The sequence below is a fragment of the Loxodonta africana genome, chromosome 4 (genome assembly GCF_030014295.1).
Source record: "Loxodonta africana isolate mLoxAfr1 chromosome 4, mLoxAfr1.hap2, whole genome shotgun sequence".
Taxonomy (NCBI): Eukaryota; Metazoa; Chordata; class Mammalia; order Proboscidea; family Elephantidae; genus Loxodonta; species Loxodonta africana.
Genome location: NC_087345.1, coordinates 171,884,672 through 172,028,850, shown reverse-complemented (window position 1 = coordinate 172,028,850; position 144,179 = coordinate 171,884,672). Strand labels below are relative to the sequence as shown.

Here is a 144,179-nt window from a genome sequence, read left to right as displayed (position 1 = left end):
AAATCCTTGACAACTTCAATCTTTTCTCTATTTATCACCATGTTGTTTATTAGACCAGTTGTGAGGATTTCTGTCTTCTTTATGTTGAGGTGTAATCCATACTGAAGGCTGTAGTCTCTGATCTTCATCAGGAAGTTTTTCAAGCCCTCTTAGCTTTCAACAAGCAAGTTTGTGTCATCTGCATATTGCAGGTCGTTAATGAGTCTTCCACCAATCTTGATGCTGCATTCTTCTCCATAAAGTCCAGTTTCTCAGAGTATTTGTTCAGCATTCACATTGATTAAGTATTGTGAAAGGATACAACCCTGACGCACACCTTTCCTGATTTTAAACCACCCAATATCCCCTTTGGGCATGTTGTCAGGAGGGATCAGTCCCTGGAGAAGGACATCATGCTTGGTAGAATACAGGGTCAGCAGAAAAGAGGAAGACCCACAACGAGGTGGACTGATACAGAGGCTGCAACAATGAGCTCAAGCATATTGATTATAAGGATGGCGCAGGACCAGGCAGTGATTTGTTCTGTTGTGCATAGGGTCACTATGAGTCAGAACCAACTCGACGGCATCTAACAATAACAACAACAACAGTATCCCCTTGTTCTGTTTGAACAACTGCCTTTTGGTCTATGTACACTTTCCACATGAGCACAATTAAGTGTTCTGGAATTCCCATTCTTCACAATGTTATCCATAATTTGTTATGACCCACACAGCTAAATGCTTTTGCATAGTCAATAAAACACAAGTAAACATCTTTCTGGAATTCTCTGCCTTAAGCCAAGATCCATCCGACAACAGCAATGATATCTCTCATTCCATATCCTCTTCTGAATCTGGCAGTTCCCTGTGGATGTACTACTGCAACCGTTTTTGAATGATCTTCAGCAAAATTTTACTTGTATGTGACATTAATGATGTCGTTCGATAATTTCCATGTTCAGTTAGATCACCTATCTCTGGAATAGACATAAATATGGATCTCTTCCAGTTGGTTGGCCAGGTAGCCATCCTCCAAATTTCTTAACATACACAAGTGAGCACCTCCAATGCTGTATCCATTTGTTGAAAATTCTCAATTGGTATTCCATCAATTCCTTGAGCCTTGTTTTTTGCCAATGCCTTTAGTGCAGTTTGGACTTCTTCCTTCTATACCATTGGTTCTTGATCATATGCTACCTCCTGAAATAGTTGACTGTCTACCAGGTCTTACTGGTACAGTGAATCTGTGTATTCCTTTCATCTTTTTTTGATGCTTCCTGTGTCATTCAGGAAACCCTGGTTAAGTGCTATGGCTGCTAACCAAAGGGTCACCAGTTAGAATCCACCAGGTGCTCCTTGGAAACTCTATGGGGCAGTTCTACTCTGTCCTATAGGGTTGCTTTGAGTCACAACTGACTTGACAGCAGTGGGTGTGGGTTTTTTTTTTTTTTTTTGGTTTTGTGTTGTTCAGTATTTTGCCCATAAAATCCTTCATAATTGCAAGTTGATGCTTGAATTTTTTCTCCAGTAATTTCAGCTTGAGAAATGCTGAGTGTGTTCTTCTCTTGTGGTTTTCTAACTCCAGGTTTTTGCACATTTCATTATAATTCTTTACTTTGTCTTCTCGAGTCACCCTTTGAAATCTTCTGTTCAGCTCTTTTACTTCATCATTTCTTCCATTTGCTTTAGCTAGTACATTTATAAAATGCTCAAACTCATGAAAAAATTCTACATATATATATATATTTCTAGATATACCTGTGTATATTAGTCTAATGTGCATGAGAATGACAGACATGAAATTCAGGATAGTGGTTAGCTCTGTGAAACATAGGGAGACAGTGGGGAATAAATTATAGGATGGGTACATTACAGAGCTTCACTGTAGGTGTTCACGTTGATTTCTTAGGCTAGGTAGTGGGTCTATGTGCTTCACTATATTACTTGCTCTAACTTCTTGAGTATCTGTAAATAAAATTGCTGACAAAATTGCCAAGAATGCACTTGGTATTGCACTCAGTATAAATTAGATTACAAAAACAAAAGAGTAACCAAAAAGATAAATTCCAACCAGTCTAACCTTGTATAGTCTATCACTTCACATTCCAGATCTCATGAGATATTTTCATGAAGTTGGGTCTAGTCAGGTTCACTTACACAGAAAAATGTAGAAATAAAACTGTCCTGGAATTTTGCGATTAAAACCACCAAATACTTAGGAATTTTAACAATTGCATTGTCCAGACCTCCCATTTTTATGGGATAAATTGAGGCCCAGAGAGGCTGAGTGGCTTGCTCAAAGTCATTAGGCAGAGAATGTCCATAATGGACCCACAGTAAAGTCTCTTGGCCCCTGGTCTAGTGCTTGTCCCTGTACATAATATTCTTATCAGGCACAAAACAGCATTTCCCAAGAAGTCAGTCAGTTCCTGGACCACAGCATTAGCCAGGCTCAAGTTTGGGCACCATACCAGTGAGTCTTTTGCCATGCGACCATGAGAACAGGATTTCCTGGGGATGGGCAAACCCAGCAGCCAGATGTACGAATCAGATTAGTTATGCCCTCAGAGGGTGGATTCAGTTAATCACTCTAGCTGGACTTCCCATCGTAAATGGTGTAGGGCTTTTACAAGTCTAGGAAGAGGCAGGAAAGTATTGTGGTTCAGGACTCCCATCTGATCTCTGAGACTTGGCCAGCAGGGCACATGGCATAACAATCAAGAGTACTGACTTTGAAGTCAGACAGCCCTGGTTTCTGTCCCGGCTCTGCCACTTACTCATTGTTTAGACTCAGACAAGTTCTTCATCTCTCCAGTCGTTAGTTTCCTCATCAGAAAAGTGAGGATAATAAAATACTCATCTCATACATTTGGAATGAAACTGTATTCCAAACTGTGTGGGTGTGGGTATATGTGTGTAGCATCTAATACACAGTAAATGCTCAATTAAAAAAAGTTGATTTGGAGTGAATTCTGACTCATAGTGACCCTGTGTGTGTCAGAATACAACTGTGTTTCATAGGGTTTTCAGTGGCTGATTGTTCAGAAGTCGGTCACCAGGCCTTTCGTCCCAGGCACCTCTGGGTGGACTTGAAACTCCAATCTTTTGGTCAGCAGCCACTTCTTTTACCATTTGCACTCCCCTGACATGCCTAAGCACTCACTGTTTGGTAAGATTATTATTATCCTTTTAGGAGAAAAGTCAAGGATTTCAGGGAATAAAAACAAGGTTACTCTGGGTCAGAGAACAAAAACATGCCTAGCACTGGACCACGTCCTTCTGCCGCAAGTTTCATAGTCTAAGGTAAATGTGGCCTCTCCTCAGATTGCAGATGCAATGTGTGTGGTCTTTGAACTTTCCCATCATCTCACTCCAGCCCTCACAGAGCCCAGGGGAGAATGCTAATGACAGTAAAGCTGCCCTACCTTAACCTCCAGATAAGTGATCTTCCGTGGTGGGGGACACCCTGAGCAGGTGTGTCTTAGTTATCTAGTGTTATTATGACAGAAATACCACAAGTGGATGGCTTTACCAAACAGAAATTTATTCTCCCACACTTTAGGAGGCTAGAAGTCTGAATTCAGGGTGCCAACTCCAGGGGAAGGCTTTCTTTCTCTCTCTGCTCTGGGATAAGGTCCTTGTCATCAATCTTTCCCCTGGTCTAGGAGTTTCTCAGCCCAGGGACCCTGGGTCCAAAGGAAGTGTCTAGTTCCTGGTTCTTCTTGCTCGCTTCTCTCTTTTATATCTCAAAAGAGATTGACTCAAGATACAACCTAATCCTGTAGATCGTGTCCTACTTTGTTAACATAACTGCCTCTAATCCTGCCTCATTAACATTATAGAGGTTAGGATTTACAACACACAGGAAAATTACATCAGATCAACACATGGAGGACAACCACACAATACTGGGAATCATGGCCTAGCCAAGTTAACACACATTTTGGGTGGGACACAATTCAATCCATAACAAGGTGTTTACAACAGCCCTCAGCCAATAACACCCCAGTTGAAGAGCCTGGGAATGCCCCTCATGCAGTCTGTGGTTCCATGGGAAGGACAAAGGGTTGTTTCAGTTACGTCCCTACACGAGGATACTTATGATACTCAGGAGGCAAAAAAGAAATTCTTAACAACACATGAAGCACCAAATCAATATGGTGGGCAAAAAGTAGGTGAGGACTTCAGAAGAGGGGGGACCAGTCCAGCTAAAGAAAAAAACTACAACTTGTTGTGAAATTTGTAAACCCCAGATGCAACCTCAACATTTGAGAGTAGCAATGAGTTTTGGGTCCTCCGGTCACACAACTCTTCCAGGCCCTCCATTTTTCTTTCTCTGTCTTGCTCACGAATAACTCCTTCTGCTCAGACTTCCTCAGCAGCTTCAAGCTCTCTTCTCTGAAGCTGGGTATTCTTTGGTCTCTGAATGTTCAGCCATTCCAAGGATGGAGTTTCGGCTCTCAGATTGGATTTCCTGAAGTGGGTGGAATTAAACCAGATTTCTAACTTTATTTTAATGTAACAGAATGTATTTTTTATATGTGAATACTATCCAAGATGGTCTAAAAAGTGAAACGTTTGTGCTTAAGAGAAATGAATGCTGTGTGTATGTTAACTCTCCGCTATCATCATACTGCACCTACTCACTCAGAAGGAATTGGTCCCTGCCATGTTGCCTGAAGGAGAGAGAATTAACTCTGGGGTGACTTTGGGACCTATGCTAGAATGTCTTCTAGTATTTTCAGAGCCATCTTGCAAATCTCCTGTTTTTCCCAAACTCCCACAAGCAGCGTAGGAGAAGCCTGAGAACGTGTTGCTTCCCCATCCACGTGTCCCATGTTCTCCTGACTTGCAGCTGGTTTCTCTTTCGCTGCTTCAGACCTACTCCTCCCCTTCCCCCCCCCCACTTTCCACTGGCAATCTGCATTTCTGGGGCACCCCAGAGTTTCCTACCTGCCAATGCACTGGAGCTATTGAGATGCAAGTGTTTCTCTTGTTCTGCCACTAGGTTGGGGAGAACATCTCTCCCCCCTCATGTTAAACCCCATTAGAAGGGCCCACGCTATGCAGCTTGCATGCAACAGTTAGCGCCATGTTTTCTTACAGCCCTTTCTCCTGAGAGGATTCAGCTATGAGCCTACAGGGAGCTGTGCTCAGAGGCAAGTCTGCTGACAAACCAGACACCAAACCCAGATCGTCGTCCCTCACATCTCACATCACCATCCCCCTTCCCCTTCTCTTTGTCACCAAGTCAGGCTTGTCAAGCCAGGCTCCCTCTTCCCCTAGGATGAGCTTTCTCCCAGGAGACACCTCAAAAAGAAAAACCAAACCAGTTGCCATCTAGTCCGTTTTGACTCACGGAGACTCCATGTTTGTCAGAGCACAGATTTGCTCCTGGAGGAGGTTTGGTCGCTGATAAAATGATTTTGGGGCCACTCACCTTAACAAACCATCCTGCACAGGTCTAAACCTCCGTGTAGGCTCAAGCTGAAGCCCCCAGTACAGGTGCACCTGGACTAAAGGACATCATAATGGTCCTTCACTGCTTGGTGGCAGGGCCAGGGAACAGGATGAGGAGATGTCTCTCAGCAGTAGGACAGTTGTGCTGAAGTTCAGGATCAGGGCGGGTGCCATGCACATTCCTCTGCTACTTGGGTGAATGGAGTTTTGGCCACTCTCCAGCCGGAGTGCCCAGCATGTCCATAGTGCTCCTGGCTTCTCATGAGCAACAGGCACCGAGGGTCTACTGCAGGAGCCCAGGGTAGGTCTGCTTCGGGGGACCTCAGCATTGAGGGGGTTGTCGGGTCGATGCATGGTAGCCTTTGGAGAAAACAGAACTGGCCTGGGGTCCTGGGGTTCTTGGTGGGACTTCCTGCTGCCCACGCTGGGCTTTGGTGGTGACAGTTTTCTCTTGAGAAGCATGGGAAAGAGGAAGCCTTCATTTTGCCTTTGGGGGTGACAGGGAAACAGGGCTTATGTTCTGGGGAAAAATATGGTGGAGAATATGTTTTTCATTACATTGCACAGAGGCAGACGCATAGGCGGGTCAGGCCGGGGTCTTTGTAGCTGAGGCTTTAAAATTCATTTCCTTTGGAGGGGCAGCTGCCTGATGCATGCATTTTCCCAAATATTCTGACACTGTGAGACCCAGGACACGGTAATAAGAGACCTGGTAAGCCCTGATTGCACCTCTGCTCTTGGCCTCTTTCTTTCCTTTTCTTTTCATTGCAACCCACCCTCTCCGCACCCCCACCTCCCGGTGTCTGTTTCCCTCTAGCCCAGCCTATCCAGACTTCGCTGTTTCTGCCCTGCTTCTCGCCCTCCCGCCCCGAGCCCGCCAACCCGCAGCATGCTGGCCGCGCTGGTGCCAGGGCTGCCCACCAGGCAGACAGACCGAGCAGAGGCATCAAAGCCTGGCGTCTGCCCTGCACGCCCAGGGAGGCTTCCACCATCTGCTTCCAATGAAGTGCGGGTTTCGGTGCATAGTATGGAAACAGAAGAGGAAAAACCATCGGGGTCCCGCCTGCAAAAACAATCATTACCAACTGAAATGGGCTCTCAGGAACTTCCGGGTAAAGAGCCCATCGCTCCTTAATGAAGAGGAATTCAGACAGGAATCCTGGCAGGCTCGCACAAAGAGCGGGGGGAGGAGTGGGATGTTTTCACTCACCACACAATTGGGGTGAGAGTCCCTTAACAGAGCAAATAGACAGCCCTACAACCAAAGCTGTGGAATCGGACACCAGCTCAGAGCTTGACTAGCTTCTCTCTGACTCAAAAGTTGAGGGCCGTAGGGGCTACAGTGTCAGGAGGGTGGGCTAAATTACCCCAGTAACCTCCGGCACCGAAACAAGGAGGAGGGCCAGCCAAAGCCAGAAAGGGGAGTCTGCCCAGTAGATGACAGGCAGTACACCAGACAGGGCCTGGCCAGCCTCAGGTCTGTGTGCGCTGACACACAGAGGGTCACGTCCTCCCTCCAGACAGACTCACGCTGGGGCTGCCTTCCAGAATGAGCCTCCCTACCCTTCAGCCCAGTTAAGCCCCGAGGTGAGGAGCTGCCATGTTTAAAATAGACCTTGACAAGACTACAGTTCAGCCAGAGAGCAGAGGAAGTGTAAATGACAGTGCCTGTCAAGAGCTAGGTGCTCAGTAACCACCGGCAATGAATGAAGGAACAAAGGAGTTTGGACAACTTCCTCGATCTTTTTCTTCCAGTGAGAAGAGCCACCAGCATTGCCCTTCTAGAAAGTGGTATAGATTTGCATACAATACGTGACTGCAGTGTTCAGGGCATGGTGTGTGTGTGTGTGTGTGTGTGTGTGTGTGTGTGTGTGTGTGTATTCAAAAACCCTACTTTCCCTCCTAGCTCACTGATGCCTGAAATTCCAAACTTAAAATCCTGTTTCTTTCTTCCATCCTTAAGATGCCATTATCTCCGAGAGGAGACTAACACTTGAAGCCTTATCAGTAATTGGCATCATAGGGGAAATTAGCTCATCAAACTCTTCTGAAGAGAAGGGCTTAATGGGAGGAAAAAAGGAAGAAAATTAGAGCACCGAGTACCTGATACGGGAGCAGAACACCGTAGAGGAAAAAGATGATCGCAAAAAAAGGGTTGCTCGACTTCATACTTCTGTTGAGAGGGGCCCCCAACCTTTTGCAATTATGGAGAGTGGCAGTGAGCATGTGGCCAAAGTTGTCTCCCACGTTCCCCCCAAAATAAACCCGTTGCTGTCGAGTCCGTTCTGATCCATGGCGACCCCATGTGTGTCAGGATAAAACTGTGCTCCACAGGTTTCTCAAGGGCTGACTTGTTGGAAATAGATTGACAGACTTTTCTTCTGAGGTGCTTGTGGTTGGACTCGAACCTCCAATCTTTCCATTAGCAGCCAAGAGTGATAGCCGTATGCACCACCCAAGGGCTCCTTCCCATTTTTCCAAAGACCACAAATTCCACGTAAATGTTTCTCAGAGAAAAACCTCTGTTGTTAGGTAGCTGGTCTTACAAATCTGGATTCCTAGAGGTGGGTCCATTACTGACCCTGCTGCCAAATACTGTACTTGACATCCTTGCCTTCTTAATGCGTCGGGACTTACACTTCTCACAGGGCTTCTACCCGGCTTTTTCTCCTTATCTTCACCACAGCATAGATACACGGTAATTTTTACCTATTGGTGAAAGAAAGCCAATGAAGCACAAGTGGGGCTGAGGGAACAAAGCATGAGAACAGAGTACCTCGAACCCCAGCCTTGTCCTCAGTTTCCTCAGCTCCATTAATGAATGCACAGTGCACACATGTTTGTGCACATACGCACACAGTGCACGCGTACACACGTACACACACGTATGCACACAGGCATGTCCTCACATCTCACGCACCAGAATGCAGTTAAGGAGCCACATTCTGCTTGCTGGGAATGAGTCACTCAGATGCAACACTGAAGCAACAGTGACTCTTGTCTACACGGCTTACACAAACAGACAGCTCTCCAAAAGTCAGACATCAGCTCACTGAACTCACTGTCTTGGTGTGCACACACACATCAGCTCAGCAATGGCAATGCTTACAATAAACACCTCCTTAATTTTTCCCAGGCTGAGAGAAGGTGCTGACGGCTGAGAACGGGGTCACTCTTCCCTTCCACTGAGCAGAGCAGCAGGGATTCTTGTCCTCCCAGTCGGTGGGCTATTTATTTACTCAGCTCTCAGGATAGCTCCTCAACAACATTGGAGTGGCTGGCTTAAGCAAACCAGAGTGCGGTGGCTGCAAGTGCAAGGACTAGGACGCACTGGCTATCCGTTCCATCCAGCTCTTTCCTGAGCTCAGAACGTCTACAAAAATCCCAGAGCGGGAAGGCCAGGGTTCTGGGAATCTCCCTTGCCACATGCAGGTCTGCAGCCAGCCCAGCAAAGACAAGAGATACTAGGCTCAGATACTGGACAAAAGTTAGTGGGTCAAACAGGTCACCAAGCTGGGCATCAAAGCTCTTGTTGGTAATATCAAGAAATTTAAGGAGTTACTCATCACACATTGCTCATTCTTTAGCCTATAGCAGTGCACACCTGCTTTGGAATTTTCCGTTTTGTTTTCTGCATACTAGAGTGCTGTCAGCAGAGACTATTCTAATTTTTAACATATATTCCCATACAGTTTCCTGAAAACGCAGGACATCCATTAGGCAATCTGGATAAGACTGTTACATGTGGCTTCAAGGATAGTGTAATTTTTCCAAAGTTACACAAAGCCTTCCCCAGCTTTGGAGGTAACAATAAGTAGTTCAGACCCTTGGCACAGTGGTTAAGAGTTTGGCTGCTACCAAAAAGTCAGCAGTTCTAATCAGCAGCGGCTCCTTGGGGACCATATGGGGCAGTTCTACTCTGTCCCATAGGGTCACTATGAGTCAGAATTGACCAGATGGCAACGAGTCTACTACAATTTTAGGTCAGCTGGGGAGAATTGAGTCAAGTGCCATACTGTGAACCTGATTGGTTACTAATGTGTTTGAAACTATAGAGTCCATTTATTTTGCTTCAGGGATCTGGCCATCCATTGCTTGTTGTTGTTGTTGCCACTGAGACACCTCCAACTCTTGGCGACCCCGTGTACGATCGAATGAAACACTGGCCAGTCCTGCGCCATCCTCATGCTCACTGTATATTTGGGTCCATTGTTGCAGCCACTGTATAGTAGTGTCTTCCAGCCTAGGGGGCTCATCTTCCAGCGCTACATCAGACAATAGTCTGTTGTGATCCATAGGGTTTTTACTGGATTTTTTTTAAGTAGATCACCATGCCTTTCTTCCTAGTTTGTTTTAGTCTGGAAGCTCTGCTGAAAGCTGTCCACCATGAGAGACCCTGCTGGTATTTGAAATATCAGTGGCTTAGCTTCCAGCATCACAGCAACATGCAAGCCACCACAGTACAACCAACTGGCAGATGGGTAGTGAATCTATTGTTTAGTGACCACAAATTACAGCCCACAGAAGTAAAGTGTAATAATATCAATAGCTAACAGCACTCTAATAGTGATTATACTGGGCCAAGCATACTGTAAGCACTTTGCATATGTTAACTCATTTCACCATCACAACAATTCTATGAGATAGGTTCTTTTATCCCCACTGCACGGATAAGGAAACTGAGTGCAGAGAGGTTAAGTAACTTTCCCAAAGTCATAGCTGGTTAAGTAGACTATGTATCAACCCAAAGCTCCATTTCGCCTCACTCTTCCACAATGGGAATTGCCAACCATGATGATTCATTAACTGTGGTTAATTAATGGAGCTGATTTGCTTGTGGCTGGCTTTGTGGTGCCACCATGAGGAGGAGAAAACACCACTCCAGCCAGATCAGTAAGAAACTCGAGAACGAGTGAAAGGTGAGGAGAATGTGGAGCTGAGGTCAATGCCTCCACTCCAGGAGCAAGCATCTGGGAAGGTGGGCCTCTGTGCAGCCCCCACCCTCCCAAGCAGTGGCCCGGGGCAGTGAGCCAAATTGAGGGGCAAAGCAGCCTTGCCTGTGGACTGCGGTGCGTGGAATGGAGGCACAGGGCCTGTGCAGCAGACGCCAAAGGCAAAAGCGAAAGGGAAAGCCAGGCTGACCATCTGGTTGGGCCATCTACCCAAAAGGATTAGATGGGTCAGAGGAGTCCAGGTGGGAGTCAGAGAGATGGAAACCATAACCCCAGAGTGGAGGCAGAGCTAGGAAAGGAATGGCGGCCAGGTACAGGATGGCCGCCCAAGCCTAGTGATCACCCAAAGCTGCCTCTATGGGAAGCATTCAGGTCTGGGTGTGTTTCTGGGGTAGGGGAAGGCAAGGTTCTGTTCCTCTTATATACCTGGCTTGGTTGAATCTGGTACTGACGCTGGGATATTATTTAATTACTATTATATTCTACAAATAGAGCCTTGGTAGTAATCTACTGCTAACTGAAAGGTCGGCGGTTCAAAATCACAGTGACTCTGCGGGAGAAAGATGTGGCAGTCTGTTTCCATAGAGATTTACATCCTTGGAAACCCTACGAGGTTGATATGCGTCCACAGTGGGTTTGGTTTTGTTATATTTTATGAGGATATAACCCAAACGCAGGAATCTCAATTTACTCCAACCCACGCTAGGGTTCAGAGAAGCAAGGCTGGGTAGTGGGTAGAAGAAAAGGTTTGGGGGTCAGGATAGACCTGGGCTGAGACTCTGGCTTAGCTAGTTAGCTCTGTGACCTTGGGCAAATTAATTAACCTCCCCCCAAGCCTCAATATCCTCAGCTATAAAATGAGAATAATAATACAAATAAAACTCACTGGAAACTTTTAAATGAGAAAACAAGTGTACGTTGGTTTGCTTAATGCAATAAATGATACCTTGTAGTGTTGTAATTATCGGTGTTAGGAATGTTGAAAGTTGTTGTTTGGAAAGTGGCAAGAAAGGGACAGGACTGAGGTACAATCGACACTCTAATTGTTTTTTCCTCTCTACTTCAAACTAAGTAGTCCCTGGATGGTGCAAATGGCTAAGTGCTGGCATATGAATCGGAAAGTTGGAAGTTCAAGCCCACCCAGAGCTGCCTTAGAAGAAGGGCCTGGTGATCTACTTCTGAAAAAGCAGCCACTGAAAGCCTCATGGAGCACAGTTTTGGTCTGATACACACGGGGTCACTATGAGTTGGAGTCAGCTCAGTGGCAACTGGTTTAGTGCTTCTAACTAGATGGGTATGAGCCTTTCCAAAGGACCGTCCCCTTGCCCTTGCCCTTGCCCTGAGTAGCTACTAGGTGCCTAAGGTGTGATAGGACATGGGTGGGACGCAGGCTGGGAGGAACCCCTCAGGCTTTTTCCTGCTTCCTCACCTCTCACCTCACTTCCTGCTTCACCTGGAAGAACAGCCAGCAGATAGGTGCCTGGTCTTCCAAATCTGGATGCCTGAGAGACGAGTCTGTTTTTGACCCCCACTTCCCAAGGCCACGCTTTCTTTCCCTTGACATCTCAGTGTGTCCAGTGCTTTGCTATTCTCGAAGTGCTTCTACACAACTTTTCTCACTTATCCTCACAACAACATAGACACGTGGTATTTTTAACCCGTTGGCATAAGAAAGCAAAGGTGGCTAGGTGGTGCAAATGGTTAGTGCTCGACTACTGACTGAAAGGTGGGCAGTTCAAACTCACCCAGCAGCACCACAGAAGAAAGGCCTGGTGATCTGCTTCCATAAAAATTGCAGCCAAGGTTGGAGAGAGATGCTGATGAGGAGTGAGCTACTTGCGCCATGAGGACACTTGGGACTATGTTGGCATCTCCTGTCTGGAGGGGAGATGGGAGGGTAGAGGGGGTTAGAAACTGGCAAAATGGTTAGGAAAGGAGAGACTGGAAGGAGGGAACGGGCTGACTCATTAGGGGGAGAGTAAATGGGAGTATGTAGTAAGGTGTATATAAGTTTATATGTGAGAGACAGACTTGATTTGTAAACTTTCACTTAAAGCACAATAAAAATTATTTAAAAAAAATTAAAAATCACAATAGATATGTAGTAACTTCAGTGAAGGGTAAGACAGTACAGAATACTGGGGAAGTCAGCACAGCTTGACCAAGGCAAGGTCTTGGAAGATTCATAGACACATCCAAATTCCCTGAGGGACCAAATTACAGGACTGAAGGCTAGGGACCATGGCCTTGGAGGACATCTAGCTCAACTGACATAACAAATTTTATAAAGAAAACAATCTACGTCCTACTTCAGTGAGTAGCATCTGGGGTCTTAAAAGCTTATGAGTGGCCATCTAAGATACTCCACTGGTCCCAACCCATCTGGAGCAAGGTAGAATGAAGAAAACCAAAGACACAAGGGAAATATTAGTCCAAAGGACTAATGGATCACAACTACCACAGCCTCCACCAGACTGAGCCTAGCAAAACTAGATGGTGCCCAGCTACCACCACTGACTGCTCTGACAAGAATTACAACAGTGGGTCCCAAACACAGCTGGAGAAAAATGTAGAACAAAATCCTAACTCACAATAAAAGACCAGTCTTGCTGGTCTGACAGAGACTGGAGAAACCTCGAGAGTATGGCCACCAATCACCCTTTTGACTCACTACTGAAGTCACCCCTGCAGTTCGCACTTCAGCCAAAAATTAGACAGGCCCATAAAACAAAATGAGACTGAACGGGCACACCAGCCCAGAAGCAAGGACGAGAAGGGCAGAAGTGGACACGAAAATTGGTAATGGGGAGCCCAAGGTCAAGAAGGGGAGAGTGGTGATATGTTGTGGGGTTAGCAGCCAATGTCACAAAATGATATGTGTACTAATTGTTTAATAAGACACCAATTTGCTCTGTAAAGCTTCATCTAAAGTAGAATTTAAAAAAGGGTGAAAAAAAAAAAATTGCGGCCATGAAAGCAGAGCCAACCTGGTGCTGTAGATGGATGAACCAAGCTGACCCTCTGCAGCAAAGACCTGAAAAACTAAAACAGATACAACGTCAATCCTTGAAACCTAAGCATCAAATAAAAGGATAAAGAACTAGATCAAACACCAAAGGAAAAAAGAAACTGATGGAAAATAGAGAATGAGGAGAGATACAGAGTGGAGGTCCCTTGACAACTAACATGGCACAGCATCACCATATTGGAACACAGCCAGCAATGACCCCAGATAGGGAGTATGGGAAAACAACTTCACCAACCTCTTAACAGGAGATGGATGACCCCGTTACCAGAGAAACATGCCTTCCCACCCCTCATCCTTCTGCCCTATACGCTACCTGCCCCCCTTCCTGCTGGGCCACGCTGCACTGCCATAGCTAGAGAGCCACTGGCCCTCTGACAGGTCCATCCCACCCCTACCCTGGTTCACACCGTGCTGTCATTTTTTTTCTTGCTTTTTTTTCTTTCCTTTCTTTATTTTCTTCCTTCCTCCCACCTAGCTCCATATGTCACCGCCCCCCCCAACCAACCCTTGGGTCACCCTGCCCCCACTAACCAGCCTGCACTGCACCATCAGTTTTTAAACTTCATTTTATTATTATTTTTCTTTTTCTTTTCTTCCTTCCTTTTCTTTCTACCTCCCACCTAGCCCTATACATCACCTTCTCCCGCTCCCACCAGGCCATGCCACACCACTGTGGCTAGAGAGCCACTGCCCGCCACTGCCCCAGTCCGGTCCCACCCCCACTTGTTAGCTCCACCCACCTCACCATTTTTTTTCTCTTTTCTTTCCCCTCCCAACCTAGCCTGGTAAGCCACCTCCCCTCCCTTCCCACCAACTCTTGGGTCTTCCCCACCCACACTCGCCTGCCTCTACCATGCAGAAAATTTTATTTATTTATTTTCATTTTTTTCCTCTTTCTTCCTTTCTCTCACCTAGCCCTATATGCCACCTCCCTCCATTCCTGCTGGACCCCTCTGCACTGCCATGACTAGAGAGCCACCAGCACACTGGCCCACTGCTGCTCTGGGTCCTCCCTTTCCCTACTGCAGCCCCCACCATGCTGCCAATTTTTCTTCCTTTTTCTTTCTGTCTTCCTCCCACCTAGCCAGGTACATCACTTCCCCATCCCACTGGCCCAACCCACTGGTCCACGACTTTTTTCTTTTTTTCCCTCTTCCGTCCTTTTGTTTCTCCCAACCACCTAGCCCAGTACACAACCTTCCCCTCTTCCCACCAGCCCTCACTGCAACACTGGCTAGAGAGTCTCCAGCCCAACACCGCCCCAGTCCATCCTACCCCCACCCATTAGCTGCAACCATGCCACCACTTTTTTAATTTTATTTCTTTTCTCCTCCCTGCCACCTCACCCCATAGGCCACCACCCCCTTCTCACTGGCCCCTACTATGCTGCTGTGGATAGAGTGCCACTTGCACACCAGCCCACCACTGCCAAGGGTCTGCCGTGTCCCCTCCCACTGGTCCCCACCATACTGCCATTTATGCCACTTATTTTATTCTTTTTCTTTCTACCTCCCACCCAACCCCATATGCTACCTTCCCCCTTTTCCAGCCAGGCCCTAGTTCTGCCGTGCCTCTACCCACTGACTACATTTTTTTCTTTCTTTCTCTTTTCCTTTCTTTCTCCCCACCGACCAAGCCTCATATGGCACCCCTCTTCCAGCCAGCTCCCACTGTGCCACTGTGAATAGAGTGCCCCTGATGCTCAGGGCCACTGCTGCACTGGACTCACACTGCCCCACCCCTTCTGTCAGTCTACCAGCTGCTGAAAAGAGGTAAGCAAGCCTGTATCACTCCCCATCTGACACCTCCACCTATCTGAAAAGGGGCCGTGAACACTCTCACACTATCAAACCAACATCAGGAGGCAGCCAGCACCTACCCAGTACACCCTCAGCCACCTCACCAACAAGTGTAAACTGAAGCAGGCTCACCCAGCCCACTACTGTTCTGCCCACCCACATAAGGTGGTGAGCGCTATCATGCCCACAGATAAGCAAGCAGCAAAGTATGCCTGGCCTGCCTGCCCTCACATATCAAAACAAAACAAAAAAGCAGGATGAAACAAATGAACATAAATCAATAAAGAAAATAATACCTTAACATCTTGAAGAAAACAGATAATATCAAAACATACAAAAAAAAACCAGGACAAGATGGCTTCAGCAAGTGGCCAAAATGAAGAATCATATGACCTACTGGAAGAAGAAAAGTCAGTGTAACTATCTGATATGGAATTCAAAAGACTAATATTTAGGGATCTCAAAGAGATTAGGAAAGAGATCAAGGAAAACTCAGACAAAACCAAGAAAAAAAGACAAAATTATGGAGAACACAGACAGAACCAATGAGAACATAGCCAAAATCAAGGAAAACACAGACAAAGCAACAGAATAGTTTAGGAAAATAATACAAGAACAAAGTCAAAATAAATAAACAATTAGAACTCATACAGAAACAGCAACTAGAAACCCAAATGATAAACAACAAAATTTCAGAAACGGACAACTCAATAGAAGCTCTTACAAGCAAATTTGAAACAATGAGAATGAAGAAAACCTAAAAATTATGTGGGACACAATCAAGAGCAAAAATCTGTGTGTGATTGGTGTTCCAGAACAGAGGGAGAAAACGGAAAACACAGAGAAGATAGTTGAAGATTTTCTGGCAGAACACTTCACAAATATCATGAAAGACAAAAAGCTGACCATCCAAGAAGCTCAATGAACCCCATACAGGATAGACTCCGAAAGAAAGTCACCAAGACATATTATAATCACACTTGCCAAAACCAAAGACAAAGAAAGAATCTTGAGAGCAGCTTGAGAAAAGCGAAAAGTCGGTTACAAAGGAGAAACAATAAATTTCTTGCTCTGATTTCTCAGCAGAAACTATGCAGGAAGGAAATCGGATGACACATATAAAACCTTGAAAGAAAAAACTGCCAACTAAGAATAATATATCCTGCAAAACACTCTCTTAAATACAATGGAGAAATTAGGACACTTCCAGATAAGCAGAAATTAACAGAATTTGTGAAAATCAAACCAAGTGTACAAGAAATATTAAAGGAAGTGCTGTGGTTAGAGAGCCAACAACATCAGACAACAATCAGAGACTAGGACACAGGACAGCATCAGCCAGATACCAACATCGGTAAAGAACTCTCGATAACAAAACAAAGATAAAAGACTTAAAACAAGGAAACAGAGATGTCAATCTGAAAATGATAACAATGCCAAAGAATAAACGGGGGAATAAACAGTGTAGCTATACAACTTTCAAATAGAGAGGAAGTCAAGGCAATATCAATTAATAAAAGACTGGTTCAAACTTAGGAATATAAAGTAAACATCAAGGTAACCACAAAAAGTTAACAAACCTACTATTAAAATAAAAAAGAAGAAAAACATAAAGACTTAGTAAACATGAAATCTATAATAATGAAAGAAAATCCACAAACAAAAGGAAGTCACCACAGGAATATAAAAGGAACAAAAAAAGTCAGCACCACAAAAAAAAAAAAAAGCATAACAATATGGCAACAATAAACTCATACCTTCCAATAATCACACTGAATATAAATGGTTCAAATGCATCTGTAAAGAGACAGAGAGTGGCAGAATGGATAAAAAAGCAAGACCCATCAATATGCTGTCTACAAGAGACACACCTCAGACAGAAAGACATAAATATATTAAAAACAAAGGACGGAAAAAATATATCTAGTAAACAGTAACCAAAAAAGGGCAGGAGTAGCAACACTAATTTCAGATAAAATAGAATTTAAGGCAAAATAACCATAAAAGGCAAGGAAAGACATTATATAATGATTTAAGGAATAATTTACTAAGAAGTAAAAAAAAAAAAGACATAACCTTAACATATATCTATGGACCCAATGACAGGGCTTCAAAATACATAAAACAAACTCTAACAGAACTGAAAATAGAAAGAGGCAGTTCCACGACAATAGTAGAAGACTTCAACACACCACTCCCAGTAAAGGACAGAACATCTAGAAAGAAACTCAATAAAGATACAGAAGATTTAAAGCACAAAATCAACCAAGTTCACCTCATACCCATATAGAGAACACTCCACCCAAGAGTAGCAAAGTACATTCTTTTTCAGTGCACATGGAACATTCTTCAGAATAGACCACCTTTTAGGCCACAAAGCAACCCTCTATAAAATCCAAAACATTGAAATAATACAAAGCATTCTCTCTGATCACAATACCATGAAAGTATAAATCAATAACAGAAAAAGCAAGGAAAAAAATCAAATACATGGAAACTGAATAACATCTTGCTTTAAAACAACTGGGTAAAGAAGAAATCAAAGAGGGAATCAAAAAGCTCCTAGAATCAAATATGAATGAACGCACTTTATACCAAAACCTTTGAGATGCAGCAAAGGCAGTGCTCAGAGGTCAATTTATAGCAATAAACAGACACATCAAAAAAAAAAAAAAAAAGGAACAGACCAAAATCAAAACATTAGCCCTACAATTTGTACAAATAGAGAATAGCAAAAGTAGCCCACAACCACCAGAAGACAGGAAATAATAAACACTAGAGCAAAAATAAATGAGACAGAGGAAACAATTGAGAGAATCAATAAGACCAAAAATCGGTTCTTTGAAAAGATCAACAAAATTGCCAAACCATTGTCCAAAATGACAAAAGAAAAATAGGAGAGAAAGCAAATAACCCAAATAAGAAATGAGATGGGGGACACTACAACCGATTTAACTGAAATAAAAAGGATCATCACAGAATACTATGAAAAAAAGTACTTCAACAAATTTGAGAACTTAGAAGAAATGGATAAATTTCTAGAAACACACTACCTACCTAAACTAACATAAACTGAGATAGAAAATCTAAACAGATCCATAACAAAAGAAGAGACTGAAGAGGTAATTTAAAAAGTTCCCAAAAACAACAACAACAAAAAAACCCTGGCCTGGACAGCTTCACTGGAGAATCCTACCAAACATTCAGAGAAGACCTCACAATAGTACTACTCAAACTATTTCAGAGCATAGAAAAGAAAAGAATACTTCCAAATTCATTCAATGAAGCCAGCATAACCCCGATAACAAACAAAAAGAGAAAATTACAGACCAATATCTCTTATGAATATAGATGCAAAAATTCTCAATAAAATTCTAGCCAATAGAATTCAGCATCGTAAGAAAAAAATAATACTCCATGACCAAGTGGGATTCATACCAGGAAGTCTCAACATTAGAAAACTGATCAAGGTAATCTAACACATAAATAGAACAACAACAACAAAAAAAAATCACATGATCTCAATCGACACAGAAAAGGCGTTTGATAAAGACCAACACCCATTCTTAATAAAAGCTCTCATTAAAATAGGTATAGAAGGGATATTCCTCAACATAATAAAGGGCATCTATACAAAACCAGGAGACACTGGTGGCGTAGTGGTTAAGTGCTACGGCTGCCAGTCAAAGCGTCAGCAGTTTGAATCCGCCGGGCGCTCCTTGGAAACTCTATGGGGCAGTTCTGCTCTGTCCTATAGGGTCACTATGAATCAGAATAGACTCGATGGCACTGGGTTTGGTTTTGGTCTTTTTATACAAAACCAAGAGCCAACATCGTTCTCAAAAGAGAGAGGCTGAAAGCATTCTACCTGAGAACAAAAAAAAAGACAAAAATGCCCTTTACCACCACTCCTTCCTGTGCTGGCAGTCCTAGCTAGAGCAATACGGCAACAAAAAGAAATAAAGTGCATTCAGATTGGAAAAGAAGAAGTAAAACTATTCTTATTCACAGATGATATGATCCTATACATAGAGCACCCAAAAGACTCCACAAGAAAAGTACTGGAACTAATAGAAAGATTTAGGAGAGTAGTAGGACACAAAATCAAAATGCAAAAATCAGTTGGATTCCCATACAACAAAAAAGAGAACTTCAAAAAGGAAATCAGGAAAGCAATATCATTTATAAGAGCCCCTAAAAAGACAAAAATACTTAGGAATAAACCTAACCAGGGAAGTTAAAGACCTATACAAAGAAAACTACAAAGTATTACCTCAAGAAACCAAAAGAGACTTACATAAATGGAAAAACATACTATGCTCATGGATAGAAGACTCAACATTTTGAAAATGTCAGTTCTACCCAAGCCCAGTGCAAATACCAACATCATTTTTTAATGAGATGGAAAAAATAATCACCAAATTTATAAGGAAAGGAAAGAGACCCCAGATAAAGGAAGCATTATTGAAAAAAAAGAACAAATGAGGAGTCCTCACACTACCTGACCTCAGAACCTACTATAGTGCCACAGTAGTCAAAACAGTCTGGTACTGGTACAATGACAGACACATAGACCAATGGAACAGAACAGAGAACCCAGACTTAAACCCATCCACCTACGGTAGCTGATCTTTGACAAAGGACCAAAGTCCATTAAATGGGGGAAAGGCAGTCTTTTTAACAAATGGGGCTGGCAAACTGGATGTCCATTTGTAAAAAAAAATGAAACAAGACTCATACCTCACAGCATACACAAAAACTAACTCAAAATGGATCAAAGGCCTAAATGTAAAATCTAAAATGACAAAGATCATGGAAGAAAAAATAGGGACAATCATTTGGCAAAATAATTCTATTATGAAAACATTCTGCATCCCACTTTGAAATGTGGCATCTGGGGTCTTAAATGCTAACAAGCAGCCATCTAAGATGCATTGATTGGCCTTAACCCACCTGGATCAAAGGAGAATGAAGAACACCAAGGTCACACAATAACTATGAGCCCAAGAGACAGAAAGGGCCACATGAACCAGAGACTTACATCATCCTGAGACCAGAAGAAGAGATGGTGCCCGGCCACAACCGTTGACTGCCCTGACAGGGAGCACAACAGAGAACCCCTGAGGGAGCAGGAGAACAGTGGGATGCAGACCCTAAATTCTCATAAAAAGACCAGACTTAATGGTCTGACTGAGACTAGAGGAATCCCGGCGGTCATAGTCTCCAAACCTTCTGTTGGCCCAGGACAGGGACCATTCCCAAAGACAACGCATCAGACATGGAAGGGACTGGACAATGGGTTGGAGAGAGATGCTGATGAAGAGTGAGCTACTTGTATCAGGGGGATAATTGAGACTGTGTTGGCATCTCCTGTCTGGAGGGGAGATAGGATGGTAGAGAGGGTTAGAAACTGGCAAAATTGTCACAAAAGGAGGGATTGGAAGGGCTGACTCATTAGGGGGAGAGTAAGTGGGAGTATGGAGTAAGGTGTATATAAGCTTATATGTGACAGACTTACTTGATTTGTAAACGTTCACTTAAAGCTCAATGAAAATTATTAAAAAAAAATAGGGACAAGGCTAGGGGCCCTAATACGTGGCATAATACAATACAAACCATGACCAAGAATGCACAACCACCAGAAGATAAGCTAGATAACTGGGAAATCCTAAAAATTAAACACGTTCATCAAAAGACTGCACAAAAAAGGTAAAAAGAGAACCTACAGATTGGGAAAAAATTTTTGGCTACAACATACCCAACAAAGTTCTAATCTCTAAAATCTGTAGACTATTTCAACACCTCAGTAACAAAAAGACAATCCAATTAAAAAATGGGCAAAGGATATAAACAGACACTTCACCAAAGAAGACATTCAGGCAGCTAACAGACATATGAGGAAATGCTTGAGGTCGTTAGCCATTAGAGAAATGCAAATCAAAACTACGTTGAGATACCATATCACCCCAACATTACTGGCACGAATCAAAAAAACAGAAAATAACAAATGTTGAAGAGGTTGTGGGGAGATTCGAACTGTTATGCAGTACTGGTGGGAAAGTAAAATGGTACAACCACTATGGAAAATGATGTGGCGCCCCCTTAGAAAGCTAGAAATAGAAATACCATATGATCTAGCAATTCCACTCCTAGGAATATATCCTAGAGAAATAAGAGCCGTCACATGACTAGACATATGCACTCCCATGTTCACTGCAGCATTTTTCATGATAGCAAAAAGATAGAAACAACCTAAGTGCCATCAACACCTGAATGGATAAACAAACTATGGTACTATGGAATACTATGCAACGATAAGAAAAATGATGAATCTGGGAAACATCTCACAACATTGATGAATCTAGAGGGCATTGTGCTGAATGAAATAAGTCAACCACAAAAGGACAAACATTGTACGAGACCACTATTATAAAAACCCAAGAAAAGATTTGCACACAGAAAGAAACAAGCTTTGATGGTTACGAGGGAGAGGAGGGGCGAAGAGGGGAAATCACTAACTAGAAAGTAGACAAGTGTTAACTTTGGTGAAGGGAAAGACAACACAATTTGACCAAGGCAAAGCCATAGAAGTTTCCTAAACACATCCAAACCACCTTGAAGGACCAAGTTACTGGGGCTGAGGGGTAGGGACCTGGTCTCAGGGGACATCTAGGTCAATTGGCATAATATAGTTTGTAAAGAAAATGTTCTACATCCTACTTTGGTGAGTAGTGTCTGGGGTCTTAAAAGCTTTCGAGCAACCATCTAAGCTACATCTATTGGTCCCAGCATGTTCGGAGCAAAGGAGAATGAAGAAAATCAAAGACACAAGGGAAATATTAATCCAAAGGACCAATGGACCACACAAACCACAGACTCCACCAGCCTGAACCCAGAACAACTAGATGGTGCCCCCTTACCACCATAGACTGCTCTGACCAGGGTCACAATAGAGGGTGCCGGACAGAGCAGGGGGGAAATGTAGAACAAAATTCAAATTCACAGGAAAAGACCAGACTTACTGGTCTGACAGAGACTGGAGGAACCCCTGAGACTATGGCCCCTGGACGCCCTGCTAACTCAGAACTGAAGCCACTCCCAATGTCAACATTTCAGCCAAAGATTAGACAGGCCTATGGAACAAACAACTACACAGGTGAGGAATGTGCTTCTTGGTTCAGTCAAGTATAAGAGACTAAATGGCAACACCTGCCCAAAAAGCAAAGACCCCAGGGTGGAAAGGGAAAGCAGAAGGGTGCCGACACATGTGAGGACTGCGAGCAATGTCACAACACAATTTGTGTGTAAGTTTTTTTAATGAGAAACTAATTTTTGCTGTAAACTTTCACCTAAAACACAATAAAATAAAATAAAAAAAACCAGTGGCAATATGAAAAAAAAAAAAAAAAGAAACGCTTATTGTTATTTAAAAAAAAAAACAAAAATTGCAGCCAAGAAAACCCTATGGAGCGTTTAACTTGAGGGCACTTGATCTGCGTAGTCATAATAAAGATAAGGTATATATTTCCTTTTTTATTATTATTTTTTCCATAAAGCAGCTTTTTTTGTTTTCCTTTTTCAGCCATTACTACGATTTATTTCCAAATTTTTTCATTACCACAAACAGAAGTTCTGTAGTCATTAAGTAATAACTCCCTATTCCCCTCTGCCCCTAGTCCCTGGTAAACTCTAATCTACCTTCTGTCTCTGCATTTACCTGTTCTGGAGATTTCATAGAATAGCATGGTATTTGTCCTTTTGTGTCTGGCTTCATTTCGCATTGCATAATGTTTCAGAACTTCATTCCTTTTTATGGCTGAATATGTCTTTGATTTTTAAAATCATTTTCTCAGAAGAGTTCCCTGAGTTCCTAACTCCATCCTAGGAAGCTGGCGTGGGCCCAGAAGGATCTAGCTCCATGAGGATTGCCCATCTAGAGGCCGAATCTGACCTTTCTGGCCTTACCTGAGTCTAAACGACGCCTTTGGCTCCATTAATGCCCCTGTCTGCAACATATATTATCTGTTGGGTTTTTAGACTCTTCGCAACTCTCTACTTAAGCGTCCATCTTTTAAACCCTGAGGACAAAATCTGTGTTTACGTGTTTGGACAGAGCTCCTATCATCTTGAATAGTTGGCCTGTCTCCAGCTTTGTGACAGGATGTGGGCCCCCTATTCATCAACTGGGACCTTCAAACCTGAGTGAAACTGGGCTCACATGTGTCCCGGGCACCTTATCCTCCTCCTAGGGCTGCTTTCCATCCCACCAAGGGATATTTACCTCATAGCTAGGAGAGCTGGGCGCTGGAGCCCACAGCTCACACAGCCCCTGCCCAGCTAAAAGTGAATGGCCTCAGGATACATCCCTTAACAAAGGAAAATATTAAGGGAGCCCGGCTTTCCCAGCTGCCTAGGAGTGGAAAGGAAGCTGGGTCCTATGACTCATACAATGCCATCAAAACAATTCAAGGAACTGTCCATAGGAAGTGACCAAAATAGCCCTCGGGTTGATGGTGTAAAGAAAATGGAAGCCAGTAGCTCTGTGACACAAGGACAGGACACACACAAAAAAGAAAAGAAATTTTCCCCATAGCAGGGGAAACAGACGTTTATAAACTGAAACGAAGTTGTTTGTTAACTCCCAGGCCCAGGAAGGAAAAGATTCCAGAGGAGGACAGAGGGAGAGCAGTGGGGTCTAGGGGCCAGCTCACTGCCCACACGTCTTCCCCATTCTGTCTTCAGTGACCTGCTGTTGGTAGCTTGAAATTGGCTGCGACAGGGCTATTTACACCACAAAATTGGCAAGTGCTACAAATTAGGGCTCCTCTTCCCCATGCCTGGAGGTGATTTTTAAACATGTTCCAGCAGACCACTGTGTAGAGGGGCCAGAATGGAACCCAGAACATCATACAGATAGGAGGACTTGACGTTTCTGTCTTGCATGTGAATGCAGAGAAAGAAGAGCCTGTTGCCCGGGCTGTGCAGGCCTAGGAGAGGAACACTTGAGATCTCTTCCTGTACTCTCTGTTCTAACAGAGTCCGTTCTGAAAATCTCTCAAGAGTGAAAGAGTTTTAAAGTCTTCAAGACCCAGCTAACTAAACACAGAGCTCAGGAGAGAATAAATAGTCGTCTGTTATCACACTCATTATCCTTGGCTTCAAAGGACTCAAACGTGTTTATAAAAAGAACATGAGAGTTCTCTATGTTTATTTTAAAGTACGGACTTTAATAAACAGTCTTGGGGGAAAAAACAAATATTACACAGGGGAAACAACCTTCTTTCTTTGTTTTATGCATCAGTCAAAACATAACACTCCCCTTGGCCTTGGCTTAAATGTGTTTTGTTTCTTTGGAAAAGTTAAGCGTTTATAAAATACATACTCTTTATTAACTTTGATCTCCCCACTGGCACAGCTTGAGGTTGGTTCAAAGTTCTATAGAGTTAAATACAACCACATGTGACCAAGGAGGCTCTCATATACCATTTGCCAGTACTGGCAAAGGCAAGATCAGGACTGGAAACCCTAGAGAGGTGGGTGATTCCAAGATCAAGGGTGTGCCCTGCACTACGAGAAGAACTGAGCCAAACGCTCTCTCCTCCTCAGCTGTTCCTGCTTAGCCAGCATTTGTGCCAGGATGAAGAGTTGGGTGAACCCAGCACAGGTCCGTGCTGCCTCTCAGAGGCTAGGAGAACGCCAGGCAACTGCTCTGCAACAAGGTTGCTCTTTCTAATCCTCCCTGACCGCGGACACATTCATGAAAACGCAAATCTTTGCAAGTTAAAGAAAGAGTGAGAGAGAGAGAAAATCCACAATCTTTAATGACAAGAAGTCAAATGCATAGTCATTTTAAATCTGTGTGTGTGTGTGTGTGTGTGTGCACGTGTAGATTTAGATAGCTACGTCCACCACAACAGTTGCTGTCAAGTCAATTCCAACTCATTGCAATCCCATGTATGTCAGGGCCAAACTGTGTTCCATAGGGTTTTCAATGGCTGATTTTTTGGAAGTAGATTGCCAGGCCTTTCTTCTAATGCATCTCAGGGTGGACTAGGACCTCCAACTTTCTGGTGAACAGCCAAGCATGTTAACCATTTGCACCACCTAGGGACTTGAGACAGACATATAGATAGCAGACAGACAGACAGGCAGATACCTGCTGCCATCAAGTCGATTTTGACTCATAGACCTAAATTCACGGTCAATTATGATTCCATTCTTCCTGCAAGAAAATTCTCTTTCCTACATCTTTTTGGCAGATGCTGTAGATGCCCGGTCAACAGCCATTTTCCTCTTCTTCCATGCTGGAAGAGCCCTGGTATAATTCTCCTCCTTAGGACTCAGGCTTAAACCTCACTGCTCTAATCAATCATGGGACCCCAGTGCCCTTGCAAGGGGAGTTGGTATGAGAGCAGTTCTAGTCAATGAGACATGATGGCTGGTTGGCTGGGACACTGCAGGGAAACGCTTGTCTTCCAGAAATACAGGGACACAAGAAAAGAACACTCCCTTTTCTGTCTCCAGGACGTCTGAAGCTGCTGCTGCTGCTATCTAAAACAGCTAGCCAAAGAAAGATGAAAAAAACCTAGTTCTCTGATGACAAGGTTAAACCACTAAATCAATTGTTAAGCTGGATTTTTGTTATGGAAGAGAATACATCCCCTTATTAATTAATTTTGTTGCTAATAGCTTTATTGAGACATAACTCATAAACCATATAATTTGCCTACTTAAGGTATCCATTCAATGGTTTTTAGTATATTTACAGAGTTGGGTGACCATTGCTGCAATTATTTTTAGGATATTTTCATCACCTCCAAATGAAACCTTGTGTCTTTAGCTATCACCCCGCAAGCTCCCATTTCCCTCAGCCCTAAGCAACTCCTGATCTACTTTCTGGCTTTATTGAATTACCTATTATGGAAATTATATAATATGTGAAATTGTACAATACGTGGCCTTTGTCTCCGGCTTCTTTCATTTAGCATGTTTTCAAGGCTGCTACATGCCGTAGCATGAGTCAGTACTTTGTCCCTTTTTATGGCTGAATAATGTTCCATTGTATGGATAGGCCACATTTTGTTTATCCAATCATTAGTGTGGACATTTAGGTTGTTTCCACTTTTTGGCTATTATGAATACTGCTGCTATGAGCATTTGTGTACAAGTTTTTGTGTAGACATATGTTTTCATTTCTTTTGGGTATATATGTGGTAGTAGAACTGCTGGGTTATTTAAATAATTTTGAGTTCGGTTATCTGTTATCTGCAGCCAAAAGCATCCTAACTGATACACCTTTAAATAAACAACACAAAGATAAAGCCCTTGGTCATTATACACACTCAGGCTGCCAGGTTCTGGCCTATTTCTCTCCTTGATGTTTCTAGGAGGAAAACACTCAAGTTCAAGGGTATTGGAAGTATTTTGAACCTGATCTATCTTCCTCAGGAGTCATCTATTTGTCTGATTGTTGTAGTACCTGAGATGGGGGTTGGGGGAGTGCCATTATCTGCTCCAGAAGCTCCCGAATTCCAGAAAACTACCACGGGGCCCATTCAGTCTCCTGGTCAGGATAGACAGTGGCCTGCCATCTCATAGTTACGTTTTGCTGGGTTCCTTTAAACATGAAGAGCTTTGGTAGCTTCAAGAATGCCAAAACTTCTTACAAAGTACCAATAATTCATGAGGGGTCATTCCTTACGCCTTTCTTCATAAGCTTCCATACCTTAGTTATCAGTTAAGTTTAGAATAAATTGGCAGGAAAAGTGTTGATTTGGAATGGAGGGAATGTGAGATTCCGGAGGCCAAGATGAAGGGAAGGAGACCGAACAAGGAAGAAGGGAAAAGGCAAAGCAGACTTTGTCCTTTGGGAATTCTGTTGAAAGACATCTCTGACCTCATCTGGGGACTCTTCACAAAGAAATCCTCTTGCTTGCCATCCTTGCTAATTACATTAGGATATGTTGATAGGTTATAGACAGATAGTGTCATGGACTGAATTAAGTCCCCCCAAAAATGTGTCCATCAACTTCATTAGGCCATGATTCCCAATATTGTGTGGTTGTCCTCCATTTTGTGATTGTAATTTTATGTTGAGAGCATTAGGGTGGGATTGTAATACCACCCTTACTCAGTTCACCTCCCTGATCCAATGTAAAGGGAGTTTCCCTGGGGTGTGGACTGCACCACCTTTTGTCTCTTAAGAGATAAAAGGAAAGAGAAGCAAGCGGAGAGCTGAGGACCTCATACCACCAAGAAAGCAGTGCCAGAAACAGAGTGTGTCCTTTGGACCTGGGGTCCCTGCTCCTGAGAAACTCCTTGACCAGGGGAAGATAGAGGACAAGGACCCTCCTCCAGTGCCAGCAGAGAGAGAGAGAGTTCCCTTGGAGCTGACACCCTGAATTTGGACTTTTAGCCTACTTTACTGTAAAGAAATAAACTTCTATTTGTTAAAGCCATCCACTGTGGTATTTCTGTTATAGCAGCACTAGATGACTAAGATACATACATACATACATACATAGACAAACAGACATGATATAGTTGGGTAGAGAGTCACAATAGTAAAATCCAATTAGGAAAACAGAAACCATGATAAATATTTCAGGCAAAGAAGATTTAAAAATACAGGGAATCTGTTACACAAGTGTTGGAAGGCTGAAAATGCAAAGTGGAGATGCTAGGGTAACCCAGAAATTAATAACTTCAGAAACAGCTACCATCCCTAAGTCTGGGGGAATAAACTGGAAGAAGGGATGTTACCAACTATGAGCTAGAATAAGGGGGCCTTGTGCTTGGACCTCCAGAGGAAAGTTCCACCTCACTGATATCCAAACATCTGAAGAGAGGTCACAGCTCTGTAGGTGCTTGGAGCCTGGTCCTGCTGCTCTTGTTGTTAGGTGCCATGGAGTCAGTTCTAACCCATAGTGACCCTATGTACAAGAGAATGAAACACTGCCCAGTACTGTGCCATCCTCACAATCATCATGCTTGAGCCCATTGTTGTAGCCACTGTGTCAATCCATCTCGTTGAGGGTCTTCCTATCTTTCTTTGGCCCTCTACTTTACTAAACATGATGTCCTTCTCCAGGGACTGATCCTCCTGGTAACATGTCCAAAATATGTGACACGTAGTCTCACCATCCTTGCTTCTAAGGCGCACTCTGGTTACACCTCTTCCAAGACAGATTTGCTTGTTCTTTTGGCAGCCCATGGTATATTCGATATTCTTAGCCAACACCACAATTCGAAGGTGTCAATTTTTCTTTGGTCTTCCTTATTCATTGTCATTTTTTGTATGTATGTGAAGCAATTCAACACACCATGCCTTGGGTCAGGTGCACCTTAGTCTTCAAGGTGACAGACATCGTTGCTTTTCAACAGTTTAAAGAGGTCTTTTGCAGCAGACTTGCCCAATGCAATGCGTCTTTTGATTTCTTGATTGCTGCTTCCGTGGGTGTTGATTGTAAATCCAAGTAAAATGAAATCCTTGATAACCTCAATCTTTTGTTGCTTATTGGTCCAGTTGTGAGGATTTTTGTTTTCTTTACATTAAGGTGCAATCACACTGAAGGCTGTGGTCTTCGATCTTCATCAGTAAGTGCTTCAAGCCCACTTCAATTTCAGTAAGCAAGGTTGTGTCATCTGCATAATGCAGGTTGTTAATGAGTTTTCCTTCAGTCCTGATGCCCTGTTCTTCTTCATTAGTACAGCATCTCAGATTATTTGCTCAGTGTATAGATTGAATAGGTATGGTGAAAGGATACAACCCTGACACACACCCTTCCTAACTTTAAACCGCGCAGTATACCCTTATGCTGTTTGAACAACTGCCTCTTGATCTATGTACAGGTTTCTCAGGAGCATGATTAAGTGTTCTGGAATTTCCATTCTTTGCAACATTATCCATAATTTGTTATGATCCACAGAGTCGAATGCTTTTGCATAGTCAATAAAACACAGGTAAACATCTTTCTGGTATTCTCTGCTTTTAGCCAGGATCCATCCAACATTGGAAGGCCAAAAGAAGCTGAAGGCAGGAACCCACTGTCTGCAGATGTTGAAGCAGTGCTGACAGGAACTTGAAAACAGTAAAGAATTCCCTTCTACCCTCCTCCCACCTTCCAAGTTCCCTCTACTGTCTTCCATTAACAACCTATTAGGAAGCCAGCTGGCAAGGGAGACTGGGAAATGTAGTTTGCAGAGTCCCAGTCCCAAGGTCACAGAGAGACTATAGAGGAGTATTCTTAGAGTTAACACACACCTCTGGCCACACACCATCCATACAAAACCTTCTACCCTTACTTGGAATCTCATACAATAATAGCAACTTGCTTCTGCCCAATAAGCTGTAACTATCTTTCCTACAAATGAAGGCATCCATCCTCTCCCCAAAAAGGCTATACATAAGGTCCAATGGTCCTCTATCCATCTCAGATAGTTATTATTTCTAGTCGACTCACAATGTCATATGAAACTAAATTATTGAGACTAAATTGTAAAGTTAACCCTCAACAACAATCCTACAATAAAATGATGCAATAACAAGCAAGGAAGACAAAGCATAGCTGCTAGTCTCATTTCTAAACTGGGACGCAAGGCCATTGTTGGTTTTGGAAACTTCCTCTTTCATTACTCATCCTGTTTCATTTCCTCATAGCCAGCCAGCACCTCAGTTGTTGGGATTCTTCTCTTTGGGATAAAGAACTTTCATTCCTAAAGGGACTGAATCTTCTACAGTCCTGCCTTAATGGGTTACTATGATTTCTATCAATTTTTGTTTTGGTTTGTGTTATTGGGTTTGATAGTATCGACGGCACTGGGTTTAAGAGCTGCCCCCGAAGAATCTCCTAGATTTCAGACATAGTCCTCCCTGCCCCTGTAGTGTAGCAACAACCTCATTTCCTGCTTGATAATCAGGATCAAACATCCCAGCCAAAAGAGTAAACCCTTCTTTGCCTATCAGTTCAGTGGCATGAAAGCCCAAAATGTCCAGGAGGCAGTCTTAACTCTCAATTCAATGGAACCATTCTGTCCCCTGATGGAGGCATTCATCTGTTGTTAACTAAGAACTCTAAACCCAAAGATACTGGGATGGGAAGCAAAAATTCTGCAACTGGGTTTAATAGTGAGAGGAGGCAAGTTCATTTTCATCTCTTGATTTCCAAATGCTTGTGTTCTGGCTATGGGTGAAACAGCACCATATATTGATTGCTGCATACCACAGAGTGATGTCCCAAAATTTCAGACATTGCCTGCCTACTGGCACTATAAATATGTCATTGGAAGGCCATTCCAACATTCTATTAAGCCACATGCTTCTGGGTGATGGGGTACAGGATAAGATTAGGGAATTCTATAGGCATGAGCCCAATGCTGCATTTCTTTTCAGTGAAATGAGTTCTTCAGCCAGAAGCAAAGTTGTGTGGGATACCATGACAGTGAATAAAGTATTCCATAGTCCATGGGTGGTGCTGCAGAAGTATTTCAGGTATAAAAGACAAATCCATATCTAGAATAAGGTCTATTCCAGTACGCATAAATTGCTTCCACCCTATAATAGAAGGTCCAATGCAACCATGACAACCATCGTTATCTCAAATACCAGCAGAGTTACTCATGGTGGACAGGTTTCAGTAGAACTTCCAGACTAAGACAGACTAGAAAGAAAGGCCTGGTGATCTACTTCGAAAATTAGCCAATGAAAACCTTATGGATCACAACAGAATATTGTCCATGGAGACCCTGGCTGGTGGAAATGGTTAATGCGCTTATCTGCTAAAAGAAAGATTGGAGGTTCGAGTCTACCCAGAGGCACCTCATCAGAAAAGTCTGGTGCCTTTCTCTTACTTCCAAAAAACCAGCCATTGAAAAACCTACGGAGCACAGTTCTACTCTGACACACATAAGTTTGCCATGAGTGGGAATCGACTCAACGGCAGCTGGGTTCATGCTGGAAGATACGCCCTTGGGTAAGAAAGCACTACACGAAAGCTGCAACGATGGACTCAAACATACCAACCGTCATGAAGGTGGCGCAGGGTTGGGCAATGTTTCATTCTGTTATGCATGGGGTCACCTTGAACCAGAGCCTACTCAACAGCAACTAACAACAACGTAATCACCCTACCTGCTGGCCTTCAGGAATCGTGTCATACCAGGGACTCAGTATGTTTTTGCAGCATAGACATTCAGCAGTGGCTACAGGCAGATTGACCTTGGTGAGGAAAAGTCCATGTTGTTGAGTGTATGTAGAGCTTCCATCCCTACTGCCAACATGGTCCCTTTGTACGTGGGCCCCTGACTAAGCACCGGTGTGTTTGAGGAAAAAGCTAACTGACATCCACAGAGAGTGTCATCTTATTCTTATGATTATTGAGAGACTCTCGTCAATTCCTTCCATTGAGTGTTCACATAGGACACAACTATCCTCACGCTTTGTGTCCAATCTGAGAAGACCTCCCATATTCTTCCTTTCTAGTTTCTGGGGGTCCATACTCTAAGGTACTATCCCCAAACAGAAAGACAAATTGCTGTACTTGGACCTCCTCCAACTAAGAGGCATAATACCTTGAGCACCTTTAAGTTCTGGAAACAAAATATACCATGAACAAGTGTGCTGTTCTACTAACTGAGCTGAGAGACTAAACGCCTGAGTTCTCCATTTTCTACGTTCCCCAGTGCAGTCAGAAGCAGCCATCTGGTGTCTTGAAGCCTTGCCTTCAATATGCACATGATTGCAAGTAATCATGGATAATTATTAATTAATCTTGGTGCCATTGCATACTATGGATTACCAGTACCCCAATTTTTCATTGGCAGGGAGCTCAGCATTGTTTCAGGGCAAAGATAGAGGTGAATCAACCCCACATTTCCATCTCTGATGGTCTGTTTCCTGGGAACCCCTCCACACCTCCCATTTCTTTTAAGTACTATAGCAGTCAGGGTCAAGTTGGGACAAGAGAAAGTACATTAGGTATTTCAATACAGAGAATCAGTTAAGCAAGTATTTCAGCAAAAAGTGAATGCTAAGGTAACCCACAGATTATTCCCAACGGGAAGGGTCTAGCCTCCTAGGTCTGGGAGAACAAAAGAAAAGAGATGCTGTTAACAGAACTGAGGAGTCTGGAGGAAGGGCCCCACTTACACCTCTGGGGGGACCTCTGCAGAGCTGGCACTCAGAATCCTGAGGACAGAGTACCACATGCTGGTGACCGGATCTCTGAGGGGGCACCTTTGCACTGCTAGTGCTTAGACCCCTAAGTAGGGGGTTCACTGTGGCTGACACTTAGATTCTGAGGTGGAGCTTCAGTTTGGTAGGTACTTGCACCTCTGAGAAGTGGCCTGGACCTCTGTGGTGCAGGCACAGCCCAGTGGGTACTCAGGTCCCTGATGAGGCTGGAAGCATGCCCTGCAGATGCTCAAATGGCCCAGGGGCCTGGCCCAGGGGCTGAGAGAGGAGCACAGCTGGTAGTCTAATAGAAAGGGATCAATCCACAGCTGCTGCTGGTGCCTCCCAGGAGGCACAGCATGGCTGGTGCTGGGAGTGTTAATGAGGTTGGAAGTGGAGCCTTCGATCTGCTGCTGCTGGAGCAATGCTGATAGGAGCTAGAAACAAGGAAGGAAGTTTCTTCTCCCTTCCTCCCACTTTCCAGTCTCCTCAAGTGCCTTCTGTTGGCAGAACCTAACGGGAAGCCAAGTGGCAAAGAAGTCTGAGAAATGTAGCTTATAGAGACCCACCCTCAGAGGACAAAGCTGAGGGACAGTAGGTTAATAATAAGGACAACAGGATAGAGTATTTAGAGACAGAAAACCTGAGTTCTGATACCCACTCTGCCACTTATTGGTTGAATAGCCTTAAAGAATTTTCTTAATCTTCTTGTATTTCTATTTCCTCGTTTATAAAATGTGGGTAATATCACTTAGAAGGTAGTTGTGAGATAAATGGAATCAATATATATATATAGTGCTTTATAAACTCTGAGTGCTATTTTAATGTATGGTATTATTGTTATTTATTTATTTTATTATTGTTATGGAGCCCTGGTAGTGCAGTGGTTAACAGCTTGGCTGCTAACTGAAAAGGTTGACAGTTTAAATCCACCAGCTGCTCCTTGGAACCTTATGGGGCAATTCTACTCCATGCTATAGGGTCGCTATGAGTTGGAATCGACTCAACGGCAACAGGTATTATTGTTATAGCCAATCCGTGTTGTTCAATAAACTGCTAGGGGGAAGAATTTCTGCCCTAGAATTTCTTATACCTGGTACAAGTTGCCTATCAGGAAAACTATATGCGTGAAAGAGATACCCAGGAACTTGCAAATGGTAGGCAACGGTCATACCAAAAGGTCAATCTAGAGAAGAAAAGACAGATCCAAGTCTTGGAAGTGAGTCAGACATTAGGTGTGAGAGCAGTAGTCAATAGTTGCTTCAAGTTTGATGTCCTTGCCCAAAGTCAGTTCTGGGAACCAGTGAGAATGATGATGGGAAATCAGAGATCCAAAGGAGGCACAATCTGGTGAAGGGGCTGGAGAGGCTTAGGAACTTGTTAGTCAAGAAGCAGAGAGCAGTTTCTTGGCTGCAGAGATAGATACTTTATGGAGTGGGGCCAGGGTGAGCAGTGGGAAACTGCAAGGTGGCACAGTTCAACAACATCCAGTGTGGTGAAGAGAAAGCACCTTCCTCCATTCTTGCACTTACGGGTGCTTTAGATGAGGTTCTTTGATGTTTTCACTATGCTTAAGCTTGTTTCCTTTTTAGGGCACAATGAAGATAAGTAGTCAGGCTGAATGTCTTGATGACAAAAGATGGACCGTGATGAAAGTCTTTCCAGGTCTCTTGTCTAGGAAGTGTGAACTTTTTTTTTTTTTGTCGTTAATGAATATTAACTAGAACAGAAAGTAGAGCTCTTGTGACAGAAAATATTTCTGTAGAGGTTGTGGAATATACTTCCTTGAAGTTACTGAAAAGGAAGACCCTCGCCTGCTGTCTGGAAACAGGGCACTGGATGCAGTACTTTCTAAAGGTTCCTTCCTGGCCTGCAGTGGTAACAATGAGCTCCCAGTAATTTCCAGAGACAAAATCTCCCCCTGCACTCAGAGAGATTTCCTTTTCCTCCTTTGACAAATTACATTACCAGTCCTAGAGACTGTGTTGCTTAAAAGTCACCTTCAATAAAGTACCTCTACTCACTTGAAGGGAATGGTGACCTACTTATCCAACCCAAGTGCGCTATCTGCATGTGCTGTGCCAATTCTTTGGTAGGTGATTTGGGTTGGCTGACACTCCTCTTACCCCTCAGCTTGCTATACATTTGCCCCTACAACTTACACCAAGGCAGTAGGTGCCAAGTAAAAAGTAGGCTAATGGCTTCAGAAGGCTCCTGGTCTGTGTTGCTGACAGAAAGAGCAAAGCTCTCTGGTGGATGCCCAACAGAGATTGTGTAAATTATCCAGCCATCTGGAAATTGTGTTCTACCAAACACATCTCTTTTATGAGAATGGAGGAATTTTTAAAATAGGCACTGTTCATAGTTCATTCTTCCTAACCAAAATAAACTAAACCCAGAGTGCCAGTATTTTTTTTCTTTTTATTTATTTAATTTTTCAGGCATTGGTATCTAAAGTGTTCAGGAATGTTATCTTGAAAAATGTCTCATATTTTGGATTTCTCTGAATATTTTCCCCCATGGTATCATTTAACTTTTTCCTTTACTTCAGTATTTTCTGAAACTGTCAGTCTATTTATTATATAAGAGTTCAGTGAGCAGCTTTCCACGAGGTGATTGATTCAGGGACGTGGGTTCTTTCCATTTTGTGGCTACAACATTCCTTGGAGTTTGTAAAGAATGGATGGAAAAGCAACACCCTTTTCCACCTCCTTAACACTAGCAATGACACACATCAATTCTATTGGTGAGAACTAGTCACGTGACATTAGATACGAGACGGTCTGGGAAATAGAGCCACTGTTTGGACAGCTGCTTTCCAGAAACAATTCTAAACTATGGCATGACAGTTTGCAGAATGCGTGGCCATGTCTGCCGCTTATATCTTGCCTATTTTTCTTTTTTTTCCTGTCTTTTTCTCTTGAGTAATAGGACTTCTCTGTATAGAAAGGATTACTACATGCATTGTAAGTGCTATATTGCCACATGTGCTATATAAATATTTCCCTGGTATATTATTTGTCTTTGTGTCTTTTTCCACACAATTATTTTTAAATTGTGTATAGTTGTTATGGATTGAATTGTGTGTCCCCAAAATATCTGTCAACTCGGCTAGGTCATGATTCCCAGTATTGTATGATTGTCTACCATTTTGTCATCTGATGTGATTTCCCTATGTGTTCTAAATCGTATCACTAGGACGTAATGAGATGGATTAGTGGCAGTTATATTGATGAGATCTACAAGATTAGACAGTGTCTTAAGCCAATCTCTTTTGAATATAAAGGAGAGAAGGAAGCAGAGAGACATGGGGACCTCATACCACCAAGAAAACAGCGCTGGGAACAGAGTGCATCTTTTGGATCTGGGATCCCTGCACTGAGAAGCTCCTTGACCAGGGGAAGATTGATGACAAGGACCTTTCTCCAGAGCTGACAGAGAGCGAAAGGCTTCCCCTAGAGCTGATGCCCTGGATTTGGACTTTTAGCCTACTTGACTGTGAGAGAATAAATTTCTCTTTATTAAAGTCATCCACTTGTGGTATTTCTGTTACAGAAGCACTAGTTAACTAAGACAACAGTCAAAGACCAGTTGCTATTGAGTCAATTACAACTCATGGTGACCCCATGTGTGCAGAGTAGAACTGCTCCATAGGGTTGTCAAGGCTATGACTCTTTGGAAACAGATCAACAGGCTTCCCTTCCAAGGCACCCTGGGTGGATTAGGACACCAATCTGTCAGCTAATAGTAAAGTGCTTTCATATATATGTAAGTGTGTGTATATGTGTGTGAGTGTGTGTGTTTTTCCTTTCATTTATTATATCTCTATCTCCTGTCTTACTAAAAAGTTACCCCAAAGGTAATATAAATAGAATCTAAAATTTTCTTCTGGAATTTTTTATTATTTAATTTTATAAATTAATTTATATTATATCTTAATCCATTTGAAATTTGTTTATCTGAGGAAAATTAGATTCTAGGTTTGTGTCCTTCCAAATGAATAACCACTTAGTCAGCACTGTTTGTTAGTCATCCTTTCTGATCTGTATTGAAATTGCCACCCTTGTGCATGTTAAGTTCATGTACATTCATTAATCCAGTTTCAAACTCTATATTCTCTTCTACTAATTTGTAGATATTAAGCATTTATTCTTCCATATGAGCTATGTAATAATTTTATTATTTCCAAAAAATGGGGATTCCACTGAAGTTGTATTAAAATAATGGAATGGCTGACAATTTCAAGAAATTAAATCTTCCCATCTAAGAACATGAAATGCCTCTCTGTTTTTTTCATTCCTTGTTTTATGTTCTTCAATAATATTTTACAGTTTTATTCGTAAGAATCCTGAACCCTCTTGTCAATTTTAGTTCTAAATATTTAATAGGTTTTTCCCTAAATATGAATGGCATTTAAAAAATTTTAACTTCCAACTTTCATTGCTGTCAATGAAAAAAGGTATTAATTTTGTAAACTTATTTTGCATCTATCCTTAAAAAGGGGTCCCTGGGTGGTGTAAACAGCTAATGCACTTGGCTGCTAACTGAAAGGTTGGCAATTCTCGTCGACCCAGAGGCACCTTGGAAGAAAGACCTGGTGATCTACTTCTGAAAAATCAACCACTGAAAACCTTATGGAGCAAACTCTATTCTGATACACATGGCATCACCATGAGTGGTATGGTTTAGAATGGGGGAGATCTGAGCACATCTGAGAGAGAAGCTATTGGAGAGAAAAACCAAATATGCTAAGGCAACAAGAGGGGAAGGAGATACCTGATGAAGCACAGTGGTTAAGAAGTCAGAAAGGTATGCAAGTGAGAGGCAGGCGCAACCTTAACAGCCTTAGAAAGGGGGCTGTTAGTAACTGTTTTTGTCAGCACTGACATATTTACCTGTCTTGTCCACACTTCACAGTGTAACTTCACAGGGGCTACCTTTCCTAATCACCAAGCTCCTCTGGCTGTAACATCTAGCCTGACAGCTAGAACAAAGGAGGGAAGCTCTTAGCAGAAAGCCCTGGATGACAGTGCCTGTGTCTACTCTGACTTTCCAGACATTCCATTCATTCTTAAACTATCTTGGAGCAGAACTTGGGAGAGGTATTCTTGCTTTATCAGTTGTGGAAGACTGGAATGGAAACACAGACATGGATGCCAAAATCCAGGTCACAAAGCCAGGGAAGGGGCCCCGTTTCCTGTTTGTCCCCTAAATAGCCCCACCTCTCTCTCTGTAAAACCACAATAGTCACTTAAGCCCCTGACAATCAAACCAGGGGAAAAGTTTTCACAGAATGCTAACAGTCCCCCCCCAGAAAAACACTTCATGTTTTTTTTTTTTTTCCAGATCCCTGCACCTGACCCTGATACTCTTCCTTGAAAATGAGCCAGAGTAGCTCTACAGAGCCTGGAGAAAGGGAACAGATGGACAATGAGATAAAAGGATTTTGGATTTGCATAAGAAATATAATTAAACTTTGAAATATCCAAGTTTTTTCAAGTGTATGAAAACTTCCAATAATTTTTTTAATGATTAGGAATTGCTCTTAAATAGCCATTCCTCCGGATGATGATAGTAATGAGGGTTCACTCTACACCAGGCACTGTTTCAGTCACTTCACATGTATTATCTCATTTAAACCTAACAATAACCCTGTGGGGAATGTAGAACTACCTTCCTCTTCATTTACAAATGAGCAAACTCAGGCTTAGAAAATTCAAAAAACTGCCAGGCTCATAAGTGGTGGGCTGGGATTTGAAATCTGCCAGTCTGACAGGCAAGTCCCTGGGCGGTACAAATAGTTAACACATTAAAAACCAGACTTCATAACAAGCTATTTACACAAGTGGCTCCTGCCCATATATAGAGATGGCTTTATAAAAGCATAGAATTAAAATTTTTTTTTTTTCAATATAGTGAAGAAATGTGACTTGTACATATCCCCAAGAGAAAGCCTAGTCCACACTGGTTAAGATATGGTCTCTGGTGTGAGATTAACCAGATACTGTTGAGTCAACTACAAGTCATAGCTATCCCATGTATGTCAGAGTAGAACTGTTCCATAGGGTTTTCAAATGAAGATTTTTTGGAAGTAGATCACTAGGCCTTCCTTCCAAGGTGCCTCTGGGTGGACTCAAACCTCCAACATTTCAGTTAGTAGCCAAGCACATTAACCATTTGCGCCACCCAGGGACTCAAAGTAGAATTTAATGTTGACAGAAATAAAAACTAAAATAATAGAGGTTACAGAAAATAATTAAAACAAAAATACTTGTTCAGGATAGCACATAAGTTAACCTGAAAACAAATACACACACACATACAAACTAATAACAATAATAGATAATGCATATTTTTTTTAAAATATAGAGCTGAGTGTACAATCATTAAGGGAAATTCCCAGGGGCCAAACTGAAGACAGCACTGATTGTCACAGCAGTGAATGAAAGTAGGGGGAGGGGAGAAAAAGGAAGGGAGGATTTCAGTCTCAGTAATCAAGGAATCTCGCAAACAAGGTTGGAATTTGGAAAAAAATGCTTCCACATAAAATTGAGATCCTTTAGACAAAAAGTTGAAAAATGTGCTTACAAACCCAGGCAAACAATAAGGAAGTTTTCCTGCCTTAACCTGGGCACTGGATGGAAAAATAATGCTTCCTTGAGATTTGTAAACCATAGGCCTGCTCATGCAAATTTAGGATTTGACATAGCATCTTCATGGTCCTGTAATGTCTAAGACTAGAAATTAGAATAAAAAGTTGTATTGGGACATTGATAAACCCTGAGCCATCTGAGATAAGAAAATCCATAATCTCTCTAGAGGAATAAGCTCTCAAACTAGATGATATATATAATTCCCAAATATAAGGAACTGCTAAATTCTTACTAATTTCCATAATAAAAACTGAAAAAAAAAAGAAGTGTAACCAGAGGAACAATACACACTACTTACAGAGGCACAATAATTTGTCTAAAATTACTCTTCTCAATAACAATAATATAACCAAAAGTGCTGAGAGAAAATAACTGTCAACTTAGAATTTTATACCTAGCTAAACTACCAAACAAGAGTGAAATTAGACACTTCCAAACAGTACAAGACTGGTAGAGTCGATGACTAACAAATCCTTCAAAAAGGAAAGTAAATCCAGAAGAAAGGAGTATGACAATGACATCCTTCTCACATCAACCCTGAACATAGCTCCACAAACAGGGAATTAGCAAGAGGAAAAGGCTGACCCACTAAATCTCTCCCAAGCACTTTTTATTAAGCACTTATTAAGTATTTTCTGCCTACCTTCATCATTTATGAAGATGCCACTAGGATAAAACCTGGGCAAGGATTAAAAAAGTCTCACACTAAATTTCCGCAGAGCAGATACCACACAAAAAAAGGTAAACCAAAAACTAGACTGGTGGCTCTCAACTCTGGTTGCATATCAGAATCACCTGTGGAGCATTAGAGACTTACTGGTGCCCAGAGATTCTAATTTAATTTGTCTGAAGAGGGGCCTGGGCATCTGAGTGTGTGTGTGTGTCTGTGTGTGTGTGTGTGTGTATGAATATCCTACTCAACTTTGACTCCCCTATCAGCAGATTTTTCTCAGTGTAGAGAACTACCCTTAGAAAAGAGCCTTGGTGGGTCTGTTTTGAGTGTTCACAGAGGCTACATCACTGCAGCCCCTTCAGACTTGCTCACTGAAGGTCCCTTGGGTGCAACGGCTTTTGCAGAGAGCAAAAGACCTCTCAGCTGAAGCTGCTGTTCTCAGATTAGCCTAATGCTCTGTCAACTTTTGGGGTTCTCTTGTTTTACAGATCCTTCAGATACCATACCTGTTCCTTCCCTCTGCCTTCTCCTGCAGAGTCATTGCTACCTACAGGCCTTGTGACTATTGGTGGGTCTCTACCTGGTGTTTCTGGGGTTCATGGAGATACTTTACCATGTAGTTTTGTTGTAAATGTCCATGGGGACATGTTTTCTGTTATCTAGTTACTCTGTTTTAATGTGGAGTTTTGAAGTGACTGAAAAACTATGCTGCCATCATCTTCCCAGAATATGGCATCCACCATCCAAGCACTTCAGTGTTAGGTGGCAGTAGTAGGAGTGTTTTTCTAGGCCAACCCCCAGAATCTCACTGAGCACTGTTCTTGGTTTGTAGCTTTAGTTTGGCTTTTTCGTCCCCTTTGAGATTCTTTATGCTATCTAACATCCTTTAATAAATTCATTTCTGTTTAGATTCCACTGTTTAAAACTGAGAATCCTGAGTGATAAGTAAGTGGAAGACTCTACATGTGCTCCAGCTTTGTGACTGGCTGGCCAGGCACCTCTGGGTTAACCACTCTACTTTTCAGTTTCCTCATCTTACAAAAAAAAAAAAAAAGGCATTAAATGGCAAATGTTTTCTTACCTATAGATTTAGTACAATAAAATAAAAAATAAAATAGCCAAAAAAGTGGGGGGTGGCATAATAATCCTTGCCCTACATTCCAGAAGAGCTGTAGCCACTAGTTGAAATAAAACATATGAAAACACTTTCAACAAGTGAAGCACTGTAGGAATGTGAACTGTGTAGTTTTTAAAAGCCTACCCTGGCCATATTGTCATTTTCTGTTTCTTTAAACGTATCCATTCCATGTACAGTCCCAACTGGGCTGTCTTAGTGAGCCTGAGAAATATGAGTGATTGCAACTGCAAAACCCTGGACTAGGTTAAAGGCAAAGCTGAGATGCTCCTGAAATACAAAGAGGCCTTTCCTCCTGTGCGGAGTCAGCTGTCAGAGGACATCCTGGCTGGCTGAGATGGGCACTTCCTCAGGGAACGGGGCTGGGGCCAAGGTGTAGGTCTTTCCTGGTGTTACTAGTACAACTGAAGCCTCTTGTATGCCAAGTAGACAAAGTGCCTCATGACTTCCTGTATTCTATTCTCCGGGGTGTCATCTTTGTAAGGAAATACTGCATTTAGAGAGGAAATGTCTTTGCTAAAATAGAAATAATAATTAAGTCATGTAAATCAAAATAACAAGATAGGTAATACATTCTTTTTTAATAAAGAAAATCCCAGTGAACCAAATCTAACTACGATCATATGGATAGCGGAACTAGCTGAGCTAATTAACAAATATTTATCAAACCATATGTGTCCAAAATATCTTTGTGCTACTTGGGTACTTTTATGCATTTTGTACATTCCCTACAAGGAACTTGTAATAGTTTAGCCATCAGCTATGGGAAGGGCCCAATTAGGAAAGTCTTTCAGTAAACAGTTAATAGTGTAATTGCTTATTTTTTTAAAAAAGAAACACAGAAAGGACACACTTAAAAGTGATGCATGGGTAGGAACAGGATCAGAGGTAGGAACTGAAGTGAGACATTTTGAATATAGTTTTTTATAAATTTTTAAATTTTTGAAACATGTAAATGTTTTATGTATTCCTAAATCAAAACGGATAAACAAGAACTCCAAAACTGAATACAAAGAGAAACAACTAAGCTTAAATATATATCAAATTTGATAAAAATGACCACACAGAGAAAAAATCATTTCAAGTCAACTTGATTTTAAGGAAAAAACAAAAAACTTTTTTACTACTTTAAAAAAAAATATTGTGGTAAATTATATACAACACAATGATTGCATTTTAACAGTTCTCAAGTGTAGAATTCAGTGACATTAATTGTATTCACTATGCTTTGCTACCATCATGACTATGCATTACTAAAAATTTTACATCACTGAAACAACTCAGTACCCCATCAGTAATAACTTCCATTCTCTCCTTCCTGAGGCCCCTGGTAACCACTAATAAACTTTTATCTCTATACATTTGCATGTTCTAGATATTTCATATAAGTGGGATCATACAATATTTGTCCTTTTGTGTCTGACTCATTTCACTCACCTTAATGTCTTCAGGGTTTATCCATGTCGTAGCATGGATGGGGACTTCATTTCTCTTTATAGCTGAGTAATATTCCATTGTGTGGATATACCACATATCTTTCATCCATTCATTCGTTGATGGACACTTGGGTTGCTTCCATTTTTTGGCTATTGTAAATAATGCTGCAATAGCCACTAGTGTACTTAAGGAACTTTTGATTCTGACCAATTCAAGTCACTATTATCTCTGTACATAATGGTAAAGAGATTTAAAACTTTACTTACTGGGTTTATTGTTAGTAGTAATATTGGTATTATAATTCTAAAACTATTATTTTTTTTTATTATAGGATAAAGCAAGTAAGTAAATATATTAATCCACTTAGGAAACAAGGCTTTATAAGAGAAAAAAACTTAAACATAGAAAATAAAAGAAGGTAAAGAAAAGCCCTACACTGGGACATGTGTGTAGGAAATATCAGTAAGAACCCATGATTATCTTGAAAAAAATTTGTCCAGCTTGGTTCATTGTAATAGCTGAGAAGCAATGACGCTAATAGCAATGAGCACACCTAACACCCAGATTTTGGTGTCTAAAGCCCATTTCCCAATAAAAGGAACCAGAACTCCCCCAGAGAAACAGGTGGTGTCAGATCTGGGGCAGGGAGAACATAAGGTAAGCCTGGGACAATTTGTACCAGAAAACAAGGTAACACGCAAAGACTGTTGGGGTCATAGTAAAAAGATACAGGAACCAACCGATGGGGCTCTCACTGTGAAATTTAGGGCAATTGGAGCAGTAGAAAAAATGATGGTAATTGTTTATAAGAAACTGGATTGTAAAAATCATGATTTGTAATGATACACTGTGGGTGTGTGTGTAGAGGAAGAAAGATAGCTCTCCTTTTACAGAGTGTCAGCCATTAAATGTAGAAAAAAAAAAACAGAATTTTTTAAATCACCATTTTGCAATCCCCGATATAATAACTGATTCAGACAGGATCATCATAGATGCTTAAATTGTTGGACAAAATATTGTTAGTGACAGGGTATTCACACCATCTCATAGTGGCCCCCACAGTTTATTAAACAACTTCCAAAATAAAACTATATCAATACAATAGAAGGATCTGATGGGCCTGACCTTAGCCAAATAATCAAACGTACATCATGAATATTAGGACAACCTAGCATCCTAGCTGTCCTCCGACAGCTCCTAATGCGTGAAATAAGTGCTCAGCAACACCTACATAATATTCTTACCAAAATTGTTTAACCTGGATCTAATCAGACCTTTTTTTAATCAGACCTTTAGACTTTACTCTGAGATACAGTAAAAATTAGGACATACTAGGAACAAAGTAAACACCACCACAAGGAAACAATCAGCTCAGTACAGAAGGTAGGAAATTGGACAAGACAATTAGCCCAAAGTCTTCGGAAAATACAATGTCATGGAGACATAAAAGGAAGTTGTCATGGATTGAATTATGTCCCCCCAAAAATGCGTGTATCAATTTGCCTGGGCCACGACTCCCAGTATTGTGCGATTTTGCTGTATGTTGTAAATCCTGCCTCTATGAAGTTAATGAGGGAGGATGGGCGGCAGTTGTATTAGTGAGGCAGGACTCAATCTACAAGATTGGATTGTGTCTTAAGGCAATCTCTTGAGATATAAAAGAGAGAAGTGAGCAGAGAGACGGGGGACCTCATATCGCCAAGAAAGTTGTGCTGGGAGCAGAGCATGTCGTTTGGACCCGAGGTCTCTGCAAAACGGTGATTTAAAAAATTTTACTGTTTTTTCTACATTTAATGGCTGACACTCCCTAGTCTGGAGGAATATTGATGAGAGGGCTGGCAGAGAAAGAAAGCCTTCCCCTGGAGCTGACGCCCTGAATTTGGACTTTTAGCCTACTGTACTGCAAAAAAGTTAACTTCTCTTTGTTTAAGTCACCCACCTGTGGTATTTCTATTAGAGCAGCACCAGATGACTAAGAAGTGAACTGTTCTATAATAAAGAAACTCAAAAATGAAAACAGTTACATGCAATGCTTGAACCTTAATACCAAAAACCCAAACCTGTTGCCATTGAGTCAATTCCCACTCATAGCGACCCTATAGGACAGAGTAGAACTGCCCTGTAGGGTTTCCAAGGAGCGCCTGGTAGATTCTAACTGCTGACCTTTTGGTTAGCACCTGTAGCTCTTAGCCACTACACCCCAGGGCTTCCTTGAACCTTAACAGGACCCTAAATTGAACCAAAGAACCTAGGCTATATATTAGATGATATAATGAAATTATTCATCTTCTTAAGTATGATAATGACAGAGTAATGTAGGAGGAGATTCTATTTCTTAGGAGATTCATGCTGAGTATTCAGAGAGGAGCTGTTGTGATGACTACAACTTACTGTCAAAAAGTTCAGCAAGAAAAGGGGGGATATACGTATATAATACATAGACAGAAAAAGAGGGAGGGAAAGAGAGGAGAGCTTACAGGAGAGAGAACAGGAACAACTGAGGCAAAATTGGAGAAGTTAGGCAAAGGGTATTAACCAGCAACCAGCTGTGGTTGAGTTGATTCTAACTCAACGTGACCCCTACTCTGACATGCGTCAGAGTAGAACTGTGCTCCATAAGAGTTTTCAATGGCTGATTGCTTTGCAGTAGATCACCAGGCCTTTCTTCCAAGGTGTCTCTGGGTGGACTTGAACCTCCAACCTTTCAGTTACCAGCCAAGTGTATTAACCATTTGCACCACCCAGGGACTCCAGGCCAAGATTATACAAATTTCATTTTACTACTTTTTCCATTTTTCTGCATGTTTGAAAATTTTCAAAGTTAAAGGTTGGGGGGAAAGCACTGAAGATAATTATCTTTGAAAAATATAGTTAGGTTCCTGCAGGAAAGAGAAATGATTAATCCGTGTTCTTAAATAAGAATAGTGACCTCCCCCACAGCTGGGGATGAGCCCGCCCATCACTGTCAAGGATCGCTCATCATTCTGAGTGTGCGTTGTTAATTTAGAAGTGCACCAACCCCGATCCTCCTGAGAAACAGTTACGAAGGCAACGAAAGCCTTTCCAAGGCAGCCAAGAGTTCCCAGGAGGCAAAGCCTGCAGGATGAGAGGGTCTTTTTCAGAACAAAGGGCAGGGAGGGAAATAAATTCAGGCTTGGCTTTGGACAAGCCAGTAGGGCATACGTCAGCTGCACCCCCAGGTCAACACGTGGATCCCGAGCCAGAAGCGTTGTATCATTTTATACATGAAAGTGGTGTTTCCTAACTTCCGGGAGAGTATTCTGGCTATTGTTTTAAAGGTAGACTTTTCCTGGCCACTTGGTGTGTTTTGATTCTTTCGCCTGCTTCTGCCCGCCTCCCCACCACATCATCTCTGAGGCCTCTCTTCCTCTCCCTCTTCCACAGCCCTGAAAACACACACTGGGCAGCTACTTTCCCCAGTGTCCACTCAGGCCTTTCAGGCCCAGGTTCTCCCTGAGAGCCACACTCAACCCTGAGACATTCCCAGCTGGGCACAGAGAACTATGGTTACACAGCATGGGACCGGAATAACATATTTTTCAAGATTGACGGTTTTTTATTTACTACAGGCAAAAATCTCAGCAACACTGAAAGGATGTGGTCCAAGCTATTTCATACATAATATATACATTCATCTTTTGGGGGAAGTCCCTATCTTTGCGTTCAGCTGACATTAAAGGGTAGGTAAGACTCGTTCGTGCTGCTTGAACAACCCTTTAGAGTGGAGAACAGGCCAGAACCACAACCACTAGCCCAGACTCCATGACACTCCATTTCTTCCCATGAAATCTGTTCAAAATATCGTCCATTGAAGCTTTTCATAAACTAATACCCTTGAAAAGTCAGATCATACATGTGCTAAGTTCAGGGATAAGATTGGGCCACCATATCCATAAATCTTCCCTGTGACCAACGGGTACTAAATATAGATACACATAATACTACTTATACTCCTTTTCTTACTGGAGACATGGTTTCCTGGATGAATATTTATTGGATAATATCACAAGCTGGATAAATCTGGTTTCCTTTTTACACTGGCTGATAAGAGGTTCAGAGGCAGATTTGTCGTTGTTGTTACTGTTGAGTCGATTTCAACACATGGCAACCCCGTGTGTACAGAGTAGAACTCTCCATGGTGTTTTCAAGCTTGTAGCCTTTTGGAAGCAAATCTCCATGACTATATCTTCCAAGGCATCTCTGGGTGTGTTTGAACCGCCAGGCTAGTAGTCAAGCGCTTAACCGTTTGCGCCACCCAGGGCTCCTCACAGGCAAATTTGAAGCCCACTTCTACCAGCATAATCAAAACCTTATGCCTTACATTTGGGGCACTGTCCCGGTTTTTGCACGCTCATGATTTCCCACCTCATGCCGATTGCAGTTTTGTAAGTTGCCTGAATCCATCTTAAAATGAGGTGAAAGATAAGGAATGAAGAGAATGCTGGCAGAACCTAAAACGCAGTAGAGGCTGCTTGGGCTCTAGGCCATTCTCAATCTGTACACTGAACAGATGTGTGTGTACTGGGGTTGGGGGGAAGGTGACACAGTGGACCCCAGGATGCTCTTTGCCAATCATCAGGAATAATATGCTGAAGACCACCCGGCCCGGACCCAAAATAAATATGTTGCTGTTGTTAGCTCCTGTCAAGTTGGCGCCTGACTAACGGTCACCTCATGCGTAACCGAATCGAATCATGATCTCCAGGGTTTTCATTGGCTGGTTTTTCAGAAGTAGATCACCAGGCCTTTCTTCCTAGTCCATCTTAGTCTGGAAGCTCTGCTGAAACCTGTTCAGCATCATAGCAACTTGCAAGCCTCCACTGACAGATGGGTGGTGGCTGTGCTGAGGTACATTGGCCAGGAATTAAACCTGGGTCTCCTGCATGGAAGGTGAGAATTCTACCACTGAACCACCATTGCCTCTCAAATTAAATATAAACCCATTACCCATTGCCATTGAGTTGATTCTGACTCAGAACAACCCTACAGGACAAAGTAGAACTTCCCCATAGGGTTTCCAAGAATGGCTGGTGGATTCAAACTGCCGACATGAGCTCTTAACCATTGCGCCACCAGGGCTCCAAATTAAATACAAGAACAGCAAATTCCTGGAAAGCAACTCTCACTTGGCAAAGCCAATAAATGAAGCTGCTCCCTTGGCTCTCCTTGATGCCTTGGAAACTGAGAGAAATCAAAACTTAATTGTGTTGGATACTTGCTATATGTCAACTCCATAATCCTTATGGCAACCCTGTTATTAAACATTGTTATTCCATTTTGCACAAGAGAAAACTGAGGCTCATAGAAAATAAGTAGCTACAAGAAAATGGCAAAAGCAGGAGTTAAAGCCCTGGCCTGCCTGATTCTAAAGCCCAGCCTGCCATGCACAGCTCACTGCCTCTCCCTGCCTCAGTTTACCCACATGTGTGGATGTCATGTCCCCTTCCATTCCTGACAGGGCTGCTACTTGAAGTCTATAGAGCATTTCAACCATTTGGAGGAAAAGAACTTTAAAAACATAAGGCCAAGTGGAATGAGACCAAAGAGCCATTGGGTGACTGCCTGGTTTGATTTTGGTCCCTCTGAGAACCAGAGAGCAAATGTCAAAGAACAGACCTTGCCCCCTGGCACCTCTGGATGTCACAAAAAATCATCAAAACACCTGGTGAAGTCCAGCAGCCCTTGGAAGACTTCGGTAACCATTGCATTTAAGTGCTGCCTTGGGGCCTGCAAGTATGGTGCCCATGGTGTTAACGCTGGTGCCCTGTGCTGTCAGCTGCACTGAATAGCCACCTAAGCTCAGGTGCGGAAGCAGGGCAGGAGAATTCTCTCTCCCCCGGAGCCGGGTTCTCCGGCCAGGCCTGCTGATACCATGGGAACTGTGCCGGCCAATGGGACACACTCAGCTGTTCCTGAAAATCTCTCAGAGTCCCTGCTTCAGGGCTTATGCCTTTGTCATCTCACATGCCTCAGAGCAATCTCAGGAGATTCACCTCAAAGTATCTATCTTCCCTCCACTGAGAATTTCTATGCTTCTTTTTTTTCCAATAAAACTCCAACCCTTTTACCTTTTGGGGGATCCTTCCCTCCCTCCCCATACTGATATTATTGACATTGGTCTCCTTGATTTCCTCATATGTGCTATGCTGTCTCCCATCGTCAAGACTTTGCATAGGCTGTTCCCTCTGCCTGGACCACTGGGATACCTGCCTGCCCCCAGACTCCTCACCTGGTTTTGACTTCCAGGTAATTTCTTCTAGCTTCATTGTCATCACTTCTGAGAAGACTTCTCTGACTTCCCCAGACTGAGTCAGGCATCTCTTCTATGTTGTCCTAGAGCACCTAATGGTTCTTTAACTTTTTCACCACATCATGGTTATTTGGAGTCCCTGGGTGATGCAAACAGTTAATGTATTTGGCTGCTGACCAAAAGGTTGGAGGTTCAAGTCTACCCAGTGGTTCCTCGGAAGAAAGGCCTGGCAGTCTACTTTTGAAAAATCAACCATTGGAAACCTATGGAGCGCAGTTCAACTCTGACACACATGAGTTGCCATGAGTTGCAATCAACTCAACAGCAACTGGTTTAATGTTTATTTATTGTCCGTCTCTCCCAGGAGACACTAAGCCCCAGGAGGGCAGATCCCGTGTTTGTGTGGGTTACTGCTCCATGTCTAAAACAATGCCTGGTCCAAAGCACATGCTCAATAACTGCCAGACGAATGAATGAATCAATGAATTTCTTTTAAAGAATGAAGATCTAACTCAGATTGATGCCATAACAACAGCAATAATAAAAAGTCCTCAGATTTGTGTAGGTCTTCATAGTTTAAAAAGTGCTTTCATATAAACTATCTCTATAACACTGCCAAGTGTATGTTTCTTATAGAAGACTTGCTTTCTTCAAGTTTTTCATTCTTGTTCAAATCTTTCATTCTTACGAGTATGGTTTTGCTCTGGAAGTGGTAGCAATTCTGGACTCTCACCTCTTTATCATTTTTCATTTAAAGAAGAGGGGGAAGATAACACATATTTAGCTCTGATGGTATACTAGGCACTTTACCCAGGGTATCTTATTTAGAGCTCAAAAATGGTCTTATGATCCCAATTTTACACAAGAGAAAAATAAGTTCACTTGGCTAACAAGAATCTAGGCCCACCTTGAACCTAGGCTGTCTGACTCCATGGTCATGGTCTTTCTAGTAGGTTACCCTCACATTTAATAAAGTGCATGGTATGGGACATCTCTTGATGCATCGTTCCAAGTCACACTGTCATTGGTAATCACCCCACAGGGCTAATACCCTCAGTTCTGTTTGTGCACCCTTCTGACAGGAATATGGTAAACCAGAGACTTCCAGAATTTTCCATCTGTGGACTCCTTCAACAGGGCAAAATATATGCCATTTTAAATGCCCTTATTCTTAGGAGAGGCAAGACTGACAGGAATGAATGCAATGGTTGGGATTGCTTTAGTTGAAGCACTGGTGAGATGAGTGATTTTATCATGTAGCATGTGGAAATTATCAATTTGTGCTGAAAGAACATGGACACAAAATTTTAATACCGGAATATATCCATGATCATCCTAAAAGAAGCTCTATAGACCCTAGCGGCCCACAGACCACACCTCAACAATTACTGACTTAGTAATTTCTTAGGCTGAGAGGAGGAAGCCCAGGATCAAAGACAAGTGTGCTGGTTTCCCATTGTCTCTGATCTCGGCACCATCGCAGAAGAGAAGGGCGTTTGTTCCTCCCAGTGCAGTGCTGGTGGCGCTGCAGCGTACTTCCCACCACACTGTGGGCTTCTAGGGGGACAAAATCTCCAGTGTTAACCCTTCTTGTTTAGATGAATAACTGTTAGTTTAATATATATTAAACAACCAGCAATGGACTAATACTACCTCCAGGTCTCTCCCATTCTAGATATGTGGGGCTGACGTGCAAGATACCCATCACTGGGTAGATGATACCGTATGATCTGAAAAGAGAAAATGACCTTCTGCTAGTTTTAAAGAGCTGCAGTAATTGTGTCAATTTCCCCTTCTTCTTTTTGAAATCTTTCATAAACAAGAAGGGGAATGAGAAAGATAAATGCAATGAGGAGTCAACTATAAACTGAAGCACAGTGTCCGAGGAAGGGCTACCAAAAGCAGAGAAGGTCTAAAAGCAGTACAAAGATCTAAGAAAAGATGCTATTGCTATGGGTATCAGGCAAAGATGGGACAGCTCAGTTCTCCAAGTTAAGTAGAAATGCTCCTTGAGGCACTTCAATCCTTGTCTGAGACAATGGGAACAGGTGTGTGGGCCAGTGGTGGGCTCTTCCCTGGACTTAGTTCAGCATGAAATCTTGAGAAGCAAAGGATACAGCACCAAAGGAAGAAAACTATAGACAAGACATATTTCTAGGAAGCCATGTAGAAAAGGTTAAAGGAACTCACAAGCCCAGATCAAAGAATTCCTGCTAGCTTAGAACATAATTCTCATCCTTCCACCACACAAAAGTCCTAGAGCTAACATGCTCAGTAAGAACTCACTTCGTTCAAAGGCAAGGAATAATTGGAAAAGAACCCATCCAGCAATTTAATGCTAGAGAAGCCAGTCCTGCGGTATTGGCCATGGCTCAGCCTTCAGACCACAGTCTTTAAGTAGCTCTAGGCAAGGCCCTGCTTCCAGCTTTGCTTTGGTCCTCTCAGAAAGGGACCTGACACTGGGAGGATTTTGCACACCCAGAATTCTGTGGCCCAAAGTCAAGGAAAGCATATCCAGCTCTTCAAGAGGAATCTAAGGAGGTGAGTGGTGTTGAACACATCCCTGAAATCTCCTACCTTTGGACTTTAACAGTGTTTTTCTGTTACTTGCGGCCAAAAGCACCGTAACTTAAAGTTGTATATAGCATGTACCATTTATGAAATATAGACAAATAAATAATACAAACATATATGCTTATACATGCATAAGCTATAGAATAACACAGAAAAAAACTAGTAAAATTGCCTTGGTAATGTGGTATGTACGTACAATGGACTACTATTCAGCTATTAAGAGAAATAAAGTCCCAATGCGTGCCAAAACATGGATGAACCTCTAAAACATTATCCTGAGTGAAATAATGCAGTCATAAAAGAACAAATACTGTATAATCTCATCTATATGAAATATCTAGAAGAGGCACATGTATAGAAACCAAAGCTTGTTAGTGGTTACTATAAGGGGAGTTATTGCTTAGGGAGCACTGTGTTTATGTCAATGGTGGTAGAGTAAGTCAAAAAACGGTAATGACAATGGTTGCACATGAAGACTGTAATCAGTGTCACTGAAATATAGACGTAAAAATTGTTGACTTGGCAAATATTTTGCTATCTATATTCTTAACACAATTTTTTTTTTAAAGTTTCTTTGGAGGGAAGGAAACCGGTTGTCTTGAAGATAAGCTGGAAGTAGACCTGCTTTTTATTTTATAACCTCTTTTCACTACACAGATTTTTTTTTCTTCTGAATATACTACCTCTTCAAAATCATTATTTCTCAAATGAAGAGATTCGCATTTTAAAATACTGTTGCTTCTCAAGATCCATACCTCACACCATACACAAACACTAATTCAAAATGGATCAGGGACCTACATGTTAAATCTAAAACCATAAAGTTGCTGGGAGAAAATACAGGGACAAAGCTACGGCACCTAATTTTTTTAACAATAGATTACCAAATACAACAAAAAATGCATGAGCAGTAGGTGACAAAACAGACAACAGGGACCTCACAAAAATTAAACATTCTTATCAAAACACTTTATCAAAAGAGTAAAAAGACAACCTACTAACTGGGAAAAAATCTTCGGGAACCATATATCTAATTAGGGTCTAATGTCCAAAATCTACATTAAATTTCTACAACTTAACAACAAAAAACAAATAACCCAATCAGAAAATGGGCAAAGGACATGAACAGATACTTCACCAAGGAAGATGTTCAGCAGCCAAAAACACATGAAAAGGTGCTCATCATCATTAGCCATTAGAGAGATGCGTGTCCATCAGTGGATAAATAAAATGTGGTAGATACATACAGTGGAAGATTACTCAGCTATAAAGAGAAGTGAAGTCCTTATATGTGCTGCAACATGGGTGAACCCTGGGGACATCACGCTGAGTGAAATAAAAAAAAAATTTTTTTTTTTAAGTCAATCACAAAAGGACAAATATTGTATGAACTCACTCACATGAAATGAAAAGAACAGGCAAATAGATAGAGATCAAAGGTTATTTGTGGTTACCAGAGACAGGAGGAGCAGAAAAAACACCAAATCCGTTGCCATCGAGTCAATTCCGACTCATAGCAACCCCATAGGACAGAGTAGAACTGCCCCATACAGTTTCCAAGGAGCGTCTGGTGGATTCTAACTGCCAGCCTTTTGGTTAGCAGCTGTAGCTGTTAACCACTATGCCACCAGGGTTTTTGGAGGGGGAAAGGAGAGAGGGAATCAATTTCTGGGAAGTAGTGAATTTTTGTTTACAGTAATGGGAAAATTGGCATCTACCAAGGGTAATGGTTACCCAACTTGACAAAAGTAACTGATATTACTAAAATGTACATCAGAAAAAGGGCAAACAGGCAAATGTAGTATTATATATAATTTTCCAACAATACCAGCAGCCAAAATAAATGAATAAAGAGAGGCTACTGATACTACTTAGGTACAACTAAACACCTTGTGGAATGAGTTTTCTTGGTTCAAAGGTTTAGGGTTATGATTTCATGTGTCTGTCTAGTCAATTGGCCTAACATTGTTTGTAGAGTCTCTGTTCTACCTCTTAGTTTGGTAAGTATTTCCTGAGGTCTTAAAAGCTTGCAAGTGGCCATCCCAGATACAGTAATTGGTCTCTATTTGCCTGGAACAGTAGAGCAAGATGGAGACCCAGGAATTAGAGAAGGAAATGAATTACAGGTCTAATTGCCTAAATGAGCTACTACCTCCATTGCCAGAACTGGATGGCACCCGGCTACCATTGCTGAATATTTCCATCAAGGATTCAATAGATGGATCCTGATCAAAAGAAGAAAAACTGTGGAACAGAATTTCAAATTCTTAAAGAAATCAGAGTTACTGGACCCACTGAGACTGGGGGAATCCCAAATCTACTGCCTTAAGATAATCTTTAAGCCTTAAACTGAAACTATCCCATGAAGTCATCTTTAAACTAAACAGTTTAGCTCAACTAGCAAAGAATGTTCACTTTGAGCACTGCACTCTTTTAAAGAATTATCTATATAAGATCAAATTAAAAACAGTAACTCTAAAACACAGAGGAGAAGTTGAGGGGACAAAGAGTCTAAGTTAATGGTGGTGAAACACTGTGGAGGGAGATAGGGAAAATGGTGACACAATGTGAAGAATGAAACCAATGTCACTGAACTGTATATGTCAAAATGTTGAATGGGTGTACGTTTTGGTATGTATACATTCACCTATATATATACATATACACTTATATTGCTGCTGCTTTGCTCTCGGGGCTTCAGGCCAAGCCCTACATGGTAGTGGACCTACCATTGAGAAAGATCTCCATTTGTCTCTTTGCCCTCTCAGCCTCTCCCACCTAGCCCTTTATTCCTGCACTTTCTGATCACGCTTTTTTACTCTGATCACTTTCTTTCCTCCTCTAGTTTTTGTCTCCTGTCTAGGTTGAACACTCACTCTCAGGATTTGGCACAGGAGAATCTGGTCCCAGCTTTTCTGATACTGGCTCACACCTCAGACCTTGCAGTACTCTGGCGTGCTAGGCTAGGTGCTGCCTCCATGTCAAATCCGTGGAGCTGGTCCATGTGGCCATCATCCTCGTTGGCTTTGCCATAGCCTTTCTGGAACTGAACCTGATCTGAGAGTATTTTTCTCATTCAGAAGGCTGTGGCCCAGAGTCAAGTAAACGCACGTCCAGCAATTTAAGAGGACACCATACGGCAGGACTGTGAATGGAACAAGAGGAATGTGGATCATGAGCCCAGATTGAGCTGCTGATGGAGTGTCCACTCCCAGGAAATGTGAAGTTCTTTGCTAAACTGCTGCCAGATCCTGGAGAGGTGGTTTTCTTTCCAAGTGAATGCTGACTGAAGATAGTACTGGCTATCAGAAGAAAACGAGCACTTTTGTGGGAAAAACGTCCAGCACGAGTATTAAAGCCAAGAGTTGTGCAGGGTAGAAGCTGGCCATTCTGCTCAAGATGGACAGCTTACACACAATTCCAGTTCACAAATGCATATCTTGCTTGGGTTGAGAGACAAGTGGGATCTAGGCCTGAGTGATTACTCCCACCTTCAGGAGAAGCTGGGAGGTGGGGAGCTGGGAGGGCGTTGTGTGGCAGGGAGGGGTTTCTGAGGTTGCAGGCTGAAAGAGAGTCTGGTCCTTTCTACTGTTTGGCTAGGAGACTCATGTTTAAAATTTACTTCACAGTTTATGGGCTATAAAGTCATTTCTTTCCTTCTCTGTTTTATGGGAGGAGGAGGAGGAAGAAAGGAGTCCAGTAACAAAAAATCTGATGTTCTAATGATATTTGAGAACTCTTAAATTAGGTGCTCTGTACTGGAAAAAAATATTTGGCTATTGAATTAAAACCCTAGGAATAACAATAAATAAAGCGCAGTACAGACTACCCAAAACACAGTGAACAAGTACCCCAAGGGAGGTCTGAGCTCTTATCCATAACTGCAGACGCAAGCTTGAAATCTCTTTGAAGTCTTAGGCTTGGTCTTTGAAATGCATCCAGTTTTGCATTCTGCCCATTAATGTTTATTTTAATATGAAAATAATGTTCTTTCTTCTCCAAAATCTTCAGCTGAAACCCCATGTCCAGGAAGGTGTGGCCGGGGAACACAGTCCAGTTTCAGATGCCCCGTGGTTTGAATAATCAGGAATCCAAAAGCACTAGGAACAGTTCAGAGCAACTGCTGCTGGTGATTTAGCTGTCTTGGGCCCCAAGACACAGCAAGCACTGTCCTGGGCTCTGGTCTATGAAAGGACCACAGGGGACCTCTCTCTACAGGAGTATAGCTGCTGAGACACTGTAGGACACCTTTCATAGGTTACACTAGGAAAAAGAACTGTATCTAGGCACACACTCAGGGGTTCCACTGGCTGCTCATATCCTTGGTGTCCTGGTTACAGTCTGCATTACTTCAGGTAGGCTAGGCTGTGACAGCACACTTGACCCAAACATGTAATGGCTCAACACAATAGAAATATAACAGCCCACAGAGGTTCAGGTGGACGACTCTACTCCATGTGGTCATACAAGAACCCAGGCATGGCAACTTGGCCATCTTTACCATGTGGTTTCCAAGTCTGCCCTGGAGGTTGCCACCCCAATCAGGCAGAAGAATAGAGCGTGTTGGAGCATGAAGGAGAAGGTTTTTATCTACCAAGCCTGGAAGTGACACACAGACTTCCACTCACATTCCATCTGTTAGCACTCCATCCTACGAAGACAATTTGCAAGACAATCTGGGAAAGGAAGTCTAGCCTATGTTCAGGAAGAAAAAGGAAATGTAGATTTTGTAGTGTAGAACTTTTTGTGACAACACATAAACCAGGAAATCACATGAATCCATTCACATTTGTTTCAAATAAATTAAATAATGAGAGAGCTGATACACGGGTCACCAGCATATTTCTGGGTGATTTTCTGCCCTCCTCAATAGTTTAGTAAGGTAAAAGAGGTGCAGTCCCAAGTCAATAAGTTGCTGGAAAGTTTACTGGTGCCCTCAATGAACATCAATTTTTTCAAAGATTTGATCCTGATTTAATTAATTCCAGGCCCTGTGTAACAGAATTAATAAAAATACTTGTCACTTTATGGAACCAATCAGGTCCATTGAATGAGAAGTCTGGAGACCTAATTTTCTTCCTAAAACTATTGCTTCTTTTCTAAAACTGCCTGCCATTTTCACCTTTTTAACAGAACTTCTCACAAACATTTCGCTGAACAAAGGAAGTACCAATGGGACTAATTCAAAATAGCAAATAATCCAAGTCATTTCCTTGTGATCTTTTCTCACACTAAGTTTGCCTTCCTAACTCCATTTGTTGGGCTGGCACAAAATGTGGCTCAAAAATGCAAATTAGAATAATTATGATCTGCAATATGCAATACCAGAATAACATCTACAACAGATCTTCCTCCGAGCTAGAACACTTTGTACCCAAATTCAGAGCCAGGGCTGGTGTAGACTCTGTTTCTGGCGGCTTCCGACTAGAAGGTAAGTGCTCCTGTACCTGCATCTTTCTGTTCAGACAGATGTTGTAAGCTCCCCTTTCCAAAGCCAAGAGCCATGTTGGATTTATAACGTTTCCTCACAGGACTGTTTCCAGAAGGATGACATTCATTTCAAAACGCTGGGACTCAAATAAATCTATCTGCCACGACAGTACCACATAAAGTCTTATATAGAGTATGTCCTGAACTGTGCTTTCTGAATATCATCAAGGTCAACACACTGAACAACTCCAGAGAGAGTTCTGTGTGCAGTGTGAAGACCCTCCCTTCATCTTAAGAATTTAGGAAGACTTCAACTGATGTCAAGTTTTTAATGTCTTTTGGGGGGCAACACACATGTGGTTGGTTCTTTAAAGCTGCAGTTACAACCTATAAGATTATATCAGCTGCAATTGAGCAAAAAAAAAAAAATGAGGAACTTCCACTTTGAAAACCAAACCACTACAAACATCTGGAAATACAAGATAAAATACGACAAACAGGATTTTAAATGCAGCTTGAAAGAATGTAAAGGAAATCCCAGAAGCCAGAAATAAAGAGTAAGCTAAAAACCAGAGCAGTAAGCATCTGAAATGACACAGGGGCTGTCCCTGAGGTAGGTTATCAGTCTCAGAAATCTTTAGGCTTGTGTTTCAATACTCCTGCCAAGACAGGAGGCAGAGTCCTGTACAAGTAAGAGAGGTCAAGGCTCCAAAGAAAGTGGAGGCTCCTAAAGGCCAATACCTCAATAAAAGATAAGACTAGATAAATATTCATACAAAATCAAGAAGATGACAAGTGAGATGACAAGAAAGCTTGTGTTTTACTTCCTGTACCAGAAGTCAGGAAAAAAATTCCTCCCAGGAATTCATAACTGCATTCCATGCAGAACTTAGGTCCAATTTCACACCATCAGTATGGTTCAGGAAAACCCATTTCAAGAAAATAACGTGAAAATTGGTCCAGGCCAATAAAAATCCCAATGATACTCAGGTTACACAAAAGTTGCATCATAACAGAGGATGAGCTCACAATCAAAACTCTTAAACTACCATGATTAAGAGCCAGCAGACACAATAAACAATGGTATTAGAACCCAAGAACGTCAAATAATTGGACAATCTTATAGATTATAAAATAAGAATATTTGACATGGTTAGTATCAGAAAGGAAAGAATTCAAAACATAAGAAAACAATAAGACCATATTAAAGATGAAACAAGGCCAATATGAAAAAGAGCCAAATAAAAATTTAGATATAAAAATCTAGCAGTTGAAATTAAAAACTCAGTGGATAGGTTTCAGCTGATTAGACACAGCTGCTCAGAGAACAGGTGAACTGGAAAGAAAATATGAGGAAATTATGCAACATGTAACACACAGATCAAGAGATGCAAAACATCAAGAGAAGTTAAGAGATATGCACACGGACTGAAAACATCCAAGTGTATCTAATAGGAATTCCAAAAAGAGAGGATATAGAGAATGAGGAGAGCCGATATTCAAAGCCAGAATAGCTGGGACTTCTCTGAAATTTATCGAAGACATGAATCTGTGAATGCAGGAAGTGTGGCACGTCCTAAGCAAAACAAATAAAACTCGTCCACATCTGAACACATTATGGTAAAACTGCAAAACGCAAGGCAAAGAGAAAACTTAAAAGCAACCAGAGAGAGCATTCTTTAGACTGATAGCAGATAGACATAACGGCAGCAATAAAAGTCAAAAGGCAACGGAATAGTATCTCCAAAGTGCTAGAAGAATACAACTTTCAATCCGGAATTCTACATTCATCTAAACTGTTGCTCAAGAGTGAAGAAAATTAAAAATGCTTTCAGACACACTAAGGCTGAGAGCATTAACTCGTTAAACTCTCATTGAAGGAATATCTAAAGGATGTTGTTCAGGAACTAATAATGGGACTAGAAGAAACAAACATGGCACAAGAAGCAATAGCAAGCAATGAAACCAGTAAACAATCAGGTAAATCTAAACCAGAATCAGCTGTATTTTTTAAAATGACGTTTTTTAGGAAAAGGTATGTTATGGATTGAATTGTGTCCCCCAGTCTATAGCCATACCACCCTGAATGTGCCCGAACTCGTCTCATTTGTGTCCCCAGAAAATGTGTATTAACTCGGCTAGGCCATGATTCCCAGTATTGTGTGATTGTCCGTTATTTTCTAATCTGATGTGATTACCCAAGGTGTTGTAATAAATCCTATCCCCTATGATGTTTGCTATGGGTCGGAATCGACTCCATGACAATTTTTTTTCTTTTTTTTAGTGATATTAGTGAATCTGGACTCAATCTATGGGATTAGGTTGTACCTTCAGTCAATCTCTGAAATATAAAAGGAAGAAGCACCAGGAGGGGATTACGTTCTTTGGACCTGGGGTTCCTGCACTGAGAACCTCCTAGATCAGTGAAAGATTGATGACAAGGACCTTCCCCCAGGAAGGGCTGACACAGACAGAAAGCCTTCCTCCGGAGCTAGAGGCCTGAATTCTGACTTCTAGCCTGCTAAATTGTGAGAGAATAAACCTCTGCTTGTTGAAGCCATCCACTTGTGGTATTTATGGTATAGCAGCACTAGATGACTAAGACAGAATTTGGTACCAGAAGAGTGGGGTGCTGCTCTAACAGATACCTAAAATGTGGAAGTGGTTTTGAAACTGTGAATTGGTAGAGGCTGGAAATATTTTAAGGTCACTAATAGTTAATAGTTAAAGCCTAGATTGCCTTGAAGAGATTGTTGTTGGAATGGTGGGATCAAAGACAAATCTGGTAAGGACTCAGAAGGAAGTGAGAAGAACTGTAACATCACAGACAGTGCAGATGGCGAGAAGCAGCAGAGAAACGGCAGCTGCAGAACCAGGAAACTGGTACAAGATGGCGTGGGAGCTCATCCACAGAGCAAGAGAGCTGAGCGCCTTTGCGCAGGAGACTTCCTGGGGGGAGTGGTGTACCTCTGAGCACTTATAGGTGAAACTAAGCTTCCTGAGTAGGAGAGCTGATTGCCTTCTGGCTGAGGTCTACTGGCAGAGTGGGGTGCCTCCAGGTATTTACCAGTAGTGCTAAAGAGCTTTGGAACACTTGCCCAAGCAGAGCAGACACCAGACCATCCCAAGAGGCCCAAGGGGCTGAGAGACCAAGGAAGCAGGATGCAGAAGAGACAAGGAATACAGGAAGCAGAGCTGCCTCAGTCTCAAGGGATAGGGCCATAACCTCTGGGATCTCAAAGGGTAGGGCCATGACCTCTGGGGTCTCAAAGGGTGGGCCCATGGCCTCTGGAGTTTCAAAGGATGAGGCCACAGCCTCCTAGGTTTCAAAGAGTCAGATCTTACCAACTTGGTTCTGGGGCTGCCTTTCACGAGTACCAGGTGGGTGGGGCCAAGTCCACTACCCAAAGCTGAGAGGCCGGGGTGCCATGGCCAAGGAGCAGAAGTGCAGGGCCTGCCAGGGCAGAGGGAGTAGGGTCACCCCTCAGATGGACTAGGAGAATGGGGCCGCCCAAATGCGAGGAAGCAGGGTTGCTGTTCCAGTGGGCCTGGAAGGCAGAGCTGAAGCCCAGGGCAAAGGGACCTCCACCCAGAATCTGGAGAGTGTGGCCAACACCCAGAGACTGGAGAGCAGAGCTATTGCCTAAACAGTCTCAGAGAACAGAGGATTATTTTCAAACCTTGAGAGTTAATGTAACGTGTTCTACTGACTTGCTTGATGCCTGTTATCCCTTCTTTCCCTCCAATTTCTCCCACGTGTAATGGAAAGGTCTACCTTGTGCCTGTTCTACCATTGTGCTTTAAAAGCAGGTAACTTGTATTCTAGATTTCACAGATGAAGAGGAATTTTGTAGAAGATGAGATTTTGGACATGGAGTTGATTTAAGACTTTTGAGATAATATGATGGGGTGAATGTGTTTTACATGTGGCAAGGACATGAATTTTTGGGTGCCAAAGGGTAGAATGTTATGGATGGAATTGTGTCCTCCAAAAATGTGCATCAACTTGGCTAGACCATGACTTCCAGTATTGTGTGATTGTCTACCATTTTGTGATCTGACGTAATTTTTCTATGTGTTATAAATCCTAATCTCTGCCTGTGCTTAATGAAGCAAGGTTAGGTTATGTGAAAGAGGATTAGGGTGGGGCACAATGCCTTTACTCAGGTCACCCCCGATCCAATGTAAGTGGAGCTTCCCTGGGGTGTGGTCTGCATCACCTTTTATTTTACAAGAGATGAAAAAAGAGAAGTGAGTAGAGAGAGAACATTGTACCACCAAGAAAGGAGTGCAGGCAACAGAGCATGTCCTTTGGACCCAGGGTCCTGGCGCTGAGAAGCTTCTAGACCAGGGGAAGATTGATGACAAGGACCTTCCCCCAGAGCTGACAGAGAAAGTCTTCCCCTGGAGCTGATGCCCTTAATTTGGATTTCTAGCCTCCTAAGCTGTGAGAGAATAAACATCTGTTTGTTAAAGCCATCCACTTGTGGTATTTCTGTCACAGCAGTACTAGATAACTAAGACAAGGTATAAAAAGTAGAATAAAATACTAGATAGATAACATTAACATATCTGATTAAAGGGACTCAGGAGAGATAGAAGGTAAACCATTCCAAGATCCATGTACTGTGCAAGAGGAGGGCAGAAACAATGAGTGAGTTCAGGCTTAGTGCAAATACAAAGTTAAAAACTTGAAGTTAATCACTAAAAGAATAGAAATAGACTATATAACTTCCAAAGTGGCAGCAGAAAAATAAGAAAAGAGGACTAAGAAAACTCAAAAGAAGAAAATAAAATTCTGTGTAATATGTGGTCGCACAAATGGTTATGTGCTACTAACCGAGAGGCTGGCAATTTGAATTCACCTAGAGACACCTGGGGAGAAAGGCCTGGTGATCTGCTTCTAAAAGGTCACAACCATTGAAAACCCTATGGAGCACAGTTCTACCCTGAAACACATGGGGTCACCGTGAGTTGGAATCGACTTAGTGGCAACTGGTTTTGGTCTGGTACACATACAGTAAACAGAAAACACAAAATAAGTTAATAGAAATAAAGTTTTTTAAGCTACAATGAATATGGAATAAATTAAGCATAAAATATATTGCAATATAACGATAAATATAAATGGATTTAACTCATCTGTTAGATTTAACTCAATTCATGAAAAACTATCCAATCCATAAAAGATTTAATACAACTAGACCATAAACATATAAAAAGGGTTCTCAGCCTCACTAGTAAGAAACAATAAATTCACACGGATTTTTAAATGACAACCCCTAGAGCTAAAGGGAGGGAACACACTGTTACCCTTTCAAAATAGTGAGTGTAAAGTGAATTGGTGCAAATTTTTCTGGGGTACAATTTGCAACATGCCTCAAAAACGTTAAAATACACACACCCAGCAATTACACTTTGAGGAAATAATCAGAATTGTGTGCAAAAATATGCCTATGAGGATTTTCTAATGAGTTATTTATAAAATAAAAAAAAACCGGAATCTAAATATTCAACAATTACAGGCTTGTTAAATTACTACTACTATACTATTAATTACACCTAACATAAAGAAAACAAAAACCCTCACAACTGGACCAATAATCGACAGCATGATAAATGGAGAGCACAATGAGGTTGTCACGGGTTTCATTTCACTTGGATCCCAAATCAATGCCCATGGAAGCAGCAGTCAAGAAATCAAACGATGTATTTATTGCACCGGGAAAATCTATTGCAAAAGACCTCTTTAAAGTGCTGAAGACAAAGATGTCACTTTGAGGATTAAGGTGCGCCTGACCCAACACATGGTATTTTCAGTCGCCTCATATGCATGTGAAAGTTGGACAATGAATAAGGAAGACCAAAGAAGAATTGATGCATTTAAATTGTGGTATTGGTGAATAATAATATATCATGGACTACCAGAAGAATGAACACATCTTTCTTGGAAGAAGGACAGCCAGGATGCTCCTTAGAAGCGAGGATGGCAAGACTTCACCTCACATACTTTGAACACGTTATCAGGAGGGACCAATACTTGAAGGACATCATGCTTGGTAAAGTAGAGTGTCAGCGAAAAAGTGAAAGACCTTCAGTGCGATGTATTGATACAGTGGCTGCAACAATGGGCTCAAACACAGCAATGATTGTGAGGATGGTACGGGAAGGGCAGTGTGCTTCATTCTGTTACACACAGGGTCACTATGAGTTGGAACCGACTTGGCAACACCTAACAACAACATACTATTAATAAAGGGCCCTGGTGGAGCAATGGTTAAGCGCTCGGCTACTAACTGAAAGGTAAGTGGTTCAAATCCACCCAGTGGCTTTGCAGGAGAAAGGCCTGGCAATCTGCTCCCATGAAGATTACAGCCTAGAAAACAGTACGGGACAGTTCTACTCTGTCTCATGGGATCACTATGAGTTGAAATCTACTTGCCAGCACCCAACAGCAACAACATACCATTAATAATAATAGTAATAAAAGGTAATATCCATTGAGAGTTTGGCAAGTTCCAGGCATTTTTCTAAACACTTTACTGATTAACACATTTTAACCTGCATTATAACTATATGCCCCAAAACCAAACCAAATCTACTTCCAAGTCGATTCCGACTCATAGTGATCCTCCAGGACAGAGTAAAACTGCCCCATAGGGTTTCCATGGCTAAGTCTTTATGGAATCAGACTGCTACATCTTTCTCCCTCAGAATGGCTAGTGGGTCAAACCACTGATCTTCTGGCTAGCAGCCAAGCGCTTTAACCACAACGCCACCAGAGCTCCTCATAACTATATGAGGTAGCTATTATTATCATCCTCATTTTAGGCATTTGGAAAATGGAGGCACAGAGAATTTAGTAATTTTCCGAAAGTCACACAGCGATCAAATGGAACAGCCAGCATTTGAACCCAAAGAAGCCTGTCTCCAGAGCCAGCACTTAGAACTACGTGTGTTTGTTAGGTTATGCATCCAATTAAAAAAACGGTATTGGGAGTACTGTGTTTTAAATAACACTAAACATATGTATAGTAAGTCCTAATATTATAAAACCACACACATGCATACCCATATGTAAGTATAAAAAATCATATTCATATGTAGGCATATTTAGACCCAGGAACAAGCATGGAAGCATCAAATACTGAAATATTAACAATCGCTGCTGTCTGGTTACTGGGATTATGGGTAACATTTCTCTTTGTGCTTTTTTACTTTTCATATTTCTAAAAGGAATATATTTCTCGTGCAATTTGAAACAAGAAATATGTGCAGTAGTCATATGCCACGTAGTGTCTGTTTGGCCAGCACCCAACCACACAGACGTCAGTGGTCCCATAAGGTTCTGATAGAATTCAGAAATCCCGATCAGAAAACAGAACGCACCCAACAATCACGACGATCCTCAAAAACAAAGAAAAAACACCTCCAAGCTGTTAAAGGGTCGGCTCCACTGAAAGCTGCAAGGCTAAAAAATATGAAAGGAACCTATAAAAAATATGGAGAAATTACTAATGACGTGGACTGAGGACCAAACACAAACGCGAATCCCCCTCAGCATGTTGACGATCACTGCTAAGGCACGAGGCCTGTTCTGGATGCTTAAAGAAAAAGCAGGACCAGAGTAGGTATTAGAGTTTAGTGCTAGCTCTGGGTGGTTCAGGTGCTTCCAACAACGTTTTTCACTGCACAATGTGAAAGTGAGTGGTGAGTCTTTTGAGTGCTGATGTGAAGGCTGCGGAGAAATTTGTTGTATTCCACATAGCTTTGCTAAGTATATACTGTAAGAAGTTATTTGTGTAACATCCTATCTCACAGAACATATTGTGGACATTAAGTGAAACATAACTGTACTTTCAAAAATAAAGAACTAGGTGTGGCTCGTTGGGGTGGCGCTGGATGGACGGGATTCAGGGTCAGGAGGGAGAAGGTGATCATCTTACTACCCAGCAGGAAGCTTCTTTGTTTCTGAGGGCTTCCTGATTTAACCACATTTCCCCAGCACCAAAGCTAGCCAGAGTCTTTTCAGTCAACCCCCAGCATCTCCAGGTGTGTCTCTTGGCAGCTATGGGTGCACCCTGGGTCAGCTGCCTACCCTTTGTTCTCTTGATCCAACACAACCCGTTTCAGCCCAAGAAGACCCTAAATTACTTCTGACGTCACATAGTTATTTCCTTTATGTCACTTGAGGAAATGGGTCCAGGTGTACAGTTTATAGTGGGGGACAATAATAATTCATTAAAGTCGTTCAACAAATGTTTATTGAATAACTACGATGGTCACAGTCCATGCTTTTAGGTCAAGCAACCTTGAATTCAAGGACGGTAAACTTAATTAGTCTCTTAGTGCTGTTTTTGCTTGTTTTTTAATAAAGAAGATCACAGCAATGAAGTTGTCTTCGACAGAAATAAACCATAACCTCTCCTCTGGCAAGATTGTGAAAGGCCTAGGCTGAGAATAAGGCTTCCCTGATCCAAGGATAAACTCATGCACACTAACAAAGGTCCAAGTCACAACTTGATAGAGACTAATTGAGAATCTTCATTCAGCTCCTCATTTTTTAATCAAGGTTTTATGGGATCCCTTCCAATTACCAAAATGAAATAAAATCTTCCCTGTAGGAACTTTTCGTCCACAATTTTCCTTTCTATTCTCACTTTTTCATCAGTGAACCACGAGTCCCATCTGGATGGAAACCTCCCATATGCTTGAAGTCTACAAAAAGTTTCCCGCTAAACACATTTTGTGTCTCAAACTTGTCCAAGTCTGAACGAGGAGTTTAACGCAGCTGCTGAAAGTGGAAGCAGTCCCTTCAGGTTGTATCAACACACTGCCTTTTGAGATGTAAAAGCTGAGGAGATACTTCAGAGAGATCACTTTTTTTTTTTTTTACCTTCTTTGCCTCATCTAGGATCCCTGGTGGTGCAGTGATTAAGAGCTCAGCTGCTAACTAAAAGGTCAGCAGTTCGAATCTACCAGCTGCTCCTTGGAAACCCTATGGGGCAGGTCTACTCTGTCCTATAGAGCCGCTATGAGTCAGAATCGACTCGATGGCAGTGGGTTTGGTTTTGGTTTGCCTCATCTAGGACTTTCTCAGCACCACGTACAAAAGCAGTATCTACATCAGCAGCATCCAGAACTCTTTATAATCAGTGCACTCGTCTGGAATTCACACGGTGCTTTTAAAAGGGATTTTAGCTTATTATCTTTTATGAGTTCTACTACTCTTAATTACTGAGATGCTAAGGAGACCTCACTTAATCAAGCAGGGAAACATCAGCAAAGAATTAAGGTGGAGAAAATACAGATAAGTTGTTTTTGTTTTTTTTTTTAAATAATGTTGTTTGCCTTTGCCTTTGGACTGTGGAATTAATTCAGAAAGTATTTCAGTTATCAACAGCTTCACTTTCTTAGAATCCCATAAACCAAACCAAACCCTCTGCCGCTGAGTCGATTCTAACCCATAGTCATCCTATAGGACAGGGTAGAACTGCCCCATAGGGTTTCCAAGGAGCGCCTGGTGAATTTGAACTGCCGACCTTTTGGTTAGCAGCCATAGCTCTTAACCACTACGCCACCAGGGTTTCCGAGAATCCCATGCATTGGTCTATATCGAATTAACTCTGAGTAGATTATTGCTTTACTAGTGTTTTGTTTTTTTCTTTTCTGTAGTTACTAAAGATTCATATAAAATAACTAACTGATAAAAAAGAATTATTTACCTTACAGAGCAAAGACCGAGAGAGGGAAATGCACCTCATCAAGAAAAGTCTCCTACACTATTCAACTGAATCAAGGAATCAAAATCACAATCATTGAATATCTTGTCCCCCTCCATCTGCTTTTCTCCTTCATATAAGGAAAGTAATGCTGCTGTTGTTGTGGTGTGCTGTTGAGGCAATTCCAACTCATAGCGACCCTACAGGACAGAGTAGAACTGCCCCATAGGGTTTCCAAGGCTGTAATCTGTATGGAGACATATTGTCACATCTTTCTCCCGCTGAGCGGCTGGTGGGTTCAAACCACCGACCTTTTGTTTAAGAGCCAAGCACTTAAATACTGCATCACCAGGGCTTCTGGAGAAATTAATGGGCATCTGTACATCCAACTCAGGCATCTTGCTTGTAGTGGACTAAAGAGTCCATTCGTTCAACACTGAAAAAGTAGTAAGTATGAGATCACAAATGTAAAGCAATTGAAGAGGTTCGGTATGTATCTCAATTCTCACTAGAGGAGAGGACCTTGATGTTAAATTATTTTCTATCTCTTCTAGTTTCCTTGAAGCAAAGAAATATCTCCTTTCTGAGGGAAGTGTGGGCTACGAGTTTTTTAAAAAATCACATTTTCCCCCATGGGAATTAGGAGATGTGAATGCTGTGGTCTCCACCCTCTTTAACTCTTCTAAGTACACAAGGAATAAACTGTGCTGAACCATGCAGTGGATGGACTCAGTGGATTGTGTCAAATGTGTGGTTCCCAATAAAATATTTGTTCTATGAAAAGTTAAATACGTCACATGGAATCTCAGAGTTGTCAACCAAAACTGCTCTTAGTCATCACATAAACAGCGAAAAAGCACAAGTTAGCCTTTTAATGGCTACATAGGATGGGCCGGAAAACTGAGCCAGCAGCCGCCACAGCACACAGCAGCCACTCTCAGATCATCGGCTGAACTAGGGGCACGCAGGGAGAAGGTTTTATTTCCAGACAACCTGGGTTCTGGTTGCAGAACCTTCTGTGGGCGCTAGATCATTCCCATCCTGACCCCTTTTCAGTTCAAGAAGTTATCTTGACAACTCAAGATTTTTCAAGTGAAAATTACAGGGCCTGAAACTTTCTAGGCAGGCTATAGAAACTAGAAGGAAAACATTAACCGTGGTAAGCTCTGGGCTGGAGGATTATTGGGTGATTTTTTATTCTTCTTTACTGTTATTTTCAATTTTTAAAATTGCCTTCAATGAACATACATTGCACTTATAATTTTAAAAACTAATTTTAAGAGAGGATGATGGACTATAGAGAAATGGAAATAATCTCCCTAGACACTTTTTTTTTTTTTTTTTAGACACCAAAGGGAGCTTTTCAAGAGCCTTTCAGAAGCACCACACCTGCAGAAGCCTTGGATCAAAAAACCACTGAGCTCCCTCTGCAGGTCTATGATGGTATTAACTGGCCGCCTTCCCATTCTTGGCCTCCTTGAAAGAATCTCAGACCCTAGTCAAAAAAGCTGCAGTTATTCTAAGATAAAACGAAATGTGCTGAGGCAAAAAAAATTTTTATTGGGCATCTTATGGGAGCAAAGCAAAACGCAGTATTTTAAACAAGCATATAAAACAGAAACATCCCTTGAAATTTCAATTCCATGAAAAAATTCAGCAGGCGGTAGCTAAAACAGCATTACCAATTAAAAAATACCAACCAACCAGGGCTACCAGGCATCCTTGTCAGCTCCAACAGAGGAAGACCTCTCCTATGTTCTCCAGGTTCTTTCGTGAAAAAGGAATTGGTAAAATAGAGGTGAGAGAAGAAGACAGAATTTATTTTCCTTCTTGCACCTGTAAATTTTGTTCAGCTCCTTAATAACTATGCACCATTCTTCTCACCAATAAAATCTGAGTGGATTACATCATCTCTTGACATTCCTTTAAAACCCTAGATAAAAAGGAAGAACATGAAATCATAACATTATGCACTTTGTTACCAAAGTATATATTGAATGGTAGATAGTTTCTATACACAACTTGATGTAGGCAGTTGTGGTGGGTTGAGAGGTAGCCCCCTAAAAGATGTTTCTATGTCCAAATGCCTGGAACCTGTGAATGTGAACTTATTTAGAAAAAAAAAGTCTTTGCAAATGTAATTAAGTTAAGGATTTCAAGATAAATCATCGTAGATTATCAAGATGGGACCCAAATTCATAGACAAGTGTCTTTACAAGAGCCAGAAGGGAAGAAGAGAAGAAAGTGATATGAAGATGGAGACAGAAATTGGAGTTATGCTGCCACAGGGCAAGGAATGCCTGGAGCCACCAGAACCTGGAAGAGGTGAGGGAGGATTCTCCCCCAGAGCGTCCAGAGAGAACACAGGCCTGCAAACACCTTGATTTCAGACTTCCAGCCTCCAAAACTGTGGAGGAATACATTTCTGTTGTTTTAAGACCCCCAAAATATGGTAGTTTGTTACAGCAGTCCTAGGAAACTAATATGGCAGAATAATCAGAAGACTTGGGTTAAAGTCTCTGCCACTTACCAGGGATGAGAGTTTGGGCAAATCACCTCTCTTAGCTTCAATCTGCTCATTTGTAAAAACAGGAACACTAAAAATGGTCAGTTATCAGACGTAGTGGAAGAAAGGTCCTCATATATATAGTAGCAGTAAAAGATATTTTTTTACCTAGGAATAAACTTAAAAAGAAATGGGCATGATTTCTATGAAGAGAAGGTCAAACACAGGACTGAGGGAGACAGAAGAAAATCTAAACAAACAGAAGGGTGCACCACATTCTCAGGTGGGCAGACTCAACGTTGTGTGGCTGTTAATTCCTCCTAAATTAATCTATTGACTTAATCCAACTCAATAAAAATACCCACCAGATTTTGTTGTAATTTGACGAGCTGATTCTAAAGTTCACAGAAAAAAAAAAGGAAATAAGTGTAGGCAAATAGCTAGAGAGGCTCTGAAAAATAAGAGTAATGAGAGGGAGTAATCCCTTCTAGACATTAAAACAAATTATTAAGCTATCATGTTCAAGTAGTGTGGTGTTGGTACATGAATAGACAAATCAATAGAAGAAAGGAGAAAGTCAGAAACAGATTAAAATTTATTATATAATAAAGGTAGGATTTAAAATTCACAGGAAAGAGATAAATTATTTAATAAATGGTATTGACAAAAACAACTAGCCATTTAGAAAAAATAAAATGGATCCTTATTTCATATAACATGTTAGGATAAATTCCAGATATGTCGAAGACTGAAATGCAAACAATAAAATCAGAAAAGTATTAGAAGAAACAATGAAATAAATCTTTAAATTACGCTTAAATGGGAAAGGCTTTCTTAGCTCTAAACAAAAAATTGACATATTTTATTATATAAAAATTAAACATTTCTACATGACGAAAACCACAATGGCAAAGTCAAAAGACTAATGGCAAACAAGGGAAAAAAGTGTTCTTATAAATCAATACCAAAGACAAACTCTATAAAATTTTGCTAAAGGATACAGATAGTTCACAGAAAAGGAAATTCAAATGAGTCTACAACTTTAAAAGATAGTCAACCTCATTCATAACAAGGTAAATGCAAAGTAAAGCTATGAAAACATGTCATTTATCATATTAGCAAAGATTTTTAACAATGATAACATACTGTTGGTGAAGAGGTGAAGAACAGACACTCTCATATGTTGTTGACTGAAGAATAAATGCTACAACGACTACAAAGGCAGTTTGGAAGTACTCTCCAATTACAAATGCACAAAGTCTTTGGTTCAGAAAGTCTACTTCTAGAAATTTATCTTACTTATATATTAATGCATGAAACAAATGACAATAGTACAAAGATATTATTCGCAGCATTGCTTGCAATTGCAAAACTGGAAACAAATGCCTGATCAAAAAACAGCTGGTTAAATAAATTATAATTTGTCCATTCAACGGAAATTTATGCAACTCTAAAAACAGATGAGGAAATATTTAATATCTGATGTAGAATAATCGCCAAGCTATAAAGACAAGTGGGGGAAGAAAAGCGCAGAGGTGAAAAAGAAAATACACAAATGTCTTTGCATAAGTGTAAAAAAATGTCTGGAAAGATAGGTGAACCCGTTATCCGTTGCTGTTGAGTGGGTTCCGTGACTCATAGTGACCTTACAAGGAAAGAGTGGAACTGCCCCATAGGGTTTCCGAGGAGCGGCTGGTGATTCGAACTGCCAACCTTTTGGTTGGCAGCCAAGCTCTTAAACACTGGTTGCAAGTGGCAAGAAACCTGAGTGGCATGAGACAGGGTAAGAGGAAGATTTTTCACTAAGTTTTCACTATACATCCTTTTGTAACTTTTGAATACTGCACCACGTGAATGTTTTTCCTTAAAAGAATTAAATTACATTAAAAGACATGCCTTAACATAGTTTATAAAGAAAATGTTCTACATTCTACTTTGGGATCTTAAAAGCCTGTGACCAGCCATCTAGGATGCTCCACTGGTTTCACCCTTTTGGGAGCAAGGAAGAATGAAGAAAACTAAACATACAAGGGAAAGATTAGTCCAAAGGACTAATGGATCACATGTACCATGGCCTTCACCAGACTGAGTCCAGTACAAGTAGATGGTGCCTGGCTACCACCACTGACTGCTCTGACAGGGATCACAATAGAGGGTCCCGGAGAGAGGAGGAGAAAAATGTAGAACAAAATTCTAACTCAAAAAGAGAGACCAGACTTGCTGGCCTGACAGACTGGAGAAACCTTGAGAGTATGGCCCCAGGATATTCTTTCAGCTCAGTAATGAAGTCAGTCCTGAGGGTCACCCTTCAGCCAAAGATTAGACAGGCCCATAAAACAAAACGAGACTATAGGGGTACACCAGCCCTGGGGCAAGGATTAGGGGGCAGGAGGGGACAGGAAAGCTGGTAATACAGAACCCAAGTTTGAGAAGGGAGAGTGTTGACATGTCACAGGGTTGTTAATCAATGTCATAAAACAATATGTGTACTAACTGATGAGAAACTAGTTTGTTCTGTAAACCTTCATCTAAAGTACAATAATAAAAAAAAAGAAGACATACCTTTGAACATATTTCAATGGAAGGGTAAAAGGTCTACATAAAGCACACAGCACACAGTAGGCACTCAATAGATGGCTATTAAGAATGATTGAGCATTTCTTGCTAACAAGCGGCCATCTAAGATGCATCAATTGGTCTCAACCCACCTGGATCAAAGGAGAATGAAGAACACCAAGGTCACACAATAACTATGAGCCCAAGAGACAGAAAGGGCCACATGAACCAGAGACTTACATCATCCTGAGACCAGAAGAACTAGATGGTGCCCAGCCACAACCGATGACTGCCCTGACAGGGAGCATAACAGAGAACCCCTGAGGGAGCAGGAGAACAATGGGATGCAGACCCCAAATTCTCATAAAAAGACCAGACTTAATGGTCTGACTGAGACTAGAAGAATCCCTGCAGTCATGGTCCCCAAACCTTCTGTTGGCCCAGGACAGGAACCATTCCCGAAGACAACTCATCAGACATGGAAGGGACTGGACAATGGGTTGGAGAGAGATGCTGATGAAGAGTGAACTACTTGTATCAGGTGGACTCTTGAGACTGTGATGGCATCTCCTGTCTGGAGGGGAGATAGGAGGGTAGAGAGTGTTAGAAACTGGCAAAACTCTCACAAAAGGAGAGACTGGAAGGAGGGAGAGGGCTGACTCAGGGGGAGAGTAAGTGGGAGTATGGAGTAAGGCGTATATAAGCTTATATGTGACAGACTGACTTGATTTGTAAACTTTCACTTAAAGCACAATAAAAATTATTTAAAAAAAAAAGAAGTCAACAGTTTCCAGTAACAGCAGACTAGGTGATATAGTCCAACTCTCTCACTGAAAGCAACTAAAAAACTGGGAGAAACAAAAAACCTCTGCATCAAAGCATCAGAATGCTAACAAGGCAGTAAAAAATGGCAGGGCCAAGATCATAGAGAAGTAACTTACTAAGGTGAGACTAGCATTGGGGCTGCTTTTTCCCTGGGGACATTGGCTGATGACAGAAGAGGTGGTTCAGAAATGAGCAGAGCTTTTGAAAGACTCACAGAATAGGAGCCAAAAGCTGGAGTATAGGGCCTCCCAAGAAAAAGGGCTCTGGAAAACACACCCGCCTTTGGATTGGGATATTTTCCACCACAGGGTTATACTCTAGGAGTAAAAATGTACTACAATCTGGACCTGGATCCAACTTGAGAATCTTACAGTCCTGGACGACCCTTACTGGATTAGGGTCGTCCAGGACTGTAAGTACCCCAACCCACCTTCCTGAAGCAAAAATTAAACTTTCTGAAGGAAGATAACATCATCCTTCCTCAAACAATCTCTATGATTTTTCACATACGGTGTCAACCTACAAGATAACAACAATAACCAAGCACACTAGAAGAGAAGGCAATGTCATGATAGAGAGAAACAGGGCCACAAGGGAACCAGACAACAGAGTAATCAGATACAGACTTTAAAATAACTACGTTTTTACAAAATAGATAAATTAGACTTTATCGAACTTTATAACTTTTGTGCATCAAAGGAGTTTATCAAGAAAGTGAAAAGAAAACCTACAGAAAGAGAGAAAATATTTGGGAGCCAAATATCTGATGGAGGTTTAATATTCAGAATATATAAAGAATTCTTAGAACTCAACAACAAAAATATCAAACAACCCAATTTAAAAATGGGCAAAGGAGAACAAACACATGGAAAGATGCTCTTTGCCATTAAAAAAAAGAGATGCAAATCAAAACTACAATGAGATACCACCTCGCCGCTGCTAAAATGGCATTACTTAAAAAACAAAACATTAAACAACAAATGTTGGTGAGGATGTAGGGAGACTGGAACCCTTATTCACTGCTGTTGGGACTATAAAATGACAGAACCACTGTAGAAAACAGTATGGCAATTCCTCAAAAAATTAAAAATACAACTATCATATAACCCAGCAATTCTGATTCCAGGTACATACCCTAAGGATCGAACAGAAGTGACACAAACAGACATCTGCACACCTATTTGCAGCACTACCCACAATGGCAAAAAGATGAAAAACAACCTAAATGCCCATTAACGGATGAATGGACAAACAAAATGTGCTACACACGTACAATGGAACACTACTCAACCATTAAGAAAAATGTATCCCAAATCATCTGGCAACATAGATGCACCTGGAGGAAATTATGCTGAGGAAAATAAGTCCATCAAAAAGGACAAATATTGTATGATCTCAGTTTTATGAAATGACAAGAATAGGTGAATATACAGATACCAATGTTATTGGTGGTTACCAGGGACGAGGCAGAGGATGAAAATCCTTCTCTAGGCAGTAGTCACTTTTGTTTATGTGATGGGAAGGGTGGCACCAAATGTGGGTGAAGTTGGCACAGCTTGACTAATATAATTGATGCCACTAAGTTGTACGTAAGAAAAAGGATGAACTGGCAAATGCTATGTTATATTTAATTTTGTAACAACAATAACCAATGTATATATACGGGTTACAGAAGCTGAGGCTTCTTAGACATAATCAACTCACAGGATTAGTTTTCTTGGTTTCAAGACTTAGGGTCTTGCTCTTGTGGGAAAATTTGGTCAACTGGCATAAGAAAGTTCTTAAAGTTAATGTTCTACCTCCTAGTTTGGTGCGTAGTGTGTGGAGTCTTCAAAGCTTACAAGTGACCATCTGAAATACTGGAATAGAGACCAACTATAGGTCTCAATTCGTCTTGGGCAAAAGAGAGAAGTAGGTAACCCAAGAATCAAAGAAGCAAATCGTCTCCATGAACTGATGGTTCCTCTCCTTCAAAGCCATAAGAGCGAGTTACCACCACCAAACTTTCTGATCAGGGACACAACAGATGGATTCTAATAGAAGGAAAGAAAAATGTGGAAAAGAACTTCAAATTCTTAAAGAATCCAGCCTTACTGGACCCATTGAGACTGGTAGGAATCCCCAAGACTATTGCCCTGAAAAAAAAAAACAAAAACTGTTGCCATGGAGTTGATTTCAACTCAGAGCAACCCTATATTGCCAAGACACTCTTTAAAGCTTGAAGCGAAACTATCCCCTGAAGTCACCTTTTAACTGAATAGCTCAAAAAGTAAAGAATGCCACCCTTGAGTATAGTGGTCTTTTAAAAAAATATCTACGTGAGACCAAACGGATAACAATTACCCTAAAGCACAGGTGAGGAGTTTGGAGGGCAGTGACACTAAGTCAATGGGAATGGAACAACTAGGAGGGAAATAATGAGGATGTTGACACAATGTGAAGAATGTAGACAATGTCACTGAGTAATATGTGTAGAAATTGTTGAATGGGGATGTGTTTTGCTGTGTATATTTTCACCAAAAATACAATAAAATATATATTTAAAAACAATATATATATATTTAATGAATGTACATATATATATTTAAACAGGCAAAGGACTTGAATATAGGCATTTCTCCAAAGAAGGTATACAAATGGCTAATAAGCACATGAATAGATGCTCAACGTCACTAGCCATTAGAGAAATGCAAATCCATACCACTATGAGATACCACTTTACATCCACTAAAATGAAACCATGTTGTCAATTCTGACTCATGGCAACCCCATGTTTTACAGAGTAGAACTGTGTTCCACAGGGTTTTCATGACTGTGAACTTTTGGAAGCAGATTACCAGGCCATTCTTCCAAGGTACCTTTGGGTGGGTTTGAACCACCAACCTTTTGGTTAGCAGTTGAGTGCTTAACCGTTTGCACTGCCCAGGGACTCTTCACATCCAGTACAAGGACTAATATCAGAAAAATGGAAAATAACAAGTGTTGGCAAAAATGTAGAGAAATGGGAATCCTCACCCATTGCTGGAGGGAATGTAAAATGCTGCAGCTGTTGTGGAAAAAGTTTGGCAGGTCCTCAAAAAGTTAAACGAAGAATTACCAGATGATGACCCAGCAATTCCATTCCTAGGTACATACCCAAAAGACTTGAAAGAAGGGACTCAAACAGACACTTGTATACCAGCATTCATTGAGGCATTATTCACAATGGCAAAAGGTGGAAACAAAGCAAGGGCCCTTCAACAAATGAATAAGATAAACAAAGTATGGTATACCCATACAATGGAATATTATTCAGCCATAAAGAGAAATGAAGTTTTGTCTGATACACGCTAAGTGAAATAAGTCACACACAAAAGGAAAAATATTGTATGATCCTGGATATACGAAATTTCCAGAATAGGCAAATGCAAAGAGACAACCATTTATAGTGGTTGCCAGGAGCTGGAGAGATGGAAAGTTATTACTCAAGAGGTATTGAGCTTCCTCCAGAGAGATGAAAATCATTTGGGAAAAGACAGTGCTGATGATTACAAAATACAGTGAATATAATAAATACAATAATATACTATAATATAATTAATATAATTAATGTCACTGGTGGCACCCTTAAAAATAGTTAACATGACAAATGCTTTATTATATAAAATTTATCCCAGCAAAAAAAAATTAGTAGCTTTTTTTACATGTTGATTTTTACAGCAGTTTTGGATGTGCAGAAAATAGAGTTCCCATGTTCCCTCTCTCTTTCCTGCACATATTTAATAGAAGAAAAACAAAGACAAATTGAGAATTTTAACAGAAAATTGGGGCAGGGGGGTGAAAACTTTTAAAAGGACCAAATGGAAACTCTAGAACAAAAATTACCGCTGAAATTGAGAAATCATTCCGTGGATTTTAAAAATTAGACATGGCTGAAGAAAAACTAATAAACTAGAATACAGATCAGAAGAAAAGAGCCAGAATGAAATGAGACAAAAAATAGAAAATAAAGGTAAGAGATATAGAGAATTGAGCAAAAAATTCTAACAGATGTAACTGGAGTCCTAGAAGGAATAAAAAATAGAGCCAAAGCAATATTTGAAAAGAAAATGGTTGAGAATTTTTCCAAAACCAATAAAAAAAATTTTTTTTTAATCATTAAGTAATGTTAAGCAACTCCACAGCACACAATCATACGTGCTGACCTAATCAGCACAGCTCATACTGTGGGAAATTCCCTAAGACAATCTAGTATCTTCGGTAAATTCCAAGGGGAAAAAAATGCAGTAGAAACCTTGCTATTCAAAGAGCCTTAAGGAACCTATCAATCAATCCCAATACATGGATGGTAATTGACTCCTGATTCAAACAAACACTCTCAGGGGAAAAATTGTGATAAGCAGAAGGCAATTGGCAACTTGAATACTAATTGGATATGATGATAGTAAAGAACTACTGTTTTTATTTGTTTGATTGAGGTGTGATAATAGTTTTGTGATTATGTTGGGGAAAAAGTTCTTACCTTTTAGAGACACCGACATATTTACAGATGAAATGGTAGAATAACTGGAATTTGCTTAATACAGAAGCAGTGAGTACATAGGGTTTTAAGGAAAGACAATTTGCCATGAGTTAATTGTTGGAATAGGTGATAGATTTGAGCAAGTTCATTACACCTTTCAGTTTTCTCTGTGTTCAAAATTCTCCAGTTTTAATTATTGGTAAGCTTGATCATCTTTACTGTTTATATGACCATTTAATTTCTTCCATGCTGTGTCTTTGTGTTTTTTGCCTATTTATTACCAATTTGTAAGAGCTCACTATATATTAGAAAAATTAGCCATTTTTCATTCATATCAGATTTTTCCAGTTTTTTTTATTTTAACCATAAATCACAAAACTTCCATTTTAAAGTAGTTAAATTTATCAATATTTAATAAATTCATGCCATGCTTGAAAAACTCTAAGCTTAGAATAGTATTCACCCATGACTCCTTTTAGTACTTTGATTTCATTTTTTCCCCCTCCACAAGAAAGTTCTGACCCACCTGGAATTTATTTAGGTGTAAGAGTGAGCTCAAGATCAAGTCTTACTTTTTTTCTAACAGCTGCCAGTTGTGTCAACACAGTTTATTAAATAATTGATCTATTGATTTGAAATGCTGCCTTTATTTTATTACCAAACTCCCATATATTTTTAGTAATCTCTATGCTCTGTTCTGTTCTGTTGCAGTTTGTCTATCCTGAACCAGTAAGCATTCTGTTTTAATTACCACTGTCTTATCTCTTATATATCTTAATATGTCTTATATATCTTAATAAGTTACTTCCCCAATTATTTTTGTTTCCTGTTAGCTACTGTATGTTCATTCTTCCAGATACACTTCAGGGTCACTTCCAAGGTTTGTTTTGTTTTTTCTTATTGGATTTCAATAGTGATTGTATCACATTGATAAATATACACAGGCAGAACTGTTACCCTTATATTAAGTCATTCTATTAAAGAAAAATTTTTGACTCAAAATGAGAAGAAACACCTGCAAACATCCATCAATAATAGGAACCTGGAATTGTACAAAGCATGAATCTAGGAAAATTGGAAATCGTCAAAAAAGAAATGGCATGCACAAACATTGATATCCTAGGCATCAGTGGGCTGAAATGGGCTGGTATTGGCCGTTTTGAATCGGACAATCATATAGTCTACTATGCTGGGAATGACAACTCGAAGAGGAATGGCGTTGCATTCATCGTCAAAAAGAACATTTCAAGAACTATCCTGAAGTACAATGCTGTCAGTGATAGGATAATATCCATATGCCTACAAGGAAGACCAGTTAATATGACTATTATTCAAATTTACGCACCAACCACTAGGGCCAAAGATGAAGAAATAGAAGATTTTTATCAGCTGCTGCAGTCTAAAATCGATTGAACATGCAATCAAGATGCACTGATAATTACTGGCGATTGGAATGCGAAAGTTGGAAACAAAGAAGAAGGATCAGTAGTTGGAAAATATGGCCTTGGTGATAGAAACAATGCCGGAAATCGAATGATAGAATTTTGCAAGACCAACGACTTCATTGCAAATACCTTCTTTCGCCAACATAAACAGCGACTATATACATGGACCTCGCCAGATGGAACACACAGAAATCATATTGACTACATCTGTGGAAGAGATGATGGAAAAGCTCAATATCATCAGTCAGAACAAGGCCAGGGGCTGACTGTGGAACAGACCATCAATTGCTCATATGCAAGTTCAAGCTGAAACTGAAGAAAATCAGAGCAAGTCCACAAGAGCCAAAATATGACCTTGAGTATATCCCACCTGAATTTAGAGACCATCTGAAGAATAGATTTGATGCATTGAACACTAGTGACCAGAGACCAGACGAGTTGTGGAATGACATCAAGGACATCATCCATGAAGAAAGCGAGAGGTCACTAAGAAGACAGGAAAGAAAGAAAAGACCAAGATGGATGTCAGAGGAGACTCTGAAACTTGCTCTCGAACGTCAAGCAGCTAAAGCAAAAGGAAGAATTGATGAAGTAAAAGAACTGAAGATTTCAAAGGGCAGCTCGAGAAGACAAAGTAAAGTATTATAATGACATGTGCAAAGAGCTGGAGATGGAAAACCAGAAGGGAAGAACACGCTCGGCGTTTCTCAAGCTGAAAGAACTGAAGAAAAAATTCAAGCCTGGAGTTGTAATAGTGAAGGATTCCATGGGGAAAATATTAAACGATGCAGGAAGCATCAAAATAAGATGGAAGGAATACACAGAGTCATTATACCAAAAAGAATTAGTCGATGTTCAAGCATTTCAAGAGATGGCATATGACCAGAAACCGATGGTACTGAAGGAGGAAGTCCAAGCTGCTCTGAAGGCATTGGTGAAAAAACAAGGCTTTAGGAATTGATGGAATATCAGATATTTGGAAATCAGATATCTGTTCAGGGCTTAATGCCCAGAATATATAAAGAACTCTTGTAACTCAACTACAACAAAAAAACTAACAACACAATCAACAAATGGGCAAAGGACCTGAACAGGTATTTCTCCAAAGAAGATGTACAAATGACAAATCAGCACATGAAAGATGCCGAACGTCATTAGTCATTACACCCATATTACCAAAAAATGGAACAAGTGAGGATGTGGAATGTCCTTTTGCGTTGCTAGTGGGAATGCAAACTAGCGCAGCCAATGTAGGCAATATCTCAAAAAGTTAAATGTAGAATTACCGTATGTCCCAGCAATTCCACTCCTAGGTATATACCCAAAGGACTTGAGAGCAGGGACTTAAAAAGATACATATACACCAAGAACGTTGCAGCATTATTCACAATACTCAAAAGATGGTAACGGCCCAGTGTCCATCAACAGATGAACGAATTAACAAAATATGGTATACACATAAACCTTAAAAAACCTATTGCTGTTGAGTCGAATTTCAACTCATAGCGACCCTATACTACAGAGCAGAACTGCCCCTTAGGGCAGTTGTAAATCTTTACAGAAGCAGACTGCCACATCTTTCTTCTGCAGAACGTCTGGTAGGTTTGAACCACTGATCTTTTGGTTAACAGCTGAGTACTTAACCACTGCACCATCAGGTTTCCTCATGTACACATACAACGGAATATTATGGAATGTTATTCTGCCAAAAAGGAATGAAGTTCTAACGCATACTATGACATGGATGAACCTTGAAAACATTTGTTGTTGTTGGTAGTTGTCATCGATTCCAAATTATGGCGACCCCATGTGTGTCGGAAAAAAACTGCTCCATAGGGTTTTCAAGGCCGTGACCTTTCAGAAACAGACTGCCAGGCCTGTCTTCTGAGGCATGTCTGGATGGGTCTGAACCACCAACCTTATAGCTAGTAGTTGGGTGCTTAGCTATTTACGCTACCCAGGGACTCCTGTGATGCTAAATGAAATTATACAGACACAAAAGGACACATATTATATGATCCCATTTACATGAAATATCTAGAATAGACAAATACACAGAGACAGAAAATAAATCAGTGGCTAATGTGGGCTGGGGTGAGGAAGGAATCAGAAGTTATTGCTTAATGTGTAGGTTCTCTTTAGGGTAATGAAAAAAGTTCAGGGGACAAATAGTGGTAACAGTTGCACAACACAGTATGATTAATGCCATTGGACTGTACACTTGAAAGGAGTTAGAATGGCAAATTTTACACTGTGTATATTAAAAAAAAAAACCTAACACTCATTAAACACTACGTGCTTAGCATTGTCTAGTGCTTTAAGTCTATGAACTCATTTAACCATACAGTAGTCCCATATAAGCATTAAAAGAAGATGGAAGGTATACAGAGTCACTGTACTAGAACGAATTGGTCGACATTCAGCCATCTCAGAAGGCAGCATAAGATCAAGAAATACTGGTAGTGAAGAAAGAAGTACCAGCCAAGTTGAAGGCATTGGTGAAAAACAATATGCCAGGAATTGATGGAATACCAATTGAGATGCTTCAATAAATAGATGCAACACTGGAAATGCTTATTCATGAATGTCAAGAAAATTTGGAAGACAGCTACCTGGCCAACCAACTGGAAGAGATCCGTATCTGTGCCCATTCCAAAGAAAGGGGACCAAAGTGTGGAAATTATTGAACAATATCAATAATACCACATGCTAGCAAAATTTTGCTGAAGATAATTCAAAAATGGCTGCCCCTTTAGATTGACAGGGAACTGCCAGAAATTCAAACCAGATTCAGAAGAGGACATGGAACAAGGGATATCACTACTGATGTCAGATAGATCTTAGCCGAAAACAGAGAACATGAAAAAGATGTTCACCTTTGTTTTATCAACTACGCAAAGGTTTTTGACTACGTGCATCATAAGAAAAATTATGGATAACATTGCGAAGAATGAGAATCCCAGAACATTCAGTTGTGCTCATGTGGAACCAGTACTTGGATCTAGAGGCAGTCGCTCAAACAGAACAAGGTGGTATGTACTATGTAGTTTAAAATTGGAAAAGCTGTGCAGCGGGGTTTATTCTTTCCTAAATAAGGTGGGTACATTGTCCCCTGAGGTCCCTGGGTGGTGCAAAAGGTTCGCATTTGGCTAACTGAAAGGCTGATAGTTCAAACCCACCCAGTGGCACCACGCAAGAAAGACCTGGCAATCTGCTTCCATAAAGATTACAGCCAAGAAGACCCTATGGAGCTCAGTTCTACTGTCACACATGGGGTTGCCATGGGTTGTAATGGACTGGTGGCAACAATTTTTTTTTTCAGCATTATGCCCAGACCTAGACACCCCTGAGCCACTGAATTCACCACCCTTCAGTTCTGCGACCTCCAGACTGCTCGTGTGCTATAACATGACTCTTATTCCCTAAACCACTTTGACTTGGTTATTCTGTTACTTGGAGCAGAAAGCACTCTGTCAAGTACATCTAATAGACATCTAACATATATATACTTCCCTTCTACCCTTCACATAGTTAAATTTCTTGAGAGCAAGAGCTGAGTCTTTTGAGTTCACCAGCATTTGGCACAGTGCCTGGCACTCAGGCATTGTTCAATAACTACTTGTTAAATGGTGAATGAATGAAGAGCTTTGAACTTGAAATAAAACAAAAATGCGATTTCACTCTACTCTCCAAGTCCATGTGTAAATAAACCTTAAAAAGTTAATTAAAACTCTAATCATTAAAAAAAAGGCTGCACTAATGTGCCAGTAACTGTATAACAGAAAAACTTCAGGAACTTGAGAGTTACACTGTAACAACCTTTAAATGTTAAAGAATTTTGGTGACAGAGAACATGGTGTGTACTTAATTTATAGTTTTTTCATTAATTTTCTGTATTTTATTTGACAGCATTCATTACAATGTTTCCAATGTACCATAATTCAAAATACACCCAGACAAAAACAACAATTCACATTTCCTGTTTTTCACTAATTTAGACTTGGTCTCTTCCAAATTAGGTATCTCACCAAGCTAACTCTTTCATAGTGTCATAATATTTACTGCTTCAAGCTGTATCTTTCCAATACTCTCTTTAAAATTTGTCTCGGCACAAAATTCTAAATGCTTAGTAACTTTGCTGTGAAAAAAAAAAGTTTAAATATAGTCATCTTAGAAAAATAAATACTGCCTCAAATTTAGTGCTCCACTGGTAATTCAAGGTGGATGGAGACACACACACACAGAGGGTACTTCAAGATGGATGGACACACACACAACGGGTACTTCAAGGTGGATGGACACACACGACATAAAATATGAAGATTCACATTTAAAATGCAGTGTATTTCTTATTATTTCTAATTAATTTTGTATTTCTTATAGTGTATTTTCTTATTAATTTCATGTATCCTGTATCATAGATACTATAGATAAAAGATTCTATTTAAAATAGACATTTTCTGGGAGTTGCTCCATGGGAATCCCAGAGGAAAGTTGTAATGTTTATATTCTTTGGAATCTGTATCCACAGTAATTGAACTCAGCATGAAAATCGAAACAAGCCTTTCAAGCATTTTTTAAAATTTTTTTGAACGTCATCCCAGGGCAAAATTGATTTCTGGTCATGTTTTTATTCCTTTCCAAGTATATATGGCAAAAAAAATTCTCATCAAAACAGCTTTACGTAAAATTGTATGTTAAGCCATAACTGGTGTCTCCTGTTGATAGCTTTAAACCACTTAAATTTTATTTCTTTGTTAAATATTAAGAAGGAAGGCTCTTCTGAGGTATATTGTGTCACCTTCTGGACCTTTGTGGAAATTTTAACAGCCAAATTTTATCTAACATAACTCGGGGCTTTATGGCACTCTTACTTGATAAAAGGAGCAGTGATCTAAAACAACTCGTATCATCACTTAATCGCCTGGAAGCACTGCTATTATTCTTGCACAATAGCCTTTGATGATTTACCACTGAAAATATACTCAATCTCCTCTGCCTGCCACTGCCAGTCCTCCTCCATCTCGCTCTAACTTGACTCGTACGTGGTGTGTGCTCCAGTGAGCACTACAGCCCAGCCAATGTGGACTTGCAGTTCTCCCAACTTGCTTCCTATTTATGCTGTCCCTTTTTACCAGAACGATAAACTTCTGTACCTTTCCTTCCATCCCTTCAAGACCTACCAGGCCCCCTAAAAAACAGCATTAAGAAATGATTGCTGAGTATGTCTATCATGTAATAAAAAATACATTTAAGAAATCTGGGATGAGAAACACTCAATTTGTAGTCTATATTCAGTTAACTAGAACTTAAAACTGCATGTTAAAAATCAGATCACTAGAAATCAAAACCCATCACATGATTAAACCTCATCATTCTGAAAAGTACAAAAGGCTTACAAAGTCAAAGTTGTCCTATAAAATACAAGAAAAAAAGAAAGCTAACACACATATACATGCTTTATGTGCTTAAATGACCATTTCGGACTTAACAGCAACCTAAAAAATATCCCATCGAATTTCTGTGAACAGGAAAAAAAAAAAAAATTTCATTAGAAATGTTTTCATTAAAAGCATTTAATTTATGCTTTTAAACCCCCATTTTAATTCTTAATACAGATTTATAGCACAATATAATAACCCTAATTAAACAAATGAAAATTGGCTTTTAATTTAGAGACACTGTATAAAAAACACTGATACTTGATCATTGGTTTCAGGTATGAAATCAATCCACTAGCGCAGTTAAATGGGCACGGAATTCAAGTGAGTTTCTCAAAATATCCCAAGCAGAGCCCATTATAGCTTCTGATCTAAAATTTGGATGGGACACTATTTTTAATACCACTATTTTATAAAATCTAAATCTGAAAGAATTTTGAATAGCAAGAACAATAATTATATACCACAAACACTGAAAAGCAATAGCTAAAGAGAAGCAACACTGACTATGTGCCAGGCCCTTGACCTACCACTTTCCTATGTATCTCACTTAACCTTCACAACCATCTGGTGAAGTAAGCACTACTATCATTCCCATTTTACAGATGAAACAACTGGGGCCCAGGGAGACTGAGCAACTTCCCATGGAGCCAGTTGTGCTCGAGTCTGTTTCCAGGCACTATGCTATTTTGTTTCTTAATCTGAAAGTTATTCCACAGGAAATGCAATAGAAATTACACTTCAGTGCAGGCCATTTCCTACAGAGAGGGAAGTTCTCAAAAGAGATGTGAAGAAATATTGGGAATATCACATTTTACTAGAAACAGGGCTTTATTTTTGAAAACAGAGAAAGGAGCTAAATATTTAAAAATACAATGTAGCAATATTTTTGTATACTTGGTTTAGAATACCTAGAATGTAGCAACTGAAATGTCTACACTCACCTCTTCTAAAAAGACAAATATTTATGGAAATCAACCTGTTTTAATTTGTGAGTAATAGTATCTCGCTTGAGGAATCCAATAATATGTATTTTAAAGTACCAGCAAATTTCAAAGTTTTATTGTATTCCTTGCCTACAAGTGTACAAACTAGAAACCCTTTCAAATGATTTCCAACCAGGGTACTAAGGTGGATGCAAACAATGATTTGACTATAAAACTGATTTTTACCATTCGCTTTGTATAGTTTATCTCCTTACTAAAAGTCCATTCTAATCTTCTCTCATGCCTTCCTTGTGGTTCAAGTTCTCATAAAGTTCCTGACTTGGATATCAAACTGATCACTGACACAAAAAGGGACATCTCTCAGAACTTCAGACCAAGTAAGTGGGCCAATGAGAATACCATGAAGTAGTATCAGATGAAAGCTGAGATATGTGAAAGTTTCACACCAGCTGGTCCAGGTAGTCCGAAGACCATTGTATATGATAAAAACCAGTTCTCAAAGGAAAGCAGCAGCTATTATGCCCGAGTACTAATTGTTCTTTTCCCACTGGTGTTTATGGAATCTTCTGTATTGTCACTTCTTATAGATTCTAACAAGTTTTTAATTCTTTCACGTGGAGGCAGTTTCCTTTTCTTCTTGGCGAGAGACATACTATTTGATGCAGATGGCAGCACCAGAAGGGCCAGCCCCCAGGGCTGATAGCTTGATGAAGGACGATCTTGATCTTCCTGTTGTAAAACCCAGGCACTTTCTCTAGCCAGTTCTACAAATTTTTCCAGCTGGCTTTGATTTACATTTTTGCTGATATTGAGAGAAGTTTCAAAAGGATTCTGAATGTGCAGAGGAGAAGAGTCAGGTTTGTTTTGTTCCCTTCCCTATAGATTATTACAAAGAAGAAAACAATGTATAAATATATGAAGGGCTTAAATATAAGAACAGTTTGGTTAACTTATTGACTTGTGAAAACATATAAAATACCAGCATTAACTTTACACAGTAAAGAATTTCTTTCCTAAGGGGATTGGGGGTGTGTGTGTACATCTGATTTTTTTTTTTTTTTGGCACTGGAGAAACATAAATTAAGTTTATGAGCTATGGATGGTGATGTCACTGCTCAGAAGAGAGATGGCTGGAAAAAATCAATCAATAAAAAATTTTTAAATAACATAACACTTTTTAACCTAACAGGATACAGCTAGAAAGGCAAAAAAGAAAAAGGCAAAAAATATGAAGATACTTTTATTTTTGAACCTTGCTAAAAATGCACTTATTAACTAAAAGCCAGTGGAAAGAGAAGCACACAAAATTAGAATCCTTAAATATAGTAATTTGTTTCCCAAATATGTAATGAAAACAAAAGAGAAAGAACAAAAGGTTACTCATTATTCATTTTAAAACAGTAAAAATTTTTTATTTGCCTTCCTAAAGATCCAACAATAAGGCTCTGCCAGGTAAGATAATACCTCACAGAAATAAAGCAAAAAGCTAAAGCTGTGAATCACATGAACAGCAGTGACCCCATCAGCCTATATAATCTTTTCCTCTTTCAAATAATAGCATGTATTAGCTATCACAAACCCAGTGGTGAGGATTCCCCGGCATAAGGAGCATCTGCTGACTGACTCCCTAACTCTACCCTGCCCCTACTCAGCAGGTCTGGACTGCCCCTTCTCTGTGAGCACTAGGGTAACAGTACAAAAAGCATAAAGGACTTTGTATGTCTGGTGACCTTTTTCTTCTGGATTGCAATCCAGAGCTTTCTGTGTGCCCCTGCTCCCCCTTTTTTTTTTAAACAAAGTCTCCACGGGCAGGATAAGGGTTAGGGAACAATGAACAAAGGAGAATTGAAAAAAGAGAATAAAACCAACTATCTGGGTATGTGTTTTATGAAGCCAGTTTTACAAAGTTTGTAACCATATAACTAAATAATAAAATAAACCCAGCTGTCACAAGTATCCCTCACTTGTACAAAAATCTTGCAGAGGGTTCTGCTGATTTTCTTTTTTAGAAAAATGCTTACCATTCCAGCTGAATCATAAATTCACTTCCCCTAAATAAATTAAATCTTAAGGGCTCAAAATGAGACAATCACTAGAATCTCTTTGAGACTATACCCCATTTCTTCCATAGGAACTCAAATCCAGTTTTAAAACAATTATATGTAAAATTATGCTTTCCAGAAAATTTTCCAGAACAGAGTCCACATTTTCAAGGATAACATGAAGTGACGACAGCGGTATCACAGCACAGTGAAAAGGGCACACAATCTCAAGGTGAAAGGCCCGGCCCTTGTTCTCTGAAAAAGCTAGATGGCTAATCTCAATCCAGTGATGGGGGTTGTCCAGGCAGCCATTCCTTATTAATATCTATTACTGTGGTGCTTAAAAGAAATAATATTTGTTAGTGTGGTTTGCAATTAAGCTAACTAAGTATTAGCACAGTAGAAGACCAGATACCTAATAACCAAATCTAAAAGATATTTACCTGTCTAATATTTATGGAATTTTTATTGAAGGCAAAATTTCCAAAATATTCAAAAAATTCCTTCAGTAGTAATTCTGCAAAGAAATAAAACAAGGAAAATAAGAGGAAATTCCATTTCAATCCAAAAAAAGATAAGAGAAAAATCACTTACCTAGTGTTTCTGTGTTTCCTGAAGGTTTAATTCTATTCAAGTCACTAATAAATGTACAGTTGTGGCCTTCTATTATGCATTTATCTTCTGTACCTTAAATAAACAGAAATGGAAAAATATTTCACAGTATATTTTAAAGATATTCCATACTTAAGAGAAGGAATCTAGGATTTAACGCAATCAACGTTATACATTTATTTGTGCTTATTAGTGTTCTATATATTTATGGCTAGTGGGAAGTTAAAAGGAAGAAAGGCCTGGCAATCTATTTCCAAAAATCAGCCAATGAAAACCCTGATCACGATGGTCTGATCCAGTTGTGCCTGGGGTCGCCATGAGTTGGGGCCCGACTCCACAGGCGGTAACAACAATAACAGGATTTAACAATTCTTTTGTAGAGAAGATCTGAGACTAGTTATAACACAGTGCAATCCCATTCACTTTAGCTCACTAGCATCGCTGTCGACCAACAGCCCATGATTCCTAATCCGTCTTTAGAGGTAATCAACTTTCTAATTATAAAAGAAAATGTAGGCAAGCTCCATTTCTCAAATTCTGGCACTATGTTAATCAGTAGTGCTTAATTTAAATCTCTCTTTCATTCTTGCCACTTCTTCAGGCATTTATTCTACCATTCATGCATGACACCAGCTGAAGGTCCTGACAGTTTTGAGAAACTTCAGGTACTTTCTAAAATGTAATACTCTAGAAGGACTGGGGAATCACTAGGTGGTGCAAACAGTTAAACCCCTGATTACTAACTGAAAAGTTGATGGTTCAAATCCACCCAGAGGCACCTCAGAAGAAAGGTCTGGCAATCTGCTTCCGAGAGGCCACAGCCTTGAAAATCCTATGCAACAGTTCTACTCTGGACACATGGGGCTGCCATGAGTCAGAACTGACTTGAAGGCAACTGTTTTGTTTTTAGAGTGACTGGAATTCAGCACAACAAATTTAACAACACGCTGGACTCAGGCACCCACATTTTCTAATATTCGTTAGAGATAATCATTGTCCTAATTATTGATGAATATAAACCCACTGCCATCAAGTCGATTTCAACGCACAGCTACCCTGTAGGTCAGAGCAGAACTGCCCCATAGGGTTTCCAAGGAGTGGCTGGAGGATTCGAATCACGAACCTTTTGGTTAGCAGCCGAGTTCTTCACCACTGTGCCACCAGGGCTCCTTGATGAATACGGTCCCCTGAAATACCTCAGCCAGCCGACTTGCAGCTGCTCAATACTGTGGGGAAGCTCCGCTCACTTTGGAAATCTCATCAGCGGTCACCCCACCTTCTAACTCCAAGCTGGTGCACTCCCCTCTTTGTGCCTCCTCCAGGAGCACTTACCTCACTGCACTTTGGTGACATGTATGCTGTCCACCCACCTCATCCTCTGACTACAAAGCCTGCTGTCCTGTTCTAATGCCGCTCCCACACAGTCCAGCCCACAACCAGTGTCTGGCATTTAACAGGTACATAATCAATAACTTTCTGAATGATCATGAATGCCAATTATCATCACAGAGAAGTCAGAATGAGGAAAAACAAGATTCCTTCAAGCTTCTGACTGCCTCTTTTTGTTGCTTTTGTTATTTTTTATTAAGACTTGGGTTACTAATAATTTCTCAAAAATGACTCCATTTCTAACACTAATTTCAACAGCAAAGTTCACGTGCTGTACTACACAGCTTACAGCGCACTAAAGAACTTACACACATTCCACTCAGCTGTTTTTACAGGACTTGGGCATACATTTTACTACTTCAAATGATTAACATTTGACATTTTTTGTGACATTGCTAGTCACACCTATCGATTGCCTTTTAGTTGCTGTCCTTTTTTTAGGACTGTATTTCCAATCAAAGTATCACTATCATAGACAAGCTGGACAATGCAAAAGGGAGACAGAAGAGCTGATGCATCTGAACTGTGGTGTTGGAGAAGAATATCAAACATAGCGTGGACTGCTGGAAGAACAAACAAATCAGTTTTAGAAGAAATACAACTAGAATGCTATTTAGAAGTGAGGATGGTGAGACTTCAGCTCCCTTACTTTAGACATGTCATCAGGAAGGACCAAGCACTAGAAAAGGACATCATGAGTGGTAAAGTGGAGGGTCAGGAAAACAAGCGAAACCCTCAGTGAGACAGACTGATACAAAGCCAAAGCAGTGGACTCAGATATAGAACAATCAGGAAGAAGGCACAAGTCTGGGCAACATTTTGTTCTGTTATCCATGAGGTCACTATGAGTCAGAGCTGACTTGACAGAACCTAAATCATAAAAAAATGAGATCCACATCTAAATACTTCTAGAAATGTACAGTGTGAAAACAATCTCTATGGTTGTTGCTGTTAATTTAAAAATTAAGGGTTTTTAACAGAAAATATTAAAACTTTAAAAACTTATCCCTTGATTTAACATAGGGCCATTTTTGTTTTTTCAAAACCTTTTTTTTTTTTAAAGCATTCAAACCTAACAAACAGCCCAGTTATCAGGTCTTTCCTTCTCTTCACTGTTTTTCTATTGTTTTAACTGTCAGACAACTTCCACCTGGTCCAATACCACAGCCACTAAGCACATATGGCTATTTAAACCTAAAATTAAAAATTCAGTTCCTTAGTCGCACTAGCCATATTTCAAGTTCCTAACAGCAATGTGTGGCTAACTGCTACCATACTGTACAGCACAGATTTAGAACATTTCCATCACTACAGAAAGTTCCACCTTAGAAAAACGATTCTAAACCTATTCAGACATAGGGACACCCTGTCAGTTTGCTTAATCCCGTGGCACTGACCTTCTTTTTAAAAAATGGTGTAGGATATGCTGGCAAAAATTCAGAAATAAATACAAACTCCCTCAGTTGTCAGAAAAAATAGCCATGTAAATACCTTTATCAACTCAGAAACCTGATGACTGAATCTTCAGTAAGCGCATGTGAACTTAAAAACTATGTAAACAATTAGGGTTATATGTTTACTAGTAAAATTTGGTTTCCTTGCTTCCTTTAGTACAGCAGATACTCTCTTTCTGCATGATGTACATGACAAATGTAATTCACTGGGTAACATTCCCACAGGCATACTCTGGCTGAAGCCTTCCCACAATTTTCAGGGAACTCGTGTACGATAATAATTCATACTTTTGCAGAGATCCATACTGGCAATACTTGGTATCAACAGATTACTAGGGGCCATAGTGTGAATAATAGGGGTGGTATACTCACTTAGGCTAATCTTTCTGGTCAGAAGACCAAAAATCAGTTGCGTCTGCCACATGCACCTTTCATAAAGACCCTGAAGTCGACAGATACACGAATAAGGGACATAACAACATGGCAAGTTCATATAAAAGCTTAGTGTTTTTTTTCATTTTTTAAAAAAATCTGGGTGGCACAAATGGTTAAGTGCTCAACTACAGCCGAAAGGTTGGTGGTTCGAACCCACCTAGAGGCACCATGGATGACAGGCCTGGTGATCTGCTTCTGAAAGATCACAGCCTTGAAAACCCTATGGAACAGTTCTACTCTAGACACATGAGGTTGCCGTGAGTCAGAATCAACTTGACAGCAACTAACAACATTTTGTTTTCTTATAAGAGTTTACTGGAATTAAACTGAAATAGTTAAAAATTACATAATTATATTCAGCTTCTATTATAATTATTACCAGGTCTGAGCCTTCTAGCATGCCATGGGTCAACAGTAATTAAATGGGAAAAGGCAACAGATGGTTTTGCCCTACTAATTCATGCAGGCAAGCTAAATGTTTAATACCTGGGGGGAGGGGGGCCACTAGGCATGAAGCTTAGCCAAAATGCTATTTGGCTTCTTTCTAACCCACTCAGTCAGTCATTTTCAAAAACACAAATCTAGGCAACTTCCTCTCGTATACCTGGATGTAAGCACGTGAAGAATCTAAGTGAGTTCCGCATGCTTGTATCCAAGTGCTATATGGCATTAGCTTATCCCACTCAGCTGTGCAATTCATACCTACAGACTATTCTTCACACATGTCCATCCATAATACCAACCACTCACTGTTCATCACTGGGACTAATCAGACCGATGAAGCCCTACCTGTTTCTACCACTGTACCCTATGCTCCAAGAGCACTCTGCCTGTTTGGGAGGTTCACTGGTTAAGAGCACAGGCTATGGAATAAAGGCGGTTACTAAACACAGCACCTATTTTCACCTCTTCCCAAGCACCACTGAAATGACAGTATACCCACTCCTCACTCATCGACACGGTTAGGTTCCAAAGACCAGGTTGCTATGTGAAAATTAGCGTTATGCAAAAATGGAGGACTTTCTTTTTCCGTTTTCAGACCAACCACTTGTTCAATTTTTTTTATTTAGAAACTATGATCACAGAAATAATAACAGCTATGATTTACTGGTGTGCTCATCACTGTGATGGGCCCAGTTAGGGATTACTTCTTCTGTGGAGGAGGAGGCTTGGAGGAGACAAAGCTGAATAAAACCGGGCAGTGTGACTGGAGGGCCCACGGCTTAACCACTGCACCTTCTCCCTGTGCTGGGTCAGAGCGTTCCTCGCAGAGCCGCCTCCAGGGCTCCACTCACACCTCTGCAAGCCCTGCCTTCACAGGCCTGGTGAGTCACTGAGGCTCAGGGCTTCATGCAAGGGCGCTGGGAACCTGGCTATGTACCTGGCTCCACTGAGGTGGAGGCTTCAGGTCCAGGTCGGCTCACTTTGGGATGTCATTAAACTTGCTGCATTTCTTCCAAACACCCTCTCCGATGCCCTTCTCCCTTCCCACCTCACAGCAATTTAGAGCTGCAGGGCCTCAGGCTGCATAGGAGCTGGGAACCCAGAACAGGCGCCCTTGCCTCGGTGCTGCCTGGCATCTGCCGGGAGGCCGTGGCCACAGAGGAGGCCGGTCCGCATGGCAGCTGGATGGGGCATGGGAGCAGGAGGGAACAGAGGGCACATGGCAGTGCAGCCCAGCTTGCCAGAGGCCCTCCTCGAGAGCAGGGGATACTCCACAGCAGTTACCGTTGTGCCCACCGCCTCCTTAATGTGTAAAATAGCTGCAGATTTTTTTACTACTGTAAATGCAAAATGTCAGGTAATGAGATAGTAAGTGAGTAGTCGGTGCAAAATGATATAAAACCGTAAAGACAGGGAGAACAGAAGTGACAAGGGCAACCAAATTTTTTTAAGTTGAACAATAGATGGATGAGTGGCAATGACTTAAAAAAACCCGATGCTGTAGAGTCTATTCCAACTCACAGAGACCCTATAGGACAGAGTAGGACTGCCCCATAGAGTTTCCAAGGAGCACCTGGTGGATTCAAACTGCCGACCTTTGTTAGCAGCAGTGAGACTTCTGCAATGACTTAGGAGGCCTGAAAAAAAAACTGAATCCTAAGCCAGAAGTAAAAAAAAGTCAAGAACAAACCAGATAAATACTGCAGAGCTCCCAAAGGCTCAGGAATTGCAAGCACCAGCTATGACTGGAAGCCTGATAGTTAGAAAAGCACTTAGACACTCTCAACCTCTTCCTCCCTAACAGAAAACTAGTTTATTCTTTGAAGAGGGTTTGAAAAAAAAAAAAAAGGATCTCTAGTCTGGGTGGGAAATTGTACTGGTTTTCCATAGTAATAGTACCACAGCAATAGTAAGTGAATGAAAGCACGCTGTTGTTAACTGTCAAGTCGGTCCCCGCCTCATGACGACCCCATGCAAAACAGAACTGGACCGTTGTGACCCATAAGGTTTACACTAGCTGATTTTTTTGGAACTAGACTGCCAGGCCTTTCTTCCTAGTCTCCCTTAGCTAGAAGCTTCACTGAAACTTGTTCAGCATCATAACAACATGAAAGCCTCCACTGACAGATGGGTGGTGGCTGCACATGAGATGCAATTGCAAGAAATCAAACTCGAGTCTCTCCCGCATGAAAGGTGAGTATTCTACCGCTGAATAAAACACAGTGAATGCCAAAGCTTCAGAATGCTGGTAGCCAGGCCATTCACCCCAGGAAAAAAAAAAAAAGATTGAAAAGTCTTTCTAAGGAATCTAGATAGCCCAAGAGGAACTATCTAGATAGTGACACCTAAGGTCCCAAAAGAAAGAATTCAGCCAAATTACCTTACAACAGCACTCCCAAGTAACAAGCCCTACCCAAGCTCAGAGATTCCAATTAGCATTTTAGCTTCTAACTCAAACATGAGCAGAAAGTCAAAGACTGTCAGACATTTGAAGAAAGCCTCTAACATGAGATTAAACAAAATAAAATGAAAAAAAAAAAACTATTTAGAAGACACAGGATATAAAACTTTTTAAAAATTCTTAAGTGACACAAGAAAGGTAAGAGTTTATGGCAACCATCACATAACAACAGAATGCAAAAAAAAAAAAAAGGAGACATTTCAAAAGCAAAATGAGCTCTTAGAAATTGAAATATGAAAGTGGAAATGAAAAGCTCAAAGGTTAGAAGATAAAACTGAGAACACCTCCCAAAAATACCAAAAGAATAGATAAGGAAATTAGACGACCAGTCCAAGAGTTCCAATATCTGAGTAACAGCAGTTCTTAGAGGAACAGAGAAAACAGAGAGGAGTATCAAATAAGAGTTAAGGAAAATTTCTTATAACTGAAAGATGTAAGTCTCCAGATTGAAAGGACCCACCAAGTAAAGAGCAAAATGAATGAAAAAAGACCAAGGAACATCTTTAAAATTTCAGAACACAAGAGATGAAGGCTTCCCAGCCAGAGGAAAATCGTTCCTGACCTAGATTTCTACACCCTGCCATATTTTTATGTGGGAGGGTTGAAAAGAAGACACTTCCAGACATGAAAGTCTCAAATATTTACCTTCTACTAATTCATTGCAAGAAACTCTTAGAGGACGTGTTCCACTAAAATGAGGGGGGAGCCACGAAAAAAGGCATGTGACACAGAAGATCCAACATAGCTCTAAACTGGAAAATCTAAAAACACTGCTAAGATGACGGTGAGGGGAGACCCCAGGATGAAAGCCACAGACCAGAGGGCAACCAGGCCAGGTGACAACCCATCAGAAAGCTCCAAGGGAGATGTCTCCAAGAAGACAAAATCTATAGGTTATCTGATGCTCTGAACGCTTTGAGAAGAGATTTAGACAGCTGGTATTTTGAGTTTTGGTTCATGTTAAGTACATAAAAAAAAAAAAAAAAAAAGAAGCAAATAAATAAAATTAAAACCTATTAACTGAAAAAGAATATAAAATGTTGGGCAAGAGGGGAAATAAATTTTAGTTTACCTCATGGGTCAGATGTGAATAGCATTAACGAAGCCAGAATCGTGTAAGAGGTTCACACTAAAATCACGGCGTGGCTACACTGAAGGTATGAGGGAAGAGTGCGTAGAATTATTTTACTTTTTATGTGCAAATGCAATTTTGAAACAATGAAATTCAAACAAACAAACCAACCTCACAATTCTGCTGGTCAAAGACATCATTATACCACTACGAGAGTGAACAGGTAAGCACAGTGTGCATATATCTGAGACAAAAGAATCATATCCAGAATATGTGAAGAATTTCTACAAATGAGCAAGAAAGACAGCCCAACAGAAAAACAGGCAAAAGACTTACACACACTTCATAAAAGACACTCAAATGGCTAAGAAACATGTGAAATGGTGCTTGGCTCCATTAGTCATTGCAGAAAAGAAAATTAAGAGCGCACTGATGCCACTACACACGCACTTGGCATAACTAAAATATAAAGACAATATCAGGTGTTGACAAAGACAAGGAGCAATTAGAACTAGTATATAATGCCAGTGAGAGTTTACATTTTGGAAAACTGTTTGGCAATATCTACTAAAAGCTGAACATACCTAAATCCGAACACTCAGAAATTCTATTTCCAGTATATACTTGACGGAAATGAGTACCTGTATTCACCAAAAGATATGTGTATGAATGTTCATAGAGCAACTATCTGTAACAGCCCAAACGAGAAATTACTCAAACACCCATCAAAAATAGAGTTTAGAAAATTTTTAGTATATTCATATAAGGGAATTCTGCACAGCAATGAGAATCAGTGGTGTACAAACACATGAACAATATGGATGAATTTCTCCAACATACTGTTGAAAGGGAAAACTTCCGACACGAAAGAATATATACTATACGATCTCTAAATAGAAGAGCTTCACACAGGTAAAATTATCTATGCTGTTAGAAGTGGTTACCCTGGGGGCTGGAGGAAGTGCCTAGAAAGGAACACAGGTGGAACTTCTGGGGTGCTGTTATTCAATCTATTTGGTGGTGACGTGGGTCTGTTCAGTTTGTGAAAATTCTATGTATGTGTATGTATACCCTACACAGGCATACGTACACTTCTGTGTGTGTTACACTTCGGTTTAAAAAAAAAAGGTAAGCACAAGCTCTTAAAGTGTTTGCGTTTGAATCCTGGCTCTGGAGTCTTCTAACTATGTGGCCTTGGGAAATTTAGACAGCCTCTCAAAAAACACGAGGTTTCTCATCTATAAAATGGAAAGAGTAATACTACCTCATGAGGTTTACTGGGAAAATTGAATGAGACGAAGCATATAAATTTCTTAGCAGAGTGCCTGGCACAGAGTTAGCACTTAATAAATTGATGCTGTTGTTCTTCTTTTTGGTAAAAAGATACACCATTTCTACATGTGCAATTCAGTGACAATAACTACACACTTCAAGTTATGCAACCATCCTCACTCACGCCCTCCTTTTCCAAATTGTCCACCAGCAATAACGAATGCTCTTGTGAATTTGAACCCACACAGAAAATTCTCTGAAAGAGCACAGTGCTCAGGGCAGACATAGTTCACTAATTAAGCTAAGCTACTGTTTGGTACAAAGAAGACTTCTGGGGGTAGTTTTGGTTGAAGGTTTAAGGATTAGCTCAGGACAATAGTTTCCAGTATTCATTCAGCCTCCATGGCTCCAGAAAGTCTACATTCCATGAGAAGTTGAGATTCTGTTCTGTACTTTTTCCCCTTTTGATCATGATTCTTCTACAGAATCTTTAATCGAGACATTCAATACTGTTGTTGTTGTTATTATTAACTCTTTACCCTCCAGATGCCACACAAAAGAAATTCTAACCACTTTGGCAGGAATTCTCAGGAGAGTCACATAGTCACAGATTAAACATAATACAAAAGCTCTTTTCCATGCTGGGGTGTCTGCATTAGTATTGCCACTGAAGTTACCCAGTCTTTTCTTCCTCAAACCCCTAATTAGTCACAGGGAAGAAGTACACAGATCCTAAATAAAGAAAAACTCAAATCAAACAACTGTTCATAAGAGGAAAATGATATATATAAGAACTAAGCACAGAAGAAAATATAACAAATGTAGCAACACCAGAAACGATGGAAAACACAATAAAAGGCATAAGAGAAAGAGTAGTAGCGATTATAAGAAAACACGATAGAGAAATTCAAAAGAAACCTATATATACACACACACACACACACACACACACACACACTGGCATCATGGTCCACCTTGTTTAGCACAAACAGCCCTCAACTTTAAAACATTTATCCCATCATCTGAAATCTATTTCCTGAACTTCAACTGTGAACCCAATACTATGGCAAGAACAAAAGATACAGAGATGACTGAAAGACAGTCTGCTCTAAAAACACCTCGTCAAGTTAAAGGTGCAGGCAGATAAAAGAACTACAATAATCTAACTGTTGTTATAATACAGGTGTGTACCAGGTGCTTGGAAGCCAACAGAGCATCTGCCTCCTAAGAGATGGAAAGGAGGACAACCGAGAAAGACCTACAAATGAGGAGGCCTGTGGCCTGGGTTTGTCTTCTTTCTTCCCTGGCTTAATCTTGTAGAGGTTCAACATGTAAAAACGGGAGGTAGGGTGAAGGCTGTCATGGGTTGAATTATGTCCCCCCAAAATATGTGTCAACTTGGTTAGGCCAGGATTCTCAGTATTGTGTAGTTGTCCTCCATTTTGTGATTTTCCTATGTTATAAATCATAATCTCTGCCTGTGGTTAAAGAGGATTAGGGTGGGATTGTAAGACCCTTAGTAAGGTCGCATCCCTGACCCAGTGTAAAGAGAGCTTCCCTGGGGTGTGGCCTGCACCACCTTTTATCTTACAAGAGAGAAAAGGAAAGGGAAGCAAGCAGAGAGTTGGGGACCTCAGACCGCCAAGAAAGCAGTGCCAGAAGCAGAGCGTGTCCTTTGGACCTGAGGTTCCTACACTGAGATGCTCCCAGACCAAGGAAAGACTGATAACAAGGACCTTCCTCCATGGCTGACAGAGAGAGAAAGGCTTCCCCTGGAGCTGACGCCCTGAATTTGGGTTTCTAGTCTACTAAAACCAAAAAACCAAACCTGTTGCCATCGAGTCAATTCTGACTCATAGCGACCCTGTAAGACAGAGTAGAACTGCCCCATAAAGTTTCCAAGGAACGCACGGTGGATTGGAAATGCTGACCTTTTGGTTAGCAACTACAGTACTTAACCAGTACACCACTAGCCTACTAGATTGTGAGAAAATAAATTTCTCTTTGTTAAAGCCACCCACTTGTGGTAGTTCTGTTATAGCAGCACTAGGTGACTAAGACAAAGTCCATTTCAGGGAAAGGCACAGATAGGTGAAAAGGCATGAAACAGCTGAGGAACACCAAGGAGATTAAAAGTGCTGAAGCTCCTGATTTGCACTCGGGAATGAACGTAACGGAAGAGGATGAAAAGGCAGATCACAAGAGCCCCACACACAATGCTAACAAGTTTAGGCTTTTTCTTAATCTCGGTCCCAAGCAGTGGTTTATAAGGCCCTAGACATTCTGGAAGGTGTTCCAGGGATTCATGTTTCCTACCACTAACAAACAAACAAGCAAATTTTTTTTATTTTAAAAAAGAATTGAGTCTTTATCTCTATATCAAATGAAAGGCACACATCATCACTGAGTACCCAAGATGGTTTTGTTTCATAGTTTAAAACAGTTCTGACTCTTAGCCATACACTGTTTGATATATGTCAGTATTGGACCACCACTGGTTAAGATCAGGAAGTATAACATGGATTTTGAAAAAGTTATATAAGAAAAAATTATTTTAATAAGCTCTCCTCAGAATGATCTGCACCACGCGCTTAACACGGAGATGCTCAACCGCTGCTGCGGTGGCGTGTGCTTAACGTACTCAGATTCCTTCACAGCAAACTCAAGGTATCTCTGGGACTTCCGAAGCCAAAGACAGAACAGTAGCAATAATTGTAGCAGATCCTGCTTTGCTTTTATTGGCAATTCACGCTTACGATGTGCTCTGTCCTAACAAGTGCTTGCAAAAAACAGCCTGAAACTTTCTCTTATTATGTTTAAAAATGAACACAAAAATTAAAAAAAAAAAATCAAATTGGTGTTTTTAAGTTGAAAAATTAAAGAATTCCAAAACTAGTTTTGTCTTTTGATGCCATAAAACATAACTAAATTTAAATTCATTTCAAAATAGATTTGGGACAAAAATTAAACATGTCATTTTTGATTTGATCACAAATCATTCTTTTTTTCTTAAATAGTGGAAACAAAAAATTACATACTAGGAAGTACTGAAGGATTTTAAGCTAGATAATACTATCAAACATGAATTTTTGAAAATCACCATTAACAAAAAATATGGTTTATATAACAGCAGTATTCTATTCGGAATAAAAACGCTTTTAAGGTGATTTTAAACAGGGAGGATTCAGGAACGTACTTCAAAAGAATTATTTGGTGCAATATATAGGATGGCTTGAAGATGGAATATATGTACACTTGGCGTGTATCCCTTAATTATCTTCTTTTTATCATTTAGAACTGAAACAGTTTAGTATCTTCTCAAGCAGACTACCAGATTTTTAACTTATTTATAAATTAAATTAGTAGGCTAACTGGAAAATAATTCACCTAAGCTTGCTTAAACTTTTAAGTAAAAAGCACATTTAGGGTCTTTAAAGCATCCTGGAGCGGTCTGCAGCATCTCTAATACAAGCCTGGAAACAGGCTCAGATTTATAAAGTCATCTCTGAAAACGTGGTCCGATCAAAAGCTGCACCCAGGAAATTGTTGTTTTCAAGGTCATTCAAGACTTGGTCAACTAAGGGTGAGGTTCCAGCTGTCTCATGAACTTTGTAAATGACTCTGCAATCGACACAACACCGAACTCTCAAAAATTCTAAAGGCCGGTTTGACAAATCATCTGCTCTCATGACCTCCTGTGGTTACTACAAAAACACTTAAATTTTAGATCCACAAGGCTTTAAAAATACAAAGACAAAGTATACAACTAAAAAATAAAGGCATAACTTGGTAACACATGATAATTACTCCCATTTGAAGCATCAGGAAGAGAAAACAGAGAGACGACTGAATCTGGCCTTACCTGCTAGGGTTTTTAGGTAATCTAGAGTTGGAAGGACAGGGGGTGATCTTCTCTGGAGAAAAAAGATGACCATCATTGTAAGAGAGAAGTTTGTAATCCAAGCACCAGGGATGCTACTTGTTAATGAACGTGCTCGAGCCCAGCATCGTATACTGAACACCAAGGCTCTTACTCGTGAGTCCAGGGCACCATAGATATACAGGAGTTCAGAACTTTTCAAGGCAATCCTTCAAGAAAACAAAAGAATTTTCAACCCCCAAAATTCTCATGCAAGACTAGAATAAAACGTACGCCTGGGCGCATATCTAATTCTCTTACTATACCTGAATGTATTCAAAACACCCTGAACAGATAATCAAAAGCATAATGTATTTACTACGTGAACAGTTAAATACCAAATACATTCAATACCATTAACACATAGTTTTAAATGTTGATAATTACAATGTAATTCTAAAATTTAGAATTTTTAAACCAAAGTTTCTAGACACGATCTCAATAACAAGTGAAATGAACTACATAAAGGTTCTTTAAGAATTATCAGTAAAGATTTAACTGCATTTCTAAATGAGACTCTTTACATCTTAGTTTTACGCCTCAGTTACCTAGTCCTTTTGTGGACAAGTTAGCCTAAAAACAAAGGGAAACATTCTACTCATTTTATCAAGAAAAAATAAGATGTGTTAAAATACTGACATTTGTAAAAAATACAAAATTATCTAAGGTTAATATTTCTAAAAATGAAAACCCAGGTAAGATCAAGTGTCTATTAAGACATCAAACTTCAGAGCCTATTTTCAATGTTTCCTAGTCATGTTTTAATGCAAATTCAAAGAATTACTTTCTTATTGTTACTGAAAATATACATAGCAAAACATACACCAATTCAACAACTTCTACATGTACAATTCAACATTCGAGTTGTGCCACCATTCTCACTCTCCTTTTCTGAACTGTTCCTCCCCCAATGACATAAAACTCACTGTCCTCTAAGTTTCCTATCTAACCTTTCCAGTTGCTGTTGTCAATTTGATCCCATATAGATTGTTCTTTAAAAAAACACAATGCTCAAGGCAGACATTCTTTACTAATTACGCTAAACTTCTGTTTGGTTTAAAAAAGACCTCCGGGGATATTTTTGGTTTAAGGTTTAAAGGATACCTCAAGGCAATAGTTTTGGGGACTCATCCAGTCTCAATGGCTCCAAAAGTCTGGATTCCATGAGAAAACCCAACGAATTATTCATCAGACATATTTTAAAATCAAGTTCCTACTGATCAAAACATGCGTTGTAATTTCTTAAAGAACCAACAGAGGGCACAAAATCCTTTAAAAAGAGCAAATTCAAACCATCTCTAAAGTAACCCCAGGACATTTACTTACGGGGTTTAAAGAGAATAGGAGAAATGGTAAAGGAGGAATTCACAATGATTAAGTATTGCACAAATATAAATAAACCTAAGTTAAGCTGAAAAATAAATAGATGTGTCTGATATAAAGAAACAGAGTAACAGTATCAAAACCTGAAGAAAGCAAAAATTCAAAATCTTGTCCCAAGACAAAGAATATAAAACTATTACAAACATAAACATCATTTTGCCATACTTTACATACTATAAGCAAAATGTAATGATAGAAAGTGCAGTTTAAATTTTTATATTGAAATCTGGCAAGAAATCACTAAGACTTTACGCTAAGGTTTAAAAAAAAAAAAAATCACTCCCATCAAGTTGATTCCAACTCATAGTGACCCTACAGGACAGAGCAGAACTGCCCCATAGAGTTTCCAAGGAGCGCCTGGTGGATTTGTGCTGCTGACCTTTTGGTTGGCAGACAAAGCTCTTAATCACTATGCCACCAGGGTTTCCATTGTACTTTATTTTCTAAGTATAGGCAGCCCTGTCGAATCTGTATGTAAACTGGAGCAGTTAGGTATGGTTCCTACCTGTCTAACATCAGTTAGTCAAAAGTTTGTCTTAGTATATAGTGTACCTTCCCATGCTTAAAAAAACATTAAAGAAATACTTCCAGATACACTAAAACATCTTTAACATAATGTAATAACGTTTTGATGCGCGTCGCAAAGCAGCACCTGTTATTACGAAGCACCGTGTGTACCTAAAATTTTTAATACGTTAGGCTTTCCTGGAGGGGTTGGTTCCCAATTACGGGTTGTATGTAAATTGGAGGGTTATACGTAAATAGATACTTCCACCCTGCTATCAGGATACATCAGTGAAAACAATGAAATACAATTCTCCTGAGATGTCAGTTAGGTATGTTAACATTTTAACACAATATTCTAACATTTTGTTTAGGACCAGCAAAAAATTCATTATGTATAAGAATATAAGAGAAAGTATTCCCTACTTTTCAATCCAAGTGTTCAAGTGTTCAAATTAAACAAAATACAACAAAGAAACAATAAAAAGAATTACTAAAGCATATCTAAGAGTCCAAAGCCACCATTTCTGTACAAGACGACCTGCTAATATCTTATAATATTCACATCTAAGATGATAAGCTTAGGAGAGCATACCTATTGTTAGTAGACAGATCGCACTGAAATCCGGAGGCCTGGTGTGAGAACCTCACAAGCGGACATCGAGCATTTAAAATTTTTTGTACACCCACACAGCCAGGGCCGAAGTGGTCAAGGCACTCTCCTAACACAGACAGGATCTTCTGCGTCGCAATTCTTTCTGAAGGAACATTTTTCACTTGAAACTCCATCAGAAAATTTCCTGAGGTCTGAATAATAAAAACATTTATAAATAGAAGCTTTTGTAAAAAGGAAGTTATTAAATTTTTCTAAAAGAATGCTCTAAATGATGTCTGAGGAAAATAAAACCCCCCCAAATAAAAATTCTTCGTGCAATCAAAGCCGAAAGCAGATGTAAAAGGTCTGCAGTTGTGCCTTCTGTTTCTCCAGAGTACAGAGTATTAACCTGAAAAACCACTGGCTTTTTATAGTTAACTTACATACCACAGTATATTGTATATCATAAAGCAATATTATATACAGAACCACTTACTCTATAAATGCAGTGAACACACATTTGCCCTTTTCTAATGAGCCGTTAAATTTTAACAGAGGTGATAAACCCACAGGTGCAAGAACAGCAGATGAACAGATGAAAAAAAGACAGTATAAGTAGACTTCATTACATGTAAGAATTTAATATTTAATAAAATGAAGCCTGCAATTTACTGGGAAAAATGACTAATGAATGAGTCAAGTGGCCATTATAAATAAATAAATAAATAAATAAAAACTAGATCCCTAACTTAGAGGCAAGGATGTCGAGACTGCGTCTTACATACTTTGGACATGTTGTCAGGAGGGATCAGTCCCTGGAGAAGGACATCATGCTTGGCAGAGTACAGGGTCAGCGGAAAAGAGGAAGACCCTCAATAAGGTGGACTGACACAGCGGCTGCAACAATGAGCTCAAGCATAACAACGATTGTAAGGATGGTGCAGGACCAGGCAGTGTTTCGTTCTGTTGTGCACAGGGTCGCTATGAGTCAGAACCGACTCGATGGCACCTAACAACAACAACAGATCCCTAACTTAGCCCTAAAACCAAAATAAATTCAACATGGATCAACGACTTTAATGTAAAAAGTTTTATCTGAAAAATGCTAGAAGACAATGGGTGAGTATTTTTATAATCTCAGAGTAACGAAGGATTCCTTAAGCATGACACAAGATTCCAGGAGCCACGAAAGAAATATGATTGCATAAAAATTAAAACTATCTTAGGGCAAAGCACACATGCACAAGGAGACAAAAGGCAAAGTGAGACAATAATACACATCACACAAAGGACTAATTCCCCTAATTTACAAAGGGTTCTTACAACTGAATAAAGAGGACAAAACACCCAATATTAAAAAGAGGCAAAAAAAAAAAAAAAAAAAGACTTGAATAAGACATTTACATAAGAAATAAAAATGGCTAAGGAGTATAGTAAAAGATGCTCATGTTTTCTGGAAACTAAAACAGCAGTGAGGTTTATTGTGTATTAGACTGGCAAAGACCAAAAGGCTGAAAGCCCCAGCACTGGTCGGTATGGGAAACATGTATTCCCATACACTGTTGGTAGAAGTGTAAACTGGTACCTGCCTTTGGAGAACTTGCCAATATCTATTGAAACTTTTCATGTATGGTACTTTGACTACTAAAATTGTAGAAAACTGTCCCAAAGAAATACTTGCATAAATGAGCCAGTTCACAAAGAATTTCACTCACTGCAGCATGATGTATGTGATAGACACCTTTTGGAAGAATTTTTTTTACCCAGCAGGATTTTGTTTAGATGTGAATGGGGTCGTCATGAGTAGGGGGCTGACTTGACTCCCTGGTAGCTAACAACTACCACCTATCTTAATAAGGCTCCTCACCCTCAACCACAGGGAGCCCTGGTGGTGCAATGATTACATTAAGTGCTTGGATTCTAACCCAAACGTCAGCAGTTCGAACCCACCAGCAGCTCCATAGGAGAAAAGACCTGGCGGCCTACTCCCATGAAAGATTTCAGCCTAGGAAACCCTATAAAGCAGTTCTACTCTGTCATAGAGGATTGTTATGAGTCAGAGTTGACTCAACAACATACAACAACAACCACACTTTCATTCAGAACGGTTTCCTATTAAAAGGATTAAGGCCTCGACAGCCACGTTTATACCTGGAAATCCACCCCCTTACGTCCAGCAGAGCGGACCTGGCATGGACAGCGGATCTAAAGCACTGTAGCAGTGAACCATCCTTTCATCCTGAAATCTATACTAGAAATTCAAACTGAGATTCAGCGGCAAACAGTGTTTGCATGTGGTTGGCCTATATACCTAAGAAGCTTTGGGGCAGGCGTATTCTAGACTACTGGGATGAAAAAGTGAAGAAAATCAATGGGGGCGAAAAGGAATGATGGCAGAGAAAAGAGATTAATGAAGCAGATGCATGGAGAGAGACCGAAAGAACACTTTCTGGGTTCTTGACAGTTTTCCGGTTCGTAATTTTAGCCCATTCCTAAGACTCATCTGCACTCCTGCTCCTGGGTTCTGTGACGTGTCCTTTAAAAACATTAAGATTTTAAAAATCTGGATAGCCCCTTTATTGTAACACATCTTTGTAACTTTTGTTTCCCTAGTTCATTCTGCTATAAAATACAAATGCACACAAATTATATGAGAAATAGGAATCCAAATGAGAGTAATCAACAAAGTACGGAGCTCCTTAACAGAAGAGTAAAGAAAGAGAAGTACCCTCTAAGTCCAACCCAAACAAAAGGAGTCCTGGTGGCATAAGGACTCCAACGTCAAGCCTTGGAAACCCTGTGGGGCACTTCTTCTCTGTTCTGTAGGGTCACTACGAGTTGGAATTGACTTGATGGCAACGGGCTTGGTTTGGTTTTGAAAGAAAGAAACAGATTTGGGGTCAAATAATCTTAGATGGCAAAAGAAAGTACATTTGGAGAGTAGTATCTGACTAAACGGTGGCAGAATAATGTTAGACTCATGCTCAGAAGCCACAAAGTGTCAGAAACAAACAAAAGAAAGAAGACAACAAGATTTAAAAAATAAATAATATAAATGAGACAAGAATAAAATTATTCAGGTGATAGAAGTGAAAATGACACAAGAGTAGACCTGATCTGAATAATGGAATTAGAACAAGGAAACTGGAGAAACTGAACTATGAGCAGGAATGTTACAGTCATTATGCTGTTCACAAAATATTCCCCATCTGCCTTCCTGGCACTTGGTACAATAGCACCGTCTTGCCCTGCTGAGGCTAGACAGTCATATGTCTTGCTTTGGCCAATGAGATGTGAGCAGAAGCTTAAAGGGCCAGGGCTCATTTCTCCATTATGCCTTTCCACTGCTCAAGTGATAGAAGGACATGTGGAAACGAAGCCTTCCTCAGCCTGGGGGCTTGAAAGACACAGCCTTTATAGCATCTCTGCCGACCTGTTTTGCCTCAGTGAAAGATAAAAACAGTAGATGAATTAAGTCACTGATATTTGGGGGCTATCTGTTACCAAAGCACGTTGTTGCTGTGTGCCATCCAGTCAATTCTGACTCACAGCAACCCTACAGGATAGGTCGCTGTTATCTTTAAGGGAGCAGGTCTCTTGGTCTTTTTCCCCCAAGAGCCACTCGGGGGCTCAAACCACTGACCTTTTGGTTAGTAGATGAGAGCTTAACCATTGTGCCACAAAAACATACCTAGCCTAATCTGACTGACATAAGAAGAGATCAAGAACTACCTGGGGGTACTTAAATAAATGGACTCTGCAAAGAAATAAAACACTGCAATTTTGGAAGATCCAGATAATGAAAAACATACCAATTATGACCAAAGGTAAGATATCCTCAAAAATTTCTCTCCTCTATCAAATAAATAAAAATTAGAAAGCTTCAGAGACATCTAATTCAATATACATTTCTTATTAATATTTATTATTCTATAACACTACCTACTTTCAGATAAATTTTTTAAATATTATTGCATATTCTTCCTAACCACTCTGGTATTATGCCAACATCTAGTTAGGAAAAAGCAGAAGTTAGGAACCTTTCCCCCAGCAATAATTTAGATAACAGAAAATAGTATTTGGAACTTAGCCACCTATTTTTACTTCTGTTACTTAAACCCTACCACCTTATTAGATAAAGGAAAATTTAAGGAAAGGCCAAAGACACAGCAAATATTTTAGGTTAGAAATTTGTACTAAAATCGTCTTGTAATAAGTTATATATTTTACATTTAAGCATTTTTCATGCATTTAATAACATTTAAGAAAGTCAAATGTACTGTTTTAATTGTAAATAACTCACTTATTCATTAGCAATGATCTGTTTAGTGCCTGTAGTACATAAGGTATTATACTAAGTGCAATAAGACATACAAAAATCTAACACATTCTTTCTAACTGCCCTCAGCTCAGGCTGAAGAATAAAACAAGTACCCAAAGAATTATAAAATGAGGTACAGTGGCCATCTCAGTAATAGACAAAATAGAATTTAAATCAAAAGCAATTACAGAGATAAAGAGGGACATCATTTAATGATAAATGTGACAACTCAGTAAGAAGATACAATAATCATATACCTATATGCAGGCAACATAGTCTTTAAATAAAACAAAAATTAAAAAAAATTTAAGCGAAATTAACAAAACCAAAAACCATGAGATTTTAAAATATTTCAGTAACTAGCACACATAAAAAAAAAAAATTAAGATGCAGATCTGAATAACACAATAAGCAATCTTGAACTAATGTGAAAATTTTTGAACCCTTAGAAGAAATATCCATTTTACTACATATATATATATAGATATATATTCTTCACTCACAAAGTTCACTAAATTTAGAAACCAGGGCTTATCATTTTATTAAGTCCAAAGATTTCCCTTACTTTTCTAATTTCTTAACTTGAAATGATTACAGTGGTCTAAGGAAGTATAATTACCTTTTGAGCATGGAGTCTTCCAGTTTCATCTAAATCCAAAAACATGTCCAAATCACACCCTAGTTTCCCAAAACTATTTACTGACGAGCCAAAGGGTCTGACTGTACAGTATGGAAAATACGCAGCTGCTATGTCTTCAATAAGAGAACAAGTAAGATGTCGGAGTTTAGCGTTCTCCTCTGTTATCTGGAATGCCTTCAAGAGTGTGTTCAGCTGATCATCTATCTAGCTGGCCAAAACAAAAACAAACAAAAAATATAGAAAATGTACAAGTCACATAAAATAATTGTCATTTTACTTCTAGAGATTTAGTGCCACTGTTTTGGAGACTTTTCTCTGATTCTGTGAAAGGACTAAACTAGCTAAATTTTTGACAAGTCTGAGCAAGAAAGTCAAGACAAATGCAAACAGTACTAGGACAGAGAGAGGAGATACAGCCCATAATAGGTATGTTAAAATGTACAGAAGAATACAAAGTAGAATCCTATGTCAATATGTTGACAAGAGAAAGAAAACCTGAATAGCTCAAAGGCCAAAAACTTTGGAAGAATACAGTTACCGCTGAAAAATATAAATGGGTTGGGTGGGGAAGGGTTACTTACAGTTTTCATGCAACATATTCTGAATTGTTTGAATGTTTTAATAAGAATTTTTATAATATATAAAATAACAACGTGTGTGTGTGTGTATAAATACACAAGGTTCTTTGGTGGTACAAATGATTTGCACTTAACTACTAAAGGTTGGTTGTTTGAACCCACCCAGCAGTGCTGTGGAAGGAAGGCCTGGCAATCTGCTTCTGTAACGATTACATCCAATAAAACCCTGTGGAGCAGTTCTACTTTGTAAAACATGGGGTCGCCATGAGTCAAAACAGACAGCAACAGGTTTCTGGTTTTATATATATACACACACACATATATACACATTCAAGAGCAAGTTCCAGAGTCTCTTCTGACATCCACTTTGGTCTTTTCTTTCTTTCCTGTCTTTTTCACGACCTCTTGCTTTCTTCATGTATGATGCCCTTGATGTTAGTTCACAACTAACCTGGTCTTCAATCATTACCGTTTGACACGTCAAATCTATTCTTGAGATGGTCTCTAAACTCAGGTGGGATATACTCAAGGTTGTACTTTTGCTCTTGTCGACTTGTTTCTAATTTTCTTCAATTTCAACTTGAACTTGCATATCAGCAATTGATGGTCTGTTCTGCGTTTGGCCCTTGGCCTTGTTCTAATACTGAGTTTTTCCATTGTCTCTTCCCACAGATGTAGTCGATTTGATTCCTGTGTATTCCATGTAGAGAGGTCCACATATATAGTCACCGTTCATGTTGCCGAAAAAATATTTGCCATGAAGAAGTCTTTGGTTTTGCAAAATCCTATCATGCGATCTCTGGGATTGTTTCTACCACCAAGGCCAAATTTTCCAGCTACTGATCTTTCTTCATTTGTTGCCAACTTTCGCATTCCAATCTCCAGTAATTATCAACACATCCTGATTGCATGTTTGATCAATTTCAGACTGCAGAAGTTGGTAAAAATCTTCAATTACTTCATCTTTGGCCTTAGAGGTTGGCACACGAATTTGAATAACATTCATATTAACTGGTCTTCCTTGCAGGCGTATGGATATTATTCTATCACTGACAGTGCTGTACTTCAGGACATATCTTAAAATGTTCTTTTTGGTGACGAATGCAATGCCATTCCTCTTCAAGTTTTTGTTCCCGCATAGCAGAAATGATTACGTAAAAGAATTGATCAATTAAGGTTGGCTTAAGAAGACAAAGTAAAGAATTACGATGCCCTGTGCAAAGACATACAGATAGAAAACCAAATGGGAAGAACACGCTCAGCATTTCTCAAGCTAAAAGAACTTAAGAAAAAATTCACGCCTTGAGTTGCAATACTGAAGGATTCCACAGGGAAAATATTAAAGTGATGCAAAAAAGCACCAAAACAAGATAGAAGGAATAGAGTCACCATACCAAAAAGAACTGGTCAACGTTGAACCACTTCAAGAGGTAACATATGATCAGGACCTGATGGTACTGGAGGAAGGTCAAGGGGCACTGAACGCACTGGCAAAAAACAAGGCTCTGGGAATTGATGGAATACCAATAAAGATGTTTCAATAAATGGATGCAGCACTGGAAGTGCTCACTCAACTATGCCAAGAAATCTGGAAGACAACTACCTGGCCAATTGACTAGAAGAGATCGATATTTATACCTAACCCCAAGAAAGGTGATCCCACCAAACGTGGAAATTATGGAACAATATCATTAATATTACATACAAGTAAAATTTTGCTGAAGATCATTCAAAGGCAGCTGCAGCAGTATATCAAGAGGAGACTGTCAGAAATTAAAGCTGGATTCAGAAGAGGACACGGAACCAGGGATATCACTGCTAATGCCAGATGGATCCTGGCTAAAAGCAGAGAATACCAGAAAGATGCTTACCTGTCTTTTGTTGACTGTGCAAAGGCATTCGAACGTGTGGATCATAATAAATTATGGATAACACTGTGAAGAACAGGAATTCCAGAACACTTAATTGTGCCCATGAGGAACCTGTACATAGATCAACAAGCAGTTGTTTGAACAGAACAAGGGGATACTGAGTGGCTTAAAGTCAGGAAAGGTGTACATCAGGGTTGTATCCTTTCACCACACCTATTCAGTCTGTCGGTTTGTTGTACCGTGGGGGCTTGCGTGTTGCTGTGATGCTGGAAGCTATGCCACCGGTATTCAGATACCAGCGGGGTCACCCATGGAGGACAGGTTTCAGCTGAGCTTCCAAACTAAGACAGACTAGGAAGACGGACCAGGCAGTCTACTTCTGAAAAGCATTAGCCAGTGTAAACCTTATGAATAGCAGCAGAACACTGTCTGATACAGTGCTGGAAGATGAGCCCCCAGGTTGGAAGCCACTCAAAAGATGACTGGGGAAGAGCTGCTTCCTCAAAGTAGAGTCGACCTTAATGACGTGGATGGAGTAAAGCTTTCAGGACCTTCATTTGCTGATGTGGGATGATTCAAAATGAGAAGAAACAGCTGCAAACATCCATTAATAACAGGAACGTGGAAAGTATGAAGTATGAACCTAGGAAAACTGGTAATCGTCAAAAATCAAACGGACTGCATAAACATCGATATCCTAGGCATTAGTGAGCTGAAATGGACTGGTATTGGCCATTTTGGATCGGACAATCACATAGCCTGCTATGCTGGGAATGACAACTTGAAGAGGAATGGTGTTGCATTCATTGTCAAAAAGAATGTTTCAAGATCTATCCTGAAGTACAACGCTGTCAGTGATAGGATAATATCCATAGGCCTACAAGGAAGACCAGTTAATACAACTATTATTCAAATTTACACACCAACCACTAGGGCCAAAGATGAAGAAATAGAAAATTTTTATCAGCTGCTGCAGTCTGAAATTCATCAAACACGCAATCAAGATGTGCTGATAATTACTGGCGATTGGAATGCGAAAGTTGGAAACAAAGAAGAAGGATCAGTAGTTGGAAAATACGGCCTTGGTGATAGAAACAATGCTGGAAATCGAATGATAGAATTTTGCAAGACCAACGACTTCTTCATCGCAAATACCTTCTTTCACAAACATAAACGGCGACTATACACATGGGACGTCAGATGGAACACACAGAAATCAAACCGACTACATCTGTGGAAAGAGACGATGGAAAAGCTCAGTGTCATCAGTCAGGACAAGGCCAGGGGCCAACTGTGGAACAGACCATCAATTGCTCATATTCAAGTTCAAGCTGAAACTGAAGAAAATCAGAGCAAGTCCACAAGAGCCAAAATATGACCTTGAGTATATTCCACCTGAATTTAGAGACCATCTGAAGAACAGATCTGACACACTGAACACTAGTGACCAAAGACCAGACAAGTTGTAAAATGATATCAAGGACATCATCCATGAAGAAAGTAAGAGGTCACTGAAAAGACAGGAAAGAAAGAAAAGACCAAGATGGATGTCAGAGAAGACTCTGAAACTTGCTCTCGAACGTCAAGCAGATAAAGCAAAAGGGAGAATTGATGAAGTAAAAAAACTGAACAGAAGATTTCAAAGGGCGGCTCCAGAAGACAAAGTAAAGTATTATAATAACATGTGAAAAGAGCTAGAGATGGAAAACCAAAAGGGAAGAACATACTCGGCGTTTCTCAAGCTGAAAGAACTGAAGAAAAAATTCAAGCCTCGAGTTGCAATAGTGAAGGATTCCATGGGGAGTATCTTAAAACAACGCAGGAGGCATCAAAAGAAGATGGGAGGAATACACAGAGTCATTATACCAAAAAGAATTAGTTAATGTTCAACTATTTCAAGGGTGGCATATGATCAGGAACCAATGGTGCCGAAGGAAGAAGTCCAAGCTGCTCTGAAGGCATCGGCAAAAAACAAGGTTCCAGGAATTGATGGAATATCAATTGAGATGTTTCAACAAAGAGATGCAGCACTGGAGGTGCTCACTTGTCTATGCCAGGAAATATCGAAGACAGCTTCCTGGCCAACTGACTGGAAGAGATCCATACTTATGCCTATTCCCAAGAAAGGTGATCCAACGGAATGTGGAAATTATAGAACAATATCATTAATATCACACGCAAGCAAAATTTTGCTGAAGATCATTCAAAAACGGCTGTAGCGGTATACTGACAGAGAACTGCCAGAAATTCAGTCCAGTTTCAGAAGAGGACGTGGAACCAGAGATATCATTGCTGATGTCAGATGGATCCTGGCTGAAAGCAGAGAATACCAGAAGGATGTTTACCTGTGTTTTATTGACTATGCAAAGGCATTCGACTGTGTGGATCATAACAAATTATGGATAGCATTGGGAAGAATGGGAATTCCAGAACACTTAACTGTGCTCATGAGGAACCTTTACATAGATCGAGAGGCAGTGGTTCGGACAGAACAAGGGGATACTGATCGGTTTAAAGTCAGGAGAGGTTTGCGTTAGGGTTGTATTCTTTCACCATGCCTATTTAATCTGTATGCTGAACAAATAATCTGAGAAGCTGGACTATATGAAGAAGAAAACGGAGCATCAGGATTGGTGGAAGACTCATTAACAACCTGCGTTACGCAGATGGCACAACCTTGCTCGCTGAAAGTGAAGAGGACTTGAAGCACTTGCTAATGAAGATCAAAGACCACAGCCTTCAGTATGGATTGCACTTCAACATGAAGAAAACAAAAATCCTCACAACTGGACCAATGAGCAACATCATGATAAATGGAGAAAAGATTGACGTCAAGGATTTCATTTTATTTGGGTCCACAATCAACAGCCACAGAAGCAGCAGTCAAGAAATCAAAAGACGCACTGCACTGGGTAAACCTACTGCAAAGGACCTCTTCAAAGTGTTGAGGACCAAAGATGTCACCCTGAAGACTAAGGTGCGCCTGACCCAAGCCATGGTATTTTCAATTGCATCATATGCATGTGAAAGCTGGACAGTGAATAAGGAAGACCGAAGAAGAATTGACGCCTTTGAATTGTGTTGGCGAAGAATATTGAATACACCATGGACTGTCAAAAGAACGAACAAATCTATCTTGGAAGAAGTGCGGCCAGAATGCTCCTTAGAAGCAAGGACGGCGAGACTGCGTCTTACATACTTTGGACATGTTGTCAAGAGGGATCAGTCCCTGGAGAAGGGCATCATGCTCGGCAGAGTACAGGGTCAGCGGAAAAGAGGAAGACCCTCAAAGAGGTGGATTGACACAGTGGCTGCAACGATGAGCTCAAGCGTAACAACGATTGTAAGGATGGCTCAGGACTGGGCAGTGCTTTGTTCTGTTGTGCATAGAGTCGCTATGGGTTGGAACCAACTCAACGGCACCTAACAACACAATACAACAACGTTCAATCTGTATGCTGAGCAAATAATCTGAGAAGTTGAACTATAAGAAGAAGAACAAGGCATCAGAACTGAAGAAAGACTCATTAACAACCTGCATTATGCAGATGACACAACCTTGCATGTTGAAAGCAAAGGGGACTTGAAGCACTTACTGATGAAGATCAAAGACCACAGCCTCCAATACGGATTACCCCGACCATAAAGCAAACAAAAATTCTCCAACTCGACCAATAAGGAACATCATGATAAATGGAGAAAAGACTGACGTTGTCAAGGATTTCATTTTACTTAGATCCACGATAAATACCCATGGAAGCAGCAGTCAAGAAATCAAAAGACATATTGCACTGGGGAAATCGGCTGCAAAAGATCTCTTTAAAGTGTTGAAAAGCAACGATGTCACCTTGAAGACCAAGGAGCCTTACTCAAGCCATGGCATTTTCAATCGCATCATGTGCACATGAAAGCTGGACAATGAATAAGGAAGACCGAAGAAGAACTAACGCCTTTGAGTTGTGGCGCTGCAGAAGAATACTGAATATACCATGGACTGCCAAAAGAACAAACAAATCTGTCTTGGAAGAAGTACAACCAGAAGGCTCGTTAGAAGCCAGGATGGCAAGACTACATCTCACAGACTTTGGACATATTGTCAGGAGGCATCAGTCCCTGGGGAAGAACATCACGCTTGGTAGGGGGTCAGCGAAAAAGAGGGAGACCCTCAATGAGATAGACTGAAACAGTGGCTGCAACTATGGGGTTAAGCGTAACAACGACTGGGAGGATGGCGCAGGACTGGATAGTGTTTCTTTCGCTGCACATCAGGTCACTATGAGTTGGAACTAACTCCATGGCACCCAACAACAACATATATAAATATACACCCACAGACATGTTTAAAGGCTGGAGAATTATTACAACTATAAACTTACACTTTCTGCATAACAAAGTAACTCAAGAAGCTTCCTGCTCGAAGGAGGCGATTGATTACTACACTGTATAGGAGGCTTTTCAGAAGTTGATGGATTCTTCAACTTTACATTGAAGAAACGTGATCTGAATGGAATTGCAGTCTCTTTGCCCGTGCTTGGAGTGTAAGTGGCATCCTGCAGTGAAGATACACTTTCCTTCCGGCAAAATTCTACAATGGCATGGAGACCCTGTGCCAGAAACAGAATACATTTCATAATGACATATCTAAGATAGTATTTTAGTTCCTATTTCAGAACAATTACCATAATTCGTAAAAAATACTCATTTTTTCCATTTATAAATGATACATTTCTACAAGCACTGATTTTAATCATTATTAAGTAGATTAAGAAACAAATATTATAAAGAGATATTAGTCCAGAGAAGCTGAAAGGAACACTGAAATAGACAATTAAAACAAAATGTAAAACAAAAATCCCCTTTATCTCTGAGACAACGGGACTATCCAAAGTATTCAAATAACAGAATCCTTCCGTTACAAATTACTTATAATTCTGTAGTACTGCTGTAAGTATTTCTAGCCTCAAGTCCAAAGCAACTCGTTAAAAAAATTTAAATAAGATGTAGGATAGCAAAAGAAAGTCTAACTTTTCCACACTGCGAAGAGACAAAGGAACAAAAATAATTAATGGGGACCTTTATCCTTCACCAGCATGAATGTTAAGTTAGCTTGTTCTTCAAATACTTACATAGCTTTCATAGAAGAAATGGTTATTAATAGGGCCATGCTGGGATAAGTATTTGAGAAACTTTTTCTCGCTGATTTTATTTGGGCAGCTTATTAAAACGGTCCGTTGTGCCTGTTCTCGTCTTTCTTTTTGCACCTCAGAGAATCTCTTTTGGTGACTCCTGTCTGCAGAGCCTATGAATGAAACAAATACATTTCCATCACACAATATGAAATTTAAAGTATATTCTGATAACACATACAAAGATTTTATGTGACTAAAACCAATTTCATCCTAATTTTATCTTCTTTCTTCTCTTCATTTATAAGGGTTAAGCTACACTGCTTTCAATTTTTATTTTACCATTTGCCTGTAACTATCCTTAGAAATGTCTACTTTCTCTGTTTTGATTTACTATACATGGTGTTAAAAACATAGTTCCACCAAACTTTTAAAAGTAAAATCAGGAAACAAAAATACTCGTTTAACACTTCTATAAACACACACACAAAATCTGTGCAAACTGTAATATTCCAAAGCCTTAAAGAAATTACTGCAAACCTGAGTGTAATTAGACAGTGAGTTTGGAAGTTTAAAGTATCAGAGCAAGTTATTATAGGAGTTTCTCTTTGTAAAAGGCCTTGATCTGGCTCAAACAATTAACCAGTCACCAACTATAATGTATGCTATACTAAAAGGAAATCAAAGAATTTATAAAACTTTTAGTTTTTTTTTTTTTAACTGCTGCCAATGAAGAGGTCATGATAATTTTACTAAGGAAATAGAAGGCAATTTTTTTCTTTTTCATTTAAAAACCACTCCAGCGGTTAGAGATTTTACAACCACAGGGAATAAAAGAAGAGCTATAATAGTCTCGAATTAAATTTTAATAATCTAAGACCACAAAGGAAATAAAACCCATTCCTGTCAATTCCAACTCATAGCAACCCTACAGGGCAGAGTAGAACTGCCCCATAGGGTTTTCAAGGAGCAGCTGGTGGATTCGAACTGCCCATCTTCTGATTAGCAGCCGAGCTCTTAAATACTGTGCCACCAGGGTTCCACAAAGGAAATCACGAACTAAACATAAGGGGAAAAAAGTCATTCAAGTTCTAAGAGCATAATTAAAGCCAAACATTGACTTTTAGTAACTAATTTTCCCCCCAAGATATTTAACTTCTAGCCAGGTGGGTTAAAGTACTCAGTTCATCTTTTAAAATTGTAAAATGGAAGATTTTAGAAACTATAAACTAGCAAGTCTGACAGTAATACAATACCCTCAGCAAAATTCCAAAGAGACTAAATCAAATACAAAATGTTTATGGAAATCAGCAGAGGCTTTTGGCCTCATTTTTCTTTCAAACTGTTATAAAACTGATGGAACAAGGACACACTCCAAATACACTGTATCTTGATTTCAACAAACTCCTAGACAGCCTCATGAACAAGAGAGGAGAAATGGAGATTAGTAACGGTAGCAGCTGGCTGGACCTAAACTCTGCCCTTTAGTATCCACCTAGAGGCAAGGCTCCAATGACATGCCACATGTATCAAGTATATTTTCTATGTGGCTATTCTACACACTGAAACTCTCTCTCTTAAATATGTGCCCTCATCTCCACCCCAGATGCCAATCCTTTAACTTCAGGCTCTTATTTTAGGACTATTATCACTGCCAATATTTTGCCTCCTAAACAGGTCTCATTCACTCTAGTTTTATCTTTCTCAAGTCATTCCCTATACTGCTGTCAAAGGGATACTTCTAAAATGATCTTTAAAAAAAAAAGGTCATTTCTTTGACTTTCCTGTTTAAACCTGTTCCATAGCTTCCCCACTGCCTTCAAGATCAAGCCAAAACTCCACAGCATGGGCTTAATGTCATTGGTCATTTGGTCCCACCTCCTCCTTAAATGTCAAAATTCCACCATTTCCTTCTGCATTTTTCACTTACACACTTTACACATGATACGACCACAGACCTATGAACCTTCTGTATCTTCTTCCCTCTAGCTGGAATGCCCATCTTCCCATTTTCTGCCTGGAAAACTCTCATTTATCCTCCAAATTTTGCTCAGGTCTGTGAAGATTTCTGGCTCTCTAAGAATGAATTAATCTCTCCTACTTTGTACTGCCTTACTTGTAACATCTATGAAATGTTGTCTGTATTTAACATACCTGGCTTCCATATTGAGGACAGGAACTATTCGTATTCACTTTGATCTCCGTCTATTGACAGACCTCCTTCCAGTGGATCCCTATTTCCTTCTCTTATGCTATAGGCTCAGCATGGACTACCTCACTAACTTTTACAGTTGTAATTGTTGTTCTCAGCTGCCACCTTAGCCCCCAACTCATGGAGACAGCTGTAATTACCACCTATGTATTCTTGACTGATTTTTTACTCTGAGTCTAGGCTGAGATCTAACTGCTTATTGTAAAACTAAAGTCAAAAAGTATAAAATTTTATGAAGTAAAAGTATAAATCCCTCCCTCCCCAGTACTCTTCCCCCAATAGTAGCCAACCATTAAGTTTGGTACTTATCTTTCCAGACATTTTCAGGGCACATAATAAACATGTATGCATCTCTCCATACATAAACATGTTTTATACAAGTGAAATTCTTAAAATCACACTATATATTCTAGTCTGCAACATGCTTGGTAAAAATTTTTACATATTTGGGACATCATTCAATGCAAGTTGATACTTATCCCCTTTTTTTAACAGTTGAGTACGTATTCTTGTTTACGTATTTAATAGTTTATTGAGCCAACCCCCAAATGATAAATATTTAGGTGGTTTACAGTTTTCCACTACCACAAACAATATTGCAGTGTCGTCTATATACAATATTTTTGCACATTTATGCTAGTACATCCCTGCAGTTGAACTGTTAGGGAAGAGCAGAGACTGAGTTCTAGACAGACAGAAAAACTGATAAAAGGTGAAGCAACACGCTTGAGAAGACGGGAGACGTAATAAAGCACTGACAGCTCCGGCTGAACAGCAGAAGGTAAGAGCGATGGAGAGATGACAAAGCTCTGATGGAGGGGAAAAAAGCTGAGGTCGTTTAAGTTTACTGCCTCACAAAAGGCTTGTCAAATCTACAAATGACACAATGTTGAGAGTAAAAATTAATGTGCTAATATTTCATGACAGACTCAAGTTTGCAATGGTCTTGACGATATATTAACAGTTGAGGCATAAACTGGACACAAAAAATGAGACAAAACACTGTCTGCTTTTATTAATGGTCTGACTGAGACTGGAGGGACCCCAGAGGTCATGGCCCCTGGACTCTCTGTTAGCCCAAAACTAAAACCATTCCCTAAGCCAACTTTTCAGACAAAGGTTAGACTATAAGACATAAAATGATATTGGTGAGGAGTGTGCTTCTTAGCTTAAGTAGATACATGAGACTAAGTGGGCAGCTCCTGTCTAGAGGCAAGATGAGAAGGCAAAGGGGGACAGGAGCTGGTTGAATGGACACGGGAAATACAGGGTGCAAAGAAAGAGTGTGCTGTCACATTGTAGGGAGAGCAATTAGGGTCACATAACAAAGCGTGTTTAAGATGAGAAACTGACTTGAACTGTAAGCTAAAACTTGGAGCACAATTAAAAGAAAAAACACTGTCTGCTTTTAGGATTAAAAAAAAGACACGTGCACATAACGGGAAAAAACAATCTAGCGGTAGTCCATATGAGGCCTAGGAGTTTGATTCAATCAAAGCTCCAAATGAATCAAAAGAATGTACAAAAACAGCATGGTGCCAGCATCTGACCTCTCGGCCTGATTTCACAAAAGGAGAGGAGAATCCAGATCAACAGCCCAAGGCTGATTTCTACAAGGCGGATACGAGGCGGAGGTCGGACATAACCTCTTCTCTTCAACCTTTCACCAATTCTAACACTAGCGGTCCCTCCCACGGCATTCTCTATTTCTCTGCTGGGTTTGATAATTCTTTGCAATGGCCACAAAGAACTCACAAAGTTCCCAGGTTATGAACATCCGACTTACATACAACTTGCAGTTATGAACCAACCCCATAAAGCCTATTATATTAAAAATTTGAGGCATACACAATGCTTCAAAGTAACAAATGGGCGCTACTTTGCAACGTGTATCACAATGTTATTATTATTATTGTATTATTGCGCTTTAGTGTCTCTGGAAGTGTTTCTTCAATGTTTTTTATGCATAGAAACGTACACTACATACTAAGACAAACATTTGACTGATGTTAGATATAAACCATACCTAAAAAAAAAAATTCTTTTTTTTTAACTTTTTCCGACTTACATACAAATTCGACTTAAAGACAAGCTTAAGAAAGGAACTCATTCATAATCCAGGGACTCCCTATACTCACAGTTACGGGGTTTATTAGGGAAGTAACAGGTTATAATTCAGGATGGGGAACAACTCAGGATACGTTCTTCAATCAGGACAGCCTCTTCTTAGCTGTACCCACAGACAGGCCTCTCTCTGGCCGGCCCTCAACCTCTCAGCCTCATCTCTGTCCCGCTCGGGCCAAGTGTTACAAAGCTCTTTTAGTTCTGCCAATCAGTTGGGAAGCATCCAACTCCACCAGCAAGCCTCCTGCCCAAAGGTGCTCAGCTCTCTCACTCTGTGAGTCAGCACACCTACTGTAATCACCTTGCTCTGTGAGCCAGGAGGCCCGCTGAGCATTCTGTTGCTGGTCTCCTGGTTCTACTCTCACCATTCTCTGCTGATGCTTCTTGCTGTCTCACACCAGGTTCTCAGCACAGGGACCCTGGGTCCAAGAGACTACTCCTCACTATTCTTTCTCAGTAGTAGTGAGGTCCCTTCTTTCCACATCTGGGGTGACTCATTTTAAGCCTAGCAGGATGGCAAAACTGACCAATCCCCTTATTTGCATGGTCCCACTCCCCACAAAGGCGTCACTACCTTTTCTGCATTATTAGCAAGCTGTCCAATCTCCTTGGCAGGCCACATGCACCTTATCTGCATAATCCCACCCTATCATTTGGTTGTAAGACTATGGTGAGAAAGGCCATATAAACGTGATCCATCACACCGCAAAATGTTTTAACTTTTGGGGTGGGGGAGGGAAAGAATACATATATCATCTAACGTTTCACTAAAATAAACGTCTTTAAAAATTCAAATTCAAAGAGTAATAGCACTTCTTTACTACTTACCGGTCAGAAAACACATGGAGTAGTATTAATGTTCTGCTCTATGGACATAACAGATATGAAGGACATTAATTAACCAGAGAACATCAGAGAGGAGTAACAACAGTGAAGAGTCTGGAAACAACGATACATGATTACCAGACATAAAGTGGGGAATTATGGCCTGAAAAGACGAATGAGAACATGAATGTCATCATCAAATATAACATGTACAGCAATTGGCAGTTTTCTAAGCACATTCACATGTACACTCTCTTCTGAATTTCATAACAGCCTTTTGAGATAGACAGGACAGATGTTATCACCACTTTACAGATGAAGAAACTGCACAACGTCAAATACCTTATAAACTGGCAAGCCCTCGGCAGTGCTTACCTACTGTCTAGATACCTGGCATTTGTTCCCCCTTGTTTTGGTAACAGCACACCTCTGGTTGTAGGAAACCACTCTACATGGTTGTGCTGAGGCTGTCAATACAGTTATCCTGCCCCCCACACTTGCCCCACCCCATTAGCTAGGCCAGGGCTGTAAAGACTATTTTGAACACCATATGCTCTTGATCCAAAGGGTAGGCATGTGATCAAACATGCTTCCCTGAATTTTTCAATTTCAGGTAAAGGATTATTTTCTTCATCGGTTTGAAGAAACCTGTAAGCACGTGCACACAGATCTGCTAATGGCTACATTCTCCCCCCACTCCAACCACAAATCCCTCCAGTGTGAAAGAACCTGAGATAATCAGGCCACCATACAATAGCTGAGGAAGGCTACGCACAAAGATCTGGCTGACCAGAGGGCAGCACTATTTTGTCTTTCTGGAGTTTGGTTGCATAGGGCCATGCATATCCGTTTTCCACTTAAGCTAATTTGAGTTCGGTTTCTGTCACCTGCATCTTAAAGAGTCCTGAATAATACACTACATGCTCTTATTCTTAAATCAGAGCTCTTCCACTACAGCGAGCTAAAGGACGCTCGTATGAAAGCTATGGCAAAAATAAGACCAACAGATGAAAACGGGAAATTAGATTTTAACTCTTTATAAACATTTTCCAACAATTAGAGCCCAACCAAAAATACGATACACTGATTTATGAGATAGTGTGTCCCTTGTTACCAGAAAATATTACTAGGAATTCTTCTGACAATGAGTTCCCACACTGAGTGAAAAACTCCATTAGATATTTCTGAAACTCTTTACGATTATAAAAGTGCAGGCTTCTAAATGTGTGTAGGAGACCCTGGTGGCGTAGTAGTTAAGAGCTACCAAAACGAAAAAACCAAACTCGTTGTCATCGAGTTCAGTCCAACTCATAGCAACCCTACAGGACAGAGTAGAACTGCTCCATAGAGTTTCTAAGGAACACCTGGTGGATTTGAACTGCTTACCTTTTGGTTAGCAGTGTAGCACTTAACCCCTATGCCACAGGGTTTCCAGTTAAGAGCTACAGCTGCTAACAAAAAAGTCAGCAGTTCAAATCCACTAGGTGCGCCTTGGAAACTATGGGGCAGTTCTACTCTGTCCTATAGGGTTGCGAAGAGTCGGAATCGAGTCGACACCAAGCAGTTTGGTTTTTTTTTTTTTAAATGTGTACAAGGTATAATTACTCTTATACCTGTTATTTTTGTTACTTGCTATACCCCACAGTCAAAAGCATTTTCTCAAAAGACAAAACAGAACAAAAACTATAGTAGGTAGGAAGAGTATTGCCTTAGAATTAGAAGACCTGGGTTTTATGGTTACCTTTGCCACTGAATAGCTGGGTAAGCTTGCACTAGCCTGTTCCTCATCTACAAAGGGAGTAATGAGAATTCCTTCCAGAAAAAATGAGAAGTTGCAAATAACCAAATAAAAAATGAGATGGGTGACATTACAGCTGAGCCAACTGAGATAAAAAGGACCGTAACAGAATATTATGAAAAACTGTACTCCAACAAATTTGAAAACCTAAAAGAAATGGACAAATTTCTGGAAACATACTACCTACTTATATTAACACAAATGGAGGCAGCAAATTTGAACAAGCTCATTACAAAAGAAATTGAGGATGTTATAAACTGCCCCCCCCCCAAAAAAAAACAAGTCACAGCCCAGATGGCTTCACTGGAGAATTCTACCGAACATTCAGAAAAGAATTGACACCAATTCTACTCAAACTATTTCCAGTACATAGAAAAGGAAGGAATACACTTTAATTCACTCCATGAAGCCGGCATGACCCTGATTCCAAAGTGAGACAAAGATATCACTAAAAAAGAAAATGACAGAACGCCCCTGGTGGCACAGTGCTTAAAGCCCTCAGCTGCTAACTGAAAGGTCAGCAGTTTGAACCCACCAGCCACTCCACAGGAGAAAGATGTGGCGGTCTGCTTCTGTACAGATTTACAACCTGTGGGGTAGTTCTACTCTGTCCTTAGAGAGTCGCTATGAGATGGAATCAACACTATGGCAATGGGTTTGTGGTTTATTCCTCATGAATACAGACAGACCCTAAAATAAACAAAATTCTGCCCAAAAGAATTCAACAGCACGTCAAAAAAATAATACATCATGATCAAGTGGCATTAATACCAGGGATGCAAGGATGGTTCAACATTAGAAAATCAATCAACATAATTCACCACATAAATAAAACAAAGGAAAAGAATCACATGATCATCTCAGTCCAATCCAAAAAGGCATTTGATAAAATCCAACACACTTTCCTGATAAAAACTCCCAGTAAAATAAGAATAGAAGGGAAATTCCTCAACACAATTAAGGGCATATACGCGAAACCAACAGCCAACATTATTCTCAAGACAGAAAAATTGAGAGCATTCCCCTTGAGAAAGGGAATGAGACAAGGACGTCCTCTATCACTGCTCTTATTCAATATTGTACTGGACGTTCTAGCTAGGGCAATAAGGCAAGAAGGGAAAACAAAAGATATCCAAATTGGAAAGGAAGAGTAAAACTGTCCTTATTCGCAGGTGACATGATTTTATACATAGAAAATCCCAGAGACTCCATGAGAAAGTTACTGAAATAGAATGATTCAGCAAAGCGGCAGGCTATAAGGTCAACACACAAAAATCTGTTGAGTTCCTCTACACTAACAAGGAGGACTCTGAAAAGGAAGTCAAGAAATCAACACCATTGACAACAGCCCCCCAAAAGGATAAAATACCTGGGACTAAAGCTAACTAGGTATGTAAAAGACTTATACAAGGAAAACTATAAAACTCTACGTCAAGAAACGAAGAGAGATCTACGTAAATGGAAAAACATCCCATGCTTAAGGATTGGAAAACTTAACATTGTGAAAATGCCAATACTACCAAAACCGATCTATAGATGTAATGCAATCCTGATCCAAATCTCAACAATATTCTTGATTGAAATGAAAAAACTAATCTCCAACTTTATATGGAAAAGAACGAGGTCCCAAATAGCTAAAAAAAAATAACTGAAGAACAATGTAGGAGGCCTTGCACTACCCAGTCTCAAAACTTACTATACAGCCACAGTAATCGAAACAGCCAGTATAGGTTCAATGACAGACACCTAGACCATGGAACAGAATTGAGAACACAGAAATCCATCCATCTATGGGCAGCTGATCTTTGACAAAGGGTCAAAGTTCATTCAATGGTGCGGGGGTAGGGCAGTCTCTTTAACAAATGGTGCTGGCAAAACCGGATATCCATATACGGAAAAATGAATCAGGATCCATACCTCACATCATGAACAACTAACTCAAAATGGATCAAAGACCTAAATGTTAAAGCTGAACCTATAAAATTCCCGGAAGATAACACAGGGTCAAAAACAAAAACAAAAAAAACTGCAGTTGGGTTGATTCCAACTCACAGCAACTTGACAGGACAGAGCAGAACTGCCCCCATAGAGTTTCCAAGGCTGTAAATCTTCACGGAAGCGGACTGCCACATTTCTCCCTCGGAGCGGCTGGTAGGTTCAAACTCCCAACCTTTCAGTTAGCTGAGCGCTTTAACCACTGCTCCTATGTTAAAGTTATAAACTATAAATGTTAAAGCTAAAACTGTAAAGTTCCTGGAAGATAACAAAGGATCAAAACTAAACCAAAAAACAAAACAAAACCCATTGCCATCGAGTCGATTCCAACTCGTAGAGACCCTACAAGACAGAGTAGAGCCACCCCATAGTGTTTCCAAGGAGTGGGTGGTGGATTCGAACTTCCGACCCTTTGATTAGCAGCGGTAGCTCTTAACCACTGCACCACCAGTAGGACTGGGATCAAAACTAGGGGACCCAATTTCCAGGATAGTCTATCAAACAAACCTAAAAATGCACAACAAGATAAATTAGATAACTGGGACCTCTTAAATATTAAATACTTCTGTTCATCAAAAGACTTTGCCAAAAGAGGAAAAAGAGGACCTACAGACTGTGAAAAAACCTTTGGCAATGACATTATCTGGTAAGAGTCTGATCTCTAAAACATATAGAAAACTTCAACAACTCAACAACAAAAAGACAAACTATCCAATCAAAAAAATGGGCAAAGGACATGAACAGACACTTCACCAAAGAGGACACTCAGGTGGCCAACAAACACATAGAAAGCTGCTCGTGATCATTAGCCATTCCAAACCCGTTGCCATTGAGTCAATTCCATAGCGACCCTATCGAAAAGAGCAGAACTGCCCCACAGGGTTTCCAAGGAGGGGCTAGCAGATTCAAACTGCCAACCATTTGGTTAGCAGTAGAGTGCCACTGTGCCACCAGTGCCCTCATTAGCCATTACAGAGATGTAAATCAAAACTACAATGAGATACCATCTCACCCCTGTAAAAATGGCAATGATCAAACAGAAAACAACAATGCTGGTGAGGTTGTGGGGGGATCGGAACTCATATGAATTGCTGGTGGAACTGTAAAATGGTACAACCACTATGGAAAACACTATAGCGCTTCCTCAAAAAGCTAGAAATACCTTATGATCCAGCAATTCCACTCCTACGTATATATCCTAGAGATATAAGAGCAGTGACATGAATAGACATATGCACACCTACGTTCACTGTAGCATTACTCACAATAGCAAAAAGATGAAAACAGCCTAAGTGCCCATCAACAGGCAAATGGATAAACAAATTGTGGTACATAAATACAATGGAATACTATACAATTATAAAGAACAATGAGGCGTCCACGGAAAATAAAATGGATGACTCTGGAGGACATTATGCTGAGTGAAATAAGGCAAACACAGAAAGACAAATACTGTATAGCCTCACTAGTACAAGAAGCCAAGAATAGGTATACACATGGAAGGCAAAGTTCTTTGATGGTTACCAGGGATGGGAGGGACTGGAAGCGGGAATCGCTTTTGAGACAGCAGGTAATTGCAACTTTTGGTGATGGGAAAGGCAATCCTAACCATGGATTAAGTCAGTGCAACTTAACCAAGGTAAATAAAGACAGTAAGAAGTAGCTGAGAAAAGAGGGATAATTTCAGTAAATTCTATAACACACGCTATTTTGCAACAACAGTAAAAAAAAAAAATGAAAAGTATGTGTGTGGTTGTTGTTATTAGGTGCCGACGAGCTGGTTTTGACTCACAGGAACCCTATGCACAACAGAACAAAACACTGCCCGGTCCTGTGCCATCCTCACAGTTGTTATTGTGCTTGAGCCCATTGTTGCACCCACTGTGTCAATCCATCTTGTTGAGGGTCCTCCTCTTTTTTGCTGGCCCTCTACTTTACCAAGCATGACGTCTTTCTCCAGGGACTGATCCCTCCTGATAACATGTCCAAAGTATGTGAGATACAGTCTCGCCATCCTTGCTTCCAAAGAGTATTCTGGTTGTATGTCTTCCGAGACAGATTTGTTCATTCTTTTGGCAGTCCGTGGTGTATTCAATATTCTTCACCAACACCACAATTCAAAGGCGTCAATTCTTCTTTGGTCTTCCTTATTCATAGTCCAGCTTTCGCATGCATAGGAGGCGAGGCGATTGAAAACACCATGGCTTGGGTCAGGCGCACCTTAGTCTTCAAGGTGACATCTTTGCTTTTCAACACTTTAAAGAGGTCTTTTGCAGATTTGCCCAATGCAATGCATCATTTGTTTTCCTGACTGCTGCTTCCCTGGGTGTTAACTGTGCATCCAAGTAAAATGGAATCCTTGACAATTTCAATCTTTTCTCCATTTACCATGATGGTGCTTATTGGTCTGGCTGTGCGGATTTTTGTTTTCTTTATGTTGAGGCGTAATCCATACTGAAGGCTGTGGCCTTTGATCTTCATCAGTAAGTGCTTCAAGTCCTCTTCACTTTCAGAAAGGAAGGTTGTGTCATCTCCATATAGCAGGTTATTAATGAGTCTCCCTCCAATCCTTATGCCACGTTCCTCTTCATATAGTCCAGCTGCTCGGATTATTTGCTCAGCATACGGAATGAGTAAGTATGGTGAAAGGACACAACCCTGATGCACACATTTACTGACTTCAAATCACACAACCCCTTGTTCTATTCGAACAACTGCCTCTTGATACTATGTACAGGTCCTCACAAGCACAACTAAGTGTTCTGGAATTCCTATTCTTCACAACATTACCCATAATTCGCTATGACCCACTGTGTGTGGTTACAGAGGTAGATATGGGTGCATATACATGTATAGGAAGGCATATGTGAATAAACCCACATGCATGTACAGGTGCATCCATAGGCATATGTATACATACATTTGTGTGTACCGCACATGTATCCACATATACAACAAACCACATAAGGAGTACGATTACGGAGGTTTCCTAGACATATCTAAACAACTCGTGGGATTAGTTTACTTGGTCAAAAGACTTGGGACCATAGTCTCGGGGCACAACTTAGTCAATTGGCATAATGTAGTTCACAAAGATAATGTTCTACATCCTAGACTGGTGAGGGCGTCTGGGGTCTTAAAAGCTTTCAAGAAGCCATTTAAAATACAACTACTGGTCTCTCCTCCTATACAGCAAAAAACAATGAAAGAAATCAAAGGCTCAAAGAAGGAACTAGTCCACCAGCCTAGGAACCCACATGAACCATAACCTCTTCTAACCTGAGACCAGAACTAGATGGTACCCAGCTACCACTACTGACCATCCTGACCAGGGACATGATAGAAGGTCCTGGATAGAATGGGAGAAAAATATACAACAAAATTCAAATTTCTAAAAAAAGGCCAGACCTATTGGACTAATAGAGACTAGAGGAACCTATGAGACTATTGCCCTAAGATACCCTCTCAATACGGAATTGAAGCTATTTCTGCAGGTCACCTTTCAGTCAAATAATAGATTGGCTTATAAAATAAACACTATCACCTGTGAGTAACATGCTCCCTTAAACAATTAACTATATGAGACCAAACAGTCAATAGTTACCTAAAAGCAAAGATGAGAAGGCAGGGAGGGGAAGGGAGGCTAGATTAATGTAAACAGAACAAGCAGAATGGAAATAAGAATGCTGACACATTGTAAAAATTGTAACAAATGGCACAGAACAATTTGTATAAAAATTGTTAAAGGTAAACCTAATTTGCTGTGTAAGCTTTCACCTAAAACACAGTAAAATACTTTAAAAAAAAAAATCCTTCCAGATAAGTAAAGCATGACTGAAGAACAAAGTGGGAGGCCTCACACTACCTGATTTCAGAATCTATTATACCGCTATGCACTGTGCACAACAGCAAAAAGATGGAAGCAACCTAGGTGCCCATCAACGGATGAATGGATAAACAAATCATGGTATATTCACACGATGGAATACTATGCAATGATAAAGAACAATGATGAATCCTCGAAACATCTCATAACATGGATGAATCTGGAAGGTATTAGGTTGTGCAATTTGCCAGTTGCAAAAGGACAAATATTGTACGAGACCACTATTATAAGAACTCAAGAAAAGGTTTAAACACAGAAGAAAACATTCTGTGATGGTTACCTCGGTGGGGAGGGAGGGAGATGGATATTCACTAACTAGATAGTAGACACGAATTATCTTAGGTGAAGGAAAGGACCACACACGATACAGGGGAAGTCAGCACAACCGGACTAAACCAAAAGCTAAGAAGTTTCCTGAACACAACCAAATACTTCAAAGGACAGAGTAGCAGGGGTGGGGGTCTGGGGACCATGATTTCAGGGGACATCTAGGTCAACTGGCATAACAAAGTTTAATAAGAAAATGTTTTGCATCCCACTCTGGTGAGTGGCGTCTAGGGTCATAAAAGCTAACAAGGAGCCATCTAAGATGCATCAACTGGTCCCAACCCATCTGGAACAAAGGAGAAAGCGCACCAAACACACATGGAAAATATTAACCCAAGAGACAGAAAAGGCCACATAAGCCAGAGACTCCATCAGCCTGAGACTAGAAGAACTAGATGGTGCCCAGCTACCACCAATGACCGTCCTGACAGGGAACTCAACAGAGAGTCCCTGACGGAGCAGGAGAAAAGTGGGGTGCAGAACTCAAATTCTAGTAAAAAGACCAGACTTAATGGTCTGACTGAAATTGGAGGGGCCCCGGAAGACATGACCCCCAGACTCTCTGTTAGCCCAAAACCAAAACCATTCCTGAAGCCAACTCTTCAGACAAAGATTAGACTGGGCTATAAGACATAAAATAGTACTTGTGAAGAGTGTGCCTCTTATTCTCACCTCAAGTAGATACAGGAGACTAAATGGGCAGCTCCTGTCCAGAGGCAAAATGAGAAGGCAGAAAATGACAGGAACTGATTGAATGGACACAGAAAATCCAGGGTGGAAAGGAGGAGTGTGCTGTCGCGTTATAGGGAGAGCAACTAGGGTCACATAACAATGTGTGTATAAATTTTTGTATGAGAAGCTAATTTGAACTGTAAACTTTCACTTAAGGCACACACAAAAAAGTTCCTTCCACACCTACTTCGCAGGGTTGTTTTTATGTCTCAAACATCATATGAAAACATTCTCAAACTTAAACCACTATACAAATGTTTGACTACAATAGCCTCTTTGGAAAAATCATTTCTCAAATTTTCAGGGTCAGTTAAGAGTGTTTAACAGTAGCGGCTTCTATTAAACACAACACAATCAACATCTCAACAAAAATGTCAGTAACACCCTCACTCCCTTTCAATATAAGTCTTTCAAACAGTCTAATGAACAATTCTATAAATTCTTTGGGGGGAATATCTTATTGTTTAGCTAACTTTAGACTGTTCCCCCAAAATAACTTCATCTCTTCAATTTATAGCTCCAAGAAATGGCAGAAATCAACACATCTTGACTGTAGGTCCAAATTATTGAACTTTTTAACTCTGAGCAGATTACTTAGCTCTTTGACAGAAGAACAAACAAATCTGTCTTAGAAGAAGTACAGCCAGAATGTTCCTTAGAAGCAAGGATGGCGAGACTTCATCTCGTGTACTTTGGACATGTTATCAGAAGGGACCAGTCCCTGGAGAAGGATATCGTGCTTGATAGAGGGTCAGCGAAAGAGAGGTAGACCCTCAACGAGGAGGACTGACACAGTGGCTGAAACAATGGGCTCAAAAGTAACAATTGTGAGGATGGCACAAGACCAGGCAGTGTTTCAGCATTCCTTCTGTTGTACATAAGGCTGCTATGAGTCAGAACCAACTCGAAGGTACCTAACAACAACTACATCTGTAAAACGGAGACAGTGATACATCCCTCACAGAACTGTTTTAAGAACTGTAAGTAACAAACACACAGCTCTTAAGTCACACCAAAAACAAACAAACTCATTGCCACCGAGTGGATTTCAACTCATGGAGTCACAAGTGGGGTTCAATAATAATAGGGTAATTCCAATAGTAAGGCTTCCTATCAATACACGTAGAAGCATATAAACTTAGAGCATCCGCGGGACAACTGCCTGTTCTACTGGATGTAAATCTGTTACCAGGTTGATTTTTGCTCAAAATGGCCAAAGGAGTAAGGTATATAGCAATAAACTGGATAGGTAAAATGCTACGTTTGACAGGAAACCTGATTATTCACCAAGCCTTCCCTAAGCTCGGCCTCGACATCTTGAGGATATCAAAATCAAGTTACGTTTTTGAATGACAAGGCAACCGTAAAGGGGATATTATTTCGCCAAACCGTAAAATGCTAATAAACTGCATTTTAGAGGCTTAAAAGAATTTCATTCCTGGGGCACAGGAGTCGCCCCTAAGAAAGAGGAGACACAAATCCCACCTCCAACATCAGCAACCGCAAAGGCCTAAGGGCCACCCAGTGAGATGAGAGGCGCCAGGACACAGCCCCACCCTCCTGCCAAAGGTTCCACGGCCGTTTCCACCGGCCACGCGCTCGCCCGCGATCCCAGTCTCTTCCCCCTTCCCTCTCCGGCTGCGGGTAGAGGAGAGCAAACCGAGGACACGGTGCCATCACCTGCCTCCACGTTCCCAGAAGACTGCTCTTCTCTCTTGAGGTCGGCGGCCACGGTACCTGGACAACTGAGAAGCCGGCAAATAGGACGATAGACTTGACCCCTTCCCTGGGCACACAGGGGCACACGGACCAAGAGCCCCACGCCGCAGGCCGCCATTCTAAGAACTGCAGAGGAGCCAGGAAAAGTGCGCCGGGTTTCCGCGCATGCGCGTTGAGGCGAAGAGATGGGAAGCCTTAAGGGTCAAATTAGGCGCGAGACGTTCATTTTGGGGAGAGGAAATTGAGCAGAGATCAGGATTAAGACGCCTGAGCTTCCAGGACGAGCTTTACTCCCACTGTCTGCAGTTCCCGAAATGAAACGCCAATGAAACGAGGGCCACTCTACTTTTTCAAATCACGTCATAAAAATAGACCTGCAAATACAGAACAAGGTAGGAGCCATAAATTGGGAGTTCGGAGTTCATCTAGACCTTAACTTTACCCATAAAAAAAGAACACAACTTGAATTCGAGCGCTTGCATGTCGCGTTCAAGTCTCGCAGTAGTATTCACCAGTGAGTTAAATTAAAAAAAAATATATTTTTATTTAAGTAGTAGTATTCCCATTTTTACAGAATTTAACTTAAACGTCTCATTCATTTTATTCTCATCTCACAGAGGAGGAAACTGTATGAGGCGAGAATCTGTAACTAAACCCAAGTGTGTCTTCCAGTACTATATAAAGATAACCTGTAAAAGATAGGTTTGGATGCTAGCTATCATCCTTAAAGGTTTGTGGCTCTGCCAAGTGACTTATATGACTGACTCAGTTTTTATTACATTTGTCCTTTTTTTTTCCCCCTTCTCTCCTGAATAACTTCTCCATGTTTTTTTAGGAAACCCTGGAGGCCTCATGGTCAAGTGCTACAGCTGCTAACCAAAAGGCTCGCAGTTCAGATCTACCAGGCGCTCCTTGGAAACTCTGTGGGGCCGTTCTACTCTGTCCTGTAGGGTCACTATTAGTCGGAATCTACTCTGTGACAGTGGCTTTTTTGGTTTTTGGTATTACTAATTGGACTACATTCCTTAACTTCAATTCATAAAATAGGAAAAAAAAACCTTAAAGAATATTTTCTGTCAATACTATTGAAAAGAAAAGTGAACAGGACTTAAAAATACAAAATAAATATAACACCTAATTTCTAAAATTTATTGAATGCATGTCTTAGTTATCTAGTGCTCCCGTAATAGAAATACCACAGGCGGGTGGCTTAAGAGTTTATTCTCTCACAGTCTAGAAGGCTAGAAGGCCAAATTCAGGGCGCCTGCTCCAGGGGAAGGCTTTCTTTGTTGGCTCTAGAGGAAGGTCCTTGGCATCAATCTTCCACTGGTCAAGGAACTTCTCAGCGCAGAAACCCTGGTTTCAAAGGAGGTGCTGTGCTCCCAGTGCTTCTTTCTTTGTGGTATGAGGTCCCCCTGTCTCTTTGCAGCTTCTCTCATTTATATCTCTAAAGAGATTGATTTAAAACCTAATCTAATCTCGTAGATTGAATCCTGCCTTATTAACATAACTGCCTCTAATCATGCCTCTTTAACATTATAGAGGTAGGATTTACAACATATAGGAAAATCACATCAGATGACAAAATGGTGGACAATCACACAGTACTGAGAATCATGGCCTAGACAAATTGATACATTTTGGGGAGATACAATTTCAAAGAAAAGGTAAATTCAGAGTAGTTGTGTGATATCATTTAGAAGAATTGAATGTTGGGGGGTGGCATTTATGCATTTGTCCAGCGGGTTCTGTGATAACTTAAACCCAAAAGCCAGTTGCTGTCAAGACCATTCTGTCCTAAACAATGGAGTAGAATTACCCTATAGGATTTTCCGAGGTGGTAAATCTTTACTAAAGCAGACTGCCAACTCTTTTCTCTTGTGGAGTGGCTGGCGGGTTTGAACTACCAGCCTTTTAGTTAGCAGCCCATTGCTTAACCACTGCTCCACCAGGGCTCCTTTGTGATAACTTAAAAAAAAAAAAAGCCAAACCAGATTGTCTTTGAGTTGATTCTGACTCATTCAACCCTATAGGATGGAGTAAAGCTGCCCCACAGGATTTCCGAGGAGTGGCCTTAACCACTGTGCCACCAGGGCTTCTTGTGGTAACTTAGAACATAATAAATTATATAGTACTTATTTTAAGTAATTTTCCCAAAGTTACACAGTCAGTCAAGAATGGAGATAAAGGCTGTCTTTTCTTCTTTTTTGGTAACAGCTCAATTGGTACGTATTCACACACCAGACGAGTCATCCCTTTAAAATGTGCCGTTCAGTGGTTTTTAGCATATTCACGGAGTTATGCAACCATTGCTACAGTAAATTTTAGAGCACTTCATCACCCAGAAATGAAAGCCCATGCCCTTTAGCCCTTACTCTCTATCCCTCCCATCCCTGTCAGCCCTGGGCAACCACTAATGTAGTCTCTCTATATATTTAGATTTTCTCATTCTGGACATTTCATATAATTGAAATAATAACAATATGTGATCTTTTTGTGATTGGCTTCTTTTACTTAGCATAATGTTTCCAAGGTTCATCCATGTTGTTGCAAGTACCAGTACTTCATTTCTTTTCTTTCTTTTTTCACCAAATAATATTCCAGTGTATGGATATATGACATTTTATTTATCCATTCCTGAGCTGGTGAAGATTTGGGTTGTTTACATTTTTTGGCCATTATGAATAAGGAATGGAAGTGCTGGATCACATGATAACTCTATGTTTAACCTTTTGATGACCTGCCAGACTGTTTTACAAAGCGGCTGCACCATTTTTATTCCTACTAACAGTGTAGGTAGGAATAAAAATGGTGCAGCCGCTTTGGAGAATAGCCTGGCAGGTCATCAAAAGGCTAAACATAGAGTTATCATGTGACCCAGCTAAAGGTGTAGGGGAAACCCTGGTGGTGTAATGGTTAAGTGTTATGGCTGCTAACCAAAAGCTTGGCAGTTCGAATCCACTGGGCACTCCTTGGAAACTCTATGAGGCAGTTCTACTCTGTCCTATAGGGTCGCTACAAGTTGTTGGAATCGACTCAATGGCAAAGGGTTTGGTTTTTTAACAGTGTAGGAAGGACTCAATTTCCACAACTCCTTACTAACACTTTCTATTTATTATCTGTCTTTTTGCTTATAGCCATTCTAGTGGGTGTGAAGTGATATCTTATTGTGATTTTGATTTGTATTTCCCTAATGGCTAATGACATTGATCATCTTTTCATGTGATTTTTGGCCATTTGTATGGCTTCTTTGGAGAAATGTCTACTCATATTCTTTGCCTATTTTTTAAGTTGGATTGTCTTCTTATTACTAAGTTGTAAGAATTCTTTTTACATTCTAGATACAAGCCCCTTATCAAATATATGGTTTGTACGATTTTTTTCCCATTCTCTTCAGTTGTCCTTTTTACTTTCTTGATGCTGTCCTTTGAAGAACAAAAATCTTTAATTTTGATAGTTTAATGTATCTGCGTTTCTTTTGTTGCCTATGCTTTGCTGTCATACCTAAGAAACCATTCCCTATTTCAAGTACACAAATATTCGCCCCTATGTTTTCTTCTAAGATTTTTATAGTTTTACCTCTTATATTTATGTCTTGGATCTCTTTGAGTTAATTTTTGTATATGGTATAAGTTAGGGGTCAGACTTCATTGTTTTGCATGTGGAGATCCAGTTTTCCCAGTGCCGTTTATTGAAGACACTATTCTTTGCCCCGTTGGCACCCTTGTTGAAAATCAGTGGATCATAGACACATGGGTTTATTCCTGAAATTCTGTTCCGGTTGGTTTATATGTCCATGCTTATGCCAAGATCACACTGTCTTCATTACTGTGGCTTGGTAGTCAGTTTTAAGATCAGAAAGTATGAATCCTCCAACTTCATTCTTGTTCTTCAAGATCGTTTTTATTATTCAAGGTCCCTTTACTTTCCATGCATATTCTAGGATCGGCTTGTCATTTATGCAAAAAAGGTAGCTGGGGTTTTGATAGAGATTGTGTTGAATCAGTAGATCAATTTGGGGAGTATTATTATCTGAACAATATTAAGTCTCCCAATCCTTGAACATGGGCTCTCTTTCCATTTATTTAGGTCTTTAATTTCTATCAACAATGTTATGCAGTTTTAAAGTCCTGTACTTCTTTTGTTAAGTTGTGTCCTAAGTATTTCTCTCTTTGTGATGCTATTGTAAATGGAATTATTAATTTCATTTCAGATTGTTCATTACAAGTGTATAGAAATACAATTAATTCTTGTATATTGATCATCCTTAGGAGTTTCTGTACCTAAGATTATGTCATCCTCTTCCTATCCAATTTGGATGCCTTTTATTTCATTTTCTTGCTTAATTACTTTGGCTAGAACCTTCAGTACAATATTGAATAGCAGGTGGTGAGAGTGACTTGTACCTGATCTTAGAGGGAAAGCATTTAGTCTTTCACCATTAAGTATGATATTATCTATCTGTAAGTGATTTGTAGACACCCTTTATCAGATTGAAGCAGTTCCCTTCTGTTTGTAGTTTGTTGTTTTTTTATCATGAAAGGGTGTTGAAGTTTGTCAGAATTTTTATTCAGTAAACTTTTATTGAGACAGTCATATAATTTTTGCCCTTTATTGATGTGGTATATTACATTCATTGGTTTTCAGATATTAAACCAACCTTGCATTCTGGGACAAATCCCACTTGGTCCTGGTGTATAATCCTTTTTATACGTTGATGGATTCAGCTTCTCTATATTTTTTCTATAAACTTTGGTTTGTCTCTTTCTGCCATGCCCCCTTCCATCTGTTCTCAGCACAACAGCTAGAGTGTTGTGGTTAGGACACTCTTCTTTTCAGATCACTCCAGGGGCTTCTTTCCCACTCCAGAGCAAAAGCTAAGACCTTGCAAGGCTCAGCATGGACAGGCTTCCCACTTCCTCTCTGAGCACGTTTCCTGGCACTCTCTGCCTCATGTACTTAGCTCCTGTCATACTGATCTCCTTGATACTCCTCAAACACCCAGAAAATTCCAACCTCAGGACATTAGCATCTGCTGTATTCTCTTTCTCGACTGTTTTTTTTTTTTTCCACACGTGGCTTTCTTTCTCACTTCCTTCAGGTCTCTTTTCAAATTTTGCCTTATTAGAGAAGCATTTTTTGGTCACCCTATAAAATAGCAACCCTTTCCCTGTCACCAACCATGGCATGGTATTTCCTATTGCCCTTAGCCTGATTTTTCTTCATAACTTGTATTACCATCGACATCTTATATATGCTAACATATTTATTTAGTTTATTGTGTTTTCCTTCAACTGGGATATAAGCTCAACTAAATTTATTTATCTACTTGTTGCACTTTTTTATTTATTACTATATTGTTCTAGATGGCTGAGAATATAACAAGGGAGAAAAAAAGACAAAAATCTCTGCTACTACTGTCTTCTGGTGGGGAGGTACATTGAATAAACAAATAGAAGTAAAATACATAGTATATCTGTGGTGGTAAGTACTATGGAGAAAGATGATGTTAAAAATGTTAAGGTCACTGATGTTCTTGGTAAGAGCAGTTTTAATGGTGTGATAGATGTGAGAACCCATTTGAAATGGGTTCAAGAGCAAATGAGAGGAGAGAAATTAAAAGCAGAAAGTATAGTTACTGCAAATATTATTTTGACAGCAGACCATAATTATCAGTCAGATTCAGTGTATTGCACACCCTTTTTTTTTTTTTTAAGCCAATATAGTCATCAACTGTCTGGAAGATCCTCTGAAACCCAGCCCCGAGTGACACCCACTGCTGTTCCATGCTTTGGAAATGTCTAGAAGGATACTCTCCACGCTGTCAGCAGTGGCTGCTTCTCGGGAAGGAAATTAGTGCATAAAAATGAGGGGCTTTTTACTTTATATACGCTCTGGCTTTAAAAAAAAAAAAAAAGCAGATATTCCTTTTATCATTAAAAAGAAGAAAGAAAAAATCCTATGTACTTTGGAAAGCCAATAGAAAAATAATTAATAAATTCTTGAATTGTGTTTATATTTCATTTGCTCCTGGAAATATTCATTTTCAGTTAAACCAGCCTTTAGGTAAAATGTGAGAATGTGTTATTTAAAGCTCAGGTGACCATATCTCCCAGGTTTTTCACATGTAATTATTAATAGTACCCACTTTCCTTCTCCAAAGTGTTCCAGTTGGGATGATAAATTACATGGTCACCTGACAAAAGGCCTTTGGGATCCTGGTTTACTGTTCAGGTGATTCAGAAGGAGCTTCATGTTACCTCAGAACAGCCCAGCAGGCAGAGGCACCAGATTTCACCAGCAAAGGAAAGCAAACATGGAACCTCTGGGACTTGAAAGGCATGGGTGATGGCAATCTTGCAATTTCTGTGAACTCATACCCTTGCCTTCTCCCCAATATTTATGTGTGCTGCAACAGAAAAATTACGTGTTTACTGATTAAAGAGTTAAATTACTTTACCTTTCCTCTCAAAATATCTTTGAGATGCTGCTAACCAAAAAGTCAGTGGTTCAAACCCACTAGAAGCTTTGCAAGAGAAAGATGAGGCAGTCTGCTTCTGTAAAGATTTAGAGTCTTGGAAATCCTATGGGGCAGTTCTTCCTTGTCCTACAGGGTCACTGTGAATTGGAATCGACTCAACAGCAGTGGATTAATCTAAGATGCACAGATCTTCACGCAGAAGAGTTCTCCATCTCATTTATCAAATGTCTGCGTGTTCAGTAAAAGGTCAGACCGAAAGTTTTTACTGCTTTCCAGTTTAGTCACGTCATCTACTAAGGGGAGACTTCTGTGCGTAAATTGTTCTTAGTTAGTGATACAGTTGACTTTTCAAGGCCTTTCATTTCACATTAGCCAGAAAAGCTCATGAACCCCTTTCACTTGCTTTAAACTGATAAATGTAGAAAGATCTGCTTATATATTAGGTAAAGAGAAGTATGTGTTTATATTAACTCCATTCATTCATTGATTGTTCAAGCCCAAAGAATACACCTCATTACTCTGCTACCCAAAGATTAGTTGAGCACCTTGCACAAAATGGGCATTCCACAAGTGTTAACTGAAGATCAGTCAAAAGTATCAAGGGCTAGTATAAGGAGCCCCAAAAATCTGACACTGTCGAGTCAATTCCAACTCATAACAACCCCATAGGACAGAGTACAGCTGCCCCATAGGGTTTCCAAGGCAGTAATCTTTACAGAAGGAGACTGCCACATCTCTCTCCTGCAGAGCAACTGGTGGGTTTGAGTGCTTAACCGCTGCACCACCAGGGCTCCTACTATAAGGAACACTGCCCTGGAAATCAGGAGGCCTGGATTCTAGTCCTGACTCTACCAGTAACTTACAATGCAGCATTCGGAAAGAAAGTCAACATCTTAGTTTTCTCATTCTTGTCTGCTGATCTGTGGAAGCCAGGAGCCTCTCTTTAGTCATGTGACAAAGACTTAGAATTCAGTGACCACATATTCAGATAGTATTGGATGCCAGGAACTATGAGGTTATATAACACTTAGATGAAAAATAGTGTTTAGGTTTATATTCGGCCGAGAACATACTGGTCAATAGATAGTTTCAGTCTAGTGGTAAAGGGGAAAAGCAGCAGGTGTTCTCAGGAAGGTGTGGTGGGGTGGAGGTGGGGGTGAGGGACAGTGGCAGAGGTGAGCCATTGGAACTGATCACCCTCACACACACACACACACACACACACACACACACACTCCAGATTGTGAGCAGCTTGAAGTTGGGGACCGTATGTTACCATCCCTGTTTCTCCTGCAGTAAGAACACAGGAGGTTTATAACACATTGCATTGTAGACAAAAGTAAAAAATACTTTTGTTGACTTAGGGCATATATCATAAGCTTGACTGCGTCCTGTCTGACCCATTTGCCCTTCATTTCAGCTTGGTTTGGTAGTCATTTCCTTCCATTGACTTCCTTAAAGTAAACAGACTTCTTAATATACTTTTACATATTTTAAATTTTAAAGAACTTATTTATCTTCTACTGATTTGGAATTATAATAATTTGGGTAGAGATTGACTAATTATTATTTAATTAGTCTAACTAAAATTATAATGCAAGCCATGTCTGAGTTTCTTTGAACTACTTGCAGGACAACCTTTTTAAAATGCCCTTTGCAATACTTAGCAGAACTGCAAGTGTATCTAGCCTTTGACCCAGTAATTCCACTTACAGGAACTTACCTAATGGACGTACCTGCTTCATCTTGCAGCTGCTTTGTTAGAGCAAGAGATAAGAAACAACTCCAGTGAATGGGGAGGCTCTGTATATCATGACCTGGAACTGTCTTCAAGATATGCTGTTACCAGCGTTAGGTGAAATAAACAACGTGTGGGATACATTCAAGCCAACAGGCCTTTCAGAAGTTGCATGTTGCGTATCAGTATGCAAATCCTGACCATTCAGTCTTGGAGTCTGCCAGGATTTGTGTGGTACAAATGAAACTGCCGAACTGATTTCTCATGGTCGTATTATACAGAGGGATAAACTGTCCCTGAGCTCTGAGCTGTTTTCGTAAAAATGAACATGAACTCTTTGACCAGCCTGAGATATAAATCACCTTTTAATATTTAAAGTAATCACACAGGCCCTCAGATGCAGAATGGCAAGATCTGTTATGTCTTTCCTGAGGTCTGTCTCAGATTGTTCGACAGGGGCTTCTGCCATCCAAATGAACAGTCTTGTTAACAAACACCAGGGGAAAGAACTGATGAATCTAATCATAACTGACAGCCAGAATAAAAAGGAAAAAAAAAACAACAACAACAGCTGCCTTGGAGTCGTTTCTGATTCAAAGCTACTCCGTGTGTGTCAGTGCAGAACTGTGCTCCGTAGGGTTTTCGGTGGCCGATTTTCCCAAAGTAGATCACCAAGTCTGTTTTCTGAGGCATCCCTGGGAAACCTCCAACCTTTCAGTTGGCAGCCAAGGGCAAACCCAACTCCTTAATGGTTTGAGCTACCCAGGGACTCCTGACAGCGCCCACCTAGTTTTTGTGGCTGCTATTTCTGTTATGGCCACAAGAAGTCGCTGTTGAAAGCTGGTGGTTTTACACAGTTAATGTCTACTCATGCAAAGGTAGGAGGAAGCCAAGCAGTGCTGCTGTCTATGTCCGATTAAAAATAACTTCAACTTCTTTTGCATGTACCATGTGCCAGTATTGCGTTGTGTCTAATTGCATCTTCTTATTTAAACCTCACAATATGCCTGTGAATGTTATTATTATCCTGTTTTTAATAGATGTGAAAACTGAGATATAGAAAGGTTAGGCAAAATGACCAAGGTCACAGAGTAAGTGATGATTTTAACCCAGGTTTGACTGTTTTCTAGTCACTAAGATGATAAGTCCATCCCTTAGACATGTTCTTGCTTTTTGGCCTAGTGATACCACGTCTAGGAATCTATTACAGAGATGCACATATAGCTTGCATATTCAAGGACGTTCAGTCAGCAGTTCAGATCCACCAGGCGCTCCTTGGAAACTCCATGGGGCAGTTCTACTCTGTCCTCTAGGGTCCCTCTGAGTCAGAATCCACTTGACAGTAGTCAGTTTTTTTTTGTTGTTTTTAGATAATTGTAAGAAAATTGGAAGCAATCTCAAGGTCTGAAAAGGGGAGACTAGTTAAGTAATTCAGAATCTGTCCACAGGTTGGAACACTAATAGATTGTGTTTACTAAGTGATTAATATCAGCCAGTTGCTGTTCTAAGCATTCTGTTTCTTGGTTAACCCCCAGAGACCCTATGACGCAGGTATTATTATGTTCACCTAGACTAAGACATCATCTTTATAAGACACTCCATTATTTTATGCACCACCAGGTAAAAGGCAAGGAGCCCTGGTGGCACAGTGGTTAAGCACTCAGCTGCCAACCGAATCAAACGCACCAGCTGCTCTGTGGGAGAACGTGATGGCAGTCTTCTTCCATAAAGCTTACAGCCTTGGAAACCCTAGAGGGCAGTTCTGCCCTGCCCTGTTGGGTCTCCAGGAGTTGGAATCAACTAGATGGCAGCGGGTTTTTGGAAGAAGAAGTCTTCCAGTTAGCTTAGGATAAAATGCTTTTATATTATTGATGGTGAGGTGCATTCCAATTTCAGAGGTATTGGAATGTGAAAAAAAATTTTTGCACCAAAAAATGATAAAATAAGCTATTGTCACCCCCATTTTATTGATGAGGAAATGGAGGCCCAGAGAGATTCATTGCCCAAGGTCAAAAGACTGGAGAGGTACAGGTAGACTAGTTAATGGGTAACCAACTACCAGTTTGCTTGGGACTACGGGATTTCCTAGGATGGGGGACTTTCACTGCTCACATTGGGATGGCTGATCACACTAACTAGTGCCTTGTTAAAGATTAATAGTCACTAAAAATCGCTTTTAAAAAATTATGTAATTATGTGAAATGCACATGATGATAAGTGAAAATGTAGGATAGAAATGTTTATAGCACAATGCCATTTAATTTATATATGTATGTGTATATATATTATATGCGTGTACCCATTGCCATAGAGTCGATTCTGACTCATAGCGACCTCATAGGACAGAGTAGAACCACCCCACAGGGTTTCCAAGGCTGTAATCTTTATAGAAGCAGACTGCCACATCTTCTCCTGGAGAGCAGCTGGTTGGTTAGGACCCTTGACTTTTCTGTTAGCAGCCAAGCGCTTAACCACTGCACCACTCGGGCTCCTTATATATACATATATGTGCGTGTAGAGAGAGAGGAAGCGTCCCCTGGTGGCGCAATGGTTAAGTGCTCGACAGCTAACCAAAAAGTGGGCATTTTGAACCCACCATTTGCTCCACAAGAGAAAAGACCTGGCAAACTGCTTTCATAAGGATTGCAGCCTAGGAAACCCTATAGGGCAGTTCTACTCTATCATATAGGGTCACTGTAAGTTAAAATCAACAAGATGCACACAACAATGTATACATACATATACAGAGGGAGAGAGAGGAAGAAAAAATATGTTAACAATACTTAAAAGAAACAAAAATTAGAAAAGACCCTTATAAAAAGAGTAATTCAGGCACCTCAGAATATCAAAGGTCTTTTGAACAGGCCTCAAATCATAGGAAATATTTCCAGTAGGACCAAAAGAACTTCTATTCAATGAGTTAAACAGAGCTCCATGCCAAAAAGTTGCCATAATTCAAAGTGTTTTGTGGTTTCCTTACTAGCCTTTGAGATGTTTCATGTGAAGGGTAGCATTGACAACTATTTTCTCTTTCCCCTGTGGCTTTTTTCTAAGTAATTTTTACTTTTTAGAAACAAGCATCAGTTAAATTTAAAGTCATGTACAAGTGCTTATTGGCAAATGTTTTGAAATATGAACATCGGCTTTTGGATCTGACTCTGGTGTTCTTGCAGTTTAGCTTTGCATATTACACACTCCAGCTAAAGCAGTAACCGCAGAGTTGACTCCAAATCATGGTGACCCCGTGTGTTTCAGAGTAGAACTGTGCTCCACAGGGATTTCAGAAATAGATTCCCAGGCCTTTCTTCTGTGGCACCTCTGGGTGGCCTCAAACCACCAACCTTTCAGTTAGCCGCCGGATACATTAACCATACGCACATTAAGTTTCCTTCCCTTTTTTGGGGAGACTGAGGTTTCTGAAGTTGATTCAGAGATGTGATCCGGCTTCAGAAGCATGTGGTGACCTCGCTGAAATGCACATTCCTGGACCGTACCCCCACCCCAGGTTTATTTAATTGGAATGTCTAGGGTTGGGGTTCAGGAATCTTCATTTTTAATAACTTCTTTGATGTGCCAAAACTTTAGAACCACTGCAGTAGATCATGACAACATGTGTGTGTGTGTGTGTGTGTAATCCCATGGAGCTCTATGTTTACTTTTCGGAAGAGGTTGTTTTACCACAAGAAAAACATCTCACCTAATTCAGTTATGACTAGAATGAACCACTTTTTCCGTGAAGAACAAGTGAATGCTCTTTTGCTGTGTTTGTTTATTAATTTCTTCTTTAGAGAGTTGTGCTTATTCATTTGTATGGTTTTTAATTGAGATCACTTCTTTAATAATGAGTTCTATTAGCTCAGACCCCAGCAAACACATGCGTAGTCACCATTACAGAATTACTCGTTTATATTCTTGCCATATGTAATACCTACTCAAGGGTTCTTTTCAAAAAAACAGAGGAGGGGCAGAAGGAAGGGAAAAGATTATTTAAGGAAGTGTATTAGTTTCCTGGCGTCCCTAGGTGGAACAAACGCTAATGCGCTTGGCTATCTGAAAGCTTGGGGATTCCAGTTCAACCAGAGGTACCTGGGAAAAAACCTAGCTCTGAAAAATTAGCCAATGAAAATCCTACGGAGCACAGTTCTGCTCTGACACACATGGGGTCTCCATGAGTTGGAGTCACGTCCATGGCAGCTGATTTGGTTATTAGTTTCCTACAGCTGTTGTAACAAAGTACCACAAACTAGATGGCTTAAAATATCAGAAACATACTCTCATAGTTCTGGAGGCTACAAATCTGAATTCAGGGTGTTGACTCTCTGAAGGCTCTAGGGGAGCCCCAGAAGTTCCTTGCTTTGCAGAGCAGAACTCCAGCCTCTGCCTCCATCTTCACATGGTCGTCTTCCCTCTGTACCTCTGTCCCTTCTCCTCCTTCTCCAAGGACGCCAGTCATATTGAGTTGGGGCCTACGTTTTATAAGGGCACCGGTCATATTGAGTTAGGGCCTACCTTCTCCGGTAGGCCCTTATGTTAAGAACCTACTTCCAAGCATGGTTGAATTCACAGGTACTGGGGATTAGGACTTGAACATATCTTTTCTGGGAACATACTTCAATCCACAACAGGAGGCAAGAGAGAAGGGAGGCTGCTTTACGATGTTTGCCCTCCATCCCCTACCCCTTTCTACCTCTCAGGGCCATCGGTAACTTGGCTTCCTCATCTATCCCAAGTAGAATGCCACTTCCACCAAAGCTGCAATAGGCTTTTGTCTTCTTGTGGGCAGAAGTGTCTGCCAGGGGCTTGCAGAGCAGAGGAAGCCAGCCTCTAGTTGAATGGGGACTGGCATCTGGGGAAAGGTCGGATCCCGCTCCTCTGATGGAGCTCACATTTTCTCCCTGGGTCAAACCACTTCCGCTCAGTCTGCAGAACCCATCTGGGTTCAGAAAAGGGAAGCCTGCCTGAAAAGCCTCACAGCTAAAGGCTCCGAGACTTTACAAATTAAGCTTGTTCGATAAAGAATAATGATGAACACATGAAACATCTCACAACATGGATGAATCTAGAGGACATTATGCTGAGTAAAATAAGTCAATCACAAAAGGACAAATACCGTATAAGTCCACTATTATAAAAACCCAAGAAAAGGTTTATAGACAAAAAGGAACAATCTTTGATGGTTATGAGGGAAGGGAGGTGAGGGAGAGTCACTAACTAGATAGTAGACAAGTGTTAACTTTGGTGAAGGGAAAGACAACACATAGGAGAAGTCAGCGCAACTTAACAAAGGCCGAGGAAGACACTTAGAGGGACATGTTGTTGTTGTTAGGTGCCGTCGAGTCAGTTCCGACTCATAGGGACCCTAGGCACAGCAGAACGAAACACTGCCGTAAGAAAAGAAAAAAAGAGGCAACCACTGTAAACACTATGGCATAAACAACAACAGTAGAAACAATAACTTACAAGCAGATACACAGGCAGACAGGTGTGCTGAATGGGGGAAGGAGGGCTGTGGGAGTATAGCCACATACATCTACAGCTTAGGTTGTAGATATTGTTACATACATACTTGTATGTACAGTATGTATATTCATATATATAATAGGGCACAAAGGGTGCACAGTCACAGAAGCTTCCCAGACATATCCACACACCTTGACAGACCAAGTTACTGGAGGTGGGGGCTGGGGACCTTGGTCTTGGGGGACATCTAGGCCAATT

General features: G+C 40.5%; 1 protein-coding gene across 3 annotated transcripts; it reads right to left on the bottom strand.

The window, feature by feature from the left end:
- Nucleotides 1-74,836: 74,836 nt before the first annotated feature.
- MTPAP (mitochondrial poly(A) polymerase) lies at nucleotides 74,837-130,393 on the bottom strand. Of its 3 annotated transcripts, none has more exons than XM_064284970.1 (9): nucleotides 130,261-130,393; nucleotides 114,625-114,797; nucleotides 113,875-114,102; nucleotides 107,029-107,253; nucleotides 102,089-102,300; nucleotides 99,550-99,776; nucleotides 87,143-87,235; nucleotides 86,992-87,065; nucleotides 74,837-85,382 (listed from the first exon to the last, which is right to left on the bottom strand). In XM_064284970.1, exons 1-9 carry the CDS (start codon nucleotides 130,358-130,360, stop codon nucleotides 85,023-85,025), a joined length of 1,692 nt encoding a protein of 563 aa, XP_064141040.1. In that variant the 5' UTR covers nucleotides 130,361-130,393; the 3' UTR covers nucleotides 74,837-85,022. The 3 variants fall into 3 exon arrangements, with proteins under 3 accessions (XP_064141040.1, XP_064141041.1, XP_003410746.4); XM_064284971.1 differs by lacking the exon at nucleotides 130,261-130,393 and adding an exon at nucleotides 119,789-130,157; XM_003410698.4 differs by having other exon boundaries at nucleotides 74,841-85,382; nucleotides 130,204-130,393.
- Nucleotides 130,394-144,179: the final 13,786 nt, after the last annotated feature.

Bases quoted from the DNA above. Each gene is read 5' to 3' on its own strand.
- MTPAP (XM_003410698.4), bottom strand. From the start codon at position 130,360: ATGGCGGCCTGCGGCGTGGGGCTCTTGGTCCGTGTGCCCCTGTGTGCC. The intron at 114,103-114,624 runs GTAAGTATTTGA...TTTCTGGCACAG, and splicing joins ATTTCTTCTATGAAAGCTAT to GGTCTCCATGCCATTGTAGA. The intron at 99,777-102,088 runs GTATGCTCTCCT...GTTTTCTTGAAG, and splicing joins GATCTGTCTACTAACAATAG to GATTGCCTTGAAAAGTTCTG.